Source organism: Oncorhynchus gorbuscha, linkage group LG07 (genome assembly GCF_021184085.1).
Source record: "Oncorhynchus gorbuscha isolate QuinsamMale2020 ecotype Even-year linkage group LG07, OgorEven_v1.0, whole genome shotgun sequence".
Classification (NCBI taxonomy): domain Eukaryota; kingdom Metazoa; phylum Chordata; class Actinopteri; order Salmoniformes; family Salmonidae; genus Oncorhynchus; species Oncorhynchus gorbuscha.
In genome coordinates, this window is record NC_060179.1 from 73,235,122 (window position 1) to 73,379,300 (window position 144,179).

General features: G+C 43.7%; 5 protein-coding genes, 2 long non-coding RNA genes and 2 pseudogenes across 16 annotated transcripts; 5 read left to right on the forward strand and 4 right to left on the reverse strand.

The window, feature by feature from the left end:
* LOC124039039 overlaps positions 1-7,544 on the forward strand; it is a 19,208-nt pseudogene extending 11,664 nt beyond the window's left edge.
* Positions 7,545-33,824: 26,280 nt separating this feature from the next.
* On the reverse strand, positions 33,825-41,200 carry LOC124039041 (annotated as a pseudogene).
* A 1,423-nt stretch (positions 41,201-42,623) lies between these two features.
* Positions 42,624-44,216, reverse strand: LOC124039352 (MARVEL domain-containing protein 1-like). The gene has a single exon (XM_046355311.1). It carries the CDS (start codon positions 43,967-43,969, stop codon positions 43,481-43,483), a length of 489 nt encoding a protein of 162 aa, XP_046211267.1. The 5' UTR covers positions 43,970-44,216; the 3' UTR covers positions 42,624-43,480.
* A 1,753-nt stretch (positions 44,217-45,969) lies between these two features.
* On the forward strand, positions 45,970-58,180 carry LOC124039353. Its single transcript, XR_006839553.1, has 3 exons — positions 45,970-46,113; positions 55,765-55,935; positions 58,126-58,180. It is a non-coding gene; the product is annotated as an uncharacterized LOC124039353 (long non-coding RNA).
* A 602-nt stretch (positions 58,181-58,782) lies between these two features.
* On the reverse strand, positions 58,783-70,780 carry LOC124040328 (phosphatidylinositol 4-kinase type 2-alpha-like). The gene is made up of 9 exons (XM_046357430.1): positions 70,347-70,780; positions 66,952-67,152; positions 66,669-66,800; positions 64,340-64,493; positions 64,166-64,227; positions 63,923-64,022; positions 62,224-62,357; positions 61,947-62,006; positions 58,783-61,102 (listed from the first exon to the last, which is right to left on the reverse strand). The coding sequence occupies exons 1-9, from the start codon at positions 70,668-70,670 to the stop codon at positions 60,941-60,943; spliced, it is 1,329 nt and encodes a 442-aa protein (XP_046213386.1). The 5' UTR covers positions 70,671-70,780; the 3' UTR covers positions 58,783-60,940.
* Positions 70,781-72,438: 1,658 nt separating this feature from the next.
* Positions 72,439-83,336, forward strand: LOC124040331 (phosphoglycerate mutase 1-like). The gene is made up of 4 exons (XM_046357442.1): positions 72,439-72,715; positions 74,664-74,938; positions 80,290-80,470; positions 80,968-83,336. Exons 1-4 carry the CDS (start codon positions 72,577-72,579, stop codon positions 81,135-81,137), a joined length of 765 nt encoding a protein of 254 aa, XP_046213398.1. The 5' UTR covers positions 72,439-72,576; the 3' UTR covers positions 81,138-83,336.
* On the reverse strand, positions 83,322-84,677 carry LOC124040332. The gene is made up of 3 exons (XR_006839703.1): positions 84,608-84,677; positions 83,663-84,479; positions 83,322-83,545 (listed from the first exon to the last, which is right to left on the reverse strand). It is a non-coding gene; the product is annotated as an uncharacterized LOC124040332 (long non-coding RNA).
* On the forward strand, positions 83,451-119,854 carry LOC124040329 (SMC5-SMC6 complex localization factor protein 2-like). Of its 10 annotated transcripts, none has more exons than XM_046357432.1 (16): positions 83,451-83,631; positions 90,414-90,691; positions 96,064-96,467; positions 97,301-97,358; positions 98,462-98,618; positions 98,942-100,433; positions 100,748-100,821; positions 103,954-104,064; positions 106,380-106,547; positions 109,373-109,475; positions 109,933-110,162; positions 110,245-110,512; positions 113,962-114,285; positions 115,377-115,541; positions 117,552-117,620; positions 119,370-119,854. In XM_046357432.1, the coding sequence occupies exons 2-16, from the start codon at positions 90,658-90,660 to the stop codon at positions 119,616-119,618; spliced, it is 3,906 nt and encodes a 1,301-aa protein (XP_046213388.1). In that variant the 5' UTR covers positions 83,451-83,631; positions 90,414-90,657; the 3' UTR covers positions 119,619-119,854. The 10 variants fall into 10 exon arrangements, with proteins under 10 accessions (XP_046213388.1, XP_046213387.1, XP_046213395.1 ...); XM_046357431.1 differs by having other exon boundaries at positions 90,414-90,457; XM_046357436.1 differs by lacking the exon at positions 83,451-83,631 and adding an exon at positions 84,189-84,572 and having other exon boundaries at positions 90,414-90,457.
* Positions 119,855-129,324: 9,470 nt separating this feature from the next.
* LOC124040333 (mitoferrin-2-like) lies at positions 129,325-143,700 on the forward strand. Its single transcript, XM_046357443.1, has 4 exons — positions 129,325-129,898; positions 135,376-135,604; positions 139,140-139,196; positions 140,961-143,700. Exons 1-4 carry the CDS (start codon positions 129,557-129,559, stop codon positions 141,515-141,517), a joined length of 1,185 nt encoding a protein of 394 aa, XP_046213399.1. The 5' UTR covers positions 129,325-129,556; the 3' UTR covers positions 141,518-143,700.
* The last annotated feature ends 479 nt before the right edge of the window (positions 143,701-144,179 follow it).

Below are 144,179 nucleotides of genomic sequence, written 5' to 3' on the forward strand. Positions count from 1 at the left end.
ATCGAGTTTTGCAAAAAATTACACTTTAAAATCATACACATCTAAAATCTAATAATAAAAAATCTGAAAACAGTTATATTTTACACACACATGAAGGTACACATAAGAAATCATTTCTGGCCTCCCGAGTGGTGCAGTGGTCTAAGGCATGGCAGTGCTAACTGCATCACTACAGATCCTAGTTCAATCTCAGGCTGTGATGCAGTTGTCCACGACTGGGAGACCCATGAGACGGCGCACAATTGGCCCAGCATTGTCTGGGTTCAGAGGAGACTTTGGCCAGCAGGGAAGTCCGTGCCCATCTAGCAACTTGTGTGGTGGGCTGGGCACATGCACACTGATGCGGTCGCTAGGTGTACAGTGTTTCCACTGACACATATGTGTGGCTGACTTCTGGGTTAAGTGAGCAGTGTGGCTTGGCAGGTCGTGTTTTGGAGGACTCGCGACTTCCTCCTCTCCGTGGTCAGTATGGGAGTTGCAGTGATGGTTCAAGACTGTAACTACCAATTGGATATCACGAAAAGCGGGGGAATAAATCATTTCTGATGAAAAAACACAAATGTGAAAAATATGTGGATATAGTGTTTTGGAAATAAACTTAAAATGTCTGAAACTCTATTGGAGGAATAGGACAATAAAGTCCATAATTTGGTATTCTGCATCCGCTGCTGCCTCAAACACATTAGCCTCATCTAAGGCTGCCTCTGCCTCCTTTTCATGCTGAAGAGCCTCTAATGTGGCCTCCTTATGGGTCTCCTCCACTTTAAGCTGGGCTTTCTTCATCTTCACCTCTAGCTGACATCTTGATGACTTAGATGAAGAGAACACTCTGACCTGGTTGCAAGACCCTTACGTTCCGAAGCTGACATCTTGATGACTTAGATGAAGAGAACACTCTGACCTCTGACCTGGTTGCAAGGCCCTTACATTCCGAAGCTGACATCTTGATGACTTAGATGAAGAGAACACTCTGACCTCTGACCTGGTTGCAAGACCCTTACGTTCCGAAGCTGACATCATGATGACTTAGATGAAGAGAACACTCTGACCTCTGACCTGGTTGCAAGGCCCTTACATTCCGAAGCTGACATCTTGATGACTTAGATGAAGAAAACACTCTGACCTGGTTGCAAGGTCGTCAAGACGTTCCAAAGCTGACATTTGCTTTGGACGTGTGTAAAAGAGTAGAGCGGACTGGATATCATGTCCTCTAGAGGATGCAATCATTGTTGAGTGTCTTTTTACTGTTCTGCTCTCGCTAAAGAGTCCCCTTCTTAAGTTCAGCAGACAGATACATCTGGTACGGCTACTGGAGTGTTGAAGAATGATTTATTGCCACCTCTTCGCAGGTACAGTACTAGTGACTGAAATGAGTAAAACTGAAAAATAGAAAGAAAAGAACAATGAGTATGACTTATTCTATGCTAGCTGAATACTAGGCTTAATTCTCAATAATAACACAGCATGTATTTGTATACATGTTCATGAACACAGAAATATGCAGCATTATGCATTAAATTGGATGTAAATAACTACCCAAAACATGACAAGATCGAATGCACTGAACAGATATCCATGTGGCTATCAAAAAGATCCATAAATCTCATTAAAACGATCATCCTTACAAAATATCATCATGAATTGAATGCCAAATAAAATAAATAATTTTACTTTCAGACAATGTAAGGGATCAATATCATGCCAAATGTATTTGTAAATCACCAATCCACAAATGTAAATCGCCATCCACAAATGCATTTCACTATCCACAAACAACACCTTTTGATTTCTATTTGTAAATTGAGGTTCTTAAGTAAAATGACTGCCATAAAGATTTGCGCAAACATGACAGATTTGGCAAACCTGCAACTCCATATTTGGAAGCGTTTAGGTCACCTGACATGGCTTACTGGGAAAACGCTATCCAGGGCGGTGCAGCCAACGGGTTTCTCCACGCATCGCGCCGACAGAAACAAACATCTCTCTGGTAAGAAGAGTGGCGGGGGCGTATGCCTCATGACTAACGGGACATGGTGTGATGAAGGAAACATACAGGAACTCAGATCCTTCTGTTCACCTGATTTAGAATTCCTCACAATCAAATGTAGACCGCATTATCTTCCAAGAGAATTCTCTTCGATTATAATCACAGCCGTATATATCCCCCCCCAAGCAGACACATCGATGGCTCTGAACGAACTTTATTTAACTCTTTGCAAACTGGAAAACATTTATCCGGAGGCTGCATTCATTGTAGCTGGGGATTTTAACAAAGCCAATCTGAAAACAAGACTCCCTAAATTTTATCAGCATATCGATTGCGCAACCAGGGGTGGTAAAACCTTGGATCATTGTTACTCTAACTTCCGCGACGCATATAAGGCCCTGCCCCGCCCCCCTTTCGGGAAAGCTGACCACGACTCCATTTTGCTGATCCCTGCCTACAGGCAGAAATTAAAACAAGAGGCTCCCACGCTGAGGTCTGTCCAACGCTGGTCAGACCAAGCTGACTCTACACTCCAAGACTGCTTCCATCACGTGGACTGGGACATGTTTCGTATTGCGTCAGATGGGAATATTGACGAATACGCTGATTCGGTGTGCGAGTTCATTAGAACGTGCGTTGAAGATGTCGTTCCCATAGCAACGATAAAAACATTCCCTAACCAGAAACCGTGGATTGATGGCAGCATTCGCGTGAAACTGAAAGCGCGAACCACTGCTTTTAATCAGGGCAAGGTGTCTGGCAACATGACTGAATACAAACAGTGCAGCTATTCCCTCCGTAAGGCTATTAAACAAGCTAAGCGTCAGTACAGAGACAAAGTGGAATCTCAATTCAATGGCTCAGACACAAGAGGCATGTGGCAGGGTCTACAGTCAATCACGGACTACAAGATGAAATCCAGCCCAGTCACGGACCAGGATGTCTTGCTCCCAGGCAGACTAAATAACTTTTTTGCCCGCTTTGAGGACAATACAGTGCCACTGACACGGCCTGCAACGGAAACATGCGGTCTCTCCTTCACTGCAGCCGAGGTGAGTAAGACATGTAAACGTGTTAACCCTCGCAAGGCTGCAGGCCCAGACGGCATCCCCAGCCGCACCCTCAGAGCATGCGCAGACCAGCTGGCCGGTGTGTTTACGGACATATTCAATCAATCCCTATACCAGTCTGCTGTTCCCACATGCTTCAAGAGGGCCACCATTGTTCCTGTTCCCAAGAAAGCTAAGGTAACTGAGCTAAACGACTACCGCCCGTAGCACTCACTTCCGTCATCATGAAGTGCTTTGAGAGACTAGTCAAGGACCATATCACCTCCACCCTACCTGACACCCTAGACCCACTCCAATTTGCTTACCGCCCAAATAGGTCCACAGACGATGCAATCTCAACCACACTGCACACTGCCCTAACCCACCTGGACAAGAGGAATACCTATGTGAGAATGCTGTTCATCGACTACAGCTCGGCATTCAACACCATAGTACCCTCCAAGCTCATCATCAAGCTCGAGACCCTGGGTCTCGACCCCGCCCTGTGCAACTGGGTACTGGACTTCCTGACGGGCCGCCCCCAGGTGGTGAGGGTAGGCAACAACATCTCCTCCCCGCTGATCCTCAACACGGGGCCCCACAAGGGTGCGTTCTGAGCCCTCTCCTGTACTCCCTGTTCACCCACGACTGCGTGGCCACGCACGCCTCCAACTCAATCATCAAGTTTGCGGACGACACAACAGTGGTAGGCTTGATTACCAACAACGACGAGACGGCCTACAGGGAGGAGGTGAGGGCCCTCGGAGTGTGGTGTCAGGAAAATAACCTCACACTCAACGTCAACAAAACTAAGGAGATGATTGTGGACTTCAGGAAACAGCAGAGGGAACACCCCCTATCCACATCGATGGAACAGTAGTGGAGAGGGTAGCTAGTTTTAAGTTCCTCGGCATACACATCACAGACAAACTGAATTGGTCCACTCACACTGACAGCGTCGTGAAGAAGGCGCAGCAGCGCCTATTCAACCTCAGGAGGCTGAAGAAATTCGGCTTGTCACCAAAAGCACTCACAAACTTCTACAGATGCACAATCGAGAGCATCCTGGCGGGCTGTATCACCGCCTGGTACGGCAACTGCTCCGCCCTCAACCGTAAGGCTCTCCAGAGGGTAGTGAGGACTGCACAACGCATCACCGGGGGCAAACTACCTGCCCTCCAGGACACCTACACCACCCGTTGTTACAGGAAGGCCATAAAGATCATCAAGGACATCAACCACCCGAACCACTGCCTGTTCACCCCGCTATCATCCAGAAGGCGAGGTCAGTACAGGTGCATCAAAGCTGGGACCGAGAGACTGAAAAACAGCTTCTATCTCAAGGCCATCAGACTGTTAAACAGCCACCACTAACACTGAGTGGCTGCTGCCAACACACTGTCATTGACACTGACCCAACTCCAGCCATTTTAATAATGGGAATTGATGGGAAATGATGTAAATATATCACTAGCCACTTTAAACAATGCTACCTTATATAATGTTACTTACCCTACATTATTCATCTCATATGCATATGTATATACTGTACTCTACATCATCGACTGCATCCTTATGTAACACATGTATCACTAGCCACTTTAACTATGCCACTTTGTTTACTTGTCTACACACTCATCTCATATGTATATACTGTACTCAATACCATCTACTGTATGCTGCTCTGTACCATCACTCATTCATATATCCTTATGTACATGTTCCTTATCCCCTTACACTGTGTATAAGACAGTAGTTTTGGAATTGTTAGTTAGATTACTTGTTGGTTATCACTGCATTGTCGGAACTAGAAGCACAAGCATTTCGCTACACTCGCATTAACATCTGCTAACCATGTGTATGTGACAAATAAAATTTGATTTGATTTGATTTGATTTTGATTTGACTTTTGTCAGGGATTTGACGACAAGAAAAAGACAAGAAGTTCTCACACATAGAAAAAAGTTAAAGGTACAAAGCAATTTGTAGTCGTAGAAAAAAAGTTCCCATTGATGCTTAGAAATCGCTTTCTATGGGTACAAATTTTTTTCTACGAATACAAATCACTTTATGCACTTGAGAACTTATTTTCTATGCGTGATTGCTTCCAAATATGGAGTTGCAGGTTTGCCAAATCTGTCATGTTCTGACCATAGTTCTTTTGTATTTTCTTTGTTTTAGTGTTGGTCAGGACGTGAGCTGACTGGGCATTCTATGTTGTATGTCTAGTTTGTCTATTTCTATGTTTGGCCTGATATGGTTCTCAATCAGAGGCAGGTGTTAGTCATTGTCTCTGATTGGGAACCATATTTAGGTAGCCTGTTTTGTGTTGGGTTTTATGGGTGGTTGTCTTCTGTCACTGCACCAAATAGGACTGTTTTGGTTTTCACATGTGTTATTTTGTAGTGTTCTTGTTTATCGTCCATATTAAAGATGTTGAACACGAACCACGCTGCATTTTGGTCCTCCTCTCCTTCAACGGAAGAAAACCTTTACAAAATCTGTCATGTTTGTGCCTCTCTCTCCTATGTGCAAATCTTTATGGCAGTCATTTTACTTAAGGCCCTCGATTTGCAAATACAAAGGTGTTTGTTTGTGGATAGCAAATTGCATTTCTGGATAGCGATTTTCAATTGTGGAAAGTGATTTACATTTATGGATTAGTGATTTACATTTGTGGAAGGTGATTTACAATTATGGATTAGTGATTTACATTTGTGGAAAGTGATTCATATTTGTAGATTGGTGACTTACATTTGCAAATAAATTTGGCATGATATTGATCCCATAACAATGCTTCTACAAAATGCAAGAATGATGGAGTTTGATTCTTTTTAAAGATGGAGTTTGGTAAAGAAGGATGGAGTTTGGTAAAGAAGGCTGGAGTTTGGTAAAGAAGGATGGAGTTTGGTAAAGAAGGATGGAGTTTGGTAAAGAAGGATGGAGTTTGATAAAGGTTGGAGTTTGATTCTTTTTAAAGATGGAGTTTGATAAAGAAGATGGAGTTTGATAAAGAAGATGGAGTTTGATAAAGAAGCTGGAGTTTGATAAAGAAGCTGGAGTTTGATAAAGAAGGATGGAGTTTGATAAAGAAGGATGGAGTTTGATAAAGAAGCTGGAGTTTGATAAAGAAGATGGAGTTTGATAAAGAAGGATGGAGTTTGATAAAGAAGGATGGAGTTTGGTAAAGAAGGATGGAGTTTGGTAAAGAAGGATGGAGTTTGGTAAAGAAGGATGGAGTTTGGTAAAGAAGGATGGAGTTTGGTAAAGAAGGATGGAGTTTGGTAAAGAAGGATGGAGTTTGGTAAAGAAGGATGGAGTTTGGTAAAGAAGGCTGGAGTTTGATAAAGAAGGCTGGAGTTTGGTAAAGAAGGCTGGAGTTTGGTAAAGAAGGCTGGAGTTTGGTAAAGAAGGCTGGAGTTTGGTAAAGAAGGCTGGAGTTTGATAAAGTCTCCAGCTCCACAGTGTGACTTTCACCATTTTGGAATGTAAACAATTCTTCTTCTACAGGATTTAGCAAATTAAACAAGCAACACAAATCAACACAGGAAGGTGGCCCCCAAGTGGTCAACAATGGAGTTACAGGAGAGCCTAAAGGAAGTACAGAGGCCAGAATGTTTGGTGTTTTGTTGATGTCACTGAGATTCCTTCTACTAGCCATGGTAGCCAAAATAATGGTCAACTGGAAATGTCTATACATGACCCTAAGCTTGATGGGATGTTAATTGCTTAATTCAGGAACCACACCTGTGTGGAAGCACCTGCTTTCAATATTTGTATTCCTCATTTACTCAAGTGTTTCCTTTATTTCAGCAGTTACCTGTAGTAACATGTTTTTTAAAGATATTTGTCATTTAGAAAACAACATCCATCCAGCTATGAGCCGAAGCACTTGTCTGTTTCTATAGCTCTACAGCTTCCCAAAACAACAATATTCACTTTCCTTATTGTGCCCCTCGGTTCCAGAAGAAGTTCTTAAACGGGCATGAAGAAACTTGTTAGCCGTCAAAGTGGCAAATAGATGGTTGATCTACGAGGAAACAAACCTGCTATAAAACACATTTACGATCTCAGTTAAAATATTTCAATTTAAAACCCAGAATTTATGGTCCTGAGCAGTTTCTTTTTAGCAGACATAACTGCTGCTATAATTATGGCGTAATATAAGATACATTGTGACTGTAAAGATTAGATTAGAAGTTTAATAGTCACATGTACAGTGTTGGGGGGGGGACAGCCTGATAGTCTGGGGGTAGAAGCTATTGGCCAGTCTTCCAGTTTTTGTCATGATCCTCCTCTACTGCCTGCATCTTATTGTTGGAAGCGGAGAGAACGGGCCATGGCTCAGGTGGCTGGGATCCCTGATTATCTTCCTGGCCTTTCTGTGACACCTGGTGTATTCGGCTGAGTGTACCACCCTCTAAAGAGCCTTGCGGTTTGCGGTGGTGGAGTCGCCGTATCAGGCTGTGATGCAGCCCAACAGTATGCTCTCGATGGTGCTCCTGTAGAACACTGTGGCACACATGTGAGTTTTCGGTGGCACTAGGGAAGTCTTGGTACTTTTACATAGTACACATCATTAAGTATTTGCCTCAGGACTGTAAGCATGTTCAGTAACAGACAATTAAAGAACCTTTATCTTCAACCCTCCACATTCAGGATACAGAAAAACCAAGGAAAAACAAGGTAGTCCTTATAATTGAATGAACAAATCAGACCTCGGACTAGTCATTTAGAACATTATACTGAAGCTTTAATCTGTTACTTTATCCACTGGCCGTGAGCCTTAGCTCTCTCTAACCACAGAAGGCCAAGTCCAACACATACCGAAAGCATGTACAAGTGGATAAAACTGATTAATCAATACATTTCCTCTATCCTCCTTCACAGCGTAGCTTTCCTTAGAATAAATCAATGTAGGCCTATAAGTGATTTACCATCTCAAACGCTCTGGCGCCATCTTATGGACATCTAGTGGGATTGCATTTGAAACTGTTTCATTTATTTTATTTAACGTTTAACTAAGCAAGTTACAGTTTTTCCCAATTGCTTACACACTAAAATTGGAACTTGAAATGCAATCACCAAAACCTGAAACTCATGTACCAAATCCCTAAAAAAAAAAGTATGCAAAATTGCAAGCACAATTCCTGCTTTGCAAACAGTTTTCAATTCCAAATCACACTTTTTGCAAAACACTACACACAGTTCTCTACATTAGGTACAACATTCAAAATTAAAATCTCTTTAGTCCCTTTGGAAAGCAACGCGAATCACAATGTCAAGCTCTATACAGCAATTAGCAACACCCACTCCTCACAGATGTAAACACTCGCTGCTGAATTGTTCACTTAGAAATCAGAGTTTTAGCACTATTAAAAGCCACATATTCGTTTTTTTTGTTTTGGAGGAAAATGGAAGTCATTGGTGAAGTAAGAGCGAGAGGTGGAGAAGTGGGAGGAAGAGTAACTGTAAGAGGAGGAGGACGTCGTCGTCGAGGATGAGGAAGGACAGTTGTCTCAGATGAGATCAGGGCCACATTGGTTGACCATGTCCTCAACCATGGATTGAGTATGAGGGAGGCTGAGCAGAAACTTCAGCCCAACCTGAGCCGCTATACGGTTGCATCTATCCTCCGTACATTCAGAAATGGGAACCGGTAAGTTACCTACCATCTACACTATGCTCTTTATGTATGTATACTACAGTCGGACACATCAGTAGGCCTTTGTTACTCAGTGATTGTTGACCATTGTTACAGTAATTTCATATTGAAATCAAATAGATTATTTTAGCTTACTGTAACCAATCATATCATATTTGTGGATCTTCTGCAGAACTGAGAGGCGGCCAGGCCATGGTAGAAGACACCGGCTGTTCACACCAGAATGAGGAGACCGCTAGTGTGAACATAGCAAACAACACCATTAGACTATGAGAAATCCAGAACCACATAATTGCAGACAACACAATATTCAATAACATTCACCAGGCTTGTCTACATTGGACCGTGTGTTACAGGGCAACCGAATCCAGATGAAACAGGTTTACAGGGAGCCATCTGAGTGAAACTCAGAGGGTTAAACAACAGCGCTATTAAAATTGTGCAAGTACTATACTGTGAATTTAATATCCTATCAGCAGTGTATAGACACATTACAGTACTGTAATCCTGTGTATTGTGCCTCACCATATTGACTGCTCTGGGTCTGCCACATGTTGTCTGCTCTGTTTCAGTCTTGGCGCTGGATTTCCAGCTGCTATTCATCACGTTTATATTTACCTTGAGGCTGGCTTCAACCTAGCCAAGAGAAAGGGACGGAACGTTATTGGCCATTGTGAATGTCCCTGGACAGCGTGGAGGGAATATCACCATGTGCACAGCCGATAGCCAGTAAGGCGTCCTTATCAACATGCCAACCCTACAACACTGCCCTCCTCATCACATTCCTGGACACGCTACATGACATCCTCATTCCATCCGAGCAGAGGGGTGGACCAGAGCAGCCCTGGTATGATGTCATCAGGGACACTGAGTTTCCACTGGGCAGCTCTGGTCCGCAACTGGTACATCGACCACCCAGAATGTATTGTTCTATACCGCCCACCATATTCCCCATTCCTAAACCCAATTGAAGAGTTATTTTCGGCATGGCAATGGCAGGTGTATGACCGCCATCCCCTCACATGCATGCCTCTTCTCCAGGCAATGGAGGATGGATGTGGTGAAGTTGATGTTGGGGCTTTCGGCGGCTGGAGCCTTCACTCCGGCAGATTATTTCCCTGCTGTTTAGCCAGGGAGAACATGGCTTGTGATGTAGATGAGGTGCTGTTTAGCCAGGGAGAACATGGCTTGTGATGTAGATGAGGTGCTGTTTAGCCAGGGAGAACATGGCTTGTGATGTAGATGAGGTGCTGTTTAGCCAGGGAGAACATGGCTTGTGATGTAGATGAGGTGCTGTTTAGCCAGGAGAACATGGCTTGTGATGTAGATGAGGTGCTGTTTAGCCAGGGAGAACATGGCTTGTGATGTAGATGAGGTGCTGTTTAGCCAGGGAGAACATGGCTTGTGATGTAGATGAGGTGCTGTTTAGCCAGGAGAACATGGCTTGTGATGTAGATGAGGTGCTGTTTAGCCAGGGAGAACATGTCTTGTGATGTAGATGAGGTGCTGTTTAGCCAGGGAGAACATGGCTTGTGATGTAGATGAGGTGCTGTTTAGCCAGGGAGAACATGGCTTGTGATGTAGATGAGGTGCTGTTTAGCCAGGGAGAACATGGCTTGTGATGTAGATGAGGTGCTGTTTAGCCAGGGAGAACATGGCTTGTGATGTAGATGAGGTGCTGTTTAGCCAGGGAGAACATGGCTTGTGATGTAGATGAGGTGCTGTTTAGCCAGGAGAGAACATGGCTTGTGATGTAGATGAGGTGCTGTTTAGCCAGGGAGAACATGTCTTGTGATGTAGATGAGGTGCTGTTTAGCCAGGAGAACATGGCTTGTGATGTAGATGAGGTGCTGTTTAGCCAGGGAGAACATGGCTTGTGATGTAGATGAGGTGCTGTTTAGCCAGGGAGAACATGGCTTGTGATGTAGATGAGGTGCTGTTTAGCCAGGGAGAACATGTCTTGTGATGTAGATGAGGTGCTGTTTAGCCAGGGAGAACATGTCTTGTGATGTAGATGAGGTGCTGTTTAGCCAGGGAGAACATGGCTTGTGATGTAGATGAGGTGCTGTTTAGCCAGGGAGAACATGTCTTGTGATGTAGATGAGGTGCTGTGGTCAGACCAAAATAGGAGGCAGGATGCAGCCTAATGTCTTTTTTCTTACATTTTGCATGTGTTTTTTGTCTTTGTGTTTAGGGCTTTGAAAGAATGAGAATGTTTTTGTATAGAAAACCATTTATCTTACTGCATGTTTTCTCCTGTTGGGTACGGAAAGTGTTACATACAAAACACAAGTGTTCAAAAATTCTGCATTTTGGAAATAAATGACTGTTTTTTGTTACTGTATTGCATTTGTGTGTTTGAGTTGGTAGCCATTACTGTAACAATATTTACAACCAGCTACAGTAACACTGAAACTGCTAAAGTTATAAACCTACTGATGGGATATTCAGTGCTTTGTGTTGAGCACATCAGTGTGTTGGTTGGTAGACCGATCTAGTCATATGACGCGTGTCATTTTGATGCAAAAAAAACAATTTTGGAAAGAACAGTTTTTTGTTTGCTTTTGCTAGAGGTTTGGAAAAATGTCCCAAAGATTCAGCAAACGTTTATAAACTAACACTTGAGATGCTGTTTACCCTGGCTGTGTCTCAATTACATCTACTTTCTCATGAGGTGTGCACTTGTTAATTTCCCTTTATAGTTTTGCAATGAAATGACTGGTATATGGAAATTATTGGGATGCACCTTGAATCACTTTTCAATGTCTGCCTAAAGGTGGCAGTACAGTGACTCTAGAAAGACCACTTTGTGACCCAAAGCAGTCGGGGCCAATAGTGACCAAAAGTTGCCATTAGGCACATCTCTAGAATGAGCTTTCAATCTTTGAATACTAACCTTAACAAGTGGAGGGGGAAATATAACTGACTGTAGATCAGTGTCTGAGAGCAACTTAATCCTAAATGGCATGTCTGTCCTAACACCCCCAGGAACATCATTTAATCCCCAGGGCCGTAGTGGCTACATATGAGGAAACCGAAGTTCAGACCTGGGTTATTTATTTTTTACACAACTTGTGTAGAATTGTAGGAAATTTGCTGTAAAATTCTTCTGTAGAAAATAAGTTTATTTTTTGTTACTAAAATACTTTCTCTGCAAATAGATCCATATTAAATTATAGTTTAGAATCCCAGTGCTGAGTTAGTGTAGTGGCTAATTCTATAGCTACCAGGCTGTGTTTGTAGATGGACTGAGGTGAATGAAGCTACAACAGCCAAGATGGTAAAGCCTGGGTTATTTTTTTGCTCGTTTTTTCTGTTCTTCAAATAGTTATTTTAATGTTTTTAAATTGTATAGAAATACAGTAAATTAGCTTCAACATTCTCAGACCCTGGCTATGGCCCTGCTCCAAACCATGTACAGTGGGGCAAAAAAAAGTATTTAGTCAGCCACCAATTGTGCAAGTTCTCCCACTTAAAAAGATGAGAGGCCTGAAATAGGTACACTTCAACTATGACAGACAAAATTAGGAGAAAAAAAATCTAGATTTTTTTTTAATGAATTTATTTGCAAATTATGGTGGAAAATAAATATTTGGTCACCTACAAACAAGCAAGATTTCTGGCTCTCACAGACCTGTAACTTCTTTAAGAGGCTCCTCTGTCCTCCACTCGTTACCTGTATTAATGGCACCTGTTTGAACTTGTTATCAGTATAAAAAAGACACCTGTCCACAACCTCAAACAGTCACACTCCAAACTCCACTATAGCCAAGACCAAAGAGCTGTCAAAGGACACCAGAAACAAAATTACATTGTAGATCTGCACCAGGCTGGGAAGACTGAATCTGCAATAGGTAAGCAGCTTGGTTTGAAGAAATCAACTGTGGGAGCAATTATTAGGAAATGGAAGACATACAAGACCACTGATAATCTCCCTCGATCTGGGGCTCCATGCAAGATCTCACCCAGTGGGGTCAAAATGATCACAAGAACGGTGAGCAAAAATCCCAGAACCACACGGGGGGACCTAGTGAATGACCTGCAGAGAGCTGGGACCAAAGTAACAAAGCCTACCATCAGTAACACACTACGCCGCCAGGGACTCAAATCCTGCAGTGCCAGACGTGTCCCCCTGTTTAAGCCAGTACATGTCCAGGCCCATCTGAAGTTTGCTAGAGAGCATTTGGATGATCCAGAAGAAGATTGGAGAATGTCATATGGTCAGATGAAACCAAAATATAACTTTTTGGTAAAAACTCAACTCGTCGTGTTTGGAGGACAAAGAATGCTGAGTTGCATCCAAAGAACACTGTAGTGGCTTCCTTTCGTCTTTACCATAGCCACTGCCCAAGCCTGAAGCGGGGTTGTTTGGTACGCATACAGTCCACACTCAAGGTTTCCAAACGGCCAAACATTCCATGACATCCAGGGATATGGTGCAACAAAAATGTTTATTCTTCTTATATCTAACAAATAAATGAGTCTCCAATCAACTTAAAGCACAAAATACTTGATATGGAAAATACATATTATGACCTGTATGTCTGTATGGTCAAAAAACTATACCGCTCCCGCGTCTAGCAAGGACTCCCTCTCCCGAAGGCCCAACTTCCTGCCTTTATCCTAACAAAATTAACACAATACAATGAACAGGCAAGAGGGGGGGCCAAATGTCCGAGTTACACTAACAACAAATTAATATATCTCAATCGGGTAAATATCATAAAGGTACGTACCTAATATTTCATCATTTACATTCATATTTAATATATTTACACAAATATACATGGAGCTCCATATGTTCGGTCTTTTATACAAATATGTCCAAATCGGCTCTAACATACCGGCCCCTAATTGTTGACTGCACTGAATGCACAACAATTACTTAATATTCAAACATAGAGCCAATACACAAAACATTCTATACCAGAGCACTATTACAGTTTATAGCTATATACAAATATACAAGGTACCATATAGGAAAATAGTCCATAGATCTCAGTCTGAGTTGAAGTGTAAAGGTGTTCAACTTCGAAAAATGTCAAGAGTTTGACATCCAAAAATGTATGACATCAAAGAATGTAAGAGTACGACATCAACGAATCAGAGGTGCACGTGATTCTAAGATGGAGCACTGTGTGTGTGTGTGTGTGTCACTCCGTCGCCTCAAGGAGCAGACAGAGTTTATTGATAGGTCTCTGTAAGATATTGGTCTTAGTCTTAACCATGACGCTCCGGACAAGACCTTTGGCCCCTGGCAAAGCCTCCACCACACGCCCCATTAGCCAAGAGTTCCTTGGGGCGGTGTCATCGACGATGACCACGAGGTCACCAGGACTGAAGTTTCTCTTAGTTTTGTTCCACTTGTTCCGCTCCTGCATAAGTGGAAGATACTCCCTGATCCATCTCTTCCAGAAGAGCTCAGTGATATATTGTACTTGCTTCCATCTCCTTCGTGAGTATAGGTCGCTTCTCTGGAATAGTCCTGGTGGCAGGACTGGCTTAGCTTTCAGATGAAGCAGATGGTTCGGAGTCAGGGGTTCTAGATCATTAGGGTCATTTGTTACAGTAGTGATTGGTCTGTCGTTCATAATCGCCTCAACTTCACACAAGGCTGTCTGCAAAGACTCATCATCCAGTACTTGCTCTTTAAGGACTGAATAGAGGATCTTTTTCACCAGTCGGATCAACCTCTCCCATACCCCCATGGTGGGCTCCAGAGGGAGGGTTGAATGACCATGTCACTCCTTCCTTCAGTAATTCTTTTTGAATCTTGTTGTGATCCAGCTCTTTCATAGCTTCTCCTAGCTCTCTGTGTGTTCCAACAAAGTTGGTGCCATTGTCTGTTCTGATACTTGTTACTGGGCCCCTTCGACAGATGAACCTGCGCAGGGCATTGATGCAGGAATCAGTATCCAGATAACTAGCAACTTCTAGATGGACAGCTCGACTCACGAGGCAAGTAAAGATCACACCATAACGCTTCACATGAACGCGGCCTCACTTCACCTCTATGGGGCCGAAGTAATCTATGCCCACATGGGTGAAAGGCGGCAAATCAGGTGACACCCGATCTTGTGGAAGGTCGGCCATCTTCTGTTCTCCAGCTCTAGCTTGCATCCGCCTGCGAAAGACACAGCTCTTAAGGATCTTCCTTACTAAAGAGTTGGCACAGGGTATCCAATATCGCTGGCGAAGTCTAGAAAGCATGTGACCTCTCCCAGAGTGGCCAACCTGCTCATGGATGTGGAGTAAGATCAGTCTAGAGATGTAAGAGTCTTTGGGCAGGATCATAGGATTCTTTAGTTCCGTAGGCATAGCAGCTTTGCTTAACCTTCCTCCTACTCTCAGAATCCCATTGTCTACAATTGGATCAAGCTTACAGATTGAGCCACTTCTCTTAGCACATTGTTTTCCTTTCACAACTAGTGCAATTTCTTGTTTAAAGTGATGCCGTTGTTCAAATCGAATGATGACCTTTTCTGCTTCATCTAGGTCGTCCACAGACAGGCTTTCTTTTCCAAACGTCAGTTTGAACTTGTCAATGTGTTCCTTCAGTGAGTTTGTCAGACTCTGATCTGGTCTTGGATCGGTTTGAGTGAGAATTTTCCTTTTCTGGCTTAACTGTAGGAGACGTTTCTTCAGTTTCAGCATCCAGGCAACTGCTTTCTTCAAGCTGTTCCATGTTGAATAGTACTCAATCAGTTTGCTGGTTGGACTCTTTTCTTCCACACTTGTATGGTTTATGATTACGTCTTTTCTCACCTCTGGATCATCCGGAGGGATGGATCCAATCTCCTCGGGGACTTTCGGCCATTGAGTTTCTGTTTTCTCCAGGAATTCTGGTCCTTTACGCCATCTCTTTGAGTTCAGGAACATTTCAACATGTAATCCTCTTGAGGCATCATCGGCTGGGTTGTGTTTTGAGTTCAAATATCTCCACTGTTTTGCTTTCGATAGGTCACGGATCATAGCAACCCTATTAGCCACAAAGGTATGGAATCTCTTGGTATCATTGCGGATCTATTTTAGCACAGACTGGCTGTCCGTCCAAAAAGTTGACTCCTCAAGTTCAATCTGGAGCTCCAACCTTAACATCCTGTCCACTCGCACTGCCAGTGTTGCTGCAGCAAGTTCCAGTCTGGGGATTGTCATCTGCTTGAGTGGAGTCACCCTTGATTTCCCCAGTATGAATGCAATGTGAACCTTTTCCATACCGTTTGTGAACCTAAGGTAACTTGCCGTGCCATAACCTTGTTCACTTGCATCACCGAAGTGATGCAGCTGTGCAGTCTTGACTTGACCAAAGTTCTCAGGCATCATACACCTGTCTATCTGGAATCTGGAGAGCTGGTCCAGCTCTGAGAGCCATCTCTGCCATGAAATAGAGTGTTCTTCAGGGATGACTTCGTCCCATCCACACTTCAGCTTGCAGAGCACTTGAAGAATTTGCTTTGCCTTTAATACAAATGGGGCGAGGAAACCTAATGGATCATAAATAGAGCTGACAGTTGAGAGAATACCTCTTCTTGTAAGGGGTCTGTTCTTGACAGTGACTCGGAAGGTAAATGCATCACTTTCAATGTTCCATCGGATTCCAAGTGCTCTTTCAACAGGCAGCTTTTCTCTGTCCAGGTCCAGTTCTTTTATCTGCTTGGCTTTGTGTTCATCAGGGATAGAAGCCAGCACAGTGCAGCTGTTGCTGACCCACTTGGTCAATTTGAACCCACCCTGAGAGCACACATCCCTGAGGTTTTTCGTGAGAGCTATGGCTTGTTCTTCTGTGGCCACTGACTTGAGGCAGTCATCAACATAGAAGTTGGACTTGACTGTTTGAATTACCTCTTCATCGTACCTCTCACAGTTGTCTTCTGCAGTCCTTCGCAGTGCAAAGTTTGCACGACTTGGAGAGGATATAGCACCAAAAAGATGTACCGTCATTCTGTACTCCTCCAATCTTTTGTTAGTATCACCATCCGGCCACCATAGGAATCGCAGGAAGTCTAAGTAATCTTCATGGACACGTACTTGATGGAACATTCCTTCGATGTCTGCCATCATGGCAATGTGCTCTTGCCGAAATCTTAGCAAGACTCCTATAAGCGTGTTTGCCAGGTCGGGGCCTTGAAGGAGTTCACTGTTAAGAGATATACCTTTATAGGATGATGAACAGTCAAACACTACTCGTATCGTTCCTTTGCGCTTATGGTGAACGCCATGGTGTGGTATGTACCATACCTTGCCTTTCTCTCTGAGGAGCTGTTCTTGTGGTACCTTCTCGGCGTAACCTTTTGTTATCATCTCTTCCATGAAGCCTTTGTACTCTGCAGCGTAACCTTTGTCCTTCTTGAACTTAATGATAATATTTAGAGCCCGCTGCTTTGCCATGTCACGATTGTTTGGCAGGACTACATCTGTTTTGCGAAAGGGCAACGGTAAGTAGTAGTGATGGTCTTTGAGGGTTATGGAGCTTGATACGATCTCCATAAACCTACGATCCTCAGCTGACATCTCACTTTTCTCTTCATACCCTCTCTCAGGGAAGTCATGGTTGTACTGATTTACAAGAAGAACCCCCAGGTCGGCAATTGAGATACGATTGGCCATCACCGTAGGATGCCCAGATTCTTCTGCCATGGTACAATTGTTAAGAGGACCGTTCATCACCCATCCAAAGAGAGTTTTCACTGCATACGGTCCGTTGCCTTGGCTATTTATGATTTTCCAGGGTTCCATTGCCTTCGGAGCATTTACGCCAATCAGGAGTTCGACGTCGGCGTCAATTTCCTTCAACTGAACTTCTTTCAGGTATGGCCACCTTTTGAGATCTTTCTGAGTGGGAATGTTCTCTCTTGTCACTGGGATCTTATTTTGGGTGTAGACCTTTGGTAATGCAAGAAATGTGTCACCTTCCACATTGCCAATCTCTAATCCAGATATTTCAAAGCTCTTGGTAGGACTCTCCTGCCCCATTGTGCGTAGCAGAATTTCAGTCTCACTGCCTTTAGCTTGCATCTGCCTCATGAGTCTCTCCGTACAAAATGTTGCTGAGCTACCAGAATCGAGAAATGCATAGGTTAACGTAGACTTGCTTCCATTTGCCATCTTTACTTGAACTGGCACAATTGCAAGTGCACAATCTGTACCGGCCCCGGTATCTTCACCAGCTTCCAGTGAAACAAGAACACTGCTGACAGTCTCCTCCCGCTTTACTGCTACACCCCTCGTATCTGCCTTCAGAGATCTAAATCTCTCTCTTCCTTCAATGTGCAGGATAGTGGGGTGCCTTCTTTGACAGGTCATCCTTCTTTTACATTCTTTGCTTAAGTGTCCTCTCATCAAACAGCCAAAACAAAGGCCTTTTGATCTCAGAAACTCAACCTTGGCTTCGTGTGGCTGTGCCTTCACCTGTTGGCAGTCGACCAGGAAATGCTCACCAGTGCAAAATACACATGAGATACTGGGAGCATCAGAAGGGTAGGTGCCTGGTTTCTTGATTTTGAATGTTTGTTCTTTTAGAGGTTTTTCCGAGTTACAATCTGCCACTACATCTACTGCAGTGGCAAAGCTGCTTCCCCTACTCTTGGATTTGAACTGCTGTTTAAAGACAGCTTCTGTTTTGGTTTTAAAAAACCTTTTGTTGGTCAGGGGATCTTGGATATCTCCGTACAACGGATCCTGCAGTATTTTGGCCTGTTTTTCCATGAACGTCACAAGGTCACTGAACTGGGCCCTCAGGTGGCTTCTCTCTAAAATATCACATGCCGTAGACCTCCATTTTTCCCTTAGTTTGTAAGGAAGTTTTGACATGATCAACTTTATGTTGGAGGGAAGATTAAGCTCTTCCATGTTCTGTAGGTCTTGCATAGCGTTACAGCATCCTCTAAGATAGAGTGCATAGCCACCCAGTCCCTTTCCATCATCCGGTTTGATGTGTATCCAGTTCCAAGCTTTTTCCATATAAGCAGTGGTGACTTTGATTTCATTGCCAAAGTGTTCCTTTAACAACCTCTTGGCCTCTGCATAGCCTCTTCTGGCTTCCATATGCAGACAACTACGGACCAGATCCTTGGGCTGACCAGAGGTGTACTGTTCCAGGTAATAGAGCCTATCCTGGTGACTGCTTGTCTTATCTTCTATTCCATGCTCAAATGCACGCATAAATGGCCTAAAGTTTAGAGGATCACCGTCAAACATGGGTATCTCCCTAACAGGGAGTGTGGCCTGTTTGTGCTGTAGTACAAGGAGGTCAGCAATTTCATTCTGCCTTTGCATGACAGTAGTGAGGTTATCATGGCTGGTATTATGGCTGATACCCGCAGTGTTGATTCTGTGTTGATTGCTAGACCTCGATGTTGGCTGCTGAAGGGTGTGGTTTATGACTGTTTTCTGAATAGGTTTTGATGGCTTTGTGGTCGGTTGTTGTAAAACTCTTTGTAGTGGGGTCTTTGGAACTGCACCTAATGCAGAAAATGCAACAGGTGATGGTTCAGGTTCCTTATAGACCTCGGGTTCCTGGTTCTCATAATAAGAGTTCATTCCATCTTCTTGGCTTAGAAAATGGGCTGCCACAGAATGGGATTGAGAAGTTGACTCAACACTCTCCAGAACCTTCAGTTTGGCATTATATGCTTCTATGTCCGTTTCCAGTGCCATTTTTTCCATCCTAACATTCAGTTGAGCTTTCTGTTGTTCCAGTTGAGCTTTCTGTTGTTCCAGTTGAGCTTTCTCCAGTTCCAATGCATGCTTGTCCTGTAATGATGCTTGGCGAGCTAGTAGAGCTGCTCGTTCTGCCTCAGCTTTTAGGCGTGCAGAGGACACTGAGGAAGCAGTTTTAGAAGACTTTGTTTTACTTGATGTTTTTGACACATTGGAAATGCTGTCGTGTGGTTCAATGAGCGTTTGTGGCTCGATTTCAGCTTTTTTCCATATTTCCACCTCTTTCAGGAAATGTTCATAAGTTCTCATTCTTGGTTGATAATAGTTAATGCTCTCCTGTTCGTGTTCCTCCTCTGTGACCAGCTCTAGCACAGAATCATGAGCATTCTTAAAGTCATTGAGAACAGCATGGAATGCTTCAAGACTCTCATCCACAGTTTCAATGTTTCCTCCATCAACAAGAAGGGCTTTTATTTCATTCATTTTGCGTGTACACACTCCAAGTTTGCCTCTCCGGGCTGCATAGAGTGAATTTAGATGCTCCTCTGCCCTCTCCAGTGGAGTCTTATTTGGGATTTCATCCTCCATCATTCACTTTTAGTTCACTCAATTTACAATGACACAGTTGTTGGTTTTTGATTGTTAAACGTAATGCCCCTTTAGACCTCCTTTAATGCTTTAAAAACACAGTCCTCCATTTCAGCATATTGACCCATTTTGAATTGAACATGTGCAAGTTCGGCATTTTAGATGCGTTTTAAACATTTCATCCCATTATAAGTTGTCCCTTTAATGAAGTTTAAACACGCAGTATCTTCAGATCCTTAGATTGCAATTTGTTGCGTTGATGCATTGCATTTCCACGTTAGGCCAAATATTAGACATAAGATTAGGCTACATTGTGCATAGGATCTCAGTGTTTCCCAAACTTAAACTTCTTAATTGTTTTCACAACGCTGTGTTTTGAATTCCATTCCCAAGTTTATCAAACATTCCAATTAAAAGCACATTTGCGCTTCCATAATATGCATGATCAAATGATCGCATTGAACAGGGCAGCTCATTCATTCGCAGTGGTTACTCACGGCTGGCGAATTCTAGGAGTTCAAATCCTCCCAAGCGAGCTGTCCTTACGATCCGGATGCAATTACAAATAGAACAATATCCAGCGTGTGTCCGAACCGGAGATTTCCTTCCGATAGTAATCCTTCGCGGAGTTTTTTGACTTGATTGTAGTGGCTTCCTTTCGTCTTTACCATAGCCACTGCCCAAGCCTGAAGCGGGGTTGTTTGGTACGCATACAGTCCACACTCAAGGTTTCCAAACGGCCAAACATTCCATGACATCCAGGGATATGGTGCAACAAAAATGTTTATTCTTCTTATATCTAACAAATAAATGAGTCTCCAATCAACTTAAAGCACAAAATACTTGATATGGAAAATACATATTATGACCTGTATGTCTGTATGGTCAAAAAACTATACCGCTCCCGCGTCTAGCAAGGACTCCCTCTCCTGAAGGCCCAACTTCCTGCCTTTATCCTAACAAAATTAACACAATACAATGAACAGGCAAGAGGGGGGGCCAAATGTCCGAGTTACACTAACAACAAATTAATATATCTCAATCGGGTAAATATAAATCATAAAGGTACGTACCTAATATTTCATCATTTACATTCATATTTAATATATTTACACAAATATACATGGAGCTCCATATGTTCGGTCTTTTATACAAATATGTCCAAATCGGCTCTAACAAACACCATACCTACTGTGAAGCATGGGGGTGGAAACATCATGCTTTGGGGCTGTCTTTCTGCAAAGGGACCAGGACGACTGATCCGTGTAAAGGAAAGAATGAAAGGGCCATGTATCGTGAGATTGAGTGAAAACCTCCTTCCATCAGCAAGTGCATTGAAGATTAAACGTGGCTGGGTCTTTCAGCATGACATTGATCCCAAGCACACCGCCCGGGCAATGGAGGAGTGGCTTCGTAAGAAGCATTTCAAGGTCCTGGAGTGGCCTAGCCAGTCTCCAGATCTCAACCCCATAGAAAATCTTTGGAGGGAGTTGAAAGTCCGTGTTGCCCAGCAACAGCCCCAAAACATCACTGCTCTAGAGGAGATCTGCATGGAGGAATGGGCCAAAATACCAGCAACAGTGTGTGAAAACCTTGTGAAGACTTACAGAAAACGTTTGACCTCTGTCATTGCCAACAAAGGGTATATACCAAAGTATTGAGAAACTTTTGTTATTGACCAAATACTTATTTTCCACCATATTTTGCAAATAAATTCTTTAAAAATCTTACGTGATTTTCTGTATTTTTTTCTCATTTTGTCTGTCATAGTTGAAGTGTACCTATGATGAAAATTACAGGCCTCTCTCATCTTTTTAAGTGGGAGAACTTGCACAATTGGTGGCTGACTAAATACTTTCTTCCCCCACTGTACATTAGACACATTTGAGTAATTTAGCAGACGCTCTTATCCAAAGTGTCTTACAGTAGTGCATTCATCTTAAGATAGCTAGGTGGGACAACCACATGTCATAGTAAGTCCATTTTTCTTCAAAGTAGCTATCAGCAAAGTCAGTGCTAGTAGGGGGGGAAGTAAAGTGTGTTCATGCTTTAAAAAAAAGTTTAACCCCTGCTATACATCATACACATACTCCCCAGCTAAATCCATGTAGTCCTTTCAAAAGCCCGACCCCATACCTTTTCCTAGCCCAGAACACACCCTAACCATAGCCCACCACATCTCTCTGCCATTAGATAACCCTGTGATACTTCCATGGTCTCTGGCTCTACACACACACACACACACACACACACAGCCTCACCAAGGCCCTGTTAATCACCCTCTCCACACCAACTGCTGAGACACACATTCCACTGGTGTGCGAGAGAGAGAAAGTTTACTGTTAATTTGTATTGTTTATTTCACTTTTGTTACTGCACTTAACATAACATGTTAACATACGTTTCCCATGCCAATAAAGCCCTTAAATGTAAATTGAATTGAGAGAGAAAGAACAATGTAAAGAGAGAGCGAGAGAGAGAGAGAGAGAGAGAAAAAATACATGGAAAGGTATCAAGTACAGCCGTCCTCCCCTCAGCAGGCTCCTGTGCTAGGTAGGTTAGTGACTGACTGGCGAACTGACTGACTTGCTAGCTGACTGTAGGGTATGGGCTATTTATAGAAGGCTTAGAAATACCACAGCTTCCTCCCCCTCCCTGCCTGCCAACCCCAACAGATGGTAGGAATGTGTTACAGACTGGAGGAGAGAAACTGACAAACCTTAATCTGGTAGAGAGAGAGAGAGAGAGGCATGTGGTGTTGATGGTATCCTTAACTTCTTGGTGACAGGGGGGCAGTATTTTCACGTCCGGATGAAATGCATGCCCAAATTCAACTGCCTGCTACTCATCCCCAGAAGATAAGATATTCAGTTTGAATCATGTCTGTGAGTATAACAGAACTTATTTAGCAGGCGAAAACCTGAGGACAAACCCTTCAGATTTTGTTTTTTGTTTTTTTTGAGGTCACTCTTTTCAATGGGTTTTCATTGGGAATCCAGATTTCTAAGGGACCTTCCTGCAGTTCCTAACACTTCAACTGGATGTCAACAGTCTTTAGAAATTGGTGGAGGTTTTTACTTTGTGTAATGAAGAAGTACGGCCATCTTGAACAAGGGTCACTTGAAGTGTACTGTTAGAGGCGCGTGATCAGAAAGCCAGCTACAGTTTGTTTTCCTCCTGTATTGAACACAGATCATCCCGTCTTCAATTTTATCGATTATTTACGTTAAAACATACCTAAAGTTGTATTACAAAAGTAGTTTGAAATGTTTTGGCAAAGTTTACAGGTAACTTTTGAGATATTTTGTAGTCACGCTGCGTAAGTTGGAACCAGTGTTTTTCTGGATCAAACGCGCCAAATAAATTGACATTTTGGATACATATCGACGGAATTAATTGAACGAATGGACCATTTGAAATATGCTTCTCTCTCTCTTTGTTTACTGAGGTGCTATCCTCAGATAATAGCATAGTTTGCTTTCGCCTAAAAGCCTTTTTGAAATCTGACATGTTGGCTGGATTCACAACAAGTGTAGCTTTAATTTGCTATCTTGCATGTGTGATTTCATTAAAGTTTGATTTTTATAGTCATTTATTTGAATTTGGCACTCTGCATTTTCACTGGCTTTTGGCCAGGTGGGACGCTAGCATCCCACATATCCCAGAGAGGTTAATGAAATTATCAAATATACAGACAACAAATTGCAATTGGCTATACTAAAACTCTTTAACATCATCCTTCGCTTTGGCATCTTCCCCAATATTTGGAACCAAGGACTGATCACCCCAATCCACAAAAGTGGAGACAAATTTGACCCCAATAACTACCGTGGGATATGCGTCAGAAACCTTGAGAAAATCTTCTGCGTTATCATTAACAGCAGACTCGTACATTTCCTCAATGAAAACAATGTACTGAGCAAATGTCAAATTGGCTTTTTACCAAATTATCATACAACAGACCATGTATTCACCCTGCACACCCTAATTGACAACCAAACAAACCAAAACAAAGGCAAAGTCTTCTCATGCTTTGTTGATTTCAAAAAAGCCTTCAACTAAATTTAGCACGAGGGTCTACTATACAAACTGATGAAAAGTGGTGTTGGGGTAAAACATACGACATTATAAAATCCATGTACACAAACAAGTGTGCGGTTAAAATTGGCAAAAAACAAACAAATGTCTTCCCACAGGAAAGTGGGGTGAGACAAGGATGCAGCTTTAAGCCCCACCCTCATCAACATATATATATATATATAAATAAACGAATTGGCGCGGGCACTAGGAAATTCTGCAGCGCCCGGCCTCACCCTACTAGAATCTGAAGTCAAATGTCTGCTGTTTGCTGATGATCTGGTGCTTCTGTCACCAACCAAGGAGAGCCTACAGCAGCACCTAGATATTCTGCACAGATTCTGCCAGACCTGGGCCCTGACAGTAAATCTCAGTAAGACCAAAATAATGGTGTTCCAAAAAAAAGGTCCAGTCACCAGGACCACAAATACAAATTCCATCTAGACACCGTTGCCCTAGAACACACAAAAAACTATACATACCTTGGCCTAAACATCAGCGCCACGGGTAACTTCCACAAAGCTGTGAACGATCTGAGAGACAAGGCAAGGAGGGCATTCTATGCCATCAAAAGGAACGTAAAATTCCTCATACCAATTAGGATCTGGCTTTAAAATACTTGAATCAGTCATAGAACCCATTGCCCTTTACGGTTGTGAGGTCTGGGGTCCGCTCACCAACCAAGACTTCACAAAATGGGAAAAACACCAAATTGAGACTCTGCATGCAGAATTCTGCAAAACTATGGCATGGCTCTCAAGAGAAGACAGGCTATGTGCACACTGCCCACAAAATGAGGTGGAAACTGAGCTGCACCTCCTAACCTCCTGCCCAATGTATGACCATATTAGAGACGCATATTTCCCTCAGATTACACAGATCCACAAAGAATTCGAAAACAAACCCAATTTTGATAAACTCCCATATCTACTGGGTGAAATTCCACAGTGTGCCATCACAGCAGCAAGATTTGTGACCTGTTGCCACAAGAAAAGGGAAACCAGTGAAGAACAAACACCATTGTAAATACAACCCATATTTATGCTTATTTATTGTCCCTTGTGTACTTTAACCATTTGTACATTGTTACAACACTATATATATACATAATATGATATTTGTAATGTCTTTATTGTTTTGAGACTTCTGTACGTGTAATGTTTACTGTTATTTTTTGTTTATTTCACTTTTGTATATTATCTGCCTCACTTGCAATGTTAACACATGTTTCTCATGTCTATAAAGCCCTTAAATTGAATTAATTGAATTTATATGGAGAGCATGTGAGAGGGAAGAGAGAGAGAGAGGGAAGAGAGAGAGAGAGGGATTGACAGAATGTGAGATAAGGAAGGGGGGGCAGAGAGAAAGAGAAGTTGAGAAACAGTAAGAGACAGAGACAAAGGAAAGAGACAGAAAGCGACAGAGACAGCCTAACGATCTATTGTAGCTGATAAAGTATTTTTTTTTACAAAAAGATGGAGATACCATGAGTAGACATATATCGGCAGTACCTGATGTTCCTTAATAAGGTCTCTAAAAGACCCAGAACATATCAATGGTAAAAGCCTAAGCACTCAACACAGAATGTTTAAAGAAATATATTGAACATTTTACTCACAAAAACTCTTGCAAAACAACTGTTGCAATTAAATCGTATTGGTCACATACACGTGGTTAGCAATGTTAATGTGAGTGTTGCCAAATGCTTGTGCTTCTAGTTCCAACAGTGCAGTAATATCTAACAAATAATCTAACAATTCCCAACAACTACCTAATACATTTACATTTACATTTAAGTCATTTAGCAGACGCTCTTATCCAGAGCGACTTACAAATTGGTGCATTCACCTTATGACATCCAGATACACACAAATCTAACAATCCCCCAACTACTACCTAATACACACAAATCTAACAACTAATCTAACAATCCCCCAACTACTACCTAATACACACAAATCTAACAATCCCCCAACTACTACCTAATACACACAAATCTAACAATCCCCCAACTACTACCTAATACACACAAATCTAACAACTAATCTAACAATCCCCCAACTACTACCTAATACACACAAATCTAACAATCCCCCAACTACTACCTAATACACACAAATCTAACAATCCCCCAACTACTACCTAATACACACAAATCTAACAACTAATCTAACAATCCCCAACTACTACCTAATACACACAAATCTAACAACTAATCTAACAATCCCCCAACTACTACCTAATACACACAAATCTAACAATCCCCCAACTACTACCTAATACACACAAATCTAACAACTAATCTAACAATCCCCCAAAACTACTACCTAATACACACAAATCTAACAATCCCCCAACTACTACCTAATACACACAAATCTAACAACTAATCTAACAATCCCCCAACAACTACCTAATACACACAAATCTAACAATCCCCCAACTACTACCTAATACACACAAATCTAACAACTAATCTAACAATCCCCAACTACTACCTAATACACACAAATCTAACAATCCCCCAACAACTACCTAATACACACAAATCTAACAATCCCCCAACTACTACCTAATACACACAAATCTAACAACTAATCTAACAATCCCCCAACAACTACCTAATACACACAAATCTAACAATCCCCCAACTACTACCTAATACACACAAATCTAACAATCCCCCAACTACTACCTAATACACACAAATCTAACAACTAATCTAACAATCCCCCAACTACTACCTAATACACACAAATCTAACAACTAATCTAACAATCCCCCAACTACTACCTAATACACACAAATCTAACAATCCCCCAACTACTACCTAATACACACATCTAACAACTAATCTAACAATCCCCCAACTACTACCTAATACACACAAATCTAACAACTAATCTAACAATCCCCCAACTACTACCTAATACACACAAATCTAACAATCCCCCAACTACTACCTAATACACACAAATCTAACAACTAATCTAACAATCCCCCAACTACTACCTAATACACACAAATCTAACAATCCCCCAACTACTACCTAATACACACAAATCTAACAATCCCCCAACTACTACCTAATACACACAAATCTAACAACTAATCTAACAATCCCCCAACAACTACCTAATACACACAAATCTAACAATCCCCCAACAACTACCTAATACACACAAATCTAACAATCCCCCAACTACTACCTAATACACACAAATCTAACAATCCCCCAACTACCATACACACATGACTACATAAAAGCGTCTGCTAAATGGCATATATTATTTATTATTACTACCTAATACACACAAATCTAACAACTAATCTAACAATCCCCCAACTACTACCTAATACACACAAATCTAACAACTAATCTAACAATCCCCCAACTACTACCTAATACACACAAATCTAACAATCCCCCAACTACTACCTAATACACACAAATCTAACAACTAATCTAACAATCCCCCAACTACTACCTAATACACACAAATCTAACAATCCCCCAACTACTACCTAATACACACAAATCTAACAACTAATCTAACAATCCCCAACTACTACCTAATACACACAAATCTAACAATCCCCCAACTACTACCTAATACACACAAATCTAACAATCCCCCAACAACTACCTAATACACACAAATCTAACAACTAATCTAACAATCCCCCAACTACTACCTAATACACACAAATCTAACAATCCCCCAACTACTACCTAATACACACAAATCTAACAACTAATCTAACAATCCCCCAACTACTACCTAATACACACAAATCTAACAACTAATCTAACAATCCCCCAACTACTACCTAATACACACAAATCTAACAACTAATCTAACAATCCCCCAACTACTACCTAATACACACAAATCTAACAACTAATCTAACAATCCCCCAACTACTACCTAATACACACAAATCTAACAACTAATCTAACAATCCCCCAACTACTACCTAATACACACAAATCTAACAATCCCCCAACTACTACCTAATACACACAAATCTAACAATCCCCCAACTACTACCTAATACACACAAATCTAACAATCCCCCAACTACTACCTAATACACACAAATCTAACAACTAATCTAACAATCCCCCAACTACTACCTAATACACACAAATCTAACAATCCCCCAACTACTACCTAATACACACAAATCTAACAATCCCCCAACTACTACCTAATACACACAAATCTAACAACTAATCTAACAATCCCCCAACTACTACCTAATACACACAAATCTAACAACTAATCTAACAATCCCCCAACTACTACCTAATACACACAAATCTAACAACTAATCTAACAATCCCCCAACAACTACCTAATACACACAAATCTAACAATCCCCCAACTACTACCTAATACACACAAATCTAACAATCCCCCAACTACTACCTAATACACACAAATCTAACAACTAATCTAACAATCCCCCAACTACTACCTAATACACACAAATCTAACAATCCCCCAACTACTACCTAATACACACAAATCTAACAATCCCCCAACTACTACCTAATACACACAAATCTAACAATCCCCCAACTACTACCTAATACACACAAATCTAACAATCCCCCAACTACTACCTAATACACACAAATCTAACAACTAATCTAACAATCCCCCAACTACTACCTAATACACACAAATCTAACAATCCCCCAACTACTACCTAATACACACAAATCTAACAACTAATCTAACAATCCCCCAACAACTACCTAATACACACAAATCTAACAATCCCCCAACTACTACCTAATACACACAAATCTAACAATCCCCCAACTACTACCTAATACACACAAATCTAACAACTAATCTAACAATCCCCCAACTACTACCTAATACACACAAATCTAACAATCCCCCAACTACTACCTAATACACACAAATCTAACAATCCCCCAACTACTACCTAATACACACAAATCTAACAACTAATCTAACAATCCCCCAACTACTACCTAATACACAAATCTAACAATCCCCCAACTACTACCTAATACACACAAATCTAACAACTAATCTAACAATCCCCCAACAACTACCTAATACACACAAATCTAACAATCCCCCAACTACTACCTAATACACACAAATCTAACAATCCCCCAACTACTACCTAATACACACAAATCTAACAACTAATCTAACAATCCCCCAACTACTACCTAATACACACAAATCTAACAATCCCCCAACTACTACCTAATACACACAAATCTAACAACTAATCTAACAATCCCCCAACTACTACCTAATACACACAAATCTAACAACTAATCTAACAATCCCCCAACTACTACCTAATACACACAAATCTAACAACTAATCTAACAATCCCCCAACTACTACCTAATACACACAAATCTAACAACTAATCTAACAATCCCCCAACAACTACCTAATACACACAAATCTAACAATCCCCCAACTACTACCTAATACACACAAATCTAACAATCCCCCAACTACTACCTAATACACACAAATCTAACAATCCCCCAACTACTACCTAATACACACAAATCTAACAATCCCCCAACTACTACCTAATACACACAAATCTAACAACTAATCTAACAATCCCCCAACTACTACCTAATACACACAAATCTAACAATCCCCCAACTACTACCTAATACACACAAATCTAACAACTAATCTAACAATCCCCCAACTACTACCTAATACACACAAATCTAACAACTAATCTAACAATCCCCCAACAACTACCTAATACACAAATCTAAAAGGGTGGATGAGAATATGTACATATAAATATATGGCCGAGCTGCATAGGCAAGGTGAAGTAGATGGTATAAAATACAATATATACTGTACATGTGATATGAGTAATGTAAGATATGTAAACATTATTAAAGTGGCATTATTAAGAGTCATTGTTTAAAGTGACTAGTGATCCATTTATTAAAGTGTCCAGTGATTGGGCCTCAATGTAGGCAGCAGCCTCTCTGAGTTAGTGATTGCTGTTTAGCAGTCTGATGGCCTTGAGATAGAAGCTGTTTCTCAATCTCTCGGTCCCAGCTTTGATGCACTTGTACTGATCTCACCTTCTGGATGACAGCGATGTGAACCGGCAGTGGCTCGGGTGATTGTTGTCCTTGATCTTTTTGGCCTTCCTGTGACATCGGGTGGTTTAGGTGTCCTGGAGGGCAGGTAGTTTGCCCCCAGTGATGTGTTGTTCAGACCACACAACCCTCTGGAGAGCCTTGCAGTTGAGGGCGGTGCAGTTTCCGTACCAGTTTCCGCGCTGTTGCGTCTTCTTCACCACACTGTCTGTGTGGGTGGACCATTCCAATTTGTCTGTGATGTGTATGCCCAGGAACTTAAAACTTTCCACCTTCTCCACTACAGACCCTTCGATGTGGATAGGGGAGTGCTCCCTCTGCTGTTTCCTGAAGTCCACAATCATCTCCTTTGTTTTGTTGATGTTGAGTGAGAGGTTGTTTTCCTGACACAAGGTGAGTGCCCTCACTTCCTCCCTGTAGGCTGTCTCATCATTGTTGGTGATCAAGCCCACTACTGTTCTGTCATCTACAACTTGATGATTGAGTTGGAGGCATGCATGGCCATGCAGTCGTGGGTGAACAGGGAATACAGGAGAGGGCTGAGCACACGCCCCAGTGTTGAGGGTCAGTGAAGTGGAGATGTTGTTTCCTACCTTCACCACCTGGGGGCGGCACGTCAGGAAGTCCAGGATCCAGTTGCACAGGGAGGGGTCGAGACCCAGGGTCTCGAGCTTAATGACGAGTTTGGAGGGTACTATGGTGTTAAATGCTGAGCTGTAGTAGATGAACAGCATTCTTACATAGGTGTTCCTCTTGTCCAGATGAGTTAGGGTAGTGTGCAGTATGATTGCTATTGTGTCGTCTGTGGACCTATTGGGGCAGTAAGCAAATTTGAGAGGGTCTATGATGTCAGGTAGGATGGAGGTGATATGATCCTTGACTAGTCTCTCAAAGCACTTCATGATGACAGAAGTGAGTGCTACGGGGCGATAATCGTTTAGCTCAGTTACCTTAGCTTTCATGGGAGCATGTGGGAACAGCAGACTGCCTAGAGCTGACTCTCTCTCCTCTGTGTCACAGACTCTCCTCACTGCCAGAGCTGACTCTCTCTCCTCTGTGTCACAGAGACTCTCCTCACTGCCAGAGCTGACTCTCTCTCTCCTCTGTGTCACGGAGGCTCTCCGCACTGCCAGAGCTGATTCTCTCTCCTCTGTGTCACGGAGACTCTCCTCACTGCCAGAGCTGATTCTCTCTCCTCTGTGTCACGGAGACTCTCCTCACTGCCAGAGCTGACTCTCTCTCTCCTCTGTGTCACGGAGACTCTCCTCACTGCCAGAGCTGATTCTCTCTCCTCTGTGTCGCGGAGACTCTCCTCACTGCCAGAGCTGATTCTCTCTCCTCTGTGTCGCGGAGGCTCTCTGCACTGCCAGAGCTGACTCTCTCTCCTCTGTTCTCATCCTCATAGATCTATCCACTGCCTTCGACACGTGAACCATCAGGTCCTCCTCTCCACTCTCTCAGGGCTGGGCGTCTCAGGCGCTACACACTCTTGGACTGCATCCTACCTGGCAGGCCGCTCCTACCACGTGACGTGGAGAGGATCTGTGTCTGCACTACGTACTCTCACTACTGGTGTCCCCTGGTTCTAGTCGCTCTCCTCTTCCCTCTATACACCAAGTCATGTCCTCACATTGTCTCTCCTATAATTTTTGTGAGGATGATAATCAAGTGGCGACACGCATCTCTGCGTGCCTGGCAGATATCTCAACTTGGATGTCGGCCCACCACCTCAAGCTCAACAAGACAGAGCTGCTCTTCCTCCCAGGGAGGCCTGCCTGCCTGCCTGCTCAAAAACCTCTCCACCAGTGGTTAACAGCTCCACAGTGTCGCCCTCCCAAAGTGTAAATAACCTTCGCGTGACCCTAGACAACACCCTGTCGTTCTCTGCAAACATCAAAGCAGTGACTCGCTCCTGCAGGTTCATGCTGTACAACATCAGTAGAGTATGACCCTACCTCACACAGGAAGAGGCACAGGTCCTAATCCAGGCACTTGTCATCTCCTGTCTGAACTACTGAAACTCATTGTTGGCTGGGTTCTCCTCTTGTGCCATCAAACCCCTGCAACTTATCCAGAATGCTGCAGCCAGCCTGGTTGTCAACCTTCCCAAGTTCTCTCATGTCACCCACTCCTCTGTACAACCACTGGCTTCCAGTCGAAGCTTGCATCCACTACAAGACCATGGTGCTTTCTGACGGATCAGCAAGAGGAACTGCCCCTCCCTACCTTCAGGCTATGATCAAACTCCACACCCCAACCCGAGCACTCCGTTCTGTCACTTCAGGTCTCTTGTCTGTGATATGTGGCTGTCCCACAGAGCTATGTTAAGATGAATGAATTAACTGTAAGTCGCTCTGGATAAGAGAATCTACTAAATGTCAAAAAATGTCAAATGTATAATGTTAATTAATGAGGGTGTTATTACCAAAGAAGAGAACCCTGTCTCTGGTGTTCAGTGACATTGGTTTTAATACATTTGGCCTTAACATGGAGGACATTTCAGGAATAATTAGGAACAGACTTGTTTCTGTTTTTGATATAGACATGGATTCTTTCTTGCCAACAAATTTGGTGTAGTTATTTTCATATTAAAAGTATGTAATCTCATGTCCTTGCCATTACAGCTTGTTGTAGGCTGCAAAACACAAGTGGTGTGTTTGTAAAGGCAAAGATAATACGCCCATGCTGCCCTGACGACTGCTCAGAGATATGGAATGTTGTTGCCAGTCAAAACAAAAATACTGGACTAGGCCTACCAAAAATTATTATAGCCAAGCCCCCCCCCCCCCCCCCCCCCCCCCCAAAAAAACACTGGATTAGGCCTACCAAAAATGATTATAGCCACGCCCCCCCCAAACAAAAACACTGGACTAGGCCTACCAAAAATTATTATAGCCACGCCCCCCCAAAACACTGGACTAGGCCTACCAAAAATTATTATAGCCACGCCCCCAAAACAAAAACACTGGACTAGGCCTACCAAAAATGAATATAGTCACGCCCCCCCCCCCCCAAAAAAAAACAAAAACACTGGACTAGGCCTACTAAAAATTATTATAGTCACGCCCCCCCCCAAAACAAAAACACTGGACTACGCCTACCAAAAATTATTATAGTCACCCCCCCCCCCCCAAAACAAAAACACTGGACTAGGCCTAACAAAAATGATTATAGTCACGCCCCCCACCCAAAAAACAAAACAAATGTTTTTTTAAAGGTTTTTGGTTGATAGCTTGCTGCCATATTTTTTCATGGTCCTTCAATAGCTCAGTTGGTAGAGCATGGCGCTTGTAACGCCAGGGTAGTGGGTTCGATCCCCGGGACCACCCATACGTTGAATGTATGCACACATGACTGTAAGTCGCTTTGGATAAAAGTGTCTGCTAAATGACATATATTATTATTATTATTATTATTATAAAACACACTAAAATATAAAATATATACTTTGATACGTTAATAAATTAATACGGACATTAAATTACAGAACAAAATATGGACAAACCTATAGGAATTTGAGCCAAGACAAGAGGACACTCCCTTATCTTTGGGGTACAGAAACCCCCCCCCCCCTCTCCCATCCATATGAGACCTCCTGCCTCCCTCCCCTAGTCCCCCATCCCTTACTCCTCTGTCCCCCTCTGTCCTCCCCTCTCTCTCTCAAACCACCGTCTGCTCGCCCCGGCACTTCCTACAGCCCACATATACCGCCGAGACAAGATACACCACAATACGAGCACGTTGGCAGCCAGGTAGACTTTATACATTGCTCTAGGTTGCAGTGTGCGTACCGCTGGTCTTCTAGATCATGTCGCCAATCACTGGTAGATACAGCACCGCGGCTGCCATGCTATGAATTAGGTTGCCCTCCCAAGATGAGGACGAGCTCCTGCTTATCCAGGAGAGTGATGAAGAAGGCGACGAGGGTGAGGAGCCAGAAAGAGGACTGCCACAAAACAAGACCAAGTGGATGAAGCCTTCGTATTTGTTGGCGGCAATTGTAAGCCAATGTCCAGCTCCGAATAGGATTTGGATGAAGTTGAGAAAAGTCTTGAGGAAGTCCCGGAAATGTTTGAGGGGTGGGGGGAGTCTCTGCTCTGGAGAACACTGAGTCCTTTTACTGAGTAGAGCAGGGGCTTTCAATCTAACACCGACTCAAATAAAAGATAGAAAAAAGGAGGGTAGATTGCTTAATAGATGGTTAGAAGTGTCAAATTTGTCAGAGTTGTTTTTTCTTCAGCACAGACCCAGGTACAGCTGATCTAGGATGAGGGCCTACTCTACTCTGGGTATGATTTGTTAATATGGGCACAGAAATTCCCAAATAGAGAGACAGACGGCACTTTGTTCATGTTCTTGAAGATACAGAAAGGGAAAGGGGGCACCTAGTCAGTTGCAAAACTGAATGCATTCAACCGTAGTGTGTCTTCTGCATTTAACCCAACCCCTCTGAATCAGAAAGCCTGCCAGTGATGTAATTATAGCTGTGAATCACAGTCGAGTCATTGTGGGCCATTTGGAATGATGGTCCGTTTTAGATTTCTTGGCAGAAAATGGTCGACAACACATCCCTATCAGTCATTCAGCTAGTTGATGTCAGTCCATAGCAACAGTATTATTTTCAGTGCTTCACTGTCTCTCCCTATCCTTTAGGACTTGTTTCACTCTGCACTAGTTTTTAGGGGTTTGATAGAGACAGATAGAAAAAAGACAGGTAAAGGGGACATGGAGAGAGAGACACATCCCCACCCCAACCACCCCAACAACATACCACATATTCACCCTGTACACCCTAATTGACAAACAAACAAAGGCAAAATCTTCTCATGCCTTGTTGATTGTTGCTTTAGGCAAGTCAGTTAAAAACAAACTCTCATTTACAATGACAGCCTAGGAACAGTGGGTTAACTGCCTTGTTCAGGGGCAGAACGACAGATTTTTACCTTGTCAGCTCAGGGATTCGATCTTGCAACCTTTCAGTTACTGGCTCAACACTCTAACCACTGGGCTACCTGCCGCTTTGTTGAGATCCTGATTGGCACAGCGGGCTAAGGCACTGCATCTCAGTGCTTGAGGCGTTCCTACAGACACCCTGGTTTGAATCCAGGCTGTATCACAACTGGCCGTGATTGGGAGTCCCATAGGGCAGCGCACAATTGGCCCAGCATCGTCCGGGTTTGTAAATAAATTGTAAATAAGATTTTTTCTTAACTGACTTGCCTAGTTAAATAAAGGATTTTTTTTTTATTAAAAAAAGCTTTTGACTCAATTTGGCATGAGGGTCTGCTAAATAAACTGATGGAAAGCGGTGTTGGGGATAAACATACGACAATATAAAATCCATGTACACCAACAACAAGTGTACGGTTAAAATTGGCAAAAAACATATTTCTTTCCACAGGGCCGTGGGGGGGGGGGGAGACAAGGATGCAGCTTCCGTCTGGTCACTACCATAAAGTCCTGATTGGTGGAGTGCTGCAGAGATGGTTGTCCTTCTGGAAGGTTCTCCCATCTCCACAGAGGAACTGTAGAGCTCTGTCAGAGTGACCATCGGGTTCTTGGTCACCTCCCTGACCAAGGTCCTTCTCTCCCAATTGCTCAGTTTGGCCAGGTGGCCAGCTCTAGGAAGAGAATGATGGAGGCAACTGTGTTCTTGGGTACCTTAAATGATGTAAAAAACAATTGGTATCCTTCCACAGATCTGTGCCTTGACACAATCCTGTCTCGGAGCTCTACGGACAATTCCTTCAACCTCGTGCATTGGTTATTGCTCTGACATGCACTCAACTGTCATGTTCACACCTGTTCCGATCCTTTCCCTGATTAGAGTCCCTATTTATTCCTTTGTGTTCCGTTCCTGTCCCGTCGGTTCCTTGTTTAGTATTCACCATGCTGTGATTGCGTTTCGCCCTGTCCTGTCGTGTTTTTGCTGTGATTGTGTATCGCCCTGTCCTGTCGTGTTTTTGCCTTCATCAGATGCTGCGTGTGAGCAGGTGTCTCTGTCTGTACGGCCTGCGCCTACCCGAGGCGACCTGCAGTCTGTGGCCGCTTCTCCAGTTATTTCCCCTCTACAGTCTAGAGGATTTCTGTTATTCCCTGTTTGGACTTAAATAAACTCTGTTTCTGTTAAGTCGCTTTTGGGTCCTCTTTCACCTGCATGACAGAAGGAACCGACCAAGGAATGGACCCAGCGACTTCAGACGCTCGTTACACTGCCGTCAAGATCCAAGGAGCCATGCTCGGCAGACACGAGCAGGAATTGTCTGCTGCTCGCCATGCCGTGGAGAACCTGGCCGCTCAGGTTTCCGACCTCTCTGGACAGTTCCAGAGTCTACGTCTCGTGCCACCTGTTACTTCCTGGCCTGCCGAGCCTCCAGAACCTAGGGTTAATAACCCACCTTGCTACTCCGGGCAGCCCACTGAGTGCCGCTCCTTTCTCACGCAGTGTGAGATTGTGTTCTCTCTCCAACCCAACACATACTCTAGAGAGAGAGCTCGGGTTGCTTACGTCATTTCACTCCTTACTGGCCGGGCTCGAGAATGGGGCACAGCTATCTGGGAGGCAAGGGCTGATTGCTCTAACAAGTTCCAGAACTTTAAAGAGGAGATGATTCGGGTTTTTGACCGTTCAGTTTTTGGTAGGGAGGCTTCTAGGGCCCTGGCTTCCTTATGCCAAGGTGAACGGTCCATAACGGATTATTCTATTGAGTTTCGCACTCTTGCTGCCTCTAGTGAGTGGAACGAGCCGGCGCTGCTCGCTCGTTTTCTGGAGGGACTCCACGCAGTGGTTAAGGATGAATTCTCTCCCGGGAGGTTCCTTCAGATGTGGACTCTTTGATTGCTCTCGCCATCCGCATAGAACGACGGGTAGATCTTCGTCACCGGGCTCGTGGAAGAGAGCTCGCATCAACGGTGTTTCCCTGCTCCGCATCGCAACCATCTCCCTCCTCTGGCTTTGAGACTGAGCCCATGCAGCTGGGAGGGATTCGCATCTCGACTAAGGAGAGGGAACGGAGGATCACCAACCGCCTGTGCCTCTATTGCGGAGTTGCTGGACATTTTGTTAATTCATGTCCAGTAAGAGGCCAGAGCCCATCAGTAAGCGGAGGGCTACTGGTGAGCGCTACTACTCAGGTCTCTTCATCTAGATCTTGTACTACTATGTCGGTCCATCTACGCTGGACCGGTTCGGGTGCTACATGCAGTGCCTTGATTGACTCTGGGGCTGAGGGTTGTTTCATGGACGAAGCATGGGTTCGGAAACATAACATTCCTTTCAGACCGTTAGACAAGCCTACGCCCATGTTTGCCTTAGATGGTAGTCATCTTCCCAGTATCAAATTTGAGACACTACCTTTAACCCTCACAGTATCTGGTAACCACAGTGAGACTATTTCTTTTTGATTTTCCGTTCACCGTTTACACCTGTTGTTTTGGGTCATCCCTGGCTAGTATGTCATAATCCTTCTATTAATTGGTCTAGTAATTCTATCCTATCCTGGAACGTTTCTTGTCATGTGAAGTGTTTAATGTCTGCCATCCCTCCCGTTTCTTCTGTCCCTACTTCTCAGGAGGAACCTGGCGATTTGACAGGAGTGCCGGAGGAATATCATGATCTGCGCACGGTCTTCAGTCGGTCCCGAGCCAACTCCCTTCCTCCTCACCGGTGTATGATTGTAGTATTGATCTCCTTCCGGGGACCACTCCTCCTCGAGGTAGACTATACTCTCTGTCGGCTCCCGAACGTAAGGCTCTCGAGGATTATTTGTCTGTGTCTCTTGACGCCGGTACCATAGTGCCTTCTTCTTCTCCGGCCGGGGCGGGGTTCTTTTTGTTAAGAAGAAGGACGGTACTCTGCGCCCCTGCGTGGATTATCGAGGCTGAATGACATAACGGTTAAGAATCGTTATCCGCTTCCCCTTATGTCATCAGCCTTCGAGATTCTGCAGGGAGCCAGGTGCTTTACTAAGTTGGACCTTCGTAACGCTTACCATCTCGTGCGCATCAGAGAGGGGGACGAGTGGAAAACGGCGTTTAACACTCCGTTAGGGCATTTTGAGTACCGGGTTCTGCCGTTCGGTCTCGCCAATGCGCCAGCTGTTTTCAGGCATTAGTTAATGATGTTCTGAGAGACATGCTGAACATTTTGTTTTTGTCTATCTTGACGATATCCTGATTTTTCTCCGTCACTCGAGATTCATGTTCAGCACGTTCGTGTTCTACAGCGCCTTTTAGAGAATTGTCTCTACGTAAAGGCTGAGAAGTGCTCTTTTCATGTCTCCTCCGTTACTTTTCTCGGTTCCGTTATTTCCGCTGAAGGCATTCAGATGGATTCCGCTAAGGTCCAAGCTGTCAGTGATTGGCCCGTTCCAAGGTCACGTGTCGAGTTGCAGCGCTTTTTAGGTTTCGCTAATTTCTATCGGCGTTTCATTCGTAATTTCGGTCAAGTTGCTGCCCCTCTCACAGCTCTTACTTCTGTCAAGACGTGTTTTAAGTGGTCCGGTTCCGCCCAGGGAGCTTTTGATCTTCTAAAAGAACGTTTTACGTCCGCTCCTATCCTCGTTACTCCTGACGTCACTAGACAATTCATTGTCGAGGTTGGCCTTCAGAGGTAGGCGTGGGAGCCATTCTATCCCAGCGCTTCCAGTCTGACGATAAGGTTCATCCTTGCGCTTATTTTCTCATCGCCTGTCGCCATCTGAGCGCAACTATGATGTGGGTAACCGTGAACTGCTCGCCATCCGCTTAGCCCTAGGCGAATGGCGACAGTGGTTGGAGGGGCGACCGTTCCTTTTGTCGTTTGGACAGACCATAAGAACCTTGAGTACATCCGTTCTGCCAAACGACTTAATGCCCGTCAAGCTCGTTGGGCGTTGTTTTTCGCTCGTTTCGAGTTTGTGATTTCTTACCGTCCGGGTAGCAAGAACACCAAGCCTGATGCCTTATCCCGTCTGTTTAGTTCTTCTGTGGCTTCTACTGATCCCGAGGGGATTCTTCCTTATGGGCGTGTTGTCGGGTTGACAGTCTGGGGAATTGAAAGACAGGTTAAGCAAGCACTCACGCACACTGCGTCGCCGCGCTTGTCCTAGTAACCTCCTTTTCGTTCCTGTTTCCACTCGTCTGGCTGTTCTTCAGTGGGCTCACTCTGCCAAGTTAGCTGGTCATCGTCTATTCGCCAGCGCTTTTGGTGGCCGACTCAGGAGCGTGACACGCGCCGTTTCGTGGCTGCGTGTTCAGACTGCGCGCAGAAGAAGTCTGGTAATTTTTTTCTGCTTCTGCTCCTGGTCTTGCTGGGTCTCAGTCTGTTCCCTGCCATCGCATCTCTCCTGTTCTTGTCCCTGCCCTTGCTGTGTCTCAGTCTGTCCCTAGTTCTCATTTTTTTTTTTTAGAGTAGTACCCTAGTTTCCCTTTTTATCGTTTTTCGTTACGGTCCTGAGGAGAGGAGTTGGGTTCTTTCTCGGGACGTGCTGGACCGTTTGATCTATGATTTCCTCCGTTGCCGCCAGTGTTCCTCCTCGAGAGCGCCAGGAGGCGCTCGGTGAGTGGGGGGGTACTGTCATGTTTGTCATTTATTATCATGTCTTGTCCCTGTGCTCCCCATGCTATTCGTTTCCCTCTGCTGGTCTTATTTGGTTCTTTCCCTCCTTCTATCCCTCTCTCTCCCCCTCCCTCTCTCACTCTCTCGCTCTCTCTTCTCTCTATCGTTCCGTTCCTGCTCCCAGCTGTCCCTATTCCCCTAATCATCATTTAGTCTTCCCACACCTGTTCCCGATCCTTTCCCCTGATTAGAGTCCCTATTTATTCCTTTGTGATCCGTTCCTGTCCCGTCGGTTCCTTGTATTGTATTCACCATGCTGTGATTGCGTTTCGCCCTGTCCTGTCGTGTTTTTGCTGTGATTGTGTATCGCCCTGTCCTGTCGTGTTTTTGCCTTCATCAGATGCTGCGTGTGAGCAGGTGTCTCTGTCGACTACGGCCTGCGCCTACCCGAACCTGCAGTCTGTGGCCGCTTCTCCAGTTATTTCCCCTCTACAAGTCTAGAGGATTTCTGTTATTCCCTGTTTGGACTTAAATAAACTCTGTTTCTGTTAAGTCGCTTTTGGGACCTCTTTCACCTGCATGACATCAACTGTGGGACCTTATATACACAGGTGTGTGCCTTTCTAAATCTTGTACAATCAATTGAATTTACCACAGGTGGACTCCAATCAAGTCGTAGAAACATCTCAAGGATGATCAATGGAGACAGGATGCACCTGAGCTCAATTTCGAGTCTCATAGCAAAGGGGCTGAATACTTATGTAAAAAAGGTATTTCAGTTTTTTATTCTTAATAAATTTGCAGAAATATCATTATGGGGTATTGTGTGTAGATTGCTGAGCTTTTTTTTATGTTATCCATTTTAGAATATGGCTGTAACCGAACAAAATGTGGAAAAAGTCAAGGGGTCTGAACACTTCTGGAAGGCACTGTTTAGCCATAATATGACATTTGAAATGTCTCTATTCCTTTGGGACTTTTGTGAGTGTAATGTTTACTGTTCATTTTTATTATTTATTTTAATTTAGTTTATTATCTATTTTACTTGCTTTGGAAATGTAAACATATGTTCCTAACCCCTTTGAATTTATTTTAATTGAGAGAGATAGAGAGAGACCATTGAAGTGTTAACTGGTCTCGCCCAGACTACTCTAGTCCAGTTTGAGTCCATACAGGAAATGTCTCTCTGGTTGAGTAGCCAGAGTAAATATCACTGGGCTGGCACTCTTAACTAATCTGTCTGGCTTTATATGTGTTGAAGTGCCCTTCTCCCAGGGTTTCTCTCTATCCCAATGCTCTCACTCACTCATTCTCTCTCACTCTTTATACTTTCCTCACCCTCTCTCTCGTCCCCGTCTTTCTTCTTCCCCCTCCGTCTCTGTCCTACCTCCCCCTTCTCACTTTATTTCTTCGTTAAGATGGTAGAACACAATCTCACTCTATTCCACATCTGTCCAATGGCTCTCTTTCTTTCTCTCTCTCTCTCTCACTCACCCATGTTCTTAAACACTAGGCAGCAGCTCCGACACACATTACACATAGTTCCTTTGGCAGACGCTCTTAGGTACAGTGTCTTGCTCTTACAGTCAGTCCATACATGGCTGAGTCAAAATATCTGGTTCTGACTAGAGAGAAAATTTGAGAAAACGACAACTCCTTTATGCAACATAAGCAAAGCTGTCAGCTTCCCTAAAAACCAATCAGATTCACATAGCTGTACTTTTGGAAAGAGGATCAAATGAAAAGTATTTGTTACTGATTGAAGTTGTGAGCGTAGGGGTGGAGTTAGCAGGTCTTATTGAGGAGGGAAGGATCTACTTTCTATCTGAGCTGTTTGCTTGGCCTGTGTAGCAGACCCATCACTTATGACTCTCTCTCTCACACACACAAACACACACATAGATTGACTTTATATCCCTGCAGTGCATCTGTTCAACATTAGCCTCACCATTCCATCTTGTGTTTTGTGTCCTCCAGTCTACTCAGGGCTCAGCAACCAACATTTTCACAATGCTTCCTTCCTCCCTTGCTTCATGTCTCTCTGGCTCAGCACAGAACATGGGTCCTGTTAAACATTTTCATCTACACCCCTCCCTTTCGTAATAATGTCTCCCTGGCTCAGCACAGAACATGGGTCCTGTTCCAAAATGTTAATATCGCTTCCTACATCCCTCCCTTCTTTCATGTCTCTCTGGCTCAGCACAGAACATGGGTCCACTAGGTTTAGGTCCACTAGGTTTAGGCTGTGTCATACACCTTGTGGCTGGATTTATTTCTGCTTCATTGTCGTGCTTTGTTTCTTTTTGCTCTCTGAGGAGGAAGTTAGCAGGAAATGTGTGTTTCCCAGGAATAGACCACTACTCATCTCGTCTCCCTGCAGACCACTTCTAAATCACTAATCATCAACCCTTCTCTTCCCTCCCCCTCCACATACACACCCTAAACCCCCACCGTTAATTCCTGTAAGAACTGCCACTTTCCCAATCACTATGATCTTTATCTCTCTCTCTGTCTCACTCACATAACAATAATCACACAAATACATACCCACACACATACACAATTCCAGTCACAGAGGAAGTGATTACAGAGTAAAGGCACACACTCTTCTGTCTTTCATGTGGCTGTGTGGCATCCCGGCCACCCCTGCTGATTGGTTAAGCCAGTTTGTCTCAGACAGGAAGTAGCTGAGGGCTCCCCACCCCAATCTGCTCCCCACACCAATCTGGCTCTCGTTTGGGAAACCAACACCATCATCTGCACTTCAATACACACACTCACATAGACACACACACTCACATTGACACACACACTCACATAGACACACACACTCACATAGACACACACACTCACATAGACACACACACTCACATTGACACACACACATAAAAGTAGGGCCAGGCAGAGTTTGCAGAGGCATACTTTTCAGATTAGAAAAAACTCTGGAGATAGTTATTATTGGAAACAAACAGGACTACTGTAGGCAATGCTTGACATGGACTGAAATAGGTTCCGGTACTCATTATGTGTGCCGGTACACTTTATATGTAGGTTCAGGAGCTCCATAACGCTTTTGAGCTAATATTCTATAATAGGAACAGAAGCTCAAGCAGCAGAACGTTTGAGATGCTGGTACTCAGCTCCGGCATTAATGACAGTGTTATTACCAAAGAAAATAACCCTGACATTGGTTTTAATGCATCAACATTTGGTCTTAACAGGAAGGACACTTTAATTAGGAACAGACTTGGTGTTGTTTTTGATATAGAAAAGGATTCATTCTTGCTAAAAGAACACTTAAAAACATTAGCAACAAATATGGTGTAGTTATTTTCATATCAAAGGCATATCATTTCATGTCCTTGCTATTACAGCTTGTTGTAGGCTGAAAAGCATAAGGTATTTGTTTTTAAAGGCACGGATAACACGCCCATGCCTGGACTGGACATCTCAGAGCTTTGGAATGTTGTTGTCAGTCAAAACAAAAACACTGGAGTAGGCCTACCAAAAAAGTATTATAGTCCAACAAAAAAACACACAGATAAAAATATAAAATATATACTTTGGTAAGCTACTGAAATGATACAGACATTAAATTACAGAACAGAATATGGACAAACCTGTAGGAGTTTGAGCCAAGAAGACACTCAGTTTTGGAGGACATAAAATACCCCCTCTCCACCCATGTCCTCTCCCTTATCCAGGGAAAGCTCTTGCCTCCCTCCACCAGTCCTCTGCCCTATCCCTCACTCTGTTCCCCTCTGTCCTCCCTTCTCTCTCAAACCACCGTCTGCTCACCCCGGCACTTCCTACAGCCCATATACACCGCGGAGACAAGATACACCACAGCGCCCAGACATGCGAACACAGTGGCAGCAAGGTAGACTTTATACAGGCAGTTGTGTTTGTATTGCTCCAGGTTGCAGTATGCGTAGCGCTCCGTTTTGTAGATCATGACGCCGATCACCGGTAGATAAAGCACCGCGGCCGCGATGTCGTGAAGAAGGTTGCTAAGCAACCACCGGTCCCCTCCTAAAATGGGGACGAGGTCCTTCTTGTCCAGGAGAGTGATGAAGAAGGCGGCGAGGGTGAGGAGCCAGAAGAGGACTGCCACAAACAGGACGAAGTGGATGGAGCCTTCGTATTTGTTGGCGGCGATTGTGACCCATAGTCCAGCTCCAAATAGGATTTGGAGAATTCGGATGATGCCGAGAAAACTCTTGAGGAAATCCCGGAAATGTGTGCTCACCTCCGGCTGGGGGGGCATCTCTGCTCCAGCGAACACTGGGACCTTTTACTGAGTAGAGCAGGGGAGTTCAACCTACCACCGACTGATAATAAGGACAGAAACAAAAGAAAAGTAAAAGGGAGGGTAGATTGACAAATAAATAGGTGGTTAGAAGTGTAATTTTTTTCAGCGAGTTGTCTTTTCTTCTGCACAGTCCGGGGTTTTGAAATTAGGAGGATTGTGTGTGTTTCGTCTTTTCCGTTTCCTTTCCACTCCCCTCTCTCTCTCTCTCTCTCTCTCTCTCTCTCTCTCTCGGGGTTGGGGTAGGAAACCGAAAGGGGGACGGATTCAAATTCAAAGACCGCTCCTCCTCTCAATTCAATTCAAAGGACATTATTGCCATGGGAAACACATGTTTACATTGCCAAAACAAGTGAAATAGATGATAACCAAAAGTGAAAAACAATCAAATTAACAGTAAACATTGCACTCACAAAATAATATAAGCATTTAAAATATATTAAGACTATGTACAGTGTTGTAAAAATATGCAAATAGTTGAAGTACAAAAGGCAAAATAAATAAACATAAATATGGGTTGTATTTACAATGGTGTTTGTTCTCTCTCACTCTCTGCAGGTCATATTGTGTGTGTGTGTGTGTGTTCACACAAGAGAGAGATTGTTTGGCAATGTTAACATATGTTTCCCATGCCAATAAAGCGCCTTGAATTGAAATTGACTGAATTGAGAGAGACAGAGCTTTGCTGAGAGTTTGTTTGATTCATGTTAATCTCTTTGTTCCTCATCAATCTCTGTTCTTTAAGCGCATTAAATCTGTTCACACTCCTGAAACAGTTTTCTTGACAACGTTAATACAACGTGTTTCGTTAGCTGGCCATATTAAAGTAGATTAAAAAAGTTAAGTTTGACTAAACCATGCACTCTTTTCATGCCAAGTTGTCAAAAAGACACACATGCTGTTTTCAGAGTGTAGTCAAAACCTTGGAATGTGATGCATAAGAATAGAGCAGAAAATAACTGTTTATCTTGAAGGAACCTTGAGTTGGCTGAGTGTCAGAAATGTTTAGTGAGTCTGTTTTCCTGTTTTATGGTTCTCAAATAATCTCCAGCAGTAGGTTACTTCCAAGAGGTTACTAATCCTTCTGAAGCACTCGGATGCCCCTTGGTGGCCTACACACACAAAGATTTGATTTGACATACTGTACATACTCACACATGAACGCACGCACATACACACAGACTTACACTGAACATACACACACATACACACGCCTCATTGTGCACAATATTTTATATGCCATTAAAAAATATATATATTTAACCTTTATTTAACTAGGCCATACACACATCACACAACACACCCACAGACACACAGGGCATAGGTAACACACATTACACTATAGCCTTCTAAGATATGATGCAACATGTCAGTCTGATCATTGTAGATATGATTTGGTCAGGTCAAAGGCTGGAGGTCATGGAAGCCAAAGGTCGTGCAGTAATCAATAGTCTTCCATCAGTTACTGAGTGCGTTGACGTCAGGGCAGAACGCATAATGGCAACCTAAAGATGAGTTCACGTGGGTTTCTAAATGTCAGCATGATGCCATGTCCCTTCTTGATGATGCACAATTATACAGTTTTATGTCATGGGTGCATTCAACTCTTGCAATCTTGTAACCCACTGTGAAAAGTGTGAAGTTAGTGTGCACAGGGAGATGACATACCCAAGCAGGCAAAGGCACACACACACACACACAGTAGGGGAGTGATTTTTGTCTCACACATAATCGTCAAGCCCGTCACACACAGATTCGTGCCAGGAGCATTGACGTCAATAGATGAACTACGTGGCCGAGGGGCGGATCTTCACACCATGCTCCGCCCCCAACTCTGATTGCTCGAGAAAACATTCCATCCGGCCCTATAGGGTGAGGTTGATTACCATGTCCGTTCTCATTGGTAGATAGGCACAGTGGTGTAGACGAGAGATGACAAAACTACAGAGTGCGGCCAATTGACAACACCGAGTGCACAGAGCCATTGATAAATCAAAGGTCCTTGATTATCCATAACTGACCGGATATACCGCAGTGTAACAAAATAACATAGAGAAAATTATATTGGAAAAAGCATAAGAACGTGTCACTATCGTTTTATGGTAAGAACGTGTTTCCTATAGTATTTGTTATTCCAGAGTTGTGTATTTGGCTTTTACGCACGAGACTATCCTTGACCTATATTGGCTGGGTGGAAGACTAATTTCCAAAACCCTTTGTTTGCAGCTGAAATACAGTCGTTTCTGGCCTCGTACCTTTACACAAAAGGAGTCCAAATATGTATGTTTTGATGCAAACTAACAAAAGAAAAATAAACATGTTTACTTTCACCGGATAAGACAGGAAAAATACTCCAGATATAAACAGACTGACCCTAGCCCCCCCGACACAAGCTATTGCAGCATAATTACTAGAGTCCTATCTGTGCATTTAAATCTTTATTTAACTAGGCAAGTCAGTTGAGAACAAATACTTATTTTCAGTGACAGCCTAGGAACAATGGGTTAACTGCCTTGTTATGGTGCAGAACAACAGATTTTTACCTTGTCAGCTCAGGGATTGATCTTGCAACCTTTCAGTTACTAGTCCAACACTCTAACCACTAGGCTACCTGCCGCACCATGATTGAATCATTGACAACACACTATATTATAATATATAATAAACCACATTTCATGACATATGGAGTCAATTCATCAACATTCAGACTTAAACACTTTTTAGGGCTATTGTCCTATTTTTCTCAATTTCCACCTGACTGACATGCCCAAAGTAAACTGCCTGTTGCTCAGGCCCTGAAGCCAGGATATGCATATAATTGGTACCATTGTAAAGAAGACACTGAAGGTTGTAGAAATGTTAAAATTATGTAGGAGACTATAACACAATAGATATGGTAGGAGAAAATCCAAAGAAAAACCAACCATTTGAGAGCCCATGCTCTTACAGTGGAAAGTATAGGGTCATTCTGAAATCGAGCTCTCAGGATGCAATTCCTATGTCTTCCACTGGGTGTCAGTAGTCCATGTTCAAGGTTTCAGGATTGTTTCTTCCAAAACTAGGAAGAATGATATGTTTTACCACAGGGATAGACTTTGAAATTCGTGTATGCGCGCGAGGAAGAGGACACGCACCTGCTAATATCGTTTTCCCATTGAACATACTTCCTTCCTTATAAAATATGATAGTTTAATTACATTTTAGGGGTATCTGAGGATTAAATAGAAATATATTTTGAATTGTTGAAACAAAGTTAAGGGGTAGATTTTCGGATTCCTATCTTGGCATGTTGAACGAGTGATTTACTCAAATCGATGGTGCCAACTAAAAAGACTTTTTGGGATATAAAAAATGATTTTATCTAACAAAACGACAACATGTTGTAGCTGGGACCCTTTGGATGACAAATCAGAGGAAGATTTTCAAAAAGTAAGTAAACTTAATCGTTATTTGTGAATTGATGAAACCGATGGAAAAATATTTTGATGTGGGGCGCCATCCTCAAAACAACCACATGCATGCTTTTGCTGTAATAGCTATTGTAAATCTTACAGTGCAGTTAGATTAACACGAATGTAAGCTTTTAACCGATATAAGACTTGTATGTATGTTGTATGTTCCTAAATGTTGTATATACATTATTTTGATGATTATTTATTTGAAATGCGCGCCCTCCAGCTTCACCGGAAGTTGTCCCGCTAGCGGGACGCCTAGCCTTAAGAAAGGTCGCCTATCAAATCAAATGGATTTGTCACATGCTTCGTAAACAACAGGTGTGGGTTAACATTGAAATGATTACCAACAATGCAGAGAGAAAGAAAATAGAGAAATAAAGTAAAACATGTAATAATAAATACACAATGAGTAACGATAACATGGTTATTTACAAGGGGTACAAGGTCATTGAGGGTTATACACTACATGACCAAAAGTAAGTGGTCGCCTGCTGGTCGAACATCTCATTCCAAAATGATGGGCATTAATATGGAGTTGGTTCCCCCTTTGCTGCTACTACAGCCTCCACTCTTCTGAGAAGGCTTTCCACTAGATGGTGGAGCATTGCTGCGGGACTTGCTTCCATTCAGCCACAAGCATTAGTGAGGTCGGGCAATGATGTTTGGCGATTAGGCCTGGCTCTCATCCCAAAGCTGTTCGATGGGGTTGAGGTCAGGGCTCTATGCAGGCCAGTCAAGTTCTTCCACACCAGTCTTGACAAACCATTTTTGTATGGAACTTGCTTTGTGCACAGGGGCAATGTCATGCTGAAACAGGAAAGGGCTTTCCCCAAACTGTTGCCACAAAGTTGGAAGCACAGAATCGTCTAGAATGTCATTGTATGCTGTAGCAGTAAGATTTCCTTTAACTGGAACTAAGGGAGCCTAGCCCGAACCATAAAAAAACAGCCCTAGACCATTATTCCTTCTCCAATCAAACTTTACAGTTGACACTATGCATTCAGGCAGGTAGCGTTCTCTTTGCATCTGCCAAACCCAGATACGTCCGTCGGACTGGCAGATGGGGAAGTGTGATTCAAACATTCTCTGAAGTGATTTCCCTGCTCCAACACTCACTAGGTAGTGAATGTGGCTGGAGTCTGACAATTTTAAGGGCCTTCCTCTGACACCGCCTGGTATAGAGATCCTGGGCCATCCGCTCTACCCTCTGTAGCGCCTTGCCGTTGGATGCCAAGCAGTTTCCATATGAAGCAGTGATGCAGCCAGTCAAGATGCTCTCAATGGTGTAGCTGTAGGACCTTTTCAGGATCTGAGAGCCCATGACAATTATTTTCAGACTCCTGCAGAGAAGAGGCGTTGTTGTGCCCTCTTCACGACTTTGTTGGTGTGTTTGGACCATGATGGATCCTCAGTGATGTTGACACAGAGGAACTTGAAGCTCTCGGCCCGCTCAGCTAGAGCCCTGTCAATGTGAATGGTGGTCTGCTCAGCCCTCAGTTTCCTGAAATTCACGATCAGCTCCTTTGTTTCGCTGACTTTGAGGGAGAGGTTGTTGCCCGGTCTCTAAGGTACTGCATCGCAATGCTAACAGCATCACTACAGATTCGGGTTAGATCCCGGACTGTGTTGCAGCCGTCTACGACCTGGAGACCCATTTGGAGACGCACAATTGGCCCAGCGTCATCCGGGTTAGGGGAGGGTTTGGCCGGCCGGGATGTCTTTGTCCCATTGCATTCTAACGACACCTGTGATGGGCCGGGCGCATACACGCTGACATGGTTGCCAGGTGTACAGTGTTCTCTGACACATTGGTGCGACTGGCTTCTGGGTTAAGTGAGCAGTGTGTCAAGAAGCAGTGCGGCTTGGCGGGGTCATGTTTAGGAGGACGCATGTCTCTCGACCTTCGCCTCTCCCGAGTCCGTACTGGAGTTACAGCGATGGGGACAAGACTAACTACCAATTGGATATCACACAAAAGGGGTAAAATGTCATTTGCTAGATTGACATACGAAATACATTTTTAAACAGATGGTTTATTGGTGTAAAAACCGGCCTCTAGTCTGGAAATCTTTTGTTAGAAAACTATCGTACTCACTATTTAGCATATGATATACACTGCTCAAAAAATATAAGGAACACTTAAACAACACAATGTAACTCCAAGTCAATCACACTTCTGTGAAATCAAACTGTCCACTTAGGAAGCAACACTGATTGACAATACATTTCACATGCTGTTGTGCAAATGGAATGGACAACAGGTGGAAATTATAGGCAATTAGCAAGACATCCCCAATAAAGGAGTGGTTCTGCAGGTGGTGACCACAGACCACTTCTCAGTTCCTATGCTTCCTGGCTGATGTTTTGGTCACTTTTGAATGCTGGCGGTGCTTTCACTAGACTTCCGGCGCCGACTGAGATGGCCGCCTCGCTTCGAGTTCCTAGGAAACTATGCAGTTTTTTGTTTTTTTACGTGTTATTTCTTACATTAGTACCCCAGGTCATCTTAGGTTTCATTACATACAGTCGAGAAGAACTACTGAATATAAGATCAGCGTCAACTCACCATCAGTACGACCAAGAATATGTTTTCCGCGACGCGGATCCTGTGTTCTGCCTTACAAACAGGACAACGGAATGGATCGCATGCAGCGACCCAAGGAAACGACTCCGAAAAAGAGGGAAACGCGGCGGTGTTCTGGTCAGACTCCGAAAAAGGGCACATCGCGCACCACTTCCCAGTATTCTTCTTGCCAATGTCCAGTCTCTCGAGAACAAGGTTGATGAAATCCGAGCAAGGGTGGCATTCCAGAGGGACATCAGAGACTGCAACGTTCTTTGCTTTACGGAGACATGGCTTACTGGGAAAACGCTATCCAGGGCGGTGCAGCCAACGGGTTTCTCCACGCATCGCGCCGACAGAAACAAACATCTATCTGGTAAGAAGAGTGGCGGGGGCGTATGCCTCATGACCAACGGGACATGGTGTGATGAAGGAAACATACAGGAACTCAAATCCTTCTGTTCACCTGATTTAGAATTCCTCACAATCAAATGTAGACCGCATTATCTTCCAAGAGAATTCTCTTCGATTATAATCACAGCCGTATATATCCTCCCCCAAGCAGACACATCGATGGCTCTGAACTAACTTTATTTAACTCTTTGCAAACTGGAAAACATTTATCCGGAGGCTGCATTCATTGTAGCTGGGGATTTTAACAAAGCCAATCTGAAAACAAGACTCCCTAAATTTTATCAGCATATCGATTGCGCAACCAGGGGTGGTAAAACCTTGGATCATTGTTACTCTAACTTCCGCGACGCATATAAGGCCCTGCCCCGCCCCCTTTCGGAAAAGCTGACCACGACTCCATTTTGCTGATCCCTGCCTACAGGCAGAAATTAAAACAAGAGGCTCCCACGCTGAGGTCTGTCCAACGCTGGTCAGACCAAGCTGACTCTACACTCCAAGACTGCTTCCATCACGTGGACTGGGACATGTTTCGTATTGCGTCAGATGGGAATATTGACGAATACGCTGATTCGGTGTGCGAGTTCATTAGAACGTGCGTCGAAGATGTCGTTCCCATAGCAACGATAAAAACATTCCCTAACCAGAAACCGTGGATTGATGGCAGCATTCGCGTGAAACTGAAAGCGCGAACCACTGCTTTTAATCAGGGCAAGGTGTCTGGCAACATGACTGAATACAAACAGTGCAGCTATTCCCTCCGTAAGGCTATTAAACAAGCTAAGCGTCAGTACAGAGACAAAGTGGAATCTCAATTCAATGGCTCAGACACAAGAGGCATGTGGCAGGGTCTACAGTCAATCACGGACTACAAGATGAAATCCAGCCCAGTCACGGACCAGGATGTCTTGCTCCCAGGCAGACTAAATAACTTTTTTGCCCGCTTTGAGGACAATACAGTGCCACTGACACGGCCTGCAACGGAAACATGCGGTCTCTCCTTCACTGCAGCCGAGGTGAGTAAGACATTTAAACGTGTTAACCCTCGCAAGGCTGCAGGCCCAGACGGCATCCCCAGCCGCGCCCTCAGAGCATGCGCAGACCAGCTGGCCGGTGTGTTTACGGACATATTCAATCAATCCCTATACCAGTCTGCTGTTCCCACATGCTTCAAGAGGGCCACCATTGTTCCTGTTCCCAAGAAAGCTAAGGTAACTGAGCTAAACGACTACCGCCCGTAGCACTCACTTCCGTCATCATGAAGTGCTTTGAGAGACTAGTCAAGGACCATATCACCTCCACCCTACCTGACACCCTAGACCCACTCCAATTTGCTTACCGCCCAAATAGGTCCACAGACGATGCAATCTCAACCACACTGCACACTGCCCTAACCCACCTGGACAAGAGGAATACCTATGTGAGAATGCTGTTCATCGACTACAGCTCGGCATTCAACACCATAGTACCCTCCAAGCTCGTCATCAAGCTCGAGACCCTGGGTCTAGACCCCGCCCTGTGCAACTGGGTACTGGACTTCCTGACGGGCCGCCCCCAGGTGGTGAGGGTAGGCAACAACATCTCCTCCCCGCTGATCCTCAACATGGGGGGCCCCACAAGGGTGCGTTCTGAGCCCTCTCCTGTACTCCCTGTTCACCCACGACTGCGTGGCCACGCACGCCTCCAACTCAATCATCAAGTTTGCGGACAACACAACAGTGGTAGGCTTGATTACCAACAACGACGAGACGGCCTACAGGGAGGAGGTGAGGGCCCTCGGAGTGTGGTGTCAGGAAAATAACCTCACACTCAACGTCAACAAAACTAAGGAGATGATTATGGACTTCAGGAAACAGCAGAGGGAACACCCCCTATCCACATCGATGGAACAGTAGTGGAGAGGGTAGCTAGTTTTAAGTTCCTCGGCATACACATCACAGACAAACTGAATTGGTCCACTCACACTGACAGCGTCGTGAAGAAGGCGCAGCAGCGCCTATTCAACCTCAGGAGGCTGAAGAAATTCGGCTTGTCACCAAAAGCACTCACAAACTTCTACAGATGCACAATCGAGAGCATCCTGGCGGGCTGTATCACCGCCTGGTACGGCAACTGCTCCGCCCTCAACCGTAAGGCTCTCCAGAGGGTAGTGAGGACTGCACAACGCATCACCGGGGCAAACTACCTGCCCTCCAGGACACCTACACCACCCGTTGTTACAGGAAAGCCATAAAGATCATCAAGGACATCAACCACCCGAACCACTGCCTGTTCACCCCGCTATCATCCAGAAGGCGAGGTCAGTACAGGTGCATCAAAGCTGGGACCGAGAGACTGAAAAACAGCTTCTATCTCAAGGCCATCAGACTGTTAAACAGCCACCACTAACACTGAGTGGCTGCTGCCAACACACTGTCATTGACACTGACCCAACTCCAGCCATTTTAATAATGGGAATTGATGGGAAATGATGTAAATATATCCCTAGCCACTTTAAACAATGCTACCTTATATAATGTTACTTACCCTACATTATTCATCTCATATGCATATGTATATACTGTACTCTACATCATCGACTGCATCCTTATGTAACACATGTATCACTAGCCACTTTAACTATGCCACTTTGTTTACTTTGTCTACACACTCATCTCATATGTATATACTGTACTCGATACCATCTACTGTATGCTGCTCTGTACCATCACTCATTCATATATCCTTATGTACATGTTCCTTATCCCCTTACACTGTGTATAAGACAGTAGTTTTGGAATTGTTAGTTAGATTACTTGTTGGTTATCACTGCATTGTCGGAACTAGAAGCACAAGCATTTCGCTACACTCGCATTAACATCTGCTAACCATGTGTATGTGACAAATAAAATTTGATTTGATTTGATTTGATTTAGTGGTAGCATGAGACGGAGTCTACAACCCACAAGTGGTAGCTACCCACAGGTAGTGCAGCTCATCCAGAATGGCACATCAATGCGAGCTGTGGCAAGAAGGTTTGCTGTGTCTGTCAGCGTAGTGTCCAGAGCATGGAGGCGCTACCAGGAGACAGGCCAGTACATCAGGAGACGTGGAGGAGGCTGTAGCAGGGCAACAACCCAGCAGCAGGACCACTACCTCCGCCTTTGTGCAAGGAGAAGCAGGAGGAGCACTGCCAGAACCCTGCAAAATGACCTCCAGCAGGCCACAAATGTGCATGTGTCTGCTCAAACGGTCAGAAACAGACTCCATGAGGGTGGTATGAGGGCCCGACGTCCACAGGTGGGGGTTGTGCTTACAGCCCAACACCGTGCAGGACGTTTGGAATTTGCCAGAGAACACAGATTGGCAAATTCGCCACTGGCGCCCTGTGCTCTTCACAGATGAAAGCAGGTTCACACTGAGCACGTGACAGACGTGACAGAGTCTGGAGACGCTGTGGAGAACGTTCTGCTGCCTGCAACATCCTCCAGCATGACCGGTTTGGCGGTGGGTCAGTCATGGTGTGGGGTGGCATTTCTTTGGGGGGCTGCACAGCCCTCCATGTGCCAGAGGTAGCCTGACTGCCATTAGGTACCGAGATGAGATCCTCAGACCCCTTGTGAGACCATATGCTGGTGCGGTTGGCCCTGGGTTCCTCCTAATGCAAGACAATGCTAGACCTCATGTGGCTGGAGTGTGTCAGCAGTTCCTGCAAGAGGAAGGCATTGATGCTATGGACTGGCCCGCCTGTTCCCCAGACCTGAATCCATTTGGGCACATCTGGGACATCATGTCTCGCTCCATCCACCAACGCCACGTTGCACCACATACTGTCCAGGAGTTCGCGGATGCTTTAGTCCTGGTCTGGGAGGAGATCCCTCAGGAGACCATCCGCCACCTCATCAGGAGCATGCCCAGGCGTTGTAGGGAGGTCATACAGGCACGTGGAGGCCACACACACACTACTGAGCCTCATTTTGACTTGTTTTAAGGACATTACATCAAAGTTGGATCAGCCTGTAGTGTGGTTTTCCACTTTAATTTTGAGTGTGACTACAAATCCATACCTCCATGGGTTAATACATTTGATTTCCATTGATAGTTTTTTTGTGATTTTGTTGTCAGCACACTCAACTGTCAAGAAAAAAATATTTAATAATAATATTTCATTCAGATCTAGGATGTGTTATTTTAGTGTTACCTTTATTTTTTTGAGCAGTGTACTATTTTCTAGCTCTGAATCTCTTATCCTACGTAAAAAATAAAAAATAAACTTTCAAATCGAGGTGGTCGGTCACAAATGATATGCAAATTGCCATTCTAATATGGCATTGCTGGTATGACCTGACTCAACCTCCTAGTAGAACTCGTTATTTCCAAAATAAACATGAAGTTGGAATAAAAACTAAGGGAAGATCTTATTTGAGTTGTTAGTAATAAGAATTTAAGAAGAGACCATTCAAGGGTTAATGCAATATTTTACTTAGTGCAGCATTTCACTGACATTATTGATGTGTTGATGTGTCACCTTCGGTGCATAACATTCTAAAGTGACTTCCTCAGGTTGCCGTCTATTCTAGAACCTCAACAGAAACACAGTAGATGGGCCTATCATACAATCTGAATTAACTGAATTAGATCAAATGCTTTCTAATTCCACATGGTGGAGAGAGAGAATGGCTACATTCCAAATAACCACACTAACATACAACTTCAAATGGAGCAATGTATTGGGCATGCTTTTTAAATGGAATTCTAGTATGGATATTAGAGCGGAGCCCTACTTTCCTCCAGTTGGCTACAGTTGACCTAGTGACACAGCCAGGTAACTACTGTACCTTACATAACTCTGATAAAACCATTACACTGCCTGCCACTGTGTCACTTATTCATGTGTGACCAAGCAGACTTAATTAGATGACTGGTTCTTAGAGTTACTGTATTGGTAGACTGGTTCTTACCAGAGTTACTGTATTGGTAGACTGGTTCTTACCAGATGTAGTGTAATAGTCATTGGGACCGGATGGACCGGGTTCCTCTCTCTCCTCAAAGCAGGATTAAACAATCAAGGACAGGTAGACTGGCAGCAGCCTGCCTTGCACCCCACCGGGTTTCCCTTACAAAGGGCCTGGAGGTTTTCCTAAACCATAACCCCGCCGTAAACAAATAAAGGCCCAGAGTTTCTCCTTGGCCAGGACATGCTTCAGTCACACCATCCTAAGTCTGTAACTGGCACAGTCATTCCTCTGAGTAAGATCAAGTTGCACCTAGAAACAAACTCACATGAAAAACAATGCAAATGCAATGAGTGAGTGCTAGCCCTTAACCTTACATTTACTCCACAGGTAGGCCCATCTGGTGGGATCTTCTCACCACTCTTGGTGTCTCTCCCCTGGGGAGGATGGATGTGGAGGCAGCATCTCAGTCTCCCTCCACCACGGTGGCGGGGCCCTCCACACAGTGGTGTCTGCCAGAGTGGAGGAGTAGGAAGGCGGGCTCAGGGAACATCTGACTGGGTGAGTTTGTTATCGTTTCATATGTGGATATTCAGTCGGCAGATCCGAAGGTAAAGGTTCAGCACAGGGATTGACAGGTGAAGGTTTTTAAGGTAAGGTTAGAACAAAGGAGGTGAGGTTAGGGTAAGCATCAAGGTTAGGAATCATTCAATCTGACAGCTGTAGTTATCAATGACTTACCTGGTTGAAAAGAGTCCAAATAAAACAGCCAATTATGTATGCAATTGATTTACCGTGGGTAAACAGGTGACCGTGAATCTGTGTCAGCTGCAGGAGTTGTTCACGGCGGAGGGCCCAGCTGGGCTCCCAAGTGGCGCAGCGGTCTAAGGCACTGCTTCTCAGCGCAAGAGGCTCGATCACGTTCGGCCGTGATTGGGAGTCCCATAGGGCGGTGCAAAATTGGCCCAGCATCGTCCGGGTTTGGCCAGGGTAGACCGTCATTGTAAATAAGACTTTATTCTTACCTGACTTGCAAAGTTAAATATAAGTGTATGTATGCACATATATACATAAACACAGTTGAAGTCAGAAGTTTATATACAGTTAGGTTGGAGTCATTAAAACTCATTTTTCAACCACTCCACAAATTTCTTGTGAACAAACTATAGTTTCGTCAAGTCGGTTAGGACATCTACTTTGTGCATGAGACAAGTCATTTTTTTCCAACAATTGTTTACAGATTATTTCACTGTATCACAATTCCAGTTGGTCAGAAGTTTACATACACTAACTTGTCTGTGCCTTTAAACAGCTTGGAAAATTCCAGAAAATAAATGTCATGGCTTTAGAAGCTTCTGATAGGCTAATTGACATCATGAGTCAATTGTTGGTGTACTGTGGATGTATTTCAAGGCCAACCTTCAAACTCAGTGCCTCTTTGCTTGACATGATGGGAAAATCAAAAGAAAAATCAGCCAAGACCTCAAAAAAAAAAATTGTAGACCTCCACAAGTCTGGTTCATCCTTGGGAGCCATTTCCAAACGCCTGAAGGTACCACATTCATCTGTACAAACAATAGTACGTAAGTATAAACACCATGGGACCATGCAGCTGTCATACCGCTCAGGAAGGAGACGTGTTCTGTCTCCTAGAGATGAACACACTTTGGAGCGAAAAGTGCAAATCAATCCCAGAACAACAGCAAAGGACCATGTGAAGATGTGGGAGGAAACAGGTACAAAAGTATCTATATCCACAGTAAAACGAGTCCTATATTGACATAACCTGAAAGGCCGCTCAGCAAGGAAGAAACCACTGCTCCAAAACCGCCATAAAAAAGCCAGACTACGGTTTGCAACTGCACATGGGGACAAAGATTGTACTTTTTGGAGAAATGTCCTCTGGTCTGATGAAACAAAAATAGAACTGTTTGGCCATAATGACCATCGTTATGTTTGGAGGAAAAAGGGGAGGCTTGCAAGGTAAGGAACACCATCCCAACCATGAAGCACGGGGGTGGCAGCATCATGTTGTGGGGGTGCTTTGCTGCAGGAGGGACTGGTGCACTTCACAAAATAAATGGCATCACGAGGCAGGATAATTATGTGGATATATTGAAGCAACATCAAGACATCAGTCAAGAAGTTAAAGCTTAGTTGCAAATGGATGTTCCAAATGGACAATGACCCCAAGCATACTTCCAAAGTTATGGCAAAATGGCTTATGGACAACGAAGTCAAGGTATTGGAGTGGCCATCACAAAGCACTGATCTCAATCTTATAGAAAATTTGTGTGCCAAACTGAAAAAGTGTGTGTGAACAAGGAGGCCTAAAAACCTGACTCTGTTACACCCGCTCTGTCAGGAGGAATGGGCCAAAATTCACCCAACTTATTGTGGGAAGCTTGTGGAAGGCTCCCTGAAACATTTGACCCTAGTTAAACAATTTAAAGGCAATGCTACCAAATACTAATAGGGTGTATGTAAACTTCTGACCCACTGGGAATGTGATGAAAGAAATCATTTCTGAAATAGAATCATTCTCTACTATTATTCTGACAGTTCACATTCTTAAAATAAAGTGATGATCCTAACTGACCTAAAACAGGTACATTTTACTGGGATTAAATGTCAGGAATTGTGAAAAACTGGAGTTTAAATTAATTTGGCTAAGGTGTATGTAAACTTCAACTGTGTGTGTAATATACATACATACATACATGTACATTAAAAGTTGTCATGGGTCCTCAGATCTTCAAAAGGTTCTACAGCTGCACCATCGAGAGCATCCTGACTGGTTGCATCACTGCCTGTTATGGCAACTGCTCAGCCTCCGACCACAAGGCACTACAGAGGGTAGTGCGAATAGCCCAGAACATCACTGCGGCCAAGCTTCCTGCCATCCAGGACCTCTATACCAAGAGGTGTCAGAGGAAGGCCCTAAAAATCATCAAAGAGGCCAGCCACCCTCGTCATAGACTGTTCCCTCTGCTACAGCACAGTAACCAGCAACGGAGCGCCATGTCTAGGTCTCAGAGGCTTCTAAACAACTTCTACCCTCAAGCCAAATGGCTACCCAGACTATTTGCAGTGACCCCCGTTTCCCCCTTTTGTACACACAGGCTCTCAGTAGAGCTGCCGTTTCCCCATTTTGTACACACAGGCTCTCAGTAGAGCTGCCGTTTCCCCCTTTTATACACACAGGCTCTCAGTAGAGCTGCCGTTTCCCCCTTTTATACACACAGGCTCTCAGTAGGTCTCAGAGGCTTCTAAACAACTTCTACCCTCAAGCCAAATGGCTACCCAGACTTTCATGTTGTGTTAAAATGAGACATCAGTGACCTGTGGCCCCCGCCATGACTGACCTGGAAATAGTAGGCTGGAAATAGTAGGCTAAGAGGAAGTCAATACATAATAATGACCTGATTTTATTTGATCAACATTCCTTTGAAATAAATCAACCAACTCTGCCTCCCAATTCTCCGCCCTCTCTAGAAGTGAGCAATTTGACAGTCTCGGTTATGAATTTAAAACCATGTGACTGGTGTAAGCATGGGCTGGATTGAGTTGCCACGAGTGCTAAATCCATGTTAGAAAAGTGTGCAAGGGCTCGCTTTGGGAGAAGGGTAGAAAATCAGGATGCAATCTAAGAGACAAGAAAAGTACAAGAAACCTTGATAATGGAATAGTACAATTCTTTATGCATTTCATTCTTTACATACAGTACAAATCCTCAGTGGAGGCTGCGAAGGGGAGGACAGCTCATAATGGCTGGAACGGAGTAAATTAAATGGCAAACGCATGGAAACCATGTATTTGATACCAACCCATTCCACTCCATCCATTACCACCAGCCCCTCCCCAATTAAGGTGCCACCAACCTCCTGTGATTTGTCAATACAATACATCAGTAGGACAGTTTGGTTACGACAGCAAGGAAATGTACATTTAAATAAACAGGATGTGAGGAAACAGGCAATGTGCGCTTCTGAGACAGTACATTGCAGTCGATCCCATAGGTGGCACCACAGGGCTGCCATCACATGCAGATGCCGATAACACAACAGGCACTGTTACCTGGTTTATGTTCAGTAGGCACGAAATGGACGAAAAGTGTCCAAAAAGGAGTGAAATCAGAAGGTACCATCTGGCCTTGTCCAATAAGACATGCACATTTTTTTTCCTGTTGCAAAACATTTCCCATGGTTTGCCCTAATGAACATGTCCCAGTACAATCTGCAATCCCAGTATGAGTAGTTGGTACCACCTGTAACGTGGCCCTTCTATCATAGCCTGGTTAACCCGTATTTAACACTGCACTCATGAAGTGAAACAATGTTGAGCGCTGCGTTCATTCTGGTTTAACCAGGCTACTTCAGTCAGGCTCAGTGGAGGCTGCTGAGGGGAGAACGGTTCATAATAATGGCTGGAATGGAGTGAATGGAATGGCATCAAACACATGGAAACATTTATTTAATGTATTTGATACTATTCTGCTCCGGCCATTACCACCAGCCCGTCCTCCCCAATTAAGGTGCCACCAACCTCCTGTGGTCAGGCTCTTCTGGGTCAAAGGAAGACACTCGTTCAAATAAGGCCCAAATGCTGAATGTCTGACCACAGCACACATGCATACATACCACCATAGGATTGCAAAATTATGGTAACTTTCACAACATTCCTAGGTTTTCTGGTTGGAAAATTCCTGGAATCAGAAGGGTAAAAGCAGGAAATTTTCCAACCAGGATTTCTGAAAAACCTAGGAACTTTGAGAAAGTTACTGTAATGTTGCAACCCTAACAGACCATAAAGATTATAGCTAGGAATATCAGAACACTTGACTTCTCTGCTTGCTAGCTATACAGGCCATACTGTTCATGGTAATGTCATGCTTCAGAGGCCATAAAGAGATGCTAGAAGGCTGGAACTTGGTAAGGAAAGTGACCCGTTGGGGCTGAAATGTTTAACCTTCGGTAAAAAGATATTCTGTGCACTTGAATTTGATTGGACTATCATATGTTGACATTTTGCAATGATATAAAAAAAGACTTAGCATTCTCCTTCAGTGACTGGTTACAATAAATACAACCATCAATTGGCAATGGGAACGTAACCTCTGCCACAGTGGGAGTCTTTCACAGTTTGGGGTCTTTATAATCATCTCTTTCAGCCGACTACCAGTGCAGGGCTACCCAACTGTCTTTTGTAAAAGATCATTTGTAAGATATTCGTTCTGAATTTTGACACTACTCTCTCTTTTATGTCTGTAGTTAAAGCACAACTGTCTCTGATGGGTTCCAGGGAAGGTAGAAACATATCTGACTTCCTATTGGTTATGAGCAGGGAAGAGCTTTTTTGGCTGATGAAACTGAAGTAAGGCAGAGGTTTTTGAACAGTGTTCTTCTTCCTCCTCTCCAGTCTCTCAATCTGGTCCATTCTTCCTCCCTACTCTTCCCTCTTCATCTGTCTCGCTTCTCACTATCCTCTCTTTCTGCTCCAGTGCTATACAGTCTTCCTCCATCTCAAGTCTCTCCCTCTTACCTCCTCTTCTACTTGGCCTCCTCCTCTACCACCAGGTAAAGAAGGGTTTCCTGCTCTGGAAGCTCTGTGTGTAGGACTCACTGTTGGCTCTCTGTGGTGCTCTGGCTGTCTCCACTATGACTGGGGGCATCTGGACCAGTTGTAGGGGGGTCTTACGCTCCTTCAGGGCCTGGCTCAGGTTCAAAATCTGGTGGTAGACATACAGAGCTTCAGCACAGGTTTACACAAACAGATGGAAGCACACACACACACATATAAGATCTGGTGACAGAAACACAGCTTCAGCATCACACACACACTTAGTGGAACAGGAAAACGTCAGTACAGAGAAGGGCTCAGACGAGACGTGCGTGGCAGGGTCTACAGACAATCACGGACTACAAAAGGATAATCAGCCACGTCGGACACCGACGTCTTGCTCCCGGACAAGCTAAACACTTTCTTTGCCCGCTTTGAGGATAAGTGCCACAGACGTGGCTCACTCCCAAAGACTGTGGGCTCTGCTTCTCCATGGCCGACATGAGTAAGACTTAAGTGTGTTAACACTCATAAGGCTATCGGCCCAGACGGCATCCCTAGCCACATCCTCAGAGCATGTGTAGACCAGAGTGTTTATGGACATATTCAATCTCTCCCAGTCTGCTGTCCCCACTTGCTTCCATATGTCCACCATTGTTCCTGTACCCAAGAAAGTTAAGGTAACTGAACTAAATGACTATTGCCCTGTAGTACTCACTTCTGTCATCATGAAGTGCTTTGAGAGGCTATTTAAGGATCATATCACATCTACCTGATACCTTGCTCGTCCTAATATTCATATATTTCCTAATGCCATTCTTTCACTTTTAGATGTGTGTATTGTTGTGAATTGTCAGATACTACTGCACTGTTGGAGCCAGGAACACAAGTATTTTGGTACACCCACAATAACATCTGCTAAATATGTGTATGTGACCAACACGATTTGATTAGGAGGACAATGAGAAATACTGACACTGTTCAGATGTCCAGGAATTCCCCCACCAACTCACCTGTCCTCTCATCACAGCTTTCTGTTTGTGGAACTGTCCTCTGTCAAAGCCTGGATCCTTCTGTAGAGAACACAGGACAAGATGCCACTATAATAACACTGGCATGATTCAAGAAGTGTTGTGAGGATGACAGAATGGAGTAGAGTAGAACTTTGTTGCGACGTCAAGTGACATCAAGGCCGTGAAAAACTTGGTCCCAGGTAAGTTTGTGCTGTCCATAAGAGTTGGCAGAAATACAAACAGATCTGGGGCCAGGCAAATTAAACCCCCTGCTAACCTTAAAGAGTTGGTAGAGGTCTTCCTCCAGGTCTTTGATGAAGGTGGGGTCGGTCAGTTTCGGCAGAACCAAGTCCCTAATCTCCTCAGAGAAAGGAACCCTAGCCTGAGATAACCACGCCCAGTAGAATGGATCTACAGAGAGGAGGAATGAAGTAGTGTGGGTTCTTCTCATACAGTTGAAGTCGGAAGTCTACATACACCTTAGCCAAATGCATTTAAACTTAAAAAATTTTTTTTTATTCTTGACATTTATTCTTAGTACACATTCCCTGTTTTAGGTCAGTTAAGACCACCACTTTATTTTAAGAATGTGAAATGTCAGAATAATAGTCGAGATAATTATTTCAGCTTTTATTTCTTTCATCACATACCCAGTGGCTCAGAAGTTAACATGATACTAAATACTTATAGTGTGTCACCTTTAAATTGTTTAACTTGGGTCAAGCATTTTGTGTAGCCTTCCACAATAAATTGGGTGAATTTTGGACTATTCCTCCAGACAGAGCTGATGGAACATTTCTCCAAAAAGTATGATGTTTGTCCCAATGTGCAGTTGCAAACCGTAGTCTGGCTTTTTAATGGTGGTTTTGAAGCAGTGGCTTCTTCTTTGCGGAGCGGCCTTTCAGGTTGTCGATATAGGACTTTTTTTTTACTGTGGATATAAATACTTTTGTACCCGTTTCCTCCAGCATCTTCACAATCAATCAAATGTATTTATATAGCCCTTCGTACATCAGCTGATATCTCAAAGTGCTGTACAGAAACCCAGCCTAAAACCCCAAACAGCAAGCAATGCAGGTGAAGAAGCACGGTGGCTAGGAAAAACTCCCTAGAAAGGCCAAAACCTAGGAAGAAACATAGAGAGGAACCAGGCTATGTGGGGTGGCCAGTCCTCTTCTGGCTGTGCCGGGTGGAGATTATAACAGAACATGGCCAAGATGTTCAAATGTTCATAAATGACCAGCATGGTCGAATAATAACAAGGCAGAACAGTTGAAACTGGAGCAGCAGCACAGTCAGCAGCACAAGGTCCTTTGCTGTTGTTCTGGGATTGATTCGCACTTTTTGCACCAGAGTGCGTTCATCTCTAGGAGATAGAACGAGTCTCCTTCCTGAGCAGTATGACGGCTACATGGTCCCATGGTGTTTATACTTGCGTACTGTTGTTTGTACAGATAAACGTGGTACCTTCAGGCATTTGGAAATAGCTCCCAAGGATAAACCAGACTTGTGGAGGTCTACAATTATTTTCTGAGGTCTTGGCTGATTTCTTTTGATTTTCCCATGATGTCAAGCAAAGAGGCACTGAGTTTGAAGGTAGGCCTTGAAATACATCCACATGTACACCTCCAATTGACTCAAATGTTGTCAATTAGCCTCAGAAGCTTCTAAAGCCATGACAATTTTCTGGAATTTTCCAAGCTGTTTAAATGCACAGTCAACTTAGTGTATATAAACTTCTGACCCACTGAAATTGTGATACAGTGAATAAGTAAAATAGTCTGTAAACAATTGGAAGAATGACTTGTGTCATGCACAAAGTAGATGTCCTAACCAACTTGCCAAAACTATAGTTTGTTAACAAGACATTTGTGGAGTGGTTGAAAAACAAGTTAACAACTCCAACCTTAGTGTATGTAAACTTCCCACTTCAACACACATATACACACACACGTATGTGTGTGAGAGACACTCACAGGCTCTCCAGGAGTCAGGGTGTTTGATTGGGAAGGCAAGACCATTGTCTATGGCTGCCAGTCTGATAATAGGCTCTTTTACCACCACCCAGTCTGTCTCCTACACACACACACACACACAGGGAGAGTGCGACAATAAGAATGTTACAATCCAGTTTCACACTTTCTTTAATAACTCCATTTAAAACTAATGCTACAAGTCAAAATCTTACGTTTAAAATTGTATTTTGTAAGTCTACTCACCCGGTTTCTTTCTATGTCCACTGGACAGTCGTATTTTAACAGCCAGTTGTCATTCCCCCGATCTGCAAGCATCAACACGGCATCTAATTCAGTTATTCATCCTCCCTTCCACACACACATATATACCAGTGTACCTGACGATGAAATACTAGTTTCTATGTTTCTTGCACACACCTGTGTTCCTGATTATATAGTCGAGGACCACCAGTCTCTCGAACTGAAGCTGCAGCTGCCGATTGGTGTTCTCTGGAAGAGGCTCTGCCTCAAATCGCTTTAGCCAATAGTCTGCGTCTTTGTAGCCCTCCACAAACAACTGGAATGAGCCCACCTGAGCCATGGAGGAAAATGGATTATTATAAGACAAATGCTCATACAGGAAGTTCTACATTATTATACCTGCAGGCTTTAAAAAGGCGCAATCTGCAGTAGCTACATCCAATTTTGGACTTATAAAAGGAATGATACTCATTGATTCTTGAAGAATATAACTTAGAGTGCCTTGCATAAGATCTGGTGCAACCAATTACCTTCAGAAGTCACATAATTAGTTAAATAAAGTCCACCTGTGTGCAATCTAAGTGTCACATGATCTCAGTATATATAAACCTGTTCTGAAAGGCCCAGAGTCTGCAACACCACTAAGCAAGCGGCACCATGAAGACCAAAGGGGCTCTCCAAACAGGTCAGGGACAAAGTTGTGGAGAAGTACAGATCAACGTTGGGTTATAAAAAATATCTGAAACCTTGAACATCTCACTGAGCACCATTAAATCCATTATTCAAAAATAGAAAGAATATGGCACCACAACAAACCTGCCAAGAGAGGGCCACCCACCAAACCTCATGGACCAGGCAAGGAGGGCATTAATCAGAGAGGCAACAAAGAGACCAAAGATAACACTGAAGGAGAACCCGCTCCACAGCGGAGATTGGATTATCTGTCCATAGGATCACTTTAAGCCATACACTCCACCGAGCTGGCTAGAAAAAAGTCATTGCTTCAATAAAAAAATAAGCAAACATGTTTGGCGTTTGCCAAAAGGCATGTGGGAGACTCCCCAAACATATGGAAGAAGGTACTCTGGTCAGATGAGACTAAGATGTAGCTTTTTGGCCATCAAGGAAAACGCTGTCTGGCGCTAACCCACCACCTCTCATCACCCTGAGAACACCATCCCATGGTGGTGGCAGCATCATGCTGTGGGGATGTTTTTCCATCGGCAGGGACTGGGAAACTGGTCAGAATTGAAGGATTGATGGATGTCGCTAAATACAGGGACATACTTGAGGGAAACCTATTTCAGTCTTCTAGAGATTTGAGACTGGTGATGGAGGTTCACCTTCCAGCAGGAAAATGACCCTAAGCATACTGCTAAAGCAACACTCGAGTGGTTTAAGGAGAAACGTTTAAATGTCTTGGAATGGCCTAGTCAAAGCCCAGACCTGAATCCAATTGAGAATCTGTGGTATGACTTAAAGATTGCTGTACACCAGCAGAACCCATTCAACTTAAAGGAGCTGGGGCAGTTTTGTAAGAATGGGCAAAAATCCCAGTGGCTAGATGTGCCAATATTATAAGGACATACCCCAAGAGACTTGCAGCTGCAAAAGGTGGCTTTACAAAGTATTGACTTTGGGGGGGGGGGGGGGTGAATAGTTAGGCACGCTCAAGTTCTGTTTGTCTTATTTCTTGTTTGTTTCACAAATATTTTGAATCTTCAAAGTGGTAGGCATGTTGTGTAAATCAAATGATACAAAATCAAATTAATTAATTACAGGTTTGTAAGGCAACAAAATAGGAAAAAATGCCAAGGAGTGTGAATACTATCACAAGCCACTGTATGAATGCCTCATGAGCTTAGTTCAACTGTTGTACTCCATCAGAACCCAAAATATAAGCTTGTTTTACCCCAATGTTCATCAACATTGTAAATGTTAGCCTCAACATGCTTACAACTACAATGTTGATATCTTAGACGGTCAGTCTTTACATCAATAGCTCTGATGATGCATTTTAGTGGTTACATTTAGTCAGGCCTGATCCCTCAGCTTTTTACCAAAACTGAGGCTGGGTACCAGCTTTGTTATTGTTTCAATTGTAAGTTTCCCCTTTAAGGGTTACCATATTATTTACTTTAGGGCAGTGTTCTTCAACTGTTGTCCTGGGGATTGCAGGCTTTGGTTCTAACCCAGCACTAACATACCTGATTCAACTCATCAACTGCTCCTCAAGCCCTTGATTGGTTGAATTAGTCAACAACGCTACATGTGGCATGTATGATGCATTAAGTGTTGGCTAAAGCAGAGACAGAAGCACCATAACAGCGTTGTGTTCACTGTTGCAAAACATTTCTAAACGTTGTACAAAATGTGTGTTTCTTATTGGACAAGTTCAGACAATGCCTCACTGTTTCAAGCCGTTTTAGATTGCTTTCTCCCATTTCATGCCGAATGAACACTGCCCAGTTGTAGGTTCTGAACCCCAGGCGGCAGCTGAACCCACCTTAGGAGGGAGGCCTATTCTGTTGAAGCGCTGTCCAACTTTGGGAACTTTCTCCAGAGCTAGCCTCTTTCCCCGAGACTTGACTCTGTCTATAGCATTGTAGTTAAACGTATCACTGGCCAGGTACACCACCTAGAGAAGAGAGAGAGAGCGAGATAGTGATGAATGGGAGAGGGGGAGAGAAAGATCATTTATTGTCCATACCCTATGTGTGTGTGTATGACTGACTGCGTATGTGCGTGAATGCATGCATTCCTGCCTGTAACACCCCCCCCCCCCTTACCTTGGTCTGGGGCACAATATTGAGCTGTAGTTTCTGGTCCACCAGACTGGCCCCGGCCTCAGACAGATGGCCCTGGTTCAGGACTAGACAGTCCCGTCCGAAGCAACAGGGACAACACAACTTCTGGAGCCACTTGGTCCACTTTGGGTTCAGCTGACCATACGGCTCCTCGTTCTTAGGCTTGAACACACCGATTACATTCTAGAGACAGATGGACAGACAGGGGATTATTATTGGTACTTGTTACACTCTACTAATGTTCTTTACCCATAGTAAGAGACAGAGTGGTAATGTCAGAGGAAGTGACATAACACAACCTTTCCCAATCAAAGAGGGTGATTCATGGTGCAGCAGAACCTGCAGAATGGGGCTAACAAGCTGGAATTGGAATAGTTTTGCAAGCTATTAAAGTCAATCGGATTAACTTGAGTTTCCTCACATGATCAACTGTGGAGGGAGCCACACAGGAGGTTAAGCACAGAGACTGAGGCTAGCTTTGTAGTCTATGGGCACGTTCCAAGTCGTCTTTAATGCAGTCTCGCTGACTGTGCCAGAAGATCATATCTCACAACACCTGGAGAAGTGTTTAACATCTAAGGAACCACGTTGATGTGGCTTAGCTCACAGAACAGGACCGCTGAAGTGCGTAGCACAGAGAAATTGTTTGTTCTCGGTTGCAACACTCACTACTGAGTTCCAAACTGGCTCCGGAAGCAACATCAGCACAATAATTGTTCATCTGGAGCTTCATCAAATGGGCTTCCATGGCCGAGCAGCCGTACACAAGCATAAGTTCACCAAGCGCAATGCCAAGCGTGGGCTGGAGTGGTGTAAAGCTCGCCGTCATTAGACTCTGGAGCAGTGGAAATGTGTTGGCTGAATCACGTGATGAAGTGATGAATCCTGCTTCACCATCTGGAAGTCCAACAAACAAATCTGGGTTTGGCAGAGGCCAGGAGAACGCTACCTGTCCAAATGCATAGTGCCGACTGTTTAGTTTGGAGGAGGAGGAATAATGGTCTGGGCTAGGCCCCTTAGTTCCAGTGAAGGGAGATCTTAACTCTACAGCATACAATGTCATTTTAGACTATTCTGTGCTTCCAACTTTGTGGCAACAGTTTGGGGGAAGGCCCTTTCCTGTTTCAGCATGACAATGCCCCCCGTGCACAAAGTGAGGTTCATAAAGAGATGTTTTGTCGAGATCGGTGTGGAATAACTTGACTGGCCTGCACAGAGCCCAGACCTGAATGGGAGCAAGTCCCTGCAGCAATGTTCCAACATCTAGTAAAAAGCATTCCCAGAAGAGTTGAGGTTATTATAGCAGCAAAATGGGGACCAACTTCATAGCGACAGGTAGCCTAGTGGTTAGAGCATTGGGCCAATAACCGAAAGGTTGTTATATCAAATCCCAGAGTTGACACGGTAAACATTTGTCGTTCTGCCCCTGAACAAGGCAGTTAACCCACTGTTCCTAGGCCGTCATTGTAAATAAGAATGTGTCCTTAACTGACTTGCCTAGTTAAATAAAAGGTTACATTTATAATAATTAATACCCATGCTTTTGGAATTAGATGTTTGACAAGCAGGTGTCCACATAGTTTTGGTCATGTAGTGCATGTGCCATGAGTGGGATCTGAACCCTGGTCTCCCGCTTTTTTAAAACGCCCTTTGTTTTCAAGTAAGCCTTATAACTCAGTCTAATGCAGCAGCACTAGCACATGATTTTGCTTCCACTGTCTGTCTGCTCTGGCAACCTGCTGTTGCTGATTCTAGCTCTCACAGTGTAGTGATGTCATCATGTTCTGTATTGACTTCCACCAACAGCTCTCTGCAGTGTTGCTTTTTGGGTGCTGTGACAGTTGAGGTGAGCAATTTACACATGGTGGTTTCTAGCCATAGTAGACCTTGCTGTATAGTAGATACGGGATGTAGTTCGACCATGCCAGGCTGGGGCTGTGACCTGGATGTCGGCCAGGGATCTGAACCCTGGTCTATTGGTCAAAACCAACATCTTAACCATTAGACCAAGAGAACATTCCCTATTGGGCCAAGGATGACAAAGATTTGTAAAGTCGCTAGGAGGGAGGACTGCCTCACCATGTAACTGTGAGTCCAACTCACCTCCGCCACATATACACAGTACGACAACAGTAAAGATGCCCTGGAACGCAGCCTATACAACCCTGTAAGTTTATATCTGTTGCGTTTAATAGCCACTGGTCCATAGGAGAGGAACAGCAGGCTAGGGAACGGAAATGGAGTATCCATTTTCTTCAGAGAGTGTGAGGATTCTGATTACTCGGCCTACCTCTGGAGAGAAAATGGAGAGCTCTACCTTTATCCATTCAGATTGCTAGCACATGACTTCTCCTAAGCTACAACATATTCACAGACGGCAGCCTACACAGTACACACAGAGTAAATTGATTTACTATGGGTTTAAAAAAAATAAAAAATAAAAATATATATTTTAAAAAACGCTCCTCGGCTGGTCCATGGCAGATCACATTAACGTGTGAACAAAGCATAATACTCTCCCAGCCTGCCTTATATATATATATATGTCTCCTGCATGACAGTGTCTCAACCTTTTCTATACAGGTACATCAGCACATTTGCTTAGGCCTGAGAACTGATAGTGACAGCTAATCTTTGAAAGATTGAGCCTGTGTGCACTACACTAGTTTTAATAGAAGTTGCCCAAGGCATGTCTAGGATCTTAGTGTCCTTATCCTTAGATCAAGGTCTGGGGGCAACTTCTTTCTATTTCATGCGTCACACCACCACGTCACTCCACTGTGGGGCTGGCAGCCCACAGAGGTTTTTCCCACCCGGACTCGGACTGCCACTGTGCCATAGGATGATGTCAGGTCACAGCCCCAGCCTGGCATGGTCGAACTACATCCCGTATCTACTATACAGCAAGGTCTACTATGGCTAGAAACCACCATGTGTAAATTGCTCACCTCAACTGTCACAGCACCCAAAAAGCAACACTGCAGAGAGATGCTGGTGGAAGTCAATACAGAACATGATGACATCACTACACTGTGAGAGCTAGAATCAGCAACAGCAGGTTGCCAGAGCAGACAGACAGTGGAAGCAAAATCATGTGCTAGTGCTGCTGCATTAGACTGAGTTATAAGGCTTACTTGAAAACAAAGGGCGTTTAAAAAAAATGACAGATTGCATCCTCTCATCAGTCTCCATGTCTGCCTGCCTGCCTGTCAGTCAGTCAGTGTACATTTCTCTCTCGAAAGACTAGCAGTCCTAGCTAGAAGCCTGTCTGTTTTAATGTTATAGATGACATGTAACATTAAAAAGTCAAAGTAAAAATTGTTTATATAAATGGTCATTTAAAAAGCTAGTTGCGGGACGAAGCTAGTCCGTCTCACCCCTTGAGAGTCTTTCACGAAGTAACTACCACTAGATCCTTGGCAGATGATCTCTGGAAAGATCTCTTCTTCTATAGCTTGTTCTGCTTTCCTCACGATCTCCCGAAACTCTGGGTCGTCTGGAAACTCATTCCTGTGTGGATCCCTCGGAGAGTTCCCTCTGTCCCTGACCAAAAGCGGCTGTCTCTCCCGGCTGCGTCCAGGGCTCCCAGCCGACACTCGCACAACAGAACCCGGAGTTCTTGGACTGGTGGCTTCGCTCTGGCAGTAGTTGTAATCTATGGAGTGCTGGAGAGGAGAGGCGAGGGGGCTCGTTTCTTCCATTTCAGCGTGGGATTTCAGGTATTACAGCGGCCGGTAAATGGACAGACAGGAGCCAGGGAATCAGACGAGGTGTTGTTTCGATGCTGTTGATTCCAAGCTTTCAAACAAAACATGACTGTCATCCTCTGCATAAAGACCCACCCACTCGGAATAGAGACTTGCAATTGGCGTTTCCACTGCCCAGCCTCCTCGTGGTACCGCCCCGTTTCTGAGGGAACGCTTGTTGTGTGGTGAAATCGGTTAAATAAAATATGCTTAACGTAACCGATGATTCTCATCGATATTCTGATCACCCCACTGATCAAATGAATGTGGTAAATCAGGCAAAATTGAGCGCTGGTAGTTCAAATGACTTCTCAAGTGTTCTATCACAACATTTACGATTCTTCATCACTTTCAGTCAAATTCAGTGGTTGCATTCGATTCCACTGAAATGTGGTAGTAGTCACTTTGTAGTAGAGCAACCTGGTCTCAGAGCATTTCATATTATTCTGTATGTAACTCCGGGAGTCAATTTATTATGGTATGTAATCATTTGTGGATGTCCATCACCCATTTGGTATGGTTACAAAAAAGGCCCTTGCACATATAAGATATCTTTGTTGCAGGTGCATGGTAGCAGTTAAATAGGATGAGAAAAAAGCAGAAACCTGCACACTGCTCTTGCTAGTATCACTGAGCTTTATTCAGTTTTACATAACTGTAAACTACAATTTCTATAGTCATTTCTATAAATGTGTAACCAGCTATTATAAACTGGTTACCAACATAATTAGAGTAGTGAAAATAAATGTTTTGTCATACCTATGGTATAAGTTGGTAACCAGTTTATGATAGCAATAAGGCACCTCGAGGGGTTGTGATATATGGCTGATATACCAAGGACTGTGTCCAGGCACTCCGTGTTGCGTTATAGTAAGAACAGCCCTTAGCCTTGTCATTGAAACAAGCACATACAGATCATGTTAACTGACTGATATTAACTCAGAACAAAATTTAGGCATATATTTTTTGTAACGCTGTGTTAAACTCAGACCTTGTTTTCGGCGTTTCGCCCAAAACCCCATTCTTTCCCCATTAATGGCTAAATGAACCAGCGGCAACTAATATCCAACGTACAACGAGGGTGTTCGATTAATCTCGACCGGGCGCCCGTAAAAGTGTTTTGCATTCGATTTGGAATCGGGCTGCCCCCTGGGCATAAACCAGGTGCCCCGTTCCAAACAAAAATGACGTAATTAATCATGTGTCGTTGGCTAATTAGTAGGGTTCTGTGTTTTCAATAAAAAGTGATTTGCTTTTGAAAAAAATGCTTTACCTGCCGTCCCAATAAAAAATAGAAAATTAGAACATTAATTTTATGGAAACGAGATGCTGCTTGTTGACAAAATGACCAAGCCGCGCAGAAGGGCGCTCCTCCCTTCCGCTTTAGCCGATGACGTGGAGTGGCTTTTGCGCAGTTCAACCCGAGCCAGTGTAAAATAACTCCTATTGGAGGTGATGGGACTTTATTGGCATGGGAAACATATGTTAACATTGCCAAAGCAAGTGAGGTAGATAATATACAAAAGTGAAATAAACAATAAAAATGAACAGTAAACATTACACTCACATAATTTCCAAAAGAATAAAGTCATATTATATATATATATATATAGTGTTGTAACGATGTGCAAATGGTCCTCTGTTTCATTGGTCTAGGAATATGCAGGAAGTACCGCAGGGGGATCCTATTAGACTGCTGTAAAACAAAGAGCGAGAAAAATAAACAATCGCATCACTCGTATCTTCCAGCGTCAAAGATAGCTGTCCATGTCCACCCATTCTGTTGCTGTCTTTTCAATTTGAACATTTCCGTTTATTCCTTATTTTCGGAGCTTAATCAACGCAAACGAATATATCACTTATGGCCGCCTACAAGCTGGTGTTGATCCGTCACGGAGAGAGCAACTGGAACCAGGATAATCGATTCTGCGGCTGGTTTGACGCAGATCTGAGTGAGACTGGAGAACGGGAGGCGAGGAGAGGAGGACAGGCCCTGAAAGGTGGAATCTTGTTATTTTTTATTCGACCAGCTAGCTACTCACTTTATATCAGAGACAAACACATAAAATGTTTCCTCACTAAAGACACTGACATGGATTGTACATTTGCATAATCTATTTGAAATATCGGTCGCAACTGCTAGCCCTACAGTATTTTGGAAGCCTTTTGGCCATTTTGCTGCCTGAAGGAAGATCAACTATCTTATTTGATGTCTATTCACTATAGAAATTGTAGTTGTGAAAACACTTGTTACCAATACCAGTAATGTCACGTGACGACCTCATCATTTTGACATAGGATGGAGGTGTTTTGGTGGCTGTTCCTCACCGTGGTAAAGTTGGTTTGATTGTTCGATATTCGCCGGACCTTCAAACCTCAATTGTTCGTGAACTGTTTGCGCTACAGACCTACAGCTGGTAGGCTCTTTATGGACGAAAAAAGGGTTTAATTTTTCCCTCACGATTTCGATCGAGTTTTTAATAATCTCACAGCAACGATGTTGGCAGTCTGCTATGCAATCCCTTGAGCATGACACTCCGTTCCATTACGCTACACACGAGTCATTGGACCAAGGCGTCTTCTGTAGGGGGAGTTTTATTAAAATCTTGATGCTCGGTCTGAACATTACTATGCATTAGTGATGCGCGGGTTGACTCTCAACCCGTAGTCCCCGTCGTAGCCTATCCGTTTAGGGTCATTCAATATTGTGTAGGTGAGGGGCAGGCTTGCGGGTTGAATAAAGATAAAAACACCTTAAAAGTCAATAAATGTATATTTATTGTTATTTATAGGCTACATGTAGCCTAAAATCATTTAATAAAAACCTATAAATGTATAATTCTTGTTATTTATAGGCTACACATTGTAAATCATTTTATCTTATCTCACTTGCCTAGTTACATTTACATTTACATTACATTTAAGTCATTTAGCAGACGCTCTTATCCAGAGCGACTTACAAATTGGTGCATTCACCTTATGACATCCAGTGGAACAGTCACTTTACAATAGTGCATCTAAATCTTAAAGGGGGGGGGGGGGGGGTGAGAGGGATTACTTATCCTATCCTAGGTATTCCTTAAAGAGGTGGGGTTTCAGGTGTCTCCGGAAGGTGGTGATTGACTCCGCTGTCCTGGCGTCGTGAGGGAGTTTGTTCCACCATTGGGGGGGCCAGAGCAGTGAACAGTTTTGACTGGGCTGAGCGGGAGCTGTACTTCCTCAGTGGTAGGGAGGCGAGTAGTTAAAAAACATAATAAAAAAATAAATACATTTAGCCTAAAATAATGAAATAAAACCTATAACTGTATAATTATTGTTATTTATGGGCTACATTTAGCCTGAAATAATAACCTTTCTGGCATTAGAGCATGAACTAAACTTTAGGGCTTAACTGTACACTCACGCCAAATAGCCTACACACCAATTAACATGCTTTTGGGAACTGGCAGAAAAAGTGCCAGGTATGTGTGATTGTGAGGGGCAATACAAATTCGACAGGCACAAGATGGGGACTTTAAATAGACGTATGGCAATGGAAATGACTTGGGTGTGACTTTTATAACTAACCCATTACTTGTTCTGTGGTATTGCTGTCTATGGTGGGCCTATTAGTTCAGCCCCCTTTTACTATGGATGAAGGAGCAACGGAGATCCTGCATCCATTGCTTTTGATGTTACAGCTCTTCCAATGTGAACATGATGTGATGTGAACATGACGTTCTAGATGTGCTGCTTCATGCAATGAATGAAATCAAACTTACTCAGTGTGTTGGTTAGGGAAATATCTGGCTTTCTGACTCAAGTTTAGACATATGTGGGCCAAAACATAGGCTCTAGTAACCCTGATTTTGATTTGAATCTGACCAGAGATGTTGCTTACATAGCAGTCCAACCACCCACCAAAATCAACCTGAATCAAACCCTGAACACATCCTTTCTCTTCCTCAGATGCTGGCTATGAGTTTGACTTGTGCTACACCTCAGTCCTAAAGAGGGCCATCCGCACTTTGTGGCTGTGTCTGGACAGCATTGACCAGATGTGGCTTCCCGTCCACCGGACCTGGCGCCTCAACGAGCGCCACTACGGTGGCCTGACGGGATTAAACAAGTCGGAGACTGCCGCCAAGCACGGAGAGGCTCAGGTGAAGATCTGGAGGCGGAGCTTCGATATCCCTCCTCCCACTATGGATCCGGACCACGACTTCTACACCGTCATCAGCAAGGTGAGGGACACACTCACTAACATGGGGGAGAGTTGACCTGCTATGGCATCAGACATCAACATCATTCGTGAATCTGTCTTTAGGCTCACTCACATTGGGAAGAGCCTATAGTGGCAGTCTTGTTTAGGGCTGTGGCGGTGATTGTCAAGCAAATACCTGCCTGTCTCACAGTAATTTACCGGTAATTAGCATAAACATAGTTAGCATCTCCTGGCTTCCACAAATAGCCTACAAGCCTCTGATGCAGACCGTTGGAACATATACATTTTTAAAAGTCAAAAAAATCTATTTAATATAGCCTACACCAACACAATAAATCCATTATTTATTTTATACAGGTCTAAATAAACATGATATGAAGAAAATGTAGTCTATTTCAGAAGAAAGTAATTTATTTGGCCTTTATTTAACTAGGCAAGTCAGTTAAGAACAAATTCTTATTTTCAATGACGGCCTAGGAACAGTGGGTTAACTGCCTGTTCAGGGGCAGAACGACAGATTTGTACCTTGTCAGCTAAGGGATTTGAACTTGCAACCTTCCAGTTACTAGCCCAACACACTAACCACTAGGCTACCCTGCCACATAGCTTTCTCTGAGTTGTCCTTATGTTAGGCCCTGATCTGAATATGCCATATGGCTGTGGCCTACACTAGCTCTTTTAGCAGACAAGATTTGCTTAGAATTTTTATTATTTTATAGTATGAAGAATACAATTGAACATGGCTTAATAAAATAGAAAGGATATTTTCTCCAAATGATTTCAAAGGAAGTGCGCACATGCAGCTATTCTGTGTTGAGTTGTAAACAAAGAAACTGGTCCTCCTATATGCTTCATTTAGAGAGATTTATGCAACTTTAGTTGTGATACAAACATTGGGCTATATTTTTTGATGTTTAATACATTCTAAGGCTGCATGATGGGACTCTAATGATGTTTTGAAAAAGTCACAAGCTGCCACACTTCATCAGTCTCTCATTCGCAATTTGACAAGAACTTGATATTCTCATCAGGCCTCGAATTTACCGGCGGCATTCCCCCTGTGTGACTGTAATGCCCCCTATAAAAATCCATGCCTTTTGTGGCCAAAGCATCAAAGCACTTCTCACTCACATGGTTCTCTCAGATGTAGCCAATGCCTGTCCCGTGATTGGGTCCTTCTCACATGCATTTCAGCTAAGAAGTAGGTTACAAGTGAATGAAGACCGACACATCAGGGACGCAAATGCTCGCGTCACTCTTATGGAATTCTGAGGTGCATATTGAAGATGTTAGAACTGTCCACATGTATCCTACTTTTATTAGCCAACAAGCGGAGTAGGCCTAACGAACAGCCAAAACACTAGCCTGTAGCAATATACTATCCCCATAGTACAAACGTTGTCCTTGTAATGGCTGTCGTCGGTGGAAGAAGAAGGTTAATCTTTTTAATAAGAAACTGAACACTTCAAAAAATACAAAACAGTGACAACCGAAACAGTTCTATCTGGTGCAGACACACAAAGACTGAAAATAACCAACCACAAAACACAAAGGAAAACAGGCTACCTAAATATGGTTCTCAATCAGGGACAACGATAGACAGCTGCCTCTGATTGAAAACCATATCAGGCCAAACACAGAAATAGAAAAACTAACAGACTGCTCACGCCCTGACCATACTAAATAAAGACAAAAGAAAGGAATAAAGGTCAGAATGTGACAGTCCTATTATTTTGGTCAACATGTCCTTCAGTGCTATAAATGCATATTCCAAACATGGTCTGGGACAGTAGTGGGATATGATAGAGCCCAATTTAATACAACTCGCATCAACAAAAAAACATTTTAAAGCAATGAGGATGATCGTTTATCTTAACATTTTGATAAACTACTAGGATATTTTTTCACATGCGCACAGTAGGCTACAAGCGAGAATGTTCCAAACGCAATCAATTAGCGTGAAAAAACTATTATCAAAAGTGACTGCATATGTGATTACGCATGTAATGCTTTATTATAAAGGTGCATTTTTATGGTGACAATTTATCTTCCCCAAACTAGAAACTCATGCGCAACCTATGTATGCCAGTTAGGCTTTACACCGGTTAATGTGCTTCATTTTAAGAAGTTATTTGGCCACTTTAGTTGTGGGACAAACCATATCAAAACATATAGGCCTATGGGCTAGGCTACATGAGGTGTGCAACTGATTTGAAAAAGTTGTGGAAAAAAAGTTGTGCTGTTTCTTGCCTTAATGCACAAGCTGGGCATCATTCACAAGTGATAGGCTAATATTGCCACCCATCAGACTATTCTTAATTTTTAGTTTTGTCTTTACATATACTAAATAATATATGTGTGGACGCTTTCCCCATGGTTCATTTTCAGGCCAGCCAAGTAGGCTATTCTCCTGTTGCAAAGCAGTGTGCCTATTGCTTAGCCTATAGAAATGTTGGCAACATGAGCTCATGGGCTCTCATGAAGTGTTTGATTAGATTATCGAATACATTTGTATTGATGTCAGAGTGATTAGAGGGACAATAGAGTGCTGAGTACCAGACAGTTAAAGTTTGGTAGGTTACTAATGACCATCAGCAGCATCAGAGCTTGGAGATGCCTAATTACCGTGACTCAACAGAGGGGCAGAAATAGAGACTAGTATGGGCTGTGTGTAATGCTGAGGAGTGTGTTTTAGGTTATGTTCTTGTAGAGTTGGTTATTGAGTGTTGAAAGAGAGAAGACAGACACAAGCAAAGATATCGAAGCATTCTACATCTGGAGACAGACATGGGTACTATTTTTTTAAATTCATGTTGCTCTTATATAGAACAGGGTCTTTTGGTGTTGTTTCAACTCTCCGAGTTAATGTATTTCAGATGAGTATGATGTAAGACGGTAAAGTTCAAAGTTAAGCTGAGATCAGAATCGATTGGTGAATGTGTCATCAGTATTGACAGATGTGTTAAAAATTGCCACGTAGGACTATCAGAGGTTTAGAGTACAGGTGCATTGGCCAACTGATCTTCATAGACTAAACATTTGGATAATGCAAATCATTTGTCAGACTTATTCAATGTAGAGTCGTGGCCAAAGGTTTTGAGAATGACACAAATATACATTTTCACAAAGTCTGCTGCCTCAGTTTGTATGATGGAAATGTACATATACTCCAGAATGTTATGAAGAGTGATCAGCTGAATTGCAATTAATTGCAAAGTCCCTCTTTGCCATGCAAATGAACTGAATCCCCCAAAAAACATTTTCCCTGCATTTCAGCCCTGCCACAAAACGAGCAGCTGACATGTCAGTGATTCTCTCGTTAACACGGGTGCGAGTGTTGACGAGGACAAGGCTGGAGATCACTCTGTCATGCTGATTGAGTTCGAATAACAGACTGGAAGCTTCAAAAGGAGGGTGGTGCTTGGAATCATTGTTCTTCCTCTGTCAATCATGGTTACCTGCAAGGAAACACATGCCATCATTGTTTCATTGCACAAAAAGGGCTTCACGGGCAAGAGTATTGCTGACAGTAAGATTGCACCTAAATGATTGGATCATCAAGAACTTAATAATAATATAATATATGCCATTTAGCAGACGCTTTTATCCAAAGCGACTTACAGTCATGTGTGCATACATTCTAAGTATGGGTGGTCCCGGGAATCGAACCCACTACCCTGGCATTACAAGCGCCATGCTCTACCAACTGAGCTACAGAAGGACCAAGGGGAGCAGTTCAGTTGTTGTGAAGAAGGATTCACGGCGCCCAAGAAAGTCCAGCAAGCGCCAGGACCATCAAGCGCCAGGACCATCTCCGAAAATTGATTCAGCTGCAGGATCGGGGCACCACCAGTACAGAGCTTGCTCAGGAATGGCAGCAGGCAGGTGTGAGTGCATCTGCACGCACAGTGAGGCGAAGACTTTTGGAGGATGGCCTGGTGTCAATAAGGGCAGCAAAGAAGCCACTTCTCTCCAGGATAAACATCAGGGACAGACTGATATTCCTTTCCGATTGTTTGGGGCATCTGGAAAAAAGCTTGTCCGGGGAAGACAAGGTGAGCGCTACCATCGGTCCTGTGTCATGCCAACAATAAAGCATCCTGAGACCATTCATGTGTGGGGTTGCTTCTCTGCCAAGGGAGTGGCCTCACTCACAATTTTGCCTAAGAACACAGCCATGAATAAAGAATGGTACCAACCCATCCTCTGAGAGCAACTTCTCCCAACCATCTAGAACAGTTTGGTGACGAACAATGCCTTTTCCAGCATGATGGCGCAACTTGCCATAAAGCAAAAGTGGCTCGGGAGACAAAATATCAAAATTTTGGGTCCATTGCCAGGAAATTCCCCAGACCTTAATCCCATTGAGAACTTGTGGTCAATCCTCAAGAGGCGGGTGGACCCACAAACTCCAAGCATTGATTATGCAAGAATGGGCTGCCATCAGTCAGGATGTGGCCCAGAAGTTAATTGACAGCATGCCAGGGTGGATTGCAGAGGTCTTGAAAAAGAAGGGTCAACACTGCAAATATTGACTCTTTGTATCAACTTCATGTAATTGACAATAAAAGCCTTTGACACTTATGAAATGCTTGTAATTATACTTCACTATTCCATAATAACATCTGACAAGAATATTAAAGACACTGAAGCAGCAAACTTTGAAAATTTATATTTGTCATTCTCAACTTTTGGCCACGACTGTACATAGAACTGAAAGCACTGGACAGTTGAACGTTTCTTCCTTCTCTAGGGAATAAACAAAGATGTATTTATTTTAGGGAGTTCTTCTGAGCCAATGTGCCTTTTGCTTGCTTTTTGGTGTCTAGGCCGGGTTAATGTAAAATCACTTTGGCTGCGTTTACACAGGCAGCTCAATTCTGATATTCTTTTTACTATACTGAACAAAAAAATAAATGCAACACTTTCAACAATTTTACTGGGTTACAGGTCATATAAGGAAATCATTCCATTTTAAATAAATTAGTCCCTAATCAATGGATTTCACATGACTGGGCAGGGGCACAGATTTATGTCCAGAATTTGAGAGAAATACGCATTTTTGTGCGTATGGAAATGTTCTGGTATCTTTTATTTCAGCTCATTAAATATGTGACCAGCACTTTACATGTTGTGTTTTATAATTTGTAATAAGTGTAATTGGTCTTTTAACCAATCATATCAGCTCTTCTGCCAATAATTGGGTAAAAGATCATAATTGGGCTGCCTTTGTAAATAAAGCCTAAAATGACCACCGCTGATGTAAAAAGAGCTTAATAAATGTGATTTGATTGAAAGCAGTATGAGGCTTCAGGCCCAGGTTGCTGTTAGGCATTGTTTTGTTTTGTTGACTTATTATATTTTCTTTAGGACCGTCGTTATGGCGACCTGTCGGAGGAGCAGCTTCCGTCCTGTGAGAGCCTGAAGGATACCATCGCCCGGGCACTGCCCTACTGGAACAACGAGATTGTCCCCCAGATCAAACAGGGCAAAAGGGTTCTCATTGCTGCCCACGGCAACAGCCTCAGGGGCATTGTCAAGCACCTGGAGGGTAGGTAGTAGGAACTGCTTAGAACAGTGAATATCTCTAACCTCTTGGCTCTGGGGAGCCACATGATGTGCAGGTTTTTGTTACAGCCTAGTAATAATGCATATTTTTGGAAAATGAACACCAGTTTTTAATTTATAAGCTGTTCATGGTCACAATTAGTCAAATCAGGTGTGTTAAGAGCTGGGCTGAAACAAAAGCCTAAACACCAATTATCCCCAGGAGTGGAATTGGAGAACCCTGATTAGTTTCTAGGAACTACCTGTGGTAGTATCGTATATTCAGGCCTGAGGTTTTACACATTCTTATTGGCACATATTGAATGTATGATATTGAAAAAAATCGCACACTGAAATATGTTGCACCTCAACTCTCCTGTGTAAGTGTCCATCTATGTGCTCCTTATTTTTTTGAATGCACTTTCTTTTGTCATTATATTTTAATTGACATGATTTACAGAATGCTGTCAACCATGTCCTACTCTGTGCTGCCCCCTGCAGGTATGTCAGAGGAGGCAATCATGGAGCTGAACCTGCCCACAGGCATCCCCATCCTGTACGAGCTGGACAAGAACCTGAAGCCCGTCAAACCCATGCAGTTCCTGGGGGATGAGGAGACTGTCAGGAAGGCTATGGAGGCCGTGGCAGCCCAGGGCAAAGCCAAAAAGTAGAGGGAGAGAGAGGGGGCACTTTGTGTATCGTGCAGTAGGAAGTTGCACTTATCTAGGATCAGATTTTAGCCTCCCACCAATTCCCAACCTTTCATTAGGAAGGAAGCATGTATAACTGACCCTAGATCATTCTCTGTGGGAAGCTTCATTCTACTCCATGTGGCTCAGAGTAGGGGTAAAGGGATATGGGTCAGAGTAGAGGGTCAACAATACTACAGCTCTCAAAGGAGCTCTCACACACTCTAAGAATGTGTGTTCATATTCAACTCTACTGTGCATAGAATGTCTTTAAAAAATGATTATAAAGTAACTAATAAGTTAGTATAAGTGGATATTTATTGACCAAGCTACTTATATGGGGACCACTGACTATCAAATCACACAGTCATCATTCCACTGACTTATTACTGTAAGTCCAACAAAAGTGTTTCCCCAGTTTGACGATGGATCACTGAGATTTACGAATGTGGTGATGAAGCCTCATTTATTTGAAAATAGTTGGTCTTGCGTTATTATACTTCCAAGTTTCTCTAGAAAATAGTATATATTTAGATGTTAAAGAATAATTTTTGCACTTAAAAATGTAAACAGTAAACATGTGATTTCTACCCAAAGAAAACAACAACAAAAAAATAGCCAAATTAATAAACAGTTAAAACTACAAAAAGGGAGAAATAATTAATATTTGCACAACACACACAATTGTACTGGTTCTTCACTTTTTGTTTTCCTCTGTCTGTGGTTGCGCGATTCACTATATAACCACATCAGAAGTTGGACGACAGTGTCCATCTCCTCTTAAGGATTCGCCCTTTTCCCCCCCCCATATTTTCGCCTAAAATGACATACCCAAATCTAACTGCCTGTAGTTCAGGACATGAAGCAAGGATATGCATATTCTTTATACCATTTGAAAAGAAACACTTTGACGTTTGTGGAAATTAATGTAGGAATATAATACATTAGATCTGGTAAAATATAATAAAGAAAAAAACATGCTTTTTCAAAAAATGTTGTTTCATCTTTGAAATGCAAGAGAGGCCATTCTATATGACTTAGGAGTCTAGGTACAATTCAGATTTTGGCCACTAGATGGCAGCAGTGTGTACGTGAAGTTTTAGACTGATCCAATGCACCATTGTATTACTGTTCAAAATGTCTTCCCAAATGTGCCTAATTGGTTTATTGGTAAATTTAAGTACATAACTGTGCACTCTCCTCAATAGCATGGTATTATTTCACTGTAATAGCTACTGTAAATTGGACAGTGCAGTTAGATTAACAATAATTAAAGTTTTCTACCCATATAAGACATGTCTATGTCCTGGAAAGTTTGCTTTTACTTACAACTGTCATGCTAATCACATTAGTGCACGTTAGCTCAACTGTCCCGGTATAGGGACACTGGTCCTGTAGAGGTTTTTAAGAGCTGTGGCAGAGACCAAATAGCTCTTTCTCCCATGCCCCCTTCCCTTGATGTTGCTTCTGTGTGTCATGTATTTTCACAATTCACTGTAAAACCACATCAGAAGTTGACTGAATACCTTTCCTAGCCTTGGATGGTGCTTCTATGTGCATGTACTGCTGTTTGTAACATGTTTTTCCATCCCATTTCCTCTTGAGTAGTGTGTCCCATTGATACTGTTTTGTCAGTGGGATCAAACGTTTGGTACCTGCACTGTCGGTCTGTTTCTGCTTTAGCCTACACCAGTGGCATTCCGGGCTAAACATTCATAGATGCAGATAGAAATAGATTGCACGTAACAGACCAACTCACTTCTTCCACGTCCAAGCAAGCTGATTCGTATACAAGTTTAATTTCTATCTTCAACTTTGAGCATTCCACAATCTATGAGTAGGCCCATACTCTAAGTTTATCTTAACCACCCTGTCTGCTGCTAGAACCACTCTTCTACTCTGAAAAGATGTGTTAATTTTCTATTTGGTGGGATAACTTGACGTTTGCCTTTTCTGTTTGTAACACCTCTTAAGTGGGAAAACTACAATGCAAGTACCCATTCCTATAGGATATGCCTGTTCTATCCTTCCCCAGCCGTTCAAGACATTCTCCTTTGACATGGTTGCCAATCTTCTGACTGAAAGGAAAATCCTTTAATAAAAGGTTATTTAGTGTTAAACTTAATTGTAATGCTCTGTTTCTGAAGCCTGTGCTGAACCAATAAATGTGTGGAAAAATAACATGTATTTGGTCGATTTTTATTATGGAAATCTAAGGACACTGGTTTAGTAGGCCTCTCAGTGGCACACCTGTGCAGTCAGCCCGGACGTGACGTGTTTTTCCGACACAAAAAAAAATGTCAGGTATCGTAGAGAGTCCCAACCGGGAAAAATATTTTTGAATGTTCATCAAACTCGGAAACTTGTGGTTTTACAGTTGTCTTGATATCCTGATAGGAAACAAATACATCGCGAAGTTAGTTTAACGGATAACTTGTTCTGTCATAATGAAAAAAAATCTAAAAGGAAATGAGAGGTAAGAATGTAGTTACATTTCATTAAGTTACCTTAGTCCTTACACTTCCTTTGCAACAGAAACGAGTCGGCAGCAAAGCTAGACAGTCTTGGCGTGTCAAATCTGGGTTTGTTAGAGAATTAGCTAGTCATATCACACCGATGTGTAAACTGCTAGGTAACACCAACCTAGTTAGCTAGATGTTATTGTCGAGTTTGAATAACGTATATAGCCAAGTTATCATTACTCATGATTGTGTATTCCTTGTTAATAGATATGTTTCTATTGATCTTTTTTTTTGTTCTCTGCATTGTTGGGAAGGGCCCTAAGTAACGTGTCATTGTTAAGTCCACACCTGTTTACGAAATGTGAGATCTTGTTTTTTAACAAGTCGACACTATTTGGTTGCTAGAGTACAGTAGCAAGCTAGCAACCTATACATGTTTTGCTTTCTAGACGATTTAATAAATTGTTTCAGAATGACTTTATACAAAAAAATGACGAGTGTTACAAATTGCTTTGTGGACCTAAGTATATTAAGCAAATGGACAGACAGGTAGACAGTCAGATGCCGCGTTCAAAACAAGTCGGAAATCGGAAATCTCCGACTTCAGTGTGTTTTAGACAACCTAGGAACAAGCATATACGCCCTATGTTCCTAGAAGACAACTGGCAACTCGTAAAAATACGAACTCAGACTGGGAAAAAATATTTTTGAACGGTCATCCAACTTGGAATTCCAAGTCAGAAACGCGAACATCTTTGTAGAGCTCCGACTTTCCGACCTGAATATAAACGATGTCAGATTTTGACCTCTTTTTCTTTCTCTCTCCCTCGTTACCATTTGTCTTGAAAGCACCATTGATATCCTGATAGGAAACAAATAACATAGCAAGGTTAGTGTTTAACGGACAACTTGTTCTGTCATAATGAAACAAAATACGATCTAATGGAAATGGGAGGTAAGAAACGAGTTAGCTGCATTTCATTAAGTTACCTTAGTCATTACACTTCCTGTGCAACAGAAACTAGACTGTTAGCTTGTTAGAAAGCTAGTTAGGTTACCACTCGGTCAAGGTTCCCCAACTGGCTTCCTGCGGGTGGTTTTATTTGCCCCCCAAACAAAAAAAACAAAAAAATTGTTTTCATTGTTGGACATAAGACTTAAAACACCAGGAAATCAACTTCAATTCATTTTAATTCAAATAAGCTGTTCCGGTGAAATTGACGAGTGAGACAAATTGCTTTGTGAACATGCATATTGACTTAATGCAAATGGACACGTCGACTTGTGTGTGACTGTCTATTACTGTCAGTACTCTGTATGTTCATAGAAGACAACTGGGAACTCGTAAAAATACGAACTCAGACTGGGAGAAATCATTTGTAAAGGTCGTTCAACTTGGAATTCCAAGTCGGAAACTCGGAACATCTTTCGAAAGCTCTGACTTTCCGACCTGAAGATCAAATCAAATATTATTTGTCACGTGCGCCGAATACAACAGGTGTAGTAGACCTTACAGTGAAATGCTTATTTACAGGCTCTCTAACCAATACTGCAAAAAAGTATTATGTGAACAATAGGTAAGTAAAGAAATAAAACAGTAAAAAGACAGGCTATATACCGTAGCGAGGCTACATACAGACACCGGTTAGTCGGGCTGATCGAGGTAGTATGTAAAAAAAGTATTATGTGAACAATAGGTAAGTAAAGAAATAAAACAGTAAAAAGACACGCTATATACCGTAGCGAGGCTACATACAGACACCGGTTAGTCGGGCTGATCGAGGTAGTATGTACACGTAGATATGGTTAAAGTGACTGCATATATGATGAACAGAGAGTAGCAGCAGCGTAAAAGAGGGGTTGGGGGGAGCACAATGCAAATAGCCCGGTTAGCCAATGTGTGGGAGCACTGGTTGGTCGGGCCAATTGAGGTAGTATGTACTTGAATGTATAGTTCAATTGACTGTGCATACATGATCAACAGAGAGTAGTGTTACGGATGTGAAACGCTAGCTTAGTTGGTGGTGCGCGGTAAATAGTGTTTCAATCGGTGTGCATACAAGGGCCGCGGCTTTTGTGGAGCGAGGGGTAACGATGCTTCGAGGGGTGACTGTTGTTGATGTGTGCAGAGGGTTCCCTGGTTCGCGCCCGGGTATGGGCGAGGGGGACGGTCTAAAGCTATACTGTTATATTGATGCTGTTGACCCGGATCACTGGTTGCTGCGGAAAGGGAAGAGGTCAAAAAGGGAGTGAGTGTAACGGATGTGAAACGCTAGCTTAGTTGGCGGTGCGTGCTAAATAGGGTTTCAATCGGTGACGTCACTTGCTCTGAGACCTGCTCTGCAAGGGCCGCGGCTTTTGTGGCGCGATGGGTAACGATGCTTCGTGGGTGACTGTTGTTGATGTGTGCAGAGGGTTCCCTGGTTCGCGCCCGGTTATGGGCGAGGGGACGGTCTAAAGCTATACTGTTACAGTAGCAGCAGCGTAAAAGAGGGGTTGGGGGGAGCACAATGTAAACAGATCGGTTAGCCAATGTGCGGGAGCACTGGTTGGTCGGCCCAATTGAGGATGTATGTACATGAATGTATAGTTAAAGTGATTATGCATATTAGAGGTCAACCGATTAAGATTTTTCAACGCCGATACCGATTATTGGAGGACCAAATAAAAGCAGATACCGATTAATCTGCAGATAAATTTTTTTAAAAAAGTATTTATTTGTAATCGATTTACGATTGTTAACTTGAAATCTCCCCTAATGAATCGCACATTCTGATTAATCGGTCGAACTCTAATTCAGCCCCCTTCACTTTTCCACATTTTGTTACGTTACGCCTTATTCTAAAATCGATTAAATAAAAAAACTAAACACAATACCCAATAAAGACAACGCGAATATTTTTCAAATACCTTATTTCCGTAAATATTCAGACCCTTTGCTATAGGACTCAATTTAGCTCCTGTGCATCCTGAGTCCATTGATTATTCTTGAGATGTTGGATAAGATTTGGTATGGCACACAGCTGTCTATATAGGGTCCCAAAGTTGACAGTGCATGTCAGAGCAAAAACCAAGCAATGAGGTCGAAGGAATTGTCCGTAGAGCTCCGAGACAGGATTTTGTCGAGGCACCGATCTAGGGAAGGGTACCAAAAAATGTCTGCAGCCTTGAAGGTCCCAAAGAACACAGTGGCCTCCATCATTCTTAAATGGAAGAAGTTTGGAACCACCAAGACAATTCCTAGAGCTGGCCACTCGGCCAAACTGAACAATCTGGGGAGAATGGCTTTGGTCGGGGGTGACCAAGAACCCGCTGGCCACTCTGACAGAGCTTCAGAGCTCCTCTGTGGAGATGGGAGAACCTTCCAGAAGGACAACCATCTCTGCGGCACTCCACCAATTAGGTCTTTATGGTAGAGTGGCCACTCCTCAGTAAAAGGCACATGACAGCCCGTTTGGAGTTTGCCTAAAGGCATCTCAGACCATGAGAAACAAGATTATCTGGTCTGATGAAACCAAGATTGAACTTTTTTGCTTGAAAGCCAAGCATCACATCTGGAGGAAACCTGGAACCATCCCTACGGTGAATATGCTGGTGGCAGCATCATGCTGTGGGGATGTTTTTCAACGGCAGGGCTGGGAGACTAGTCAGGATCGAGGGAAAGATGAACGGAGCAAAGTACATAGAAATCCTTGAGGATCAAATTTTATTTGTCACATGCGCCGACTACAACATGTGAAATGATTACTTACAAGCCCTTAACCAACAATGCCGTTTTAAGAAAAAAAAGTGTTAAGTATTTACTAAAATAAACTGAAATAAATCATTAAGGAGCAACAATAGAATAACAGTATTGAAGCTATATACAGGGGATACCGGTACGGAATCAATGTGTGGGGACACCGGTTAGTCCAGGTAATTGAGGTAATGTGTACATGTAGGTAGAGGTAAAGTGACTGCATGAATAATAAACAGAGTAGCAGCAGCGTAAAAATGGGGGTGGGTGAAGGACAATGCAAATAGTCTGGTTAGCCATTTGATTAGCTATTCAGGAGTCTTATGACTTGGGGGTAGATGCTGTTAAGAAGCCTTTTGGACCTAACTTGGCACTCCGGTACCACTTGCAGTGTGGTAGCAGACAGAACAGTCTATGACTAGGGTGGCTGGAGCCTTTGGCAATGTTTTGGGCCTTCCTCTGACACCGCCTGGTATAGAGGTTCTGGATGTCATGAATCTTGGCCCCAATGACGTACTGGGCCGTATGCACTACCCTCTGTAGCGTCTTGCAGTCAGATGCCAAACAGTTGCCATACCAGGCGGTGATGCAATCAGTCAGGATGCTCTCAATGGTGCAGCTGTCAAACTTTTTGAGGATCTGGGAACCCATGCCAAATCTCTTCAGTCTCCTGGGGGGAAATAGGCATTGTTGTGCCCTCTTCACACCTGTCTTGGTGTGTTTGGACCATTCTAGTTTGTTGGTGATGTGGACACCAAGGATCTTGAAGCTCTCAACCTGCTTCACTACAGCCCCGTCGATGAGAATGGGGGCGTGCTCGGTCCTCCTTTTCTAGTAGTCCACAATCATCTCCTTAGTCTTGGTTACGTTGACGGAGAGGTTGTTATCCTGGCACCACACTGCCAGGTCTCTGACCTCCCTATAGGCTGTCTCATTGTTGTCAGTGATTAGGCCTACCACTGTTGTGTTGTTGGCAAACTTAATGATGTTGTTGGAGTCGTGCTTGGCCATGCAGTCATGGGTGAACAGGGAGTACAAGAGGGGACTGAGCACGCACCCCTGAAGGGCCCCCGTGTTGAGGATCAGCGTGGCAGAAGTGTTGTTACCTACCCTTACCAACTGGGGGGGGGACCTGTCTGGAAGTCCAGGATCCAGTTGCAGGGGGAGCTTTGAGGGTGCTATGGTGTTGAACGCTGAACTGTAGTTAATGAATAGCATTCTCACGTAGGCGTTCCTTTTGTCCAGGAGGGAACGGGCAGTGTGGCGTGAAATAGAGATTGCATCATCTGTGGATCTGTTGGGCACTATGCAAATTGGAGTGGGTCTAGGGTTTCAGGGATAATGGTGTTGATGTGAGCCATGACCAGCCTTTCAAAGCACTTCATGGCTACCGATGTGTGTGCTACGGGGTCGGTAGTCATTTAGGCAGGTTACCGTGGTCTTCTTGAGCACAGGGACTATGGTGTTCTGCTTAAAATATGTTGGTATTACAGACTCGGTCAGGGACAGGTTGAAAATGTCATTGAAGACACCTGCCAGTTGGTCAGCGCATGCTCGGAGTACACGTCCTGATAATCCGTCTGGCACTGCGGCCTTGTGAATGTTGACCTGTTTCAAGGTCTTGCTCACATCGGCTGCAGAGAGCCTGATCACACAGTCGTCCGGAACAGCAGATGCTCTCATGCATGCTTCAGTGTTGCTTGCCTCGAAGCGAGCATAGAAGCTATTTAGCTCGTAATCTCTTTGAGAGAGGACTCCGACTGGGGCGAAGGTTCACCTTCCAACAGGACAACGACCCTAAGCACACAGCCAAGACAGCGCTTTAGTCCCTTCGGGACAAGTCTCTAAATGTCCTTGAGCCTTGAGTGGCCCAGCCAGAGCCCAGATTTGAACCCCATCGAACATCTCTGGAGAGACCTGAAAATAGCTGTGCTGTGACACTCCCCATTCAACCTGACAGAGCTTGAGAGGGTCTGCAGAGAAGAATAGGAGAAACTCCCCAAATAAAGGTGTGCCAAGCATTTAGCGCCATACCCAAGAAGACTCGAGATTGTAATCGCTGCCAGAGGTGCATCAACGAAGTACTGAAATAAGGGTCTGAATACTTATGTAAATGTGATTCTTCAGTTTTATTTTATACATTTACTAACATTTCTAAAAACCTGTTTTGCTTTGTCATTGTCTTTTTACGCAATTTGTTACTTTATAGTCTTATTAGTTTTTGCTGAAATATCATATTTACTTAAGTATTCAGACCCTTTACTCAGTACTTTGTTGATACACCTTTGGCAGCGATTTAATTATTATTTTTATATATACAGTGGGGGAAAAAAGTATTTAGTCAGCCACCAATTGTGCAAGTTCTCCCACTTAAATATGAGAGAGGCCTGTAATTTTCATCATAGGTACACTTCAACTATGACAGACAAAATTAGGGGAAAAAATCCAGAAAATCACATTGTAGGATTTTTTATGAATATGTTTTGCTTTGTCATTATGGGTTATTGGTTATTGATTGATGAGCAAAAATAACTATTTTGTCATTTTTAGAATAAGGCTGTAACATAACAAAATGTGGAAAAAGTCAAGGGGTCTGAATACTTTCCGAATGCACTGTAGGATGATCCTTGCCTAGAATACAGTATATACATATGAACTTGGTAAAACAGTATGTAATCATTATCAAAGTTAGTTTTCAATGATTATGTACATAGGGCAGCAGTCTATAAGGTGCAGTGTAGAGTACTGGGTAGTAGCTGGCTAGTAACATTGACTAAGTTCAGAGCAGGGTACTGGACGGAGGCCAGCTAGCCCGCAAAAAAACAGTCTATGACGGTTGTAGCTAGCGCACAATTGGCCCAGTGTCGTCCTGGTTTGCCTGTCATTGTAAATAAGAATTTGTTCTTAACTGACTTGTCTAGTTAAATAAAATTCAAAGGGCAAGTTTCTCTTTCCGTTGTATGCAATATTTCTTGTTTATGTTTAATTGACTCAAACAAAGCATAATGCTTTTTATGGAAATTACTTCTCGATTGACTTTTGTCTTGTCTTTTTTTGCAGATCAATTGCAGACTACTTCTCTACGAAAAGCATTACTGGTGGATGTAAGATCTTGAGAACTGATGAAACAACACTGAACTTGTTATGAGACTATATCCACACACACACACACTGAAATATTGTAGTTAAACCCAAGTGATTTGACTCCATACACAGATGACTGTGGCACCTGCTGCTTTGTGTGACTGCCTTAGGAGCTGCCCCATGCTAATGTAAAGGAGTGAGATCGTACTTATATAGAAGGATGAGTAGCCTTAGGCAGTACTTCACCAATGCGGGTGAGAAACAGAGTTTGTATTGAGTTGGGGCATGGAGCACTAACACTCTACAGCATAATGCTTCATCGTTGGATCATTTGACGTTATGCTAACGCTAACCTTTGAACTGGGTCAAAACCCTTGCTGCTACAGTGTAGTGTGGGTGTGTCTGTTTTTCACTGTCTCTCTGTCTGTGTGGATTTTGTTTGACCACTCGGCACAATAACCACAACTAACTATATAGCCTACAGGGTTCTTCTAAGCTCGACCTCAAAACTATCACTCACTCACTTGCCCTGGATTCTGAAAAGTTACCATTAATGTCTTGTAGGTTTGTCACAATACCAGTATCGCAATATTCAGAAGTATCGTGGCAAGGAAACAAATCATGAAGCAGATTTCTTGAGGAAAACAGTCCTAATGTTAGAAACAAACAGCATTATCAAATCGAGATGTATTTCTAAAGCCCATTTCAGACATGGAATGCAACACAATAACGGAAATATTTACTACACAACAAACATAAGAGGATAAAAAAACTACAGAATAACAATAACTGAACTACCCAAAATCATCTTAAGGAAAAGCAAAGCTAAAAAGGTGTGTTTTTAAGATCTCTTTTTAATATGTCCACAGTTTCAGCCCCCCCCCTCAGGTTCTTTGACAGGCTATTCCAGAGGCTGGGGGCATAATAACTAACTGCCTCTCCATGCCTCTTGGTCCGAGGCTTTGGGATCGTTGAAAGGCCAGTGCCAGAGGGACCTAATGGGTGCATTACTTGGTATGTATTGGGGTGCACAACCATGGATTGATTTAAAAACAGACAGATTCTCTCGGTGCTTTTGCTCCAACAATAAGTACCTCAGTCTTGTCTTGATTTAGCTGGAGGACGTTGTGAGCCATCCAAGTATTTAAATCACAAATACAGTCTAATAATTTATCCGTGAAGCTAAAATCCTCTGGTGACACAAATTGTAAGTTGTGTATGGTCTGCGTAGCACTGAAGATGCTTTCTGTTAATGCTGCTAAGGAGTAACATATAGAGACTGAACCATACCGGACCCAAAATCAAACCTTGTGGAATGCCACATGTGGTATGTATTTTCTCTAGGTTATGTTCACTAAGGGTGACAACAAACTCTCCACTGGTGAAGTAGGTCCCAAACCACTTTAGAACTGAACTGGAGAGGCTAACTCACCTCTCCAGTCTTTCCAGAAGGACATCATGGTCAACAGTGTTGAATGCAGCACTTAAATCCAAGAGTACAAGGACAGAGAGCTGTTTGACATCTGTTGGCTCTATGATCATTTACTACTTTAACTAATGCTGTCTCTACTGTGGTGGGCCGGAAAACCAGATTTGGATTTTTGTTTAAATACAGTTGGCACTGAAAAAGTAATTTACTTGTTTGAAACAAATGTATCCAGAATTTTGCTTAAGAATGTAAGGTTGTAGATTGGCCGAAAATGGTTAAGAACTGTTGAATCTAGATTATTGTTTAGTGCAGAGGGGAAAGTGCCTGTGATCAGGGAGTGATTAACAATAGTTTGCTCTTCTTCAGATATGCAATTAAAACCTGTTTTGAAGAAGGTGGTGGGGATAGGATCCAGAAGGCAGGTAGAAGGCTTAAGTTGTGATATCACTTTCCTGAGCATGTCTGTGTCCACCAGGGAAAATACATCCCTAGTGCCTTTGCGTAGTAGACTAGGGCACATATCAAACATTTCATCATGTCTATCTTGACTGATACCCAACCTAATGTTTGTTATCTTATCTCTGAAATATGCCGCAAATTCATCACATTTAGATGTGGAGAAAAGTACACATAACATGTGAGGGATAGGATTTATCAGGCCATCAATGGTTGAGAAGAGCACTAGAATTATTCTGATTATTAGTGATCAAGTTAGAAAAATAAGTCCGTTCGGCCTTTCTAATTGTCTTGTTATATAGTGCATTCGGAAAGTATTCAGACACCTTGACTTTGCCACATGTTGTTACGTTACAGCCTTATTCTAAAACGGATTAAATTAAATTAAAATTCAGTCTACACACCATACATACCCCTTAATAACAAAGCGAAAAAAAGGTTTTTAGAAATGTTTGCACATTTATTAAAAATGAAAAACAGATACCTTATTTACATAAGTATTCAGACCCTTTGCTATGAGACTCGAAATTGAGCTCAGGTGCACCCTGTTTCCAATGATCATCCTTGAGATGTTTCTACAACTTGATTGGAGTCCACCTGTGGTAAATTCAATTGATTTGACATGATTTGGAAAGGCACACATCTGTCTATATAAGGTCCCAGAGTTGACAGTGCATATCAGAGCAGAAACCAAGCCATGAGGTCGAAGGAATTGTCCTTAGAGCTCCGACAGGATTGTGTCGAGGCACAGATCTGGGGAAGGGTACCAAAACATTTCTGCAGCATTGCAGGTCCCCAATAACACAGTGGCCTCCATCATTCTTAAATGGAAGAAGTTTGGAACCACCAAGACTCTTCCTGGGCCTGGCCGCTTGGCCAAACTGAGCAATTGCGGGAGAAGAGCCTTGGTCAGGGAGGTGACCAAGAACCCTATGGTCACTCTGACAGAGCTCCAGAGTTCTGTGGAAATGGGAGAACCTTCCAGAATGACAACCATCTCTGCGACACTCCACCAATCAGGCCTTTGTGGTAGAGTGGCCAGACGGAAGCCACTCCTCAGTAAAAGGCACATGACAGCCTGCTTGGAGTTAGCCTAACGGCATCTCAGACCATGAGAAACAAGATTATCTGGTCTGATGAAACCAAGATCAAACTCTTCGGCCTGAATGCCAATTCTCACATCTGGAGGAAACCTGGCACCATACCTATGGTGAAGCATGATGGTGGCAGCGTCATGATGTGGTGATGTTTTTCAGGGCAAGGATTGGAATACTAGTCAGGGTAGAGGGAAAGAGGAACAGAGAAAAGTACAGAGAGATCCTTGATGAAAACCTGCTCCAGAGTGCTCAGGACCTCAGACTGGGGCGAAGGTTCACCTTCCAACAGGACAACGACCCTAAACACATAGCTAAGACAACGCAGGAGTGTCTTCAGAACAAGTCTCTGAATGTCCTTGAGTGGCCCAGCCAGAGCCCGGACTTTAACCTGATCGAACATCTCTGGAGCGACCTGAAAATAGCTGTGCAGCGACATTCCCCATCCAACCCGACAGAGCTTGAGAGGATCTGCAGAGAAGAATGGGAGAAACTCCCCAAATACAGGTGCGTCAAGTTTGTAGCGTCATACCCAAGAAGACTCCAGGCTGTAATCGCTGCCAAAGCTGCTTACATTTACATGTAAGTCATTTAGCAGAAGCTCTTATCCAGAGCGACTTACAAGTAAAGGGTCTGAATACTTATGTAAATGTGATATTTCCATATTTTTTTAAATATACATTTGGAACAATTTCTAAATAACTGTTTTGCTTTGTCATTATGGGGTATTGTGTGTAACTATTTAATCAATTTTAGAATAAGGCTGTAATGTAACAAAATGTGGAAAATGTCAAGGGGTCTGAATACTTTCCGAATGCATTATATGCCAAGTTGCTCTCGGAATATCTTAATGGACCTGCAACTTTGACTTTCTCCACTTCCGATCTGCCTTTCTGCAATTTCTCCTTCATTTATTAGTTTCCTCAGTCTCCATTTGGATGTGGCCTTTGTCAACTTTACTGGAACTATGGCATCAATTTTCTATTAAATTGTTATTAAAGTTATCAACCAAATCATCACAAGAGGAAGGCAGAATAGGTGGTGGAGTAGTTATTGTCATACACTCAATAGTGTTTCTTAATGTGTTTAGTATTACCCTGTGCTATGGGCAACAAGGTAGTAATGAACACACAGTGGTGATCAGATAAAGCAACCTAAACCATACAGGATATGTCAATAGAAAGCCTCTTGGTAATAACCAGGTCCAGAGAATGGCTGTGCTTATGGGTGGGCCAAGTAACATGTTGGATAAAGTCCATAGAGCTCAAATGACTCTTGAATTAACTTTGTCAACATGAATATAACATCTCCCAACACAATGACAAAAGTATAGCATAATGCTGAAAAGACCCAAAGTATCCAAATGAAATGTCCTTACAGCTGAGAGCATTAGCAAAAATAGTATCTGCCCCCCCCCCCCACCCTTTTTCCATTTTCTGATAGAATATGAACATCTTTAGCCCCGGGGGGGCTTCAATAAGAGTGGCTCGACAGTCTGAAGACAGCCATGTTTCAGTGAGAAACATGCAATGAACTTTGCAGTCAGTAATGAGGTTTTTACTAGTGATTGCTCTAACATTTAAAAGTGACATTCAATGAGTGTGGGCGTCTGCCTAGAGGTAACCAGACCTATCAACGTTACAACCACGTTTTTTGACAGTCTCCAATCTATCAGAATGGTAGATGACAGAAGGTGGAGTTAAAGGAACATAAATTAGCTCACACAATAACCATAATGAAATTTCTACAGGAGCTGATATGCTTTCTGAGTTCTATGTTGCTTATTCTGACAGGGAGAACTGGAGCACTGCCAGACCCCGTCTGTCAGTCTGTAAAACAGTTTGCCATGTTGTTGGAAATAATCCCTGAACCCCTGCAGTTAGGGTGAATCCTGTCTCTTTTAAAAAGTCTTGGTTGCTCCCACAGCAAATCAAAGTTGTCATAAAAAGAGACATTCCTGTCGTTGCAAAGTTTCTTCAGGTACTCGTTTAGGGCAAAGAGTCGTCTGAAACATCCTGTAGCCCTTCTGTAGCACGGGAGGGGGCCAGAGATAATTATTCTCTTCCCTGTGCCAGCGAGGGCTTTAAAAAATGTTTGTAGTCCTTCCTCAGATCGCCGAAAACTAAGGTTGTTAAAAACCTACGTCAGTGACGATGGTGTCAAAATTGGAGTAGTTGGCCATAACCGTGTGCAGAAGAGATATCATGGACACAGCCTTCTGGATGACAGTGGAGCTTGGTCGGTCCACAGACCGTAGGCACGCCAAAATCTCTCACCATCGAGCTGACAATCTAGAGTCACATTTGTTTAATCTGCAAGCTGTAGCACCCACAATTTAACCTTAAAGTATGATAATATAGGGCTATAGAGTTCAGTCTAATTTGTGTTTTATTTTTTTGCCATGGAAAATCAGGTATCGTAGTATCGCGATCCTGGTATTGTGACAACCCTAATATTTTGTTGCCCATCGTATGGTGGTGGGCCAAGAAATGCTTTGGGGCTGTTAACCTGCATTAATACAGTGCATTTTCCCTTTGAGCAAGCTTGCTGTGAAATGGGAGGTGATGGTTCCTCCGTATGGTGCTGGATCATATCTCTGTTGATCTATATGCTCACAACTGTATCCCTTTTCCACCTGTGTTTGCAGTCAAAGACGTCATCCCTTTGGGGTCTCCTCGTCCTGAACCCTCACCGGCCCTCTCCTCCATCCAGGAGGCCGAGATGAAACCCTCTCAGCCCCCCGGACACCTGTCCAACCCCAACACTTACCCCATGCCCAAACACAGGGCGAAGCCCGCTCCTGGCCTGCCTCCTCCCCCTCCCCACCTGCCAGGGGTACACCACCGAGCCTCCCGGGTTGGAGTTGGGGGTGAAGCCAAGGATGGCCCGGCCAACTTTACAAACACCCTAATCAGGAAAACCCAGCATTCCCACAGCCCTGTGACCCCTGACCCCTATAGGGGCAAGAACTTTAACACTTGGGGTGGTATGGGAAGGGACAACCCACTGTCGCCCTCCTCCCTTCCCCCATGCAGAGTCAGTGCCCCCAAGGTAGAGTTTCATTTGAGTTTGTTCTCTTTTCTCTGATCACATCCCTATTAGGGTTGGGGTCAATTCCAGTCAATTCAGGAAGTACACTGTCATTCCCATTCCAACTCTCTTCAATGCTTTTCAGTGGGGAAAACACTGGTTGCAACACTCACTCCCGAGTTCCACACTGCCCCTGGCAGAAATGCCAGGACAAGAACTGTTCGTCAGGAGCTTCATGAAATGGGTTTCTTAACGCTACAGCATACAATGACATTCTAGACGATTCTGTGCTTCCAACTTTGTGGTAACAGTTTGGGGAAGGCCCTTTCCTGTGTCAGCATGACAATGCCCCCGTGCACAAAGCGAGGTCCACACAAATGGTTTGTCGAGATCGTTGTGGAATAACTTGACTAGCCTGCACAGAGCCCTAACCTAAACACCATTGAACACCTTTGAGATGAATTGGAACGCCGACTGCGAGCCAGGCCTAATCGCCCAACATCAGTGCCCGACCTCACTAATGCATGTGGCTGAATGGAAGCAAGTCCCTGCAGAAATGTTCCAACATCTAGTGTAAAGCCTTCCCAGAAGAGTGGAGGCTGTTATAGCAGCAAAGGGGGACCAACTCCATATTAATGCCCATGATTTTGGAATGAGGTGTTCGACTAGCAGGTCTCTACATACCTTTGAACATGTATTGTACTTCATTGATCCTGAAAGTCTGTGTCCTAAGCAGATACGAACAAATATAATATAATCTAAACTGTCTCACTCTCACCTCTCACAGGCACGTCAATAATGACAATTCAATGATGTTGATATTTGGTTCTCTTCTGTTTTCGGTCTTTCCACAGAGTCGTGGTTCCCTGGACCACAGAGGAACCACTCCCTCTAACAAGCAGTTTACTCCAGGTACAAATTAGACCTACTAACTTGTATGTAAATAACAAGCCCATCATAGACCTATTTTAGAATCCTGAACCCTTGTAAAATGAGTCTATAAACACATCAATAGGTTAACATCTCCAAATGATAAGTTTCAATGTTGTTCTTTTTGTACAGTAACAATGCTGATGCAGACATGTACAGTAGTTTCTGATGCCCCTTCTGCCATTTGACTAATGATTTGTTGAGAGCAGTATACTATGCAAATTCAGGCTAATTTAGCATGAAGTGCACTTTTATCTAGTTATCTAGTGGGCCTCTCTGTTATGTGTGCTAAAGCGCTTGAAAAAGGGGTTATCACAATTGACTTCACAATTAATGTAATATTTTGTCATTTGTTGAGGGGCCTTGTAAAAACCCACACTCGTTCTCTAGTATTTTATTTGTTGAGGGGCCTTGTAAAAACCCACACTCGTTCTCTAGTATTTTATTTGTTGAGGGGCCTTGTAAAAACCCACACTCGTTCTCTAGTATTTTATTTGTTGAGGGGCCTTGTAAAAACCCACACTCGTTCTCTAGTATTTTATTTGTTGAGGGGCCTTGTAAAAACCCACACTCGTTCTCTAGTATTTTATTTGTTGAGGGGCCTTGTAAAAACCCACACTCGTTCTCTAGTATTTTATTTGTTGAGGGGCCTTGTAAAAACCCACACTCGTTCTCTAGTATTTTATTTGTTGAGGGGCCTTGTAAAAACCCACACTCGTTCTCTAGTATTTTATTTGTTGAGGGGCCTTGTAAAAACCCACACTCGTTCTCTAGTATTTTATTTGTTGAGGGGCCTTGTAAAAACCCACACTCGTTCTCTAGTATTTTATTTGTTGAGGGGCCTTGTAAAAACCCACACTCGTTCTCTAGTATTTTATTTGTTGAGGGGCCTTGTAAAAACCCACACTCGTTCTCTAGTATTTTATTTGTTGAGGGGCCTTGTAAAAACCCACACTCGTTCTCTAGTATTTTATTTGTTGAGGGACCTTGTAAAAACCCACACTCGTTCTCTAGTATTTTATTTGTTGAACTTTATATGAAATATTGTATTTACTGTGAATGTTGATTATGATGTTTCCCACCAGGAGGCACCAGATCCATGTCTCTGAAGAGACTCAGACACCCAGACTTGGAGGAGAGAAACAGAGGAAGAGGAGAGGACATAGCTAATAAGAGACTTCATCCAGAGGACTATATCCCAGACCCTATCAGTACCTGTTGCCCACCCGATGGAACAGCCAGGTGAGGGGGTAAACATTTAATTCAATGCAACTTTATTTGTCCCCTTCAGCAATTACTATTAGGGCTAACTTTGTATACCGTGTAGTAGCAGGAAATGACTACAGAAAAATGGACGATGGAGGGAACCTTATATTTTGGCTTATGATAATTTAGATAATTGTGCTAACTAAGCTCATAAGGCCTTCAACAAGGATCAATGAATATAATATCATCAATTGAAAAGCCATAAATGTTACTGATTGTGATCTCTGTAACGCCTGGTTTGTGATGGCTAAGTGCTCTGTTATGAATACATTTGATTTCATTTGACCCTTTACTCCTAGTTCTAAAATGTCCACAAGCCCCAACCCATCCTACCTGAAGAAAGTCTTCATGAAGAACAATCTGAGCTCATGTCCTACTCTAAGGTTGAAGGAGAGTCTCACCCCTAAGAAGACCGAGGAAGGGATGGAGGGAAACAGGAGTACTTTCCCAACCTATCCACTCTCCACACCCAAACCTGCGAGGAAGCGTTGCACCGGCCATGGAAAGACACCATGCTGCAATAATGTGAGGGAGAACAGCAACCCTCAGGCCAGATACAGGGGAATGAATCACCAATCTGGCAACCCAGCCAACCTGCCAGTCACAATCCTTAGTAGAGGAGAGTGTAGGAGAGCTAAAGAGACCAGAGAGCGAGAGAGGGGAGGAAGAGAACCGACAGTTCGCCCCGACGGGAGAACCCCCAAACCCGACTCAAAATCTCAGAGCTCGGACTCGAGCTGCCCTAGTTCTCGGTGCCATCACACATTGGAAAAGAAGCGACACGTCTCTCGCCCACGGAGAACGTCTGCCTTGCCGGATGACCTGAATGACCTTTTCACCCCTGACCCCATAACCTCTAGCCTGTCTAGAGCAGCGATGACCTTTTCTCCCAGTCCCCAGAGAGGAGACAGGTCGCCCTCTGTGCACAACAAGGTTCCTCTGCCTGTTGTGTTGGCTACTGTCAGTGATGCTAGTATGGAACCGGGGTCCCCCTATGTAACAAGCCCTAGAGAAATCCCCCCAAAATCCCGCTCACAGCGAATCCCATGTCCCAAGATCTCTTCCTGTACGGACACTGCAATGGACTCCTGTAAGCTACACCTGGACCCCAAAATCTACTCCTCCTTTGTAAGGCTGGAGTTGAGCAGGAATGACTTGACTAAACTAGAGACCGGCTTGTACAGAGCCATCACCAGCACTGTATCATCCTCAGGGAAGCCCTCATCCCCTAAGGATGTCGCCTCAGGACTGAAAACAAGATCTTCTGGTATTGCTTCAGCAGAGTTGGTGTCAACTATGAATGAGGATGAGAATGCCTACCTCAAGACTGAGTCCTCCATTCTGAAAACTATCCCCCTCTCAGCCTCTGCAAAGTCCTCATCCTCATGGAAGGACAAGTCATTTAGCATGGAGACGGCAGACCTCAAAACCAGTCCCTTCTCAACCCTGGACCAACATGGACAAGGAAAGGAGGGTGAAGAGAGGAAGGAAGGAGACCAGAAGGTCCGTAAGAGTTTATCGTTCCTTGAGGAAGGAGAACATAGAAGCAAAAAGAACAATTCCCGTAAGAGTCTGGAGGGGGACCCTGTGGATGTGGAGTTGAGCCTAGGCCTCGACCTGAGCCTGGGGCTAGAGTTGGCGCTATCCCAGACCAGCAGCAGCAGTGACGAGGACCAGCTGCCGTCCCTGCAGCAGATCCTGGACCGTACCGCCTGGCCTCCAGACACCCCAGAAAAAGGAACCATCCCTGCACCCAGCATCCCCATTGGGCTCCTACACCACAGCCAACCAGTAAGATGCAACTTTCTTCGGGCTGTGTCCCTATGGGTCGTGGTCAACAATGTTTTATTCACTTATTGTAATTTTCCAGTTTTGATGTAGGCCTAAATGGGGTCCAGTATAGCCACTATAACCAGTCTGTAAGGAGCTACTTTCTATAATGGCATTTATATGGTTTAGTTGTAACTTATTGTAGAAGGTTAGAAAGGTTCAAAGGACTAATTTGAAATGCCGTAAAACAGTGTGCAAGTCGTCTCTAACATGCTACAGTGTTTTACCTCAGTCTAAAAGGGTTGATAACGTTGATGTGATGTTTTCTCTGGCAGCCATCTTCATCTAAAGCCACCAGTTACAGGAACAACCTGGATGAGATGCTGAAGGAAAAGGAGAGCATTCAAAGGTATTGCTTTATCATAAGTGACATTATCCCTGCATTGCTTTAAAATGACAATGTACCATTTAAAAAATAAAATAAAATGTTTAACCAGGAAGGGCTCATTGAGATTTGAAATCTCTTTTTCAAGAGCATCCTGGCCAAGATAGGCAGCACCAAGTCATTACACAATTACAGACAGACAACATGAAAAACTACAAGTAATCTAGTACAAACCATATAATTCACAATATATATTCACAATATGTATATAACAAAATCATAAAACAGCAAATTCAAAAAAACATTGACAGGTCAGGGAATTAGTCTCAAAGTCCTTCATCAGTGATTTAAAAACACCAATCAGGACAAGTTCTTCCGGTTTAAAAGTATTTTGTAATGCGTTCCAAGACGATGGTGCAGAGTACATAAAAGCCCTTTTACCAAATTCAGTTCGGACATTTGGAACAGTTAGCAGGATAAAGTCCAGCAAATGAAGAGAGTACCCACCACATTTATGAACAATAAAAATGCCCAAATAAAATGGTAGTAAACCCAAAATGGCTTTGTAAATAAAAGTATACCAGTGACTGAGCCTACGAGTGACTAGAGAAGGCCAGCCAACCCTGGTATACAAAGTGCAGTGGTGTGTAAGGGTTTTGCAGTTTAAAATAAATCTCAATGCTCCATGGTAAAGGGTGTCAATTGATCTCAAACACTGAGTGGAAGCATTCATATATAAAATATCCCCATAGTCTAGTAAAGGCATACATGTAGCTGATACTAGCCTCCTTCTGGCTTCGACAGAAAAACAGGCCTTATTCCTAAAATAAAATACCAACTTCAGCTTCAATTTTTTTGTAAGTTGTTGAATATGCAATTTAAAAGAGAGGCCATCATCAATTAAAATTCCAAGATATTTATGAGGTTACAGTCTCAATCTCATTGCCCTGACAGGTAGTAATAGGTGAAATGTTCAGAGATCTATTTCTTGCTTCAAAACACAAACACGATGGTGTTCGCCATTTTGCTCTATGACCCCCCCCACAAGTGTCGTCTGAAGGTAACCTGTACCATTTTAAAAAAGGAATGGAAGGATGAAGGTAGATTTGTGCCTACCCCAAAAGGGCTTAAATATGTGTAAAGAATATATACATTGGGGAGAACAAGTATTTGAAACACTGCCGATTTTGCAGGTTTTCCTACTTACAAAGCATGTCATTTCTGTAATTTTTATCATAGGTACACTTCAACTGTGAGGGACATAATCTAAAACAAAAATCCAGACAATCACATTGTATGATTTTTAAGTAATTAATTAGCATTTTATTGCATGACATAAGTATTTGATACATCAGAAAAGCATTACATTACATTTACATTTAAGTCATTTAGCAGACGCTCTTATTCAGAGCGACTTACAAATTGGTGCATTCACCTTATGAAAAAAGCATAACTTAATATTTGGTACAGAAACCTTTGTTTGCAATTACAGAGATCATACGTTTCCTGTAGTTCTTGACCAGGTTTGCACACACTGCAGCAGAGATTTTGGCCCACTCCTGCATACAGACCTTCTCCAGACCCTTCAGGTTTCGGGGCTGTCACTGGGCAATACGGACTTTCAGCTCCCTCCAAAGATTTTCTATTGGGTTCAGGTCTGGAGACTGGCTAGGCCACTCCAGGACCTTGAGATGCTTCTTACGGAGCCACTCCTTAGTTGCCCTGGCTGTGTGTTTTGGGTCGTTGTCATGCTGGAAGACCCAGCCACGACCCATCTTCAATGCTCTTACTGAGGGAGGTTGTTGGCCAAGATCTCGCGATACATGGTCCCATCCATCCTCCCCTCAATACGGTGCAGTCGTCCTGTCCCCTTTACAGAAAAGCATCCCCAAAGAATGATGTTTCCATCTCCATGCTTCATGGTTGGGATGGTGTTCTTGGGGTTGTACTCATCCTTCTTCTTCCTCCAAACACGGCGAGTGGAGTTTAGACCAAAAAGCTCTATTTTTGTCTCATCAGACCACATGACCTTCTCCCATTCCTCCTCTGGATCATCCAGATGGTCATTGGCAAACTTCAGAAGGGCCTGGACATGCGCTGGCTTGAGCAGGGGGACCTTGCGTGAGCTGCAGGATTTTAATCCATGACGGCGTAGTGTGTTACTAATGGTTTTCTTTGAGACTGTGGTCCCAGCTCTCTTCAGGTCATTGACCAGGTCATGCCGTGTAGTTCTGGGCTGATCCCTCACCTTCCTCATGATCATTGATGCCCCACGAGGTGAGATCTTGCATGGAGCCCCAGACCGAGGGTGATTGACCGTCATCTTGAACTTCTTCCATTTTCTAATAATTGCACCAACAGTTGTTGCCTTCTCACCAAGATGCTTGCCTATTGTCCTGTAGCCCATCCCAGCCTTGTGCAGGTGTACAATTTTATCCCTGATGTCCTTACACAGCTCTCTGGTCTTGGCCATTGTGGAGAGGTTGGAGTCTGTTTGATTGAGTGTGTGGACAGGTGTCTTTTATACAGGTAACGAGTTCAATCAGGTGCAGTTAATACAGGTAATGAGTGGAGAACAGGAGGGCTTCTTAAAGAAAAAGTAACAGGTCTGTGAGAGACGGAAATTCTTACTGGTTGGTAGGTGATCAAATACTTATATCATGCAATAAAATGCAAATTAATTACTTAAAAATCATACAATGTGATTTTCTGGATTGTTGTTTTAGATTCCGTCTCTCACAGTTGAAGTGTACCTATGATAAAAATTACAGACCTCTACATGCTTTGTAAGTAGGGAAACCTACAAAATCGGCAGTGTATCAAATACTTGTTCTTTCTTATGTCTCTAGATATAGAGCAAACACTTCAAAACCTTGTTTCTCATGATTTAGTTTTTGACTGTCTTTTTTCCCATTTATGAATGTGTTTTACAATGCGTTTCTCTGGGCTATAGTAGTAAAGGCCAAATTCAATATTTTATCAAATATTTTGTTAGTTACCTAAAAATTCTAAATCAAATAGCTAAATGATCCATAGTATGACCACCTTAAAACAATTCCATATGTCAGCTGAGAACCCCCCAACGGCTTAGACTTTAAGAATTAAACAAGTTCTATTTCATAACAATGTGTGCTATGTCGTGGTTATTCTCCCCAGGTCTAAGGAGATGGAAGCCAAGCTGCATCTCTCCTGTAAGGAGAAACTGCTGAGATTGGCTGAGGAAGAGGAGGAGGAGATCATTGAGGAGGCTATCTCGCAGCAGCAAAAGTAACTGCAAGCACACATGCACCCACACACATACACTTAAAACATACAGTACCAGTCAAAAGTTTGGACTTTTTCTTTATTTTTACTATTTTCTACATAGTAAAATAATAGTGAAGACATCAATACTATGTTATAACACATATGGAATCATGTAGTAACCAAAAAGTGTTTAAAAAATCTAAATATATTTGAAATTCTTCAAAGTAGCCACCATTTGCATTGATGACAGCTTTGCACACTCTTGGCATTTTCTCAACCAGCTTCACGTGGAATGCTATACCAACAGTTTTGAATGAGTTTCCACATATGATGAGCATTTGTTAGCTGCTTTTTCTTCACTCTGCAGTCCAACTCATCCCAAACCATCTCAATTGGGTTGAGGTTGGGTGACTGTGGAGGCCAGTTCATCTGTTGCAGCACTCCATCACTCTCCTTCTTGGTCAAATAGCCCTTACATAGCCTGGAGGTGTGTGTTGGGTCATTGTCCTGTTGAAAAACAAATTATAGTCCCACTAAGCACAAACCAGATGGGATGGCATATCGCTGCAGAATGCTGTGGTAGCCATGCTAGTTAAGTGTCACCAGCAAAGCCCCATCCCACCTCCTCCTCCATGCTTCACGGTCGGAACCACACATGTGCAGATCATCCGTTCACCTACTCTGCGTCTCACAAAGACATGGCGGTTGGAACCAAATATCTCAAATTTGGACTCATCAGACCAAAGGACAGATTTCCACCAGTCTAATGTCCATTGCTCGTGTTTCTTGGCCCAAGCTAGTATGTTCTTCTTATTGGTGTCCTTTAGTAGTGTTTCCTTTGCAGAAATTCGACCATGAAGGCCTGATTCACACAGTCTCCTCTGAACAGTTGATGTTGAGATGTGTCTGTTACTTGAACTCTGTGAAGCATTTATTTGGGCTGCAATTTCTGAGGCTGTTAACTCTAATGAACTTATCCTCTGCAGCAGAGGTAACTCTAATGAACTTATCCTCTGCAGAAGAGGTAACTCTAATGAACATATCCTCTGCGGCAGAGGTAACTCTAATGAACTTATCCTCTGCAGCAGAGGTAACTCTAATGAACTTATCCTCTGCAGCAGAGGTAACTCTAATGAACCTATCCTCTGCAGCAGAGGTAACTCTAATGAACCTATCCTCTGCAGCAGAGGTAACTCTAATGAACTTATCCTCTGCAGCAGAGGTAACTCTAATGAACTTATCCTCTGCAGCAGAGGTAACTCTAATGAACTTATCCTCTGCAGCAGAGGTAACTCTAATGAACTTATCCTCTGCAGCAGAGGTAACTCTAATGAACTTATCCTCTGCAGCAGAGGTAACTCTAATGAACTTATCCTCTGCAGCAGAGGTAACTCTAATGAACTTATCCTCTGCAGCAGAGGTAACTCTAATGAACCTATCCTCTGCAGCAGAGGTAACTCTAATGAACTTATCCTCTGCAGCAGAGGTAACTCTAATGAACTTATCCTCTGCAGCAGAGGTAACTCTAATGAACTTATCTTCTGCAGCAGAGGTAACTCTAATGAACTTATCCTCTGCAGCAGAGGTAACTCTAATGAACTTATCCTCTGCAGCAGAGGTAACTCTAATGAACTTATCCTCTGCAGCAGAGGTAACTCTAATGAACTTATCCTCTGCAGCAGAGGTAACTCTAATGAACTTATCCTCTGCAGCAGAGGTAACTCTAATGAACTTATCCTCTGCAGCAGAGGTAACTCTAATGAACTTATCCTCTGCAGCAGAGGTAACTCTAATGAACTTATCCTCTGCAGCAGAGGTAACTTGGGGTCTTCCTTTCCTACTACTTTAAAGAATCTCAAATATAAAATATATTTTATTTTGTTTAACACTGTTGGTTACTACATGATTCCATGTGTTATTTCATAGTTTTGATGTCTTCACTATTATTCTTCAATCTAGAAAATAGTACAAATAGTACAAATAAAGTCAACCTAGTACTTTAGACTGGTACTGTACATCCATATAAACACAAAAGAGGAGCGTACAGAAAAGAGTGCAGGTAGTCTAGAGGTTAACAGAGGTCGCTGGTTTGAATCCCTGAGCCGGGCAATGTGGGAAAATCTGCTGTTCTGTCCGTGAGCAAGGCACTTAACAACAACCGTTCTACGGGCACCAATGACGTCGATTTAAGACAGATAAATGCAGCGGACATCTTCTGTTGAACTGTCTAGGTACCCCATTTCCAGTTAATCATAGGAGCAGAGGTAACTACACACACACACAGACTAATAACCACAATCCCACACTTCCATGTGTGTATCTCTTGTCAACCCCAGGGATTTCCTGCAGCGTTTCTCGGTGTTGTCTAGTGCCATCCAGGACCTACACCCCGGGGAAGCGGTGTTCAACCTGGACAACTTTGGCCGTCTCTTCAGCCAACACACACTGCAGCTGAGACGCTGTAACGTCACCCCGTGTGACACCACACAGAAAACAATCCTATGGTGAGGTGTGTGTGTGTGTGTGACTGAGAGGAAATGTTCAGTCCTCTTCTCTCTTGCTCTCTTGTGTGTGTTTTTCCCCTCTCTCTCTGGTGTGTTTTTCCCCTCTCTCTCATCTCTCTGCTGTGTGCTTTTCCCCTCTCTCTCTGGTGTGTTTTTCCCCTCTCTCTCATCTCTCTGGTGTGTTTTTCCCCTCTCTCTCATCTCTCTGGTGTGTGTTTTTCCCCTCTCTAATCTCTCTGGTGTGTGTTTTTCCCCTCTCATCTCTCTGGTGTGTGTTTTTCCCCCTCTCTCTCATCTCTCTGGTGTGTGTTTTTCCCCCTCTCTCTCATCTCTCTGGTGTGTGTTTTTCCCCCTCTCTCTCTCTCATCTCTCTGGTGTGTGTTTTTCCCCCTCTCTCTCTCATCTCTCTGGTGTGTGTTTTTCCCTCTCTCTCATCTCTCTGGTGTGTGTTTTTCCCCCCTCTCTCTCTGGTGTGTGTTTTTCCCCCTCTCTCTCATCTCTCTGGTGTGTTTTCCCCCTCTCTCTCATCTCTCTGGTGTGTGTTTTCCCCCCTCTCTCATCTCTCTGGTGTGTGTTTTTCCTCTCTCATCTCTGGTGTGTGTTTTTCCCCCTCTCTCATCTCTCTGGTGTGTGTTTTTCCCCCTCTCTCATCTCTCTGGTGTGTGTTTTTCCCCTCTCTCTCATCTCTATGGTGTGTGTTTTTCCCTCTCTCTCATCTCTATGGTGTGTGTTTTTCCCCTCTCTCTCATCTCTATGGTGTGTGTTTTTCCCCTCTCTCTCATCTCTATGGTGTGTGTTTTTCCCCTCTCTCTCATCTCTATGGTGTGTGTTTTTCCCCTCTCTCTCTCATCTCTCTGGTGTGTGTTTTTCCCCTCTCTCTGGTGTGTGTTTTTCCCCTCTCTCTCTAATCTCTCTGGTGTGTGTTTTTCCCCTCTCTCTCTAATCTCTCTGGTGTGTGTTTTTCCCCTCTCTCTGGTGTGTGTTTTTCCCCTCTCTCTCATCTCTCTGGTGTGTGTTTTTCCCCTCTCTCTAATCTCTCTGGTGTGTGTTTTTCCCCTCTCTCTAATCTCTCTGGTGTGTGTTTTTCCCCTCTCTCTCATCTCTCTGGTGTGTGTTTTTCCCCTCTCTCTAATCTCTCTGGTGTGTGTTTTTCCCCTCTCTCTAATCTCTCTGGTGTGTGTTTTTCCCCTCTCTCTCATCTCTCTGGTGTGTGTTTTTCCCCTCTCTCTAATCTCTCTGGTGTGTGTTTTTCCCCTCTCTCTAATCTCTCTGGTGTGTGCTTTTCCCCTCTCTCTAATCTCTCTGGTGTGTGCTTTTCCCCTCTCTCTCTGATGTGTGTTTTTCCCCCTCTCTCTCATCTCTCTGGTGTGTGTTTTTCCCCTCTCTCTAATCTCTCTGGTGTGTGTTTTCCCCCTCTCTCTCATCTCTCTGGTGTGTGTTTTTCCCCTCTCTCTCATCTCTCTGGTGTGTGTTTTTCCCCTCTCTCTCATCTCTCTGGTGTGTGTTTTTCCCCTCTCTCATCTCTCTGGTGTGTGTTTTTCCCCTCTCTCATCTCTCTGGTGTGTGTTTTTCCCCTCTCATCTCTCTGGTGTGTGTTTTTCCCCTCTCTCTCTCTGGTGTGTTTTTCCCCTCTCTCTCTCTGGTGTGTTTTTCCCCTCTCTCTCTCTGGTGTGTTTTTCCCCTCTCTCTCTCTGGTGTGTTTTTCCCCTCTCATCTCTCTGGTGTGTGTTTTTCCCCTCTCTCTCTCTGGTGTGTTTTTCCCCTCTCTCTCATCTCTCTGGTATGTGTTTTTCCCCTCTCTCTCTCTGGTGTGTGTTTTTCCCCTCTCTCTCTGGTGTGTGTTTTCCCCTCTCTCATCTCTCTGGTGTGTGTTTTTCCCCTCTCTCTCTGGTGTGTTTTTTTCTCCTCTCTCATCTCTCTGGTGTGTTTTTTTCTCCTCTCTCATCTCTCTGGTGTGTGTTTTTCCCCTCTCTCTCTCATCTCTCTGGTGTGTGTTTTTCCCCTCTCTCTCTCTGGTGTGTGTTTTTCCCCTCTCTCATTTCTCTGGTGTGTGTTTTTCCCCTCTCTCTCATCTCTCTGGTGTGTGTTTTTCCCCTCTCTCTCATCTCTCTGGTGTGTGTTTTTCCCCTCTCTCTCTCATCTCTCTGGTGTGTGTTTTTCCCCTCTCTCTCATCTCTCTGGTGTGTGTTTTTCCCCTCTCTCTCATCTCTCTGGTGTGTGTTTTTCCCCTCTCTCTCATCTCTCTGGTGTGTGTTTTTCCCCTCTCTCTCTCTCTGGTGTGTGTTTTTCCCCTCTCTCTCTGGTGTGTGTTTTTCCCCTCTCTCTCATCTCTATGGTGTGTGTTTTTCCCCTCTCTCTCATCTCTATGGTGTGTGTTTTTCCCCTCTCTCTCTCTCATCTCTCTGGTGTGTGTTTTTCCCCTCTCTCTGGTGTGTGTTTTTCCCCTCTCTCTCTAATCTCTCTGGTGTGTGTTTTTCCCCTCTCTCTCATCTCTCTGGTGTGTGCTTTTCCCCTCTCTCTCTGATGTGTGTTTTTCCCCCTCTCTCTCATCTCTCTGGTGTGTGTTTTTCCCCTCTCTCTAATCTCTCTGGTGTGTGTTTTTCCCCTCTCTCTCTGGTGTGTGTTTTTCCCCTCTCTAATCTCTCTGGTGTGTGTTTTTCCCCTCTCTCTCATCTCTCTGGTGTGTGTTTTTCCCCTCTCTCTAATCTCTCTGGTGTGTGTTTTTCCCCTCTCTCTCATCTCTCTGGTGTGTGTTTTTCCCTTCTCTCTCTGGTGTGTGTTTTCCCCCTCTCTCTACCATCTCTCATTCCCTCTGTGTCTCTCAGCTCCTCTCCAGACCAGTTCAGGACCCAGGTCAGTTCCCAGCTGTTCCAGAGAGCTTACTGCTCCTCCCCCTGTCCTCCCCAGGTGACCCGCTGGCTCTTCCAGGTACTACTCTACACCCCCTTTTACCTGTGCTAGACTAATCAGATTGATTGATTTGTTTGTATAATTGCTTAATTTTAATTGATCAATGTATTAATGTCTCTCTCTTTGGTGGTTTGCAACTATTTTTTTCATGGAGAGGACTAACGTTTTATCTTTATTTAACTAGGCAAGTCAGTTAAGAACAAATTCTTATTTTCAATGACGGCCTAGGAGTGGTGGGTGAACTGCCTTGTTCAGGGGCAGAACGACAGATTTGTACCGTGGCAGCTCGGGGTTTTGAACTTGCAACCTTCCGGGCTACCCTGCCGCCCCGGGGGAGGACTAACGAGGGGGGGGACTAACATAGGGGGAGGACTAACGAAGGGGGTCCTAAATTGTTTTTAATCAAATAGGGGATGGCTCATTAAAGACAGACAAAACGTCAGCCTCTCTTTTTCTCTCTCTCTCCCTCCTGTAGATGATGTCAGTCCACTCAGACAGGCTGACCTGTCATCAGGTACTAAAGGCCCTTGGAGATATTGCCTGCTCTGCTGCTGAACACATGGTACTGAATAAGAGTGAGAGGTTTGAGGTGTGGGTGCCCAGTATTGGAGACATGACCCTGGTCTTCATGAACATGGGGGTTCCCTTTGTCACCCTTTTCCCCCTGGAGAACCTACAACCCCCCTTCACTGAGGGAGACTTGATGTAAGTATGTATGTGTGTCAATAACTACTTTGTTCATACAATTTGTCTGATAGACAGATAATAACTACCTGTGTGTATGTAGAGAGGGCCTCCAGATCAGCAGCACAGAGAGCCTGTCCAGCAAGAAGGAGATCAGAACTTTCCCTGAACACAACTTTGACAATGTCGTCAAGTACATGTGTCATTGTACGTCGTTGTGCCCGCGGGTCTACAGTGACGGAGAACTGTTGTTACTCCTGACGGTGGTGAGCAGAGTGGGCCTGGACACGCAGCTCGCCCTCCAGCCCACTGAGCACCTCCGCTCCCTACTGCACAACCTGGTCAACAGCATAAGGGACTTGGACATCATGGTCAGTCAACTGTTTTATTTCTTTCATCTTCTGTGGCTTCTGCGTGGTGCCGTAGAAACATGTGTACATGTGCAACCCCAATGGTTTTGGGTTCAATCCCCGCCTAAGCATTTCTAACTTCATCTCCTACTTGCTTGTCTCTCCCATCCAGTTATTTGCTGTCTAAATAAGCCCAGGGCTAAGGGAGTGTTCACGCTTGCACATTGTAAAGTGGACTAGCACCATCCTTAGCCCAGGGCTAGCTGGCCCTGCTCCGGAGCAGAGTTAGCACTGACTTATTTTAAACACAGTCCCAAAACAGGGTCAAGAATTTTCTAGGTCCAATCACAAAAGCTGCACTTTCACTTAATCTACATATGCTCATGACTAGTGATGTAATGGACCGTAGTTGATCCGTGATCCGTAAAGATCACCCCCCACGGCTCAGCACGCATATGTGAACCGCAGATCAATTGCAGAGTTTAACCATCATAGTGTGATTTTACTGCTGCTGTTACTTTTTAAAGTAATTCCCTAAATCTCGATGCAGTGAAAAGATAAAGACAGTGCTGTGTTTTGCTCTGAAGCCTGATTGAATAATTTTTTTAAAGCTGTTGTGTTTACTGTTCACGTGTTGAATCCCAACGTATCAATCCTGGATGCTCCTGTTTCAAAAAGCAAAGAAGAAAAGAGCAGTGACAGCCATGGCTGGCGGAGGAGCTGAAGAACAGGAAAAGCCTCCCGCTTCATTTCAGTCTCATGGATGGGAGCATTTAGGCTTCCCTGTCAAATATGGAGATGGAAGAAGGGTGGTGGACAACACCATTACGGTGTGTTGGCTAGAGGTCGACCAATTATGATTTTTCAACCCCGATACCGATTAATCGGACGATTTTTATATATATATATTTGTAATAATGACAATTACAACAATACTGAATGAACACTTTTATTTTAACTTAATATAATACATAAATAAAAACAATTTAGTTTAAATAATGCAAAAACAGTGTTGGAGAAGAAAGTAAATGTACAATATGTGCCATGTAAAAAAGATAAAGTTTAAGTTCATTGCTCAGAACATGAGAACATATGAAAGCTGGTGGTTCCTTTTAACATGAGTCTTCGATTTTCCCAATTAATAAGCTTTAGGTTGTAGTTATTATAGTAATTATAGGACTATTTCTCTCTACCATTTGTATTTCAGATACCTTTGACTATTGGATGTTCTAATAGGCACTTTAGTATTGCCAGCCTAATCTCGCGAGTTGATAGGCTGGAAGTCATAAACAGAGCTGTGCTTCAAGCATTGCGAAGAGCTGCTGACAAAGCAGGAAAGTTCTGTTTGAATGAATGCTTACTGCTGCTGCCTACCAACGCTCAGTCAGACTGCTCTATCAAATCATAGACTTAATTATAATATAACACACAGAAATACCGGCCTTAGGTCATTAATATGGTCAAATCTGGAAACTGTCATTTAGAAAACAAAACCTTTATTCTTTCAGTGAAATACGGAACCACATCCATAAGTCTAAATATTGCTACATTGCGCAACCTTCAACGTTATGTCATAATTATGTAAAGTTCTGGCAAATGAATGTCTTTTTTGGAAGAAATGGTCTTCACACAGTTTGAGCCAGGTGGCCCAAACTGCTGCATATACCCAACAGATTTGTACCTTGTCAGCTCGGGGATTTGAACTTGCAACCTTTCGGTTACTTGTCCAACGCTCTAACCACTAGGCTACCCTGCCGCCCCAATGATGAATAATGATGAGTGAGAAAGTTACGGATGCACAAAAATCATCCCCCCAAGACATGCTAACCTCTCTACATTACAAGAACAGGAGAGATTAGCATTTTATTTCATACCTTCAAGACATGCTAACCTCTCTACATTACAAGAACAGGAGAGGTTAGCATTTTATATCATACCTCCAAGACATGCTAACCTCTCTCCATTACAAGAACAGGAGAGATTAGCATTTTATTTCATACCTTCAAGACATGCTAACCTCTCACCATTACAAGAACAGGAGAGATTAGCATTTTATTTCATACCTTCAAGACATGCTAACCTCTCACCATTACAAGAACAGGAGAGATTAGCATTTCTTAGGGGGTATGATGTTTGTGCCTCTGTAACTTTGTATAATTTCAAATCCAAAGTGCTGTAGACCAGAGCCAAAACCCCAAAACTGTGTCACCAACCAGGGTTCCAGCCAACCATTTTATGCAGATGAATTACGACTGGGCTGATGGAAACATGAAATGCCGGTACAATTGTATAAATGCCAACAGACAATTTGTTTGTTCGACATGGTGGGCTCTTTTTTAGTCTAAAGTAAATGATGTGAGAAATGGCAGTGGAAATGCCTTTATTAGCAAATATGAATATAACCATCATTTTTAAGTAAACTTGGAGTCACGCGATGCTGTGTGGTCCTCCCACTACCAATCTGTAAACCAAGCTGTTTATTAGGCTACAGATGAACTAAGTTAGGAGGTGAAAGTGCAAGGTGATGACCTTGATGCTCTTTTCCAATGAATATCGAGGGTCTTATTCTGGTGACATGATCATCAATGCTTGGCTGCCGTTTGACAAATACAAAAAATATCACTCTTCTCCATAATAATCTCATAATGTAGGTAGCCTACCAGCACTGTATCTGCGAGATGTTGGTTAATGTGCATGTGCCAAGACTAGAGTGGGCACATTTGCAATAAAACGTAACAGATTTTGTTACAAAACCATCAGTAAAGTTGAAAATGCGATGGAAACTCATATTTTATATACAAATAAAATGTTACTATTTACCCCTTTTTTTCTCAATTTCGTTAGATCAAATTGGTATTTACAGTCTCATTGCTGCAACTCCCATACGGACTCGGGAGGGGCGAAACTCGAGAGCCATGTGTCCTCCGAAACACGACCCTGCTAAGCCGCACTGCTTCTGGACACACTGCTCGCTTAACCCGGAAACCAGCTGCACCAATGTGTCAGAGGAAATACTGAGATGCAGTGCCTTAGACTGCTGCGCCACTCGGGAGGCCCCATGGAAACCCATTTAACTTGTAATTTAACTGCAAAAGTCATTTTTATGTGCACTATGTCATCGCGCACAGCCTTTTATCCGCAAAAGGTTAGTTTGATGGAAACACATCTCTGGTGGAAAATGAGCATGTTATTCTATGCAGATTTTTTTTTTTTTATATTCCCATGAAAATCTGTCACAAATTGGATGGAAACCTAGCTACTGTGAGCTCCAAAAGCTATACTTTTGGAGCTCACTGTATGTAGACACTGGTATGGTGCTGGAGATGAATGAATGCTTGTCACCATTTCTTTATTTTGCTAGTTTGAACTTTATTTCTTTCCTTTCCTAGGTAAACTCATCTCACTGTGTTGTGTGTCTGTTTCTCCTGTCTGATTGTTGATGTTGATCGATCTCCTGTCCTGTTCTGTAGCTACCCAGGATCTGCATGTCGCTGATTGCCCTGACTGAGGACCATCACAACCTGCGCTGGCTGGTTGAGCTCCTGCCAGACAGCATGCGCGGCAAGCAACTCAGGAGACACCTCAGTGTGTCGGCGATCTCCAAGCTGCTAAACAACAGATGCACTTACATTCCCTCCAACACAGAGTTCCAGCTGTCAGACCTGCGTCCCTACCTCTCCCAAATGCGTCCCTCCTCACTCCTCCGGGGGCTGGCCACCTCCTGCTACAGGAGGAGTCACCACCCACACAGAGAGCGGGAGGAAGAGGAGGACTGTGCCTCCCTGGACCAGCAGGTCAACAAAGGGTTATTTACCAGGGTGTATATAAGGGTATTTTTGCAACAGAATTTGTTTTGCAACAAAATATGAGTTTCTTATTGGACAAGAGCAGCAGCTAGTCCCTCCCAGGTTTGTTTGCGTCTGGTTCAAAGTGACTACACTTGTTGTCCGGTTTAATCAGGAGAACTGGGGTTGTGTTCATTAGGTCACACAACCGACAGTGGTTTGCAAGGGAAGTGTATATACAGTTGAAGTCGGAAGTTTACATACACTTAGACCTGAGTCAGTATAACTCGTTTTTTAACCACTCCACAAAAGTCTTGTTAGCAAACTATAGTTTTGACAAGTCAGTTAGGACATCTACTTTGTGCATGACACAAGTAACTTTTCCAACAATTGTTTACAGACAGATTATTTCACTTATAATTCACTGTATCACAATTCCAGTGGGTCAGAAGTTTACATACACTTAAGTTGACTGTGCCTTTAAACAGCATGAAAGATTCCAGAAAATTATGTCATGTCTTCAGAAGCTTCTGATAGGCTAATTGACATCATTTGATGAATGAAGTGTGTGCGAAGAACTGAAAAGGTGTGTGCGAGCAAGGAAGCCTACAAACCTGACTCAGTTACACCAGCTCTGTCAGGAGGAATGGGCCAAATTCACCCAACTTATTGTGGGAAGCTTGTGGGAGGCTACCAAAACGTTTGACCCAAGTTCAACAATTTAAAGGCAATGCTACCAAATACTAATTGAGTGTATGTAAACTTCTGACCCTCTGGGAATGTGATGAAAGAAATAAAAGCTGAAATAAGTAATTATCTCTACTATTATTCTGACATTTAACTTTCTTAAAAATATAGTGGTGATCTTTACTAACCTAAGACAAGTAATTTTTACTTGGATTAAATGTCAGGAATTTTGAAATACTGAGTTTAAATGCATTTGGCTAAGGTGTATGTGAACTTCTGACTTCAACTGTGTGTATATATATGTAAATGTGTGTGTGTGTGTATATATATATATATATATATATATATGACCAATTGTCAAAGTTATCCCTGTTTTCTTCCGGTTGGTGTCTAATGAACACTGTTGTTTTCAGGCCTACTACCTATGCTACAGCCTCCTGGCCTTGGCCAACGAAGCCACCAACTTTGAGTTCTTCCCTTCGGAGCAAAAGAACCAGTTGTTGTTGCTAAGTGCTGAGCTGGAGAAACACATTAAAAGTGACATCAGGGAGAGTGAGAAGATGCTTTACAGGAGCAGGGTATGTAGTTACTTCTTCCATATAGACAACATTTCTATGGGAACTGTAACCCACATTAATGCATTAATGATGATACAGTGCCTTGTGAAAGTATTCGGCCCCCTTGAACTTTGCGATCTTTTGCCACATTTCAGGCTTCAAACATAAAGATATAAAACTGTATATGTTTGTGAAGAATCAACAACAAGTGGGACACAATCATGAAGTGGAACGACATTTATTGGATATTTCAAACTTTTTTAACAAATCAAAAACTGAAAAATTGGCCGTGCAAAATTATTCAGCCCCTTTACTTTCAGTGCAGCAAACTCTCTCCAGAAGTTCAGTGAGGATCTCTGAATGATCCAATGTTGACCTAAATGACTAATGATGATAAATACAATCCACCTGTGTGTAATCAAGTCTCCGTATAAATGCACCTGCACTGTGATAGTCTCAGAGGTCCGTTAAAAGCGCAGAGAGCATCATGAAGAACAAGGAACACACCAGGCAGGTCTGAGATACTGTTGAGAAGAAGTTTAAAGCCGGATTTAGATACAAAAACATTTCCCAAGCTTTAAACATCCCAAGGAGCACTGTGCAAGCGATAATATTGAAATGGAAGGAGTATCAGACCACTGCAAATCTACCAAGACCTGGCCGTCCCTCTAAACTTTCAGATCATACAAGGAGAAGACGGATCAGAGATACAGCCAAGAGGCCCATGATCACTCTGGATGAACTGCAGAGATCTACAGTTGAGGTGGGAGACTCTGTCCATAGGACAACAATCAGTCGTATATTGCACAAATCTGGCCTTTATGGAAGAGTGGCAAGAAGAAAGCCATTTCTTAAAGATATCCATAAAAAGTGTTGTTTAAAGTTTGCCACAAGCCACCTGGGAGACACACCAAACATGTGGAAGAAGGTGCTCTGGTCAGATGAAACCAAAACTGTAGCTCAGTTGGTAGAGCATGGCGCTTGTAACGCCAGGGTAGTGGGTTCGATCCCCGGGACCACCCATACGTAGAATGTATGCACACATGACTGTAAGTCGCTTTGGATAAAAGCGTCTGCTAAATGGCATATATTATATATTATTATATTATTATTATTATATATTATATTATTATTATTAACTTTTTGGCAACAATGCAAAACGTTATGTTTGGCGTAAAAGCAACACCCTGAAGACACCATCCCCACTGTCAAACATGGTGGTGGCAGCATCATGGTTTGGGCCTGCTTTTCTTCAGCAGGGACAGGGAAGATGGTTAAAATTGATGGGAAGATGGATGGAGCCAAATACAGGACCATTCTGGAAGAAAACCTGATGGAGTCTGCAAAAGACCTGAGACTGGGACGGAGATTTGTCTTCCAACAAGACAATGATCCAAAACATAAAGCAAAATCTACAATGGAATGGTTCCTAAATAAACATATCCAGGTGTTAGAATGGTCAAGTCAAAGTCCAGACCTGAATCCAATTGAGAATCTGTGGAAAGAACTGAAAACTGCTGTTCACAAATGCTCTCCATCCAACCTCACTGAGCTTGAGCTGTTTTGCAAGTAGGAATGGGAAAAAATGTCAGTCTCTCAATGTCCAAAACTGATAGACATACCCCAAGCGACTTACAGCTGTAATCGCAGCAAAAGGTGGCGCTACAAAGTATTAACTTAAGGGGGCTGAATAATTTTGCAAGCCCAATTTTTCAGTTTTTGATTTGTTAAAAAAGTTTGAAATATCCAATAAATGTCGTTCCACTTCATGATTGTGTCCCACTTGTTGTTGATTCTTCACAAAAAAACAGTTTTATATCTTTATGTTTGAAGCCTGAAATGTGGCAAAAGGTCGCAAAGTTCAATGGGGCCGAATACTTTCGCAAGGCACTGTATGTTCTCTCTAGTTAAACAGCTCTTAACCCCTCTCGTTCTCTCCCTCTTTCTTCTTCTTCCTCTCTCTCCGCACTCTTCCTCATCCACCCCACCTCTCGCTCTCTCTTCCTCATCGCTCACTCGTTCTCCCTCCAGGTGAAGGACCTTGTTGCCAGGATCTACACCAAGTGGCACGTGCTGGTCCAGAGAACCAGGCCTCTCCAGGTAGACATGCATAGAGAGATACAGTACAGCTATAGTACATAAAGCCATAGCTAGATGTGTGTGTGTAGATAAACCCTGGAATTAATCTTTATTTATTTTGACTATTTTCTACATTGTAGAATAATAGTGAAGACATCAAAACTATGAAATATGGAATCATGTAGTAACCAAAAGTGTTAAACAAATCAAAACATATTTAACATTTTAGATTCTTCAAAATAGCCACCTTTGCACACTCTTGGCATTCTCTCAACCAGCTTCATGGGGTAGTCACCTGGAATACATTTCAATTAACAGGTGTGCCTTGTTAATTTGTGGAATATCTTTCCTTAATGTGGTTTAGCCAATCTGTTGTGTTGTGACAAGGTAGGGGGATATACAGAAGATAGCCATATTTGGTAAAAGACCAAGTCCAAAAACAGCTCAAAGAAGCAAAGAGAAATGACAGTCCATCGTTACTTTAAGACATGGTCAGTCAAACCAGAACATTTCAAGAATTTAAAGTTTCTTCAAGTGCAATCACAAAAACCATCAAGCGCTATGATGAAACTTGACCTCATGAGGACCGTCACAGGAATGGAAGACCCAGAGTTACCTCTGCTGCAGAGGATAAGTTCATTAGAGTTACCAGCCTCAGAAATTGCAGCCCAAATAAATGCTTCACAGAGTTCAAGTAACAGACACATCTCAACATCAACTGTTCAGAGGAGACTGTGTGAATCAGGCCTTCATGGTCGAATTTCTGCAAAGGAAACACTACTAAAGGACACCAATAAGAAGAACATACTTGCTTGGGCCAAGAAACACGAGCAATGGGCATTAGACTGGTGGAAATCTGTCCTTTGGTCTGATGACTCCAAATTTGAGATTTTTGGTTCCAACCCGAGTAGATGAACGGATTATCTCCGCATGTGTGGTTCCCACATTGAAGCATGGAGAAGGAGGTGTGGGGATGCTTTGCAGGTGACACTGTCGGTTATTTATTTAGAATCCAAGGCACACTTAACCAGCATGGCTACCACAGCATTCTGCAGCGATATGCCATCCCATCTGGTTTGGGCTTAGTGGATCTATCATTTGTTTTTCAACAGGATAATGACCCAAAACACCTCCAGCCTGTGTAAGGGCTATTTGACCAAGAAGGAGAGTGATGGAGTGCTGCATCAGATATGACCTGGCCTCCACAATCACCCAACCTCAACCCAATTGAGATGGTTTGGGATGAGTTGGACCGCAGAGTAAAGAAAAAGGAGCCAGCAAGTGCTCCGCATATGTGGGAACTCCTTCAAGACTGTTGGAAAAGCATTCCTCATGAAGCTGGTTGAGAGAATGCCAAGAGTGTGCAAAGCTGTCATCACGGCAAATGGTCGCTACTTTGAAGAATCTCAAATATATTTTCATTTGTTTAACACTTTTTTTGGTTACTACATGATTCCATATGTGTTATTTCATAGTTTTGATATATTCACTATTATTCTACAATGTAGAAAATAGTTAAATAAAGAGAAACCCTTGAATGAGTAGGTGTCCAAACTTATGACTGGTACTGTGTGTATGTGTGTGTGTGTAGTTAGTTAGGGGAAGTATTCCCAGGGTAACTATAGTATCGCAGAGCTGTGTTTGGTTTAAGGCTGTGTTTATTATTGCAGAGTAAAAGTGTTAGAATAATATTATGTTTATTCCCTACAGGGTAAGCTGTGGTTATGTTTGATAGCAATGTGATATGTTTTATGTGTGTATTGCCTCTAGGATAAACTGTATGACTTCTGGCAGCCTCCGCCTGAGGATGCTGTGAGCAGCAGCCAGGAGAGCCAACACTCCCACAGGGAGAGCGATGGGGAGGAAGAGAGAGAGGGGGACAGGGTCATGGAGGTGGAAGGAGAAGAAGATGAGGGGGACAAGGTGATGGACAGAGAGGGACAAGACAAGGAGGAGAGGATTGCAATGAAGTCTTTGGCAATGGAGGATGAGAGCGATGAGAAAGAAGACACCAGATAAAGCACTTAGTCATGGAGGAAGCTGAGGAAGAAAAGGACATTCAGGGGGAGGAGGAAGATACATTCCTAAAGATGGAGATGGTGGAACTTACGCTAGAGGATTCAGATGAGGAACCAGATATGGAAGACATGCTGGCAGAAAGGACAGAAGTAGAACTGAGGGTCACAGAAAAGAGGGAAGCAGCGGTGGAGGAGAGAAGGGAAGAACAGACTGAAGGGAGAGACTGAGGAGCGACTGAGGAGCGACTGAGGAGCGACTGAGGAGCGACTGAGGAGAGAGGGGAAGGACAGACGGAAGGGAGAGACTGAGGAGCGACTGAGGAGAGACTGAGGAGAGAGGGGAAGGACAGACGGAAGGGAGAGACTGAGGAGAGAGGGGAAGGACAGACGGAAGGGAGAGACTGAGGAGAGAGGGGAAGGACAGACGGAAGGGAGAGACTGAGGAGCGACTGAGGAGCGACTGAGGAGAGACTGAGGAGAGAGGGGAAGGACAGACGGAAGGGAGAGACTGAGGAGCGACTGAGGAGAGACTGAGGAGAGAGGGGAAGGACAGACGGAAGGGAGAGACTGAGGAGAGAGGGGAAGGACAGACGGAAGGGAGAGACTGAGGAGAGGGGAAGGACAGACTGAAGGGAGAGACTGAGGAGAGAAGGGAAGGACAGACGGGAGAGACTGAGGAGAGAAGGGAAGGACAGACGGAAGGGAGAGACTGAGGAGAGAAGGGAAGGACAGACGGAAGGGAGAGACTGAGGAGAGAAGGGAAGGACAGACGGAAGGGAGAGACTGAGGAGAGAAGGGAAGGACAGACGGAAGGGAGAGACTGAGGAGAGAAGGGAAGGACAGACGGAAGGGAGAGACTGAGGAGAGAAGGGAAGGACAGACGGAAGGGAGAGACTGAGGAGAGAAGGGCAGGACAGACGGAAGGGAGAGACTGAGGAGAGAAGGGCAGGACAGACGGAAGGGAGAGACTGAGGAGAGAAGGGCAGGACAGACGGAAGGGAGAGACTGAGGAGAGAAGGGCAGAACAGACGGAAGGGAGAGACTGAGGAGAGAAGGGCAGAACAGACGGAAGGGAGAGACTGAGGAGAGAAGGGCAGAACAGACGGAAGGGAGAGACTGATGAGAGAAGGGCAGAACAGACGGAAGGGAGAGACTGAGGAGAGAAGGGAAGAACAGACGGAAGGGAGAGACTGAGGAGAGAAGGGAAGGGAGAGACTGAGGAGAGACTGAGGAGAGAAGGGAAGAACAGACAGAAGGGAGAGGCTGAGGAGAGAGGGGAAGAACAGACAGAAGGGAGAGGCTGAGGAGAGAGGGGAAGAACAGACAGAAGGGAGAGGCTGAGGAGAGACTGAGGAGAGAAGGGAAGAACAGACAGAAGGGAGAGGCTGAGGAGAGAGGGGAAGAACAGACAGAAGGGAGAGGCTGAGGAGAGAGGGGAAGAACAGACAGAAGGGAGAGGCTGAGGAGAGAAGGGAAGAACAGACAGAAGGGAGAGGCTGAGGAGAGAAGGGAAGAACAGACAGAAGGGAGGCTGAGGAGAGAAGGGAAGAACAGACAGAAGGGAGAGGCTGAGGAGAGAAGGGAAGAACAGACGGGAGAGACTGAGGAGAGAAGGGAAGAACAGACAGAAGGGAGAGGCTGAGGAGAGACTGAGGAAAGAAGGGAAGAACAGACAGAAGGGAGAGACTGAGGAGAGAAGGGAAGAACAGACGGAAGGGAGAGACTGAGGAGAGAAGGGAAGAACAGACGGAAGGGAGAGACTGAGGAGAGAAGGGAAGAACAGACAGAAGGGAGAGGCTGAGGAGAGACTGAGGAAAGAAGGGAAGAACAGACAGAAGGGAGAGACTGAGGAGAGAGGCATTTTACAGAAAGATTCAGAGATGGGGCAAAGAGGTGGAGAAACAAGGGAAGCAGAGAGAAGCACCGAACTGAAGGAAGAGACTGGGAGAAGCACAGAGAGGAGGGATGAAGATTATATGAAGGAAGGAGGCAGAAAGAAACCAAAGAAGAATGCAATGGAAGATAACCTGGCTGCTTCCAAATAGAATTGTGCCTGTCTAGACCCACTGCCTGTCGTCTAGACTGGACCAAGATTGCATCCAAAATGGCACCCCGGCCTATTCCCTGTGTAGTGCACTACTTTTGACCAGGTCCCATGGGGCTCTGGTCAAAAGTAGGGCATGATATAGGGAGCAGGGTGCTGTAACGTCGTTCGTCTGTTGAAAGAAGAGAGTCGGACCGAAATGCAGCGTGTAGGTTACTCATGACTTTAATGAAAGAAAATACGCGGTACATGAAATAACTGAAACTAAATACAAAAACAACAGAACGTGAAACTAATTACAGCCTATCTGGTGACTACAACACAGAGACAGGTACAAACACCCACGAAATACAAAGCGAACTCAGGCTACCTAAATACGGTTCCCAATCAGAGACAACAATAAGCACCTGACTCTAATTGAGAATCGCCTCAGGCAGCCAAACCTATACCACACCCCTAATCAGCCGCGATCCCAAATAATACAAACGCCAATATGAAAACACAACATATAAACCCATGTCACACCCTGGCCTACCCAAACATCTAACAAAACACAAAATACAATGACCAAGGCGTGACAGGTGCCATTTGGGACTCACCTGTCTACATGTTCCACTTTCTCAGGTAAATCACTTCAAGTGAACAAACGTCACGTGATTTCTTTCAGGCACTTTGTTGAACAATGTAAAAGATGAATCCTAGTAGGATTGACCTACCTATATATATTTCACCTGTTCTGTTCATTCCTTTTACTATTTGCACTTGTTTTTTTGTAACATTTCTGCTGTTGAATAACTTATTTCCAAAATACATTTTTTATTGCAATTGCAGAAGTGGTAAAAAAATAAATGTAGTTTGTCAAACAAATCCCAATTGTGTTTGAGTAGAATTTCTTCACTGCATCATTAGTACACATGCCCCCCCACGTATCACTTCTGTTATGGAGTGGAAATAGTTTCTCTTTACACCTGTGCAGAATAAGGAACTTGACCAACTAGAGATGAGTGTGAAGAAAATTGTCAAAAGTGCTGCCAACTAGAGACCGACCGACAATCGGTTGGGATGGTATTTTGGGCTGATATTAGCCCATTCCTAATCTATCAGCCTTTGACTATGTTAGCATTCGCTCACCTCCTTCTCAAAACCCATTGAATAAGAAAGCCAGAGGTCCCTCCCCTCTGACCCTTTCCTCCAATGGGTTTTGAGAATGTGAGGAGAGAGGGTGTGCAAGGAGTATGCAATTGAGATGCTCCCATAGAGAATGATAAGAGGCCATTAGTGGCCAAATGGCAGTATTAGCTTCCACCATTTTAATGCAGTCAACTGGGTGGGACTTCCAACTTCACTGGCTAATCCCTCATGGTGACCCTGTTAGAGTCATGTCCAACCGAGTCATCAAGTTACAGCGGCTTGCAGAAGTATTCACCCCCCTTGGCATTTTTTCCTATTTTGTTGCCTTACAAACTGGAATTAAAATGTTTGTTTTTTTTGGGGGGGGGTGTATAATTTGATTTACACAATGCCTAACACTGAAGATGCAAAACATTTTTGGGTGAAACAAACAAGAAATAAGACAAAAAAACAACTTTAATCTGCGTAACTATTCACCCCCCAAAGTCAATACTCTGTAGAACCACCTTTTGCAGCAATTACAGCTGCAAGTCTCTTGATGTATGTCTATAAGATTGGCACATCTAGCCACTGGGATTTTTGCCCATTCTTACAAAACTGCCCCAGCTCCTTCAAGTTGGATGGGTTCTGCTGGTGTACTGCAATCTTTAAGTCATACCACAGATTCTCAATTGGATTGAGGTCTGGACTTGAACTAAGCCATTCCAAGATATTGAAATGTTTCTCCTTAAACCACTCAATTGTTTTAGCAGTATGCTTAGGGTCATTGTCCTGATGGAAGGTGAACCTCCCTCCCAGTATCAAATCTCTTGAAGACTGAAACAGGTTTCCCTCAAGAATTTCCCTGTATTTAGCGCCATACATCATTCCTTCAATTCTGACAAGTTTCCCAGCCCCTTCCGATGAAAAACATACCCACAGCATGATGCTGCCACCACAATGCTTCACTGTGGGGATTATATTCTCGGGGTGATGAGAGGTGTTGGGTTTGCGCCAGACATAGCATTTTCCTTGATGGCCAAAAAGCTTAATTTTATTCTCATTTAACCAGAGTACCTTCTTCATATGTTTGGGGAGTCTCCCACATGCTTTTTGGTGAACACCAAATGTGTTTGCTTATTTTTTCCTGGTGTTGCAGACTCTGGGGCCTCTCAGAACCGGTATATATATACTGAGATCATGTGACAGATCATGTGACACTTAGATTGCACACAGGTAGACTTTATTTAACTAATTATTTGACTTCTGAAGGTAATTGGTGGCACTAGATCTTATTCAGGGGCTTCATAGCAAAGGGGGTGAATACATAGGCACACACCACTTTTCAGATTTTTATTCTTTTGAGTTTTTTGAAACAAGTTTTTTTTCTTCATTTCACTTCACCAATTTGGACTATTTTGTGTATGTCCATTACATGAAATCCAAATTAAAATCAATTTAAATTACAGGTTGTAATGCAACAAAATAGGAAAAATGCCAAGGAGGGTGAATACTTTTGCAAGGCACTGTCAGCCTATCGTTAAGAAAATGTACAACTTCAAAATGGAGATGGCCAGATACAAAGATGAGTCCTCTATGAATTCTACCTATCTCTCCTGTCATCTGTGCTGCAACGTGTATGTGTGTGTTTGGGTTGTTAAACTCCTGCAAGGTGTGGCTTCTTTCTGCCCGCTCTGTGTTGGGTTTAGGACCAGGTTGCACTTTATTACAAAGGTATTTACAAAAGGAGACAAACAAATCAAATGTGATTGATATCCATGGCTATAAAGAAAATAAATAATAGGTGTACAGTTAAAAAATATATATATTCTTGTTTGCCATTTTATTATTTTCCACAAGGTGGTGCAGCTGTTGCATAAAAACAAAAATGTCCTCCACTTAAATACAGGCCCCGAATACACAGACTGCATCTCAGACCGATAAGCAAATGGGCATTGTCTACACCTGGAACCCTTTACTGCAGTTGGAATTAACGTAGGCAAAATCCACATTATTCACTCAACAATTTCACTGACCTACTGTATATCATGGTGTGATTTCAATGTTTAGCTTCGTATAACACTGACACAATTCTATAAATAGTTTTAAATGACAGTATTTTTTTTTGCTGATTCTGAATCAGCCAACGATAGACGAACAAGTAGACTGAGCGATTTCAACTTTTAATTCCAGTTAAGGAAAAATAAGATTTCACAATGTTGAAAATAGGTTTAAATAAATATATTTTCAGGTGAACGCCATGTTGACGCAGAAATATTTTTGTTAGTAAGATAACTGAAGTATTTTCCAGTAAGCCTTGACTCCATTCTAACCATTTATATGACCTATTTTAATAGTATTTAGCATTCATCTAAAGCGCTTTCGTTAACATTGGAAAAATTCAGAGGCCTGAAGTTGCCAGACGTCAAATCATGTACATAATATAACATTTAGCAGGCTTTAATCCAAAGCCACCTCCAGTCATGTGTGTCTACATTTCAACTATGGGTAGTCCCAGAAATTGAACACACGATAATCTTGTTGCAACTGAGCCTTACAGGACCACATAAAATCATGACAGAGCCCTGACAGACATCTTCCATAAGAGCACTAAAGGAAACCATCTTAAGTGAAGGGCCCACCTTGAGAGTCTCCATAACAGAAGATGGTTTCCTAATGTGTCACATTGAGCTCCGTCAGCATCTTCAGTAGTCCAACGCCTGTGTTAAATACAATAATAGGTAATATGCCAGTTAACAATGCAGCAGCCAAGGGAATACAGAAAACCCACGTGGAAGGTATCTGTTCTGTAACTCAAGGAAGCGTGTTCACTGAATGTGCAAAAACAACCAAACAGCAGGACGTAAACAGGTTATCGTCTAATTTTCAGGCAGTGTAATGTGAATTTTCTGTCTTGTTTAGCTTATGCTGGGTAAAATAACTCCTGTCGTCCCACAGGAGAGGGAATGAAGTAGTATGTTATGAGTGCTATATGGTCTATGTGTGTGTGTGTGTGTGGGGGGGTCTAAGCGATCTAAGGTTTCCCGCTCGTCTCCTGTAACACTTCTCTCCCAGGACATGTTAGAGTGTGTTAGAGAGACATTAGGGTCAATGGAGAATGATGACCCTTCTCCGGCTTGGTATTCCTTTAAGGAGTGTCTTTGGACAACACACAATCGACTCTAACTTGATCAGAACCAGTGGCTTTTGTTCTTGTAAGCAGAAATTAACACTTCATTCCCCTTGGTCGGCAGAAATTGAACACTGCACTGCATGGAAGGTCCTCTCAGGGACTAGAATAGATAATAGTGTTAAGTTAAAACAGCTCTAGACTGAAACACAATTAGCTAGTTTCCATGTTGGCAGAGAGAAGTCTGGTGGAGGAGATGATTATGTAGTCGTTAGCTATTGATCAAGGCAGCAGGTAATCTTCCTGGTGTTTATTAAGGATCCCCATTGGCTCCTGCCAAGGTAGCAGCTACTTTTACTGGGATTCAGCAACATTAAGGCAGGTACATACAATTAAAAATACTATATGACATTACATTTCATAACACTTTGGAAATGCATTCTCTGGAGTGATGAATCAAGCTTCACCATCTGGCAGTCCGATGGACGAATCTGGGTTTGGCGGATGCCAAGAGATCGCTACCTACCTGAATACATAGTGCCAAACCTTGTCGTCAGCAAACTTAATGATGGTGATGGAGTCGTGCTTGGACAGACAGTCATGGGTGAACGGGGAGTACAGGAAGCGACTAAGCACGCACCCCTGAGGGGCCCCCATGTTGAGGATTAGTGTGGCAGAAGTGTTATTGCCTAGCCTTCCCACCTGGTGGTGGCCCGTCCAGGATCCAGTTGCGAGGGAGGTGTTTAGTTCCACGGTCCTTAGCTTAGTGATGAGCTTTGTGGGCACTATGGTGTTGAACAGTGAGCTGCAGCCAGTTAACCCACTGTTCCCCTGGCACCGAAGATGTGGATGTCGATTAAGGTTGCCCCCCGCACCTCTGATTCAGAGAGGTTGGGTTAAATGTGGACCTGTTGGGGCGGTATGCAAATTGGAATGGGTCTAGTGTTTCTGGGATGATAGTGTTGTTAGCCATGACCAACTTTTCAAATCACTTTATGGCTACTGATGTGATTGCTACGTGGCGGTAATAATTTAGGCAGGTTACCTTCGTGTACTTGGGCACAGGGACTATGGTTGTCTGCTTGAAACATGTAGTTATTACAGACTTGGTCAGGGAGAGGACAAAACAGAAAATGTCTGATAAAACTGCAGTTCCTCACAATAAAATGACAGCTCTTAAGATTGCTTAAAAAAAAGACCAGCTCAACACTACATTAAAACAAATCATTTTGAGCCAGTTTATCCATGCATGCTCTGAGTACACATCCTGGTAATCCGTCTGGCCCTGCGGCCTTGTGAATGTTTAAAGGTCTTACTCACATCGGCTATGGAGACACAGAGTCATCCAGAACAGCTGATGCTCTCAAGCATGCTTCAGTGTTGCTTGCCTCGAAGCGAGCATCAAAGGCATTTATCCCGTTTGTTAGGCTCGCGTCCCTTGGCAGCTCGCAGCTGGGATTCCGTAAATAGTTTGCAAGCCCTGCCACATCCGGAGCATCAGAGCCGGTGTAGTAGGATTCAATCTTAATCCTGTATTGACGCTTTGCCTGTTTCTTTGCTCGTGGTATACTCCTCAATGCCATTGGATGAATCCTGGAACATATTTCAGTCTGTGCTAGCAAAACAGTCCTGTAGCATAGTGTCCGCGTCATCTGACTACTTCCGTATTGAGTGAGTCACTGCTACTTCCTACTTTAGTTTCCTTGATGACAGCTTTGCACACTCTTGGCATCCTCTCAACCAGCTTCACCTGGAATGCTTTTCCAACCGTCTTGAAGAAGTTCCAACATATGCTGAGTACTTGTTGCCTGCTTTTCCTTCACTCTGTGGTCCAACTCATCCTAAACCATCTCAATTGGGTTGAGGTCAGGTGATTTGTGGAGGCCAGGTCATCTAATGCAGCACTCCATCACCTTCTTAGTCAAATAGCCCTTACACAGCCTCAAGGTATGTTGGGTCATTGTCCTGTTGAAAAACAAATGATAGTCCCACTAAGCCCAAACCAGATGGGTTGGCGTATCGCTGCAGAATGCTGTGGTAGCCATGCTGGTTAAGTGTGCCTTGAATCTAAGTAAATCACAGACAGTGTGACCAGCAAAGCACCATCGCACCACCTCCATGCTTCACGGTGAGAACCACACATGCGGAGATCATCCGTTCACCTCCTTTGTGTCTCACAAAAGACCGATTTCCACCGGTCTAATATCCATTGCTCATGTTTCTTGGCCCAAGCAAGTATCTTCTTATTATTGGTGTCCTTTAGTAGTTGTTTCTTTGCAGCAATTATTGTGCAAATGCAATATCCGTTACAACTGACAGAGAAGGTTGTATAGCCTTCAATACATATTTTTGGGAATGTTCGTTCAAATCGCCAGTTTCTTTTTTTCACCTGTTCAGAAATATGAGGTAGAGATACTTCATCATGGTTCAGAGAGGCTGGGGAGTATAGAGAGAAACATAAGAGGGGGAATGTGAGCAGCAGCTATGCAGTGTGCATAAAATAACACAAGCGCAGAACATGATCCCGGATCCTTAGCTTTGAGAAAGTAGTTTCCGAAGGAGCTTGAGGGGTGGCGACCGCGAAACATCTGTATTTGCAGCCACATTCTAGATGAAAATAGGGTCATCTACCCACTAAATAAACCCCACATATAATATACGGACAACTGTGCACCACCCTTTGGGACTCCCGGTCCCAGCCAGTTGTGACGTAGCCTGGGATCAAACCACAGGCTACAGTGACTTAGACCACTGCGCCACTCGGGAGGCCATAGAAAATACTTCTGATCATAAAGTACTCTTAAGCCCTTCATGGGGGTCATATTGAGGTACTTTTGACTGTAGCCCAGCAGCTACGTGAATTTGTTTAAACTGTGATAGTCCACCAAATTTGACACACATGTCTAAAGAAGTCCTTTTTGGAAAAAAGTTTTAGAAATGTAACAGAAAACCTACCCTGTAATTGTCACTTTGGGTAAAATCTCGTAGGAATGCATTATGTCCAGCAGAGAGGGACGGGTAACCCATTTTAACAAAATGTAACAGTATAACTTTAGTCCATCCCCTCCCCGGGCTCAAACCAGGGACCCTCTGCACACATGACCAACTGACACCCACGAAGCATCGTTACCCATCGCGCTTTTTGTTTGAGGGGGCCTGGAAAACACAACAAAATGGCCCAAGTATGCCATGTGTATGTATCCTTTAAAGATTTTGTAGAAAAGTAGCGAAAAAGTGACAAAATATATACCCAAATTACTGATTCTTTAACATCTAGCCTGCATTTACATTTTATCAGACACTCTTATCCAGAGCGACTTACAGTTGGTGCATTCATCTTAAGATAGCTATACCAGACAACCAACCACATTACGTTAACGTCCAAAAGCGGCCGTCGCGTCACAGGTTCTCTTCCCACTTCCCCTGAAAACCGGAACATCCGGTTGTTGGGGTTTCGGCAGAGGCAAGCCTTTCCCAAACACTGCGTGGACCTGTCCGCTCTGGGGACTGAGGGAGGCGGGGCGTGGAAACGGTGTACGACCGGTAAACATCTGGGACGGGAATGTAAGAAACTACCAACGGTACGCGAACACGAAACCGCCTTAAGACGGAGTGCCATCGGGGCATAAAGTAAAGACTGTCCATCGAGATTCCAATGGAAGCGGATGGTTTCCCGAGAAGGCATCGGATGACAGCGGAGACAGCAGGCGGGAACGCCGGGGTTGCTGGAGCCTCAGCCGGCGCAGAGGTCCGATGGTTCAGTGGAAGGATCTGGGGAGTGTCGGAGAGCCTCGTTGGGAATTTGTCTCCCCGGATCGGAGGCGAGGCAGAGATCCAGACTGTTCAGTTTAGCGGTGGCCCTCCTGAAATAGCAGATGCTTCGGAACCGGAGTATGAGGGTTTGCCGCAAGGCGCTTCCACCAGCACCCACATGTTTGCAGGAGCAGTGGCTGGGATCATGGAGCATTGCCTGATGTTCCCCATCGACTGTGTCAAGGTAACGCGGTAGGCTATGTTGGGCTAGCGTTAGCCGCTAACTTAGACAGTTAACCGACTGGTCTTGGAGCTTGGGCACATTACAATGGAGGGTTAGAAATTACTTTGCTCGTCATGATGTGGCTTCAGCAATCATGCGAATCCGATTGCTGGCCACCTTGTCAATAAGTTTGTCAGTCACAGCACATATGAGGCAAGGTCGAAACCAGACAGGCTAACATTTCAGCTAGGACGCTAACTTAGCATGCTAACGAGCTAACTTCCATCCACTACGAATATCAGTGGATCGAGCCTGCTCTACTTGCTAGATTAGGTAACGTTACCTAGCTAGTTAGTTACTGCAGTGCGCACAAGTTAGATTTGTCACACAATTAGTCGCCATATTCATTAACTTAACTTTGGCATACAGAAGACAAAAAAATGGAAAGGTAAACTTTTAGGAAGTGAATATTGCCGCTGTTGTCATCTTATTAGCTAGCTGTCTAACGTTAGCCATTTTAGCTGGTAGTTAGCTAACCAAATCCGCAAGGTCGGCCTCTGGCTGTGCATCGGCTCGAGTCTGGGGTTGAATGATGACTAGCTAGTACTGTAGCCAGCTATTTAGTTGGCGCCTGATATATTGGGTTTAGGCTTAATATTTCCCTACTGCAATTTACCATGGTCCCTAGTGCCATTAGTGTGCACCCCATAGGTAGTTTTCATACTAATAACACTCACAGTTATTATTCGCTTTGAGAAAGGAGACTGTTAGGTGGACTGAAGCAGCACATGTGTATACATGGACAGGAAATGGGGCACATCACCAGCTGACTGTTGCCCACCAGCTAGCTAGGTGAACAGTAACCGTAGGAGAGTATGTGATCGATTAGTAGCTAACGTTACATTAGAAAACGTTCCAAACTGCTTTTAGCATGCATATGGCTTCTAGGTGTAACTCCCTGTATTTCCAAACTGTCCCTGTATTCAAGAAGAGAACCCATAGGTTAGTACAGGCACCCTGGATTCTGTCAAAAAGTATTAGATTGTCAATGGGTGAGTTCGTTTTGCATGGCCCGGTTCCCCGGTTGTAAGGAGATTCAATAGAAACCAATGGTGTACAATGTGGAAACTCCGCACACCCGGGGCATCGGGGCATGCAAAACGAACTTGCAATGCTAATTGCTACCTGGCAGCATTTAGATGGGGTAGAACTGTTCTTTGTTTACAGAAAATACCGGGCTGGAGGTCCTGGGATTAAGAGCACAATGCTTCTATGTTGCTGTGCTCATTATGCAGAATTAGGCTGACAGGTTGGCTCTACCACTGCACGGTCTTAGAACCATAGTTCTGTTTATTGTTATAAGACTTTAAATTTGTGTTGGATGAAGTGCTTAGCCGGGATGACTTAGGTGTTATGTAAACAAGATGTATTACGTTACATTAGCCTATGCTGTTTTGACAGGCCCACTCACTGATTTAGGTCTGCTCTGCACATGAGAGCCCAGCGTTTTGTCTGGTATATGTTGTGGTCCCTGTAGAGAGACTCATGAGTTGGTCACTGATGGAAATGATTGGTGGTGTTTGGGAGCATCAAAACCGTGATATATCATCAGTAAATTGTGACTGACTGATCTACAAATAATATTGAGTAGTTATTTAAGATTCAGGGAGATTTGTAGACCGCTGCGGTCATTGTGTACAACTATGCAGTTAGCAGAGACAGAGCAACCGAGTCAGAGCGGTCAGGTAGGGAGACAAGTCAGCTGTTAGTGTCAGGTGGGAGAGCAGGGCTCTCTCAGAACAAAGCGGAGATTCATCTGTCTTTCCCAGCTGTATTTCCTACCTCTGATCCAGGTGCTGCTCACACAGCTTGGGCTTCGTCTAAAATGGCTTCCTCTCCCCGTCTCCTTACTTCAACGACATGAAAGAACAGGACAGTCTAAAACAAGCATGTTCCCAGTTGGCATCCAGCCACCGTGTTGCTTTCACATATACTGAGTTTTCAAATGCGCGCAGACGAAGTAAAGGAGACTAGGAAAGCATGTGTCTTTTAAAGTATTGAGGTGCAGCCCAGACAGTGAAACAGTCTGCTTGCAGAGGAAGGACAGCCTGAGACACAGACTCACTGATCTATAAATCATGTCACCTGTCAAACAACATGGCATTGACCGTCTTTACTTATAAACACATTAGCAGATCTCTACAGAGGGGACCTAGCTCAAGCTGACAGCTGACCCCAGTGGACTAACAGTTGATAATCCTCTGAAAATAGCTTGCAGTGGTTGTCACACAGATTGCACAGTAGAGATAATGTCAACTCGTTGTTTACACTCATTCCAAAGGTTGAGGTTAGAAAGGCTCTTTCTAGACAAGCTAAGCTCTCTGCAATACACAACCATAGGCTACATATCGTGTGTCGTGGCTGAGAGAACTGTTCTCATTTCCTTTAACATGGATTCATACCGAAGTCTCATTGAAACATTGACATCAAATATCTTGCAAGATGGCGATGTTCTAAAGGTTTCCAACCCATCCTGGTACTGCTACATTATGCATGGTTGGTTGACGTGTAGGAGTCTGCTCTCTCTTACAGGCCCGGCATTCCACAGTGCAGTTCCTGTAACACACTGACATACACAGTGCAGCAAGCAATCAGCATGTGTTGTCCATTCAGCTGTAGCCCGGGCCTCCTTTGGACGTTATTAGAAGACCCTCTATGCGTTTCACAGCACTAGCTGGTCCCTAGCCTCACAGAGAGAGGATGAACCCTGAACCTTGACACTGGCCCCTAGCCTCACAGAGAGAGGATGAACCCTGAACCTTGACACTGGTCCCTAGCCTCACAGAGAGAGGATGAACCCTGAACCTTGACACTGGCCCCTAGCCTCACAGAGAGAGGATGAACCCTGAACCTTGACACTGGTCCCTAGCCTCACAGAGAGAGGATGAACCCTGGATCTTGACACTGGCCCCTAGCCTCACAGAGAGAGGATGAACCCTGAACCTTGACACTGGCCCCTAGCCTCACAGAGAGAGGATGAACCCTGAACCTTGACACTGGTCCCTAGCCTCACAGAGAGAGGATGAACCCTGAACCTTGACACTGGCCCCTAGCCTCACAGAGAGAGGATGAACCCTGAACCTTGACACTGGCCCCTAGCCTCACAGAGAGAGGATGAACCCTGAACCTTGACACTGGCCCCTAGCCTCACAGAGAGAGGATGAACCCTGAACCTTGACACTGGCCCCTAGCCTCACAGAGAGAGGATGAACCCTGAACCTTGACACTGGTCCCTAGCCTCACAGAGAGAGGATGAACCCTGAATCTTGACACTGGCCCCTAGCCTCACAGAGAGAGGATGAACCCTGAACCTTGACACTGGTCCCTAGCCTCACAGAGAGAGGATGAACCCTGAATCTTGACACTGGCCCCTAGCCTCACAGAGAGAGGATGAACCCTGAACCTTGACACTGGCCCCTAGCCTCACAGAGAGAGGATGAACCTTGAACCTTGACACTGGTCCCTAGCCCCACAGAGAGAGGATGAACCCTGAATCTTGACACTGGCCCCTAGCCTCACAGAGAGAGGATGAACCCTGAACCTATCTCTGATGGCGGGTCGAATGTTTGTGGGCAAGGAATAATGAACTAGATCTCCATCCCTCCACCAGTATTCTACAAGAGCACAGACACAAGGTACAACAGACACACCGGTCTCTACATTGCAGATGAGCTGAAGGCAGTCATCAATGACCTTGGACCACAGAAGGTATTTGCACTGGTGACAGACAATGCTGCGAACATGAACACTGCATGTCTCAAGTGGAGGAGTCCTACCCTCACATCACACCCATTGGCTGTGCTGCTCATGCATTGAATCTGCTCCTCAAGGACATCATGGCACTGAAAACACTCTACAAGAGAGTCAAGGAAATGGTTAGATATGTGAAGGGTCATCAAGCTATAGCAGCAGTCTACCTCACCAAGCGAAGTGAGAAGAATAAGAGCACCACATTGAAGCTGCCCAGCAACACTTGTTGGGGTGGTGTTGTCATCATGTTTGACAGTCTCCAGGATGAGAAGGAGTCTCCAAGAAATGGCCATATCACAGTCTGCCGATATGGACAGCCCCATCAAGAGGATCCTACTGGATGATGTATTTTGGGAGAGAGTGGTAAGCAGAGGGAAACCTATAGCAGTAGCCATTGCAGATTGAGGAAGACAATGCCATCCTGTCTGATGTTCAGACTCAGGCTTGCAGATGTACTATAATAAATCCATACTACCCTGCCCACTTCACTGTTGTGCCAAGCAGAGGGAACTACAGTTCTGAAATGCATCAAAAAGCATGAAGACTTCTGCCTGAAGCCCAAACACACTGCAACGTACATGTTGGACACCAAGTCTGCTGGCAAGAGCATCCTGTCTGGTGCAGAGATCAACAAGGCCTATGGTGTTATCACTACTGTGTCTCGCCACCTTGGCCTGGATGAGGGCAAGGTTCTTGGCAGTCTGGCGAAGTACACTTCCAAGCAAGGGCTTTGGGATGGAGATGCAATATGGCAGTCGTGCCAACAACATATCTCATCAGCCACCTGGTGGAGAGGACTTTGTGGATCTGAGGCTCTTCCTCATGTTGCCGCCATCATCCTCCAAATCCCACCAACATCAGCCACCTCAGAGCGCAACTGGTCCTTGTTTGGGAACACACACACCAAAGCACACAACAGACTGACCAATACAAATTTTGGGGCGATACGATGGATCATTGGAGATAATTCAATATTCCCTTTTGTTGTTCAGTGAAATCATCCCATGTGAGGAGTCAACTCATTTCATTTAAAGTTCAATTTGTCACTCAATTGTTTTCTTCTATTGGAAGGATTTAATCATTTGCTATTATGTCTTATGATAAGGTAAAAGGTTTATGTATCTGTATGATATGGTAAATATATCCAATACAAAATAATTCCACAGTTTAAATGTTATTAATTTTCATATATTTCTGTTAATTCCCATATATTCCCATGGACAGTTTCCACCTCTGGATATTCCCCAAAATGTGCAACCCCAAGCCTCACGGGATGAACTCTGAACCTGGACACTGGCCCAGCGAAAAGGAGTGTGTGTAGGGGCAGGGCGTGTGAGTGCTGCTGGGGGGAGCGGCTCACAGAAAGGCAGCTTATGTCCCTCTGACCTTGGGTCTCCTTATTCAACACGTCCTTCTGTTTCACACTAGGGGTGGACACGACCACTCAAAATGTTCAAACGTGAAACTATTTAGCATGTGGAAGCACTGCCAATATTATGACTTGGCTTTTTTAATATATTACAACTACTGCACTCATCCCACTTCTGCTAAGATTTTATTCCAACATGGAAGTTTCTCAAATGTAATTTAAACATTCTGGTTAGATTATGGTATGGCGAGAAGTGTGTGGTTAGGTTATGACTTGGGTAACCAGTAGGTCTGTGACCTCTAACCTCTCCCCTGTGTAGACGCGAATGCAGAGCCTACAGCCTGAGCCTGCCGCCCGCTACCGGAATGTGATGGACGCGCTTCGGCGAATCATAACCACAGAGGGTGTCTGGCGACCAATGAGAGGGCTGAATGCCACGGCCGTGGGGGCAGGACCGGCGCATGCTCTCTACTTCGCCTGCTACGAGAAACTGAAGAAGAGTCTGGGTGACATCATCCATCCCGGTGCTAACAGCCACCTGGCCAACGGTATACCGGGAAAACACAGCACACACAAGGCATATATACATGCAAAGCACACGCACAAAATGCACCTGTGTGCACCAAGCCTGTACTTCTCCTATGCAACCTACATACAGTAAATTACCTTGTTTCTTTCTTATAAACACTCATTTAATTTAGTGTTTCCAATATTATTCTTAGCAACTCAATCAAGTAGTGAATTATTTAGTTCTGTAGTCCTGTAGTCTTGGTTCACACTGCAGAGAGGGAGAGGGAGAGGGAGAGGCCCTTTTCTCCCCTGGGCACTAAGCAGATGCTACTTGGACTAACCTAGATGAACCTTGCTCTCAGACACTGAGTTGTGTGGGTGGGTGGGTGAGTCAGCCTTCCACCTGGAGCACAGTGGCTGAGGAGTGGTGCTACATTGTTCCTATAGCCCCATTCTTTGGACTGTAGAGAGGACTACTGCTTGAGCTCCAGGCTCTCTCATACCCAGACAGTAAGCAGGCCCTGGTTTCTCTCTTGGTTTTGTCCTAGGTTCCTGTCTTTTTTGGGAGTTTTTCCCAAGCTACCGTGCTTCTGCATTGTTTGCTCTTTGGGGTTTTAGGCTGGGTATCTGTATAATTGCTGATGTAAAAACAGCTTTATAAAATACATTTGAATTGATTGATTGGCCTGAAACTAACTTGTTGGTCCACTCGCCAGTGTGATGAAAAACATCACCAGCCACTCTGGCGGGGTATCAGCTGGTGGTGGGTTCTAATTCTGGCCCTGCAGGCTAGTAGGAGTGGTATCTATCTGGCCGCGTGGCTGATATGACCCCGTATGAATGGTCAGCATTCTGCCGAGTCAGCCACATTCACAGACTGACTGCATCAGAGACCTTCAGAGGGTAAAAAAAGACACTATTATTACTGCAGGAATTGTTTCTGTCCCCCATAGAGTTGTAACTAGCTTTATTAGAGAGCATGTGAAAGGAAAGCAGACTGCAGAACCAGACTAACAACAGTCCTCTGAGAGTTCACTAAGTAGCTGCCATCAAGGTCTGTCCACACACAGTTCAAATTTGCACGACAAGAAACTTGAAACAGTTTGCTCAGACAAAGCAAGTACTAGACAATATTTCTCTATTTATCCCTGTTTCTGTTCTCTGCTTTTCCTCTCTTCCTCCCAGGTCAGCTGTCTTCTCTGCTTTTTCTCTCTTCTTCTTCCCAGGTCAGCTGTCTTCTCTGCTTTTTCTCTCTGCTTCTTCCCAGGTCAGCTGTCTTCTCTGCTTTTTCTCTCCTCTGCTTCTTCCCAGGTCAGCTGTCTTCTCTGCTTTTTCTCTCCTCTGCTTCTTCCCAGGTCAGCTGTCTTCTCTGCTTTTTCTCTCCTCTGCTTCTTCCCAGGTCAGCTGTCTTCTCTGCTTTTTCTCTCTTCTGCTTCTTCCCAGGTCAGCTGTCTTCTCTGCTTTTTCTCTCTTCTGCTTCTTCCCAGGTCAGCTGTCTTCTCTGCTTTTTCTCTCTTCTGCTTCTTCCCAGGTCAGCTGCCTTCTCTGCTTTTTCTCTCTTCTGCTTCTTCCCAGGTCAGCTGCCTTCTCTGCTTTTTCTCTCTTCTGCTTCTTCCCAGGTCAGCTGTCTTCTCTGCTTTTTCTCTCTTCTGCTTCTTCCCAGGTCAGCTGTCTTCTCTGCTTTTTCTCTCTTCTTCCCAGGTCAGCTGTCTTCTCTGCTTTTTCTCTCTTCTTCCCAGGTCAGCTGTCTTCTCTGCTTTTTCTCTCTTCTTCCCAGGTCAGCTGCCTTCTCTGCTTTTTCTCTCTTCTTCCCAGGTCAGCTGCCTTCTCTGCTTTTTCTCTCTTCTGCTTCTTCCCAGGTCAGCTGTCTTCTCTGCTTTTTCTCTCTTCTTCCCAGGTCAGCTGTCTTCTCTGCTTTTTCTCTCTTCTTCCCAGGTCAGCTGCCTTCTCTGCTTTTTCTCTCTTCTGCTTCTTCCCAGGTCAGCTGTCTTCTCTGCTTTTTCTCTCTTCTTCCCAGGTCAGCTGTCTTCTCTGCTTTTTCTCTCTTCTTCCCAGGTCAGCTGTCTTCTCTGCTTTTTCTCTCTTCTTCCCAGGTCAGCTGTCTTCTCTGCTTTTTCTCTCTTCTTCCCAGGTCAGCTGTCTTCTCTGCTTTTTCTCTCTTCTTCCCAGGTCAGCTGTCTTCTCTGCTTTTTCTCTCTTCTTCCCAGGTCAGCTGTCTTCTCTGCTTTTTCTCTCTTCTTCCCAGGTCAGCTGTCTTCTCTGCTTTTTCTCTCTTCTTCCCAGGTCAGCTGTCTTCTCTGCTTTTTCTCTCTTCTTCCCAGGTCAGCTGTCTTCTCTGCTTTTTCTCTCTTCTTCCCAGGTCAGCTGTCTTCTCTGCTTTTTCTCTCTTCTTCCCAGGTCAGCTGTCTTCTCTGCTTTTTCTCTCTTCTTCCCAGGTCAGCTGTCTTCTCTGCTTTTTCTCTCTTCTTCCCAGGTCAGCTGCCTTCTCTGCTTTTTCTCTCTTCTTCCCAGGTCAGCTGCCTTCTCTGCTTTTTCTCTCTTCTTCCCAGGTCAGCTGCCTTCTCTGCTTTTTCTCTCTTCTTCCCAGGTCAGCTGCCTTCTCTGCTTTTTCTCTCTTCTTCCCAGGTCAGCTGCCTTCTCTGCTTTTTCTCTCTTCTGCTTCTTCCCAGGTCAGCTGTCTTCTCTGCTTTTTCTCTCCTCTTCTTCCCAGGTCAGCTGTCTTCTCTGCTTTTTCTCTCTTCTTCTTCCCAGGTCAGCTGTCTTCTCTGCTTTTTCTCTCCTCTTCTTCTTCCCAGGTCAGCTGTCTTCTCTGCTTTTTCTCTCCTCTTCTTATTCCCAGGTCAGCTGTCTTCTCTGCTTTTTCTCTCCTCTTCTTCTTCCCAGGTCAGCTGTCTTCTCTGCTTTTTCTCTCCTCTTCTTCTTCCCAGGTCAGCTGTCTTCTCTGCTTTTTCTCTCCTCTTCTTCTTCCCAGGTCAGCTGTCTTCTCTGCTTTTTCTCTCCTCTTCTTCTTCCCAGGTCAGCTGTCTTCTCTGCTTTTTCTCTCCTCTGCTTCTTCCCAGGTCAGCTGTCTTCTCTGCTTTTTCTCTCCTCTTCTTCTTCCCAGGTCAGCTGTCTTCTCTGCTTTTTCTCTCCTCTTCTTCTTCCCAGGTCAGCTGTCTTCTCTGCTTTTTCTCTCCTCTGCTTCTTCCCAGGTCAGCTGTCTTCTCTGCTTTTTCTCTCCTCTTCTTCTTCCCAGGTCAGCTGTCTTCTCTGCTTTTTCTCTCCTCTGCTTCTTCCCAGGTCAGCTGTCTTCTCTGCTTTTTCTTCCCCCCTCCCTTGTTTCCAAGTCAGGGGAGAGGCAGGGTAAGAGATTGCAGACATGCCCAGTAGAGGAAGATAAGTTTTAACTCTGGTCCATCAGCAGTGATGATGTCCTGTTTTACCACTAGAGAGAACTAGAGGATTTCTCCTCTGCTTTTTTGTTCATTCTCTGTAATCTTTCTCTCTCTTGTTGTTGTTCACCATTGGGGTGTGTGTGTGTGTGTGTGTGTGTGTGTGTGTGTGTGTGTGTGTGTGTGTGTGTGTGTGTTACAGGTACGGCAGGGTGTGTAGCCACATTGCTTCATGACGCAGCCATGAACCCATCTGAAGGTACATTTCTCTGTCTATAAATAATCTATCTTTTTCCCTGGGTGAAGGCCAGGTCTCGCGGCACTGCTTTGAACCTGCTTTTCTCCTTCTGATGGGGTGTATTAAACTTCTTGACGCACCCATCCCTTTAGCGGGATCATTTTCATCAACACCCGCTGAACTGCAGAGCGCCAAATTCAAATTAAATTACCAAAAATATTTAATTTTCATGAAATCACAAGTGCAATATAGCAAAACACAGCTTAGCTTGTAGTTAATACACCTGGCGTGTCAGATTTCAAAACAGCTTTTCGGCGAAAGCATAACAAGCGTTTATGTAAGAACATCTCTCTCAGTAGACAAAATATTACAAATAGCTTGCGGCCAAGTAGATTGGTCACGAAAGTCAGAAAATCAATAGATTAAATCGCTTACCTTTGATGATCTTCGGATGTTTGCACTCACGAGACTCCCAGTTACACAATAAATGTTCCTTTTGTTCCATAAAGATTATTTTTATATCCAAAATACCTCCATTTGTTTAGGCGCGTTATGTTCAGAAAGCCACAGGCTCGAGCGGTCACGACATCGCAGACAAATTCCAAATAGTATCCGTAATGTCCACAGAAACATGTCAAACGTTTTTTTTAATAATCAATCCTCAAGTTGTTTTTAAAATATATAATCGATAATATATCAACCGGGACTGTCGCTTTTTCAATAGGAGAGGGAGAGACAATGGCTGCCCCACTCTGTTGCGCAAGCAAAACTCTGAACACCCAGCTATCCACTGATGCGATGTTATCTTTCTCGCTCATTTTTTCAAAATAAAAGCCTGAAACTATCTAAAGACTGACACCTTGAGGAAGCCATAGGAAAAGCAATCTGGTTGATATCCCTTTAAATAGAGGCAAGCCATCCAATGGAACAGAGAGCTTTCAGGAAAAACAGCACTGCCTGGTTTGATTTTCCTCAGGTTTTCGCCTGCAATATCAGTTCTGTTATACTCACAGACAGTATTTTGATAGTTTTGGAACATTTTGTGTTTTCTATCCTAATCTGACAATTATGCATATTCTTGTTTCTGGGCCTGAGAAATAAGCAGTTTCAAATGGGTACGTCTTTTAGCAAAAAACGAAAATCCTGCCACCTACACTCAAGTTAAGGACACTGAGATGTTGTTTGCTGCAGATAAACCACTGTGTCAGAGCTCCCTCTGCAGGTGTAGCACCTTGTACCTCTAGGGCCTAGCTTGTTTACTCTACCTGCTAGCTAGGTGGAGTGGGAGATTGGGGGGTGGGGGGCAGGTTTTAGCTTCAACAGCCTAAATAAACCTGTTAAATCCTTTGAGTAATTATGACTGTGCAGACTTTTTATTTGGTCAATCATTTTGGTATTTCTTTTTCATTCCCTGGACTCTGTTCCTGGTCCCTGATGATGGAAACACACCTGGCAATCCTGTCTTTCTAATGCTCCCTCCATCCCTCCCTCCCCTCTACTCACCTGTCCCTTCCTCCATCTATAACCTGTCCCTCCCCCTCCCCCTCTACTCACCTGTCCATTCCTCCCTCCCCTCTACCCTCTTGTTCCTCCCTCCCCTCTACCCTCTTGTTCCTCCCTCCCCTCTACCCTCTTGTCCCTTCCTCCCTCTACTCACCTGTCCCTTCCTCCCTCTACTCACCTGTCCCTTCCTCCCTCTACTCACCTGTCCCTTCCTCCCTCTACTCACCTGTCCCTTCCTCCCTCTACTCACTTGTCCCTTCCTCCCTCTTTCTCCCTGACCAGTGGTGAAGCAGCGTTTGCAGATGTATAACTCTCCGTACCGCGGCGTGATGGACTGTGTGCGTGCCGTGTGGCAGAGCGAGGGCCCTGGGGCCTTTTACCGCTCCTACACCACCCAGCTCACCATGAACGTCCCCTTCCAGGCTCTCCACTTCATGACCTACGAGTACCTCCAGGAGCTGCTCAACCCCCACAGACAGTACAACCCCTCCTCACACATGGTGTCTGGAGCCCTGGCCGGGGCCATCGCTGCTGCAGCCACCACCCCTCTGGATGTGTGCAAGACCCTGCTCAACACCCAGGAGTCCCTGGTGGGGCTCCCCGCTGCAGGCCAGGGTGGAGGTCAGGGGACACACAGACACATCACGGGCCTGGCCCATGCCTTCCGGACAGTGTACAGGCTGGGTGGCCTGCCTGGGTTCTTTAAAGGAGTCCAGGCCAGGGTGATCTATCAGATGCCCTCCACAGCCATCAGCTGGTCCGTCTATGAGTTCTTCAAGTACGGAATCACCAAGCACCAGCATGAGAAGAGGGTCGCGCTGCAGCGGGAGGAAAAATAAATCATGTCCCATTTCAGCCATATCTCTTCACCATCTCTTCCTTTTTTCATCTATCAACCTCCTTCCTTTTCCTTTGGAGCAGGTGTTCAGAGCGAGGGAGAAATGAGGAAGCATCGATACGCACATAAACCAACCAATACCCACCTGTTATTTACCCCGTTCAGACTGCCAATAAGACACTTCCATCTGTGGCTCAACCATCAACATCTCTGCTAAACTGTTTGAAACTGAGGATTTACAATACACTATGAAAGTGAATATGTGATGTATTTTCAGTACGTGTTCGATGTATACCCATATAACGCACATAGACGTCAACCTGAAAGAGATGCTTCTGTTTTACTCCAGCGGATTTAGTTGTGAAATATGTGAAGTGTCCAGCAGCTTTCATAGAGTATTGTTGGGATGAATTTGACGACAGCTGTTCTGTCGGTGTTCTTAAAGGCAGACTATGAACTCGTCATACAACGACAGTTGGCCACTTCCTGCTTTCGGAAATTAACAACAAGATTGTCTAAATTGAGGCGCAGATTGGAAATAGCCAGTAGTGGCGGTCATCTTGGCAGATTTGGATTCTGTTATTGTAATGTGTTAGCGGGAAGTCGGCCAGCTTTGTATGATGATCTATTACGGAGTCTACCTGTAGTGTTAATTCTTGCGTTTTAATGTATCTGGAGGAGAATGTTGTTCACTGTAAGCCCCACCAGGGGGCACTGTGACCATCCCAATAAAGCTCTTGAGTTATATCATTTGGCCAGGTGTGAGTGACAGTGGGCCTTTAGGGGGCATTTGTGTAAACCCAGACAATTGTTTATAGGCTTTAGGTACATGATCGCCTTAACCCCAGACCTAGTATCAGTTTGTCATTTCGTGAACTGGTAGAGACGTAAACCTCTTCTTGAGGTTTGAAATCAGGAATTTCTCTCAAAATATAGACTTAAATAAATATATATATATAACTTAAATATATTGCTGTCAGTAAGTTGTAAAGTACAGTAAATATATTCTGAGAGGAACTATTAAGTTAAAGTGATTCCTGAACCCCTACAGTACTAACGTTGGTTGGCTTTGAAGTATAGAAAGAATGGAGAGAATCACCATGGATCTTTGGACAATTCATGGGAAGATAAATTCCATCTTGCCTTGTTATTTGCACTGATGTAAGGAGAGTGGGGGGGGGGGGGGTTTGCCCAGATCTCACTTTGTACTTTTGCTTTGAGTAGATCAAATTCTTGGATGGGTTAGCCCACACGGGTGACAGGTAGCTTAGCGCTTAAGAGCGTTTGGACCGTAACCGAAAGGTTGCTGATTCAAATCCACGAGCCGACCATGTTTTAACATATACTGATGAGACCTTGAGCGACGCACTTAATCCTGATTGCTCCTGTATGTCGCTCTGCATTTGACTAAAATAACTCCAATGTAAACACACTTCAGTTTACAGTCACACCCTTGTTTTACCTGACTGGCTGTTCCTGTATTAAAGAGAACACATGAAGGTTTAGACAGGACGGGTTGGCTAAAACAGGCTGACTGGCACACACACAGAATATGGATTCCCACGCATGAAGCAAAGTCCACACTACAGAAACATGTTTACATCATGTGAATGTTACGCTCTGACTCGAAAGGGCCAAGAAGGAAAGAGCTCGTGCTTCAGGGGAACTTCCATTGAAAGGTTTCTGCACAAGTCATCTGTTTGTTTAATAAGCCGTTCTGAAGACTTCAGGTAGAAGTAACCGTTGGACACAGATCTAGGATCAGCTTCCTCTCCCGAAATGCTAACTTAACCATTGGAGAGAATGCTAAACTGACCTTAGATCAGTGGCTAGGGGTGTGACATCATTATACTGTTGTGTATTAACTATTACATGAATTGATTGATTAAGGGACGTATCCATGACACTCGGTGTGTATGGCTGTGTTTATACAGGCAGCCCAATTCTGATCTCTTAACAATAATTGGTATTTTTACCAATCGGATCAGATCTTTTGCCGATAATTGGACACACAGTCAGAATTGTGCTGCCTGTGTAAACGTAACCTATGTGGCCTCAGCTGTGTGTGTGGATGATGAATGCAGCTGATCAGTCTTCTTGACCTCTGTCTGACTGTCCCCTGTAATCCTGTCTGATCAATAAACAGAGCAGTAGACTCCCTCAGGTTGCCCACAGCTGCTGTTACACTTGTTTGCATTGTTTGTTTTCGTACACACAGACACGTATACCTTTCCTCTCAGCAACAACAAAACAACGCAGTAGAATCTCACATACTGCGATCAAAAGCTTAAAGGGCGTTTTTATATCGATATCAAATCATTTGTGGGTAACAATTAAGTACCTTACTGTAATACTTTTACATCAGAATGGTTGAAAAGAAGAACAAATATTTATTTTTAGCAACAAAGAAATATACTATTCCTCAAGCAAGAATTTTGCTGGGAGGGGAAAACTCTCTGTTATTGGCAGAGAGGTTTGGAACTCTCTGTTATTGGACTTTTAACTAATGTACTGCTTGGTGACGTCCCAGGCAAGCTGAAACTCCACCCTTGCAAAACCCGCCGATTAGAAGGTCCATTGCATATTCTAGTTTCAACCAGAAACTAACAGGAAATAACACTGATTAAATGTTTTCACACTTGTACAGTGTTATATTCATCATC

Coding starts and splice junctions, on each gene's coding strand:
- LOC124039352 (XM_046355311.1), bottom strand. CDS start 43,969: ATGCCCCCCCAGCCGGAGGTGAGCACACATTTCCGGGATTTCCTCAAG.
- LOC124040328 (XM_046357430.1), bottom strand. CDS start 70,670: ATGGAAGAAACGAGCCCCCTCGCCTCTCCTCTCCAGCACTCCATAGAT. Junction 62,007..62,223: donor ACCTCTACCAACTCTTTAAG/GTTAGCAGGGGG, acceptor TGTTCTCTACAG/AAGGATCCAGGCTTTGACAG. Junction 61,103..61,946: donor AAGCTGTGATGAGAGGACAG/GTGAGTTGGTGG, acceptor GTCTACCACCAG/ATTTTGAACCTGAGCCAGGC.
- LOC124040331 (XM_046357442.1), top strand. CDS start 72,577: ATGGCCGCCTACAAGCTGGTGTTGATCCGTCACGGAGAGAGCAACTGG. Junction 72,716..74,663: donor AGGAGGACAGGCCCTGAAAG/GTGGAATCTTGT, acceptor TCTCTTCCTCAG/ATGCTGGCTATGAGTTTGAC. Junction 74,939..80,289: donor TCTACACCGTCATCAGCAAG/GTGAGGGACACA, acceptor TATTTTCTTTAG/GACCGTCGTTATGGCGACCT.
- LOC124040329 (XM_046357431.1), top strand. CDS start 83,603: ATGAAAAAAAATCTAAAAGGAAATGAGAG. Junction 96,468..97,300: donor GCAGAGTCAGTGCCCCCAAG/GTAGAGTTTCAT, acceptor GTCTTTCCACAG/AGTCGTGGTTCCCTGGACCA. Junction 109,476..109,932: donor TGACCCGCTGGCTCTTCCAG/GTACTACTCTAC, acceptor TCCCTCCTGTAG/ATGATGTCAGTCCACTCAGA.
- LOC124040333 (XM_046357443.1), top strand. CDS start 129,557: ATGGAAGCGGATGGTTTCCCGAGAAGGCATCGGATGACAGCGGAGACA. Junction 129,899..135,375: donor TCCCCATCGACTGTGTCAAG/GTAACGCGGTAG, acceptor TCCCCTGTGTAG/ACGCGAATGCAGAGCCTACA. Junction 135,605..139,139: donor TAACAGCCACCTGGCCAACG/GTATACCGGGAA, acceptor TGTGTGTTACAG/GTACGGCAGGGTGTGTAGCC.